This window comes from Balearica regulorum, chromosome Z, assembly GCF_011004875.1.
Source record: "Balearica regulorum gibbericeps isolate bBalReg1 chromosome Z, bBalReg1.pri, whole genome shotgun sequence".
NCBI lineage: Eukaryota > Metazoa > Chordata > Aves > Gruiformes > Gruidae > Balearica > Balearica regulorum.
Genome location: NC_046220.1, coordinates 29,160,266 through 29,304,444, shown reverse-complemented (window position 1 = coordinate 29,304,444; position 144,179 = coordinate 29,160,266). Strand labels below are relative to the sequence as shown.

Sequence of the window (144,179 nt, the reverse complement as noted above, 5' to 3'; positions counted from 1 at the left end):
CAGATTTATACTTTTGGCGAGGTGGGACTAAGTCAGGTATTGTGTGTCGACTGGCCCTTAACAAGGCTTGTTGTGCAGTTGATCGGGGCTGGGGCGGGGGAAGGGAAGTGGCAGAGAACAAAGGCATTCAGTGTGGAGGAGCAGTGGTCTGTTTAGTTTTACCAAAGTAACGTCAAGCTGTGAAGGCTCCCCCTCACCCCAGGCGTCACTTAGTTGATTAAGGAGCAGACCCATCAGGCGCTGCATCTTGTTAAGATGAACAAATTGCTCATCTCCTGCCCCTGTTCAGGTCCAGTGCTTATCAGTGCAAGATAAGCAAGTTGCTCAATCCCTGCTCTTGCCCAAGCTGGACTCCCCCAGGGCCCCTTCTGCTGGCTCATAACGGCCCTGTATTCGGCACCAACAAGCCTGGATAAGTCTGGCACCCCACAATGATAAATGCATAAAATTGGTATTTCCATTTTTAAATCCTTTTCCTTCGGCAACTGGTACGCAGAATCATTGATTACTGTGGATCAGGAAGAAATCTGACCAGCCAAGCTGTGATGTTTGCTATGAAAATGTAGAAAATTTAAAACTGCAGTAAGTGGTTAGAATTTCTAAGTAAAAAATAAGAAAACAGTATTTCTATGTTTGGAATTAAATTCTCTTGATCTTAAAGCACTTTCTCAAAATTTCTTCTGAATATTAAATAGATAAAGGTTTCTAGTGATATTTTTTACTTCATACAACTGTTCAGAAAGAGTTTGGAAAGACAGAAAGATCTTTGCTCTCTAAAATAGGTAACTTAGGTTCAAGATTAATATAATATCGCTACAGCAGCTACTCTACCTTTGATCAATTATAGTTTCTTATATGGCAGAGTTTGACCACAATACATAAGTGCTTGCTGTAACACAAAAGTAAGAATGGTAGTAGTTTGACTCTGAATCTTTAATCTTCAGCTGTTTCATTTCCAGGCTAATCTATAGAGAGTAACACTAGGCACAGAGGCTGAGGTTTGTGTCCTTTTATTTTTACAGTACTGTGAATGTGTGCATGGCACTTTCCAAACAAAATTGAAGATGTTGTCATTGGCCTAAGTTGCATAAGACAGAAGAAATTCACAGATGAGATGAAGGCAGGCCAACACAAGTGAGACTTTTTGCAGGAGGCAGAAATGTTTTATAGAAGAGAACAAAAAATGCCTAATTTCCCTAAGTGTGATTTCTTAGGACTTTGTCTTGTTTGGGAGGAAGCGTTCCAATATGATTAAGATGGGTCGACAATATGCGACTGGGAGTCATGCTTGACAAGTGTTGACACTTTTCCTGGACACTTCTGTACAAATGGAGATAATGGGTATGCCCACTATCCTGTTTGCCTTGTTCAGACTTTCATGAAGTAGACAATAAATAGAACTTGTATAGCTCTTGACAAAATCTGACTGTTCATGCAGACAGTATGTCATAAGTGGCTTCAGATTCAGGAGTCTCTAAAAAATCAACTCACTGAGAAGATACCTTAGCTCCTGGCATCTGGCTCTGTCTCAATTGTCCTTGCAGCCCCTGCTGTTCTAATAGCCCAGATTCCTAGTCAGCTTCCAGGAAGTTTTCCAAAAAGCGTATTAGCTGTTGAAGCTAGAATCGCATAGGGGTGGACCTGTTTGCTTGACCTCCACCAGAAAAAAATGGCAAAATTGTTTCAGTACTACTGATTTTACTGTTTGTCAAATGAATGTATTTCTGGCTTGAGCCTGAACCACAGGATTGTTGCTACCCTTGCTCAAGAATATGAACAAACTATCCTGCTCAAATCACTACTGATAGCAAGCTTAATTTATACTGAAGAAGGCTGTAGTACTGTCACCGAAATCCGGGAATAAACCTCGTAACACCAATGTAGTGTTAAAAGGCAGGCATTCTTTATTGCAGCGCTGGATGCACAGGGGATGGTTCCACCCAACCTGCATACTTAGCCTACGAACATGCACATATTTATATTCTCAATACACACATGGTTACAATTACATCACATAGTTACATAGTTACTTCATTATGATTGGTGTAAAACTTTCTCGCTTTGCTTTTAAAGCTATAGACTTAAAGAAATTCAGAGAGCATGCCCAGTGAGAGGTGGTCATACCTTGGAGGTGGGCAGCTTTTAGCATGGAGGTGTGTTTTGGTATTATAATGAGATTATAATCAACAAAGTTCACTGAAAGGACATGATTTTGACAGAAAAATGAAATATTACTTGGCTCATGTACCAACCACGCAGTTTATCAGCTCCATGGTACATACCAACCACGCAGTTTATGAGTTCCATGGTACCACCAAGCTCTCAGGTTCTCATTCCTAAAATGTTTTTCTCATTCCTTACTACTGCTAATAATCTCATCACCTTGGTCCCATCACCATGGTTAAAAAAGTTAAACACAAAGGGGGGGGATTGTAACCGATGTGTTTAACTTTTTTTGTTTAACCATGGTTTAAAAAGTTAAACACAAAGGGGGGGGATTGTAACCGATGTGTTTAACTTTTTTTGTTTAACCATGGTTAAAAAAGTTAAACACAAAGGGGGGGGATTGTAACCGATGTGTTTAACTTTTTTTGTTTAACCATGGTTAAAAAAGTTAAACACAAAGGGGGGGGATTGTAACCGATGTGTTTAACTTTTTTTGTTTAACCATGGTTAAAAAAGTTAAACACAAAGGGGGGGGATTGTAACCGATGTGTTTAACTTTTTTAACCATGGTGATGGGACCAAGGTGATGAGATTATTAGCAGTAGTAAGGAATGAGAAAAACATTTTAGGAATGAGAACCTGAGAGCTTGGTGGTACCATGGAACTCATAAACTGTGTGGTTGGTACGTACCATGGAGCTGATAAACTGCGTGGTTGGTACATGAGCCAAGTAATATTTCATTTTTCTGTCAAAATCATGTCCTTTCAGTGAACTTTGTTGATTATAATCTCATTATAATACCAAAACACACCTCCATGCTAAAAGCTGCCCACCTCCAAGGTACGACCACCTCTCACTGGGCATGCTCTCTGAATTTCTTTAAGTCTATAGCTTTAAAAGCAAAGCGAGAAAGTTTTACACCAATCATAATGAAGTAACTATGTAACTATGTGATGTAATTGTAACCATGTGTGTATTGAGAATATAAATATGTGCATGTTCGTAGGCTAAGTATGCAGGTTGGGTGGAACCATCCCCTGTGCATCCAGCGCTGCAATAAAGAATGCCTGCCTTTTAACACTACATTGGTGTTACGAGGTTTATTCCCGGATTTCGGTAACAGTACTAGCTTAGGTGCTAGTGGCATTGCTACTGCTACTGTCTAATGAAAAATGCATTTCCAACACTTTTCAGTGGTTCTGGGCATTTTTGTTGATACATTCATCCTGAAGCAATTTGTATACATCTGTTCTTTTGCCAGAGATATATGAGGCTTTTGGCGGATCATTTTTGACTTTATTTTTGTAATAATTCTCTCCACAATTCTAGAGATTTGCATATTCTTGAGATATTTGATTTCTGCAGTCCTAGTAATTAGACAATTTGCTGTGGGTATGCTTACTGGTTTTGCTTGGTATATTGCTGCTGTGGCTATGCTGGGTTGTTAACCACTTACGGGATTCATACCCACTTTAAGAATGCATTTGAATCCATGCTTCCTTTACTAAGGAGCCCTGTGCTCCTTCACAGTCTTTAAGATGGTGTGTGCCCCTTTCCCTCGTCTAAGCTATTGCAAATGATCACCCCAGTCTCTTGTGTGAACAGGCATTCAAATTGGCTTTATTTTTACTTTGATATAAAATAATTTATAAACCTGTGAGACAAAAGAAAGCACAAGAAGAAGACAACCTTTCAGCATTTCTTACAGGAATCCTTTGCATCTTTTCTGCATTTCCCTGCCATCAGCCTCATTGAAAGGGCCCAATTTCTGTCCCACACTAATGGTTAGGGTCCCTGTACTCACCTCTTGTGAGCTATATTGGAGCAGGCTGAGACAAGTCTGACTCAGATTTGTAACGCAAGACTTACTGTCAGAGTGCAAGACTTTCTGAATAGCTTATTTTAGATACTCCGCTCATAGATGGTGTAATGTTTAATATCAAATTTACTTATCTGAAGACAGTTGATGTTACATATGATTTCTGATTAAAAGAGTGATACAAAATATACTGCATAACACAATATAAATGTCAAATGTAAGTTACACTTAGCAAAATATAGTAACTTGTAATACACAGTTCAGTCACAATAGTAAGGTGATTCCTATTACTGGTCTGTATATGTTCACCATCACAACACTGGGCATCCTCAATCAGCAGGAAGGCATATGTGGTTGAAGCCAGCTCAAGCCTGTAACTCTGAAATTTTTTGTTAGTTATTTAGTTTTTATACTCTTATTTTGGGTTGAGCCACCTATTCATTCCCCTCATGCTGCTCTGCGTAACTCAGGGAGACTTGTATACTCTTTTAATGAATTCAGGGAGAAACATTTACACTACCAGCTGATCCACTAATTTTTGATTGCTGTTTATCTAAGCAAAGGTCAGCCTTGTGTCCCCTTTGTGCTGAGAAAAAAAAAAATCAGTTTCCTTGCATTATTCCCTGAGCTTCATGGACACATCATCCTTGACTATCACCCTTGACCATCACCCTTCCTCTGAGCCTTCTTCCATTAGGGGCTTTATTCAGTGACTCACATTAAACTCCTAGGGATTCAGTGAGGGCCACTTCCCTTTGCAGAAGCCACCACAGCACTTGGCAAAAAGGCAGTATGTATTCTAGTGCTCACTAACTCTGTTCTAGAAGTTTATCAGTGACGTGGTTTAGGCCCAGCCGGCAGCTGAGCGCCACGCGGCCGCTCACTCACTCCTTCCCCAGCGGGACGGGGAGGAGAACGGGAAAAACAACGGCAAAGCCTCGAGGGTTGGGATAAGGGCAATTTACTGGGGCAGCAAGGGAGAGGGAAACAATCAACAACAGTGCTGATAACAGACAGTAACAATGAGTCATAATAGAGAACAATTTACCGAACCAACGACCGACTGACCGACCAGACAGTCAGCCCGTCCCGGAACTGCACCGAAACTGCGCTGCCCCTCCCCTACCCGACTAGCCCCCCCTTTTATGGTGAGCATGATGTCACATGGCATGGAATAGCCCCCGGCCAGCTTAGCTCACCTGTCCTGGCTCCTTGTAAAATTAACTCTATCCTTGCCAGAACCAGGACATTATCCACCCCTTATTCCATACCATCTACGTCATGCCCAGACTATTTCACTGACACCATTCTCTTACTCCATGGGCCATCGCTCCAAAGTGTTCATTGAGTTCCTTTAGTCCATGGCTTTGGGTTCCATCTGCCATTACAGTCTCTCAGAGCAGGAACAATGGTGCGTGCTGCTGGATTGTTGCACGCTGCATCCAGAGTATTTTTTTTTTTTTATGGCTGGTGTATCTGGTATGGTCCATGCTCACAGTCTGGACATCACAGATGTAATTTTCGATGAAGTTCCTGGGCACCAGTTGAAGTCAGTTCCAAAGTCCATCCTTCATTAGTTTTGGGTGATTCTTATGGTTATACTATTGATACAGTGTATAGCTATTAACATCATACAATTTAATTTATTGGCTATTTTCACCCAAAATCAGATCCCCTTGGGGTACACACCGGACTTCCCCATCCTTTCTCAGCACCCACCAAGTGCACCCTGGTCCCTGAGCAAAAGCAATCCCGCAGATGGGCTTGCCTTTGCCTAAAGCAGGGATAACCCAAACTGTTTTACCCAACCTATTCTTCATGCGCACTACAGGAACTTTATCTCCTTCTACTGGGCGTGGAAATTTTGACTGGGCAGGGCCAGCTCGACTGGCAGATCCCCTAGTGTTAACTAACCAGGTGGCCTTTGCTAAATGTGTGTCCCAGTGTTTGAGGGTCCCACCACCCATTGCTCTCAGGGTAGTTTTTAGCAGTCCATTGTACCTTTCAACTTTCCCAGAGGCTGGTGCATGGTAGGGGATGTGATACACCCACTCAATACCATGCTCTTTGGCCCAGGTGTCTATGAGGTTGTTCCGAAAATGAGTCCCGTTGTCTGACTCAGTTCTCTCTGGGGTGCCATGTCGCCACAGGACTTGCTTTTCAAGACCCAGAATAGTGTTCCGGGCAGTGGCATGGGGCACAGGATATGTTTCCAGCCATCCAGTGGTTGCTTCCACCATTGTAAGAACATAATGCTTGCCTTGGCGGCTTCGTGGGAGCGTGATGTAGTCGATTTGCCATGCTTCCCCATATTTATATTTCAACCACCGTCCTCCATATCACAGAGGCTTTACCCGCTTGGCTTGCTTGATTATGGCGCATGTTTCACATTGATGGATGACCTGTGAGATGGCGTCCATGCTCAAGTCCACCCTTCGATCACGGGCCCATCTATATGTCGCATCTCTTCCTTGATGGCCTGAGGTGTCATGGGCCCACCGAGCTAGAAATAATTCACCCTTACGCTGCCAGTCCAAATCCACCTGAGCCACTTCAATCTTGGCAGCCTGATCTACCTGCTGGTTGTTCTGATGTTCCTCAGTGACCCGACTCTTGGGTACATGGGCATCTACATGACATACCTTTACAACCAGCTTCTCTAGCCAGGCAGCAATATCTTGCCACAGTGGGGCAGCCCAGAAGGGTTTGCCTCTGCACGGTCAGTTGCTCCACTTCCACTGCTGTAACCACCCCCACAGGGCATTGGCCACCATCCATGAGTCGGTATAGAGGTACAGTGTTGGCCACTTTTCTCTTTCAGCAATATCTAAGGCCAGCTGGATGGCTTTCACCTCTGCAAGCTGACTCGATTCACCTTCTCCTTCAGCAGCTTCTGCAACTCGCCGTGTAGGACTCCATACAGCGGCCTTCCACCTTCAATGCTTTCCCATGATGCGACAGGACCCATCAGTGAAGAGGGCATATGGTTTCTCATCTTCTGTTAGTTTATTATATGGTGGGGCTTCTTCAGGACGTATCGCGTCCTCCTCTGGTGACATTCCAAAACCTTTCCCTTCTGGCCAGTCTGTGATCACTTCCAGAATCCCTGGACGACTGGGGCTTCCTATTCGAGCCCGTTGTGTGATCAGTGCAACCCACTTACTCCACGTAGCATCGGTTGCATGATGTGTAGAAGGAACCCTCTCTTTGAACATCCAGCCCAGCACTGGCAGTCGAGGTGCCAAGAGGAGCTGTGCTTCAGTGCCAATCACCTCTGAAGCAGCTCGAACCCCTTCATAGGCTGCCAATATCTCCTTTTCCGTTGGAGTGTAGCGGGCCTCGGATCCTCTGTATCCCTGACTCCAAAACCCCAGGGGTCGACCTCGAGTCTCCCCTGGTGCTTTCTGCCAGAGACTCCAGATAGGGCCATTCGCCCCGGCTGCGGTGTACAGCACATTTTTGACATCTGGTCCTGCCCGGACTGGCCCAAGAGCTACAGCATGAACTATTTCTTGTTTAATTTGTTCGAAAGCTTGTCGTTGCTCAGGGCCCCATTTGAAATCATTCTTCTTCCGGGTTACGTGGTAGAGAGGGCTTACTATCAGACTGTAATTCGGAATGTGCATTCGCCAGAAACCCACAACGCCTAGGAAGGCCTGTGTCTCCTTTTTGTTGGTTGGTGGAGACATGGCTGCTATTTTGTTGATAATATCCATTGGGATCTGACGCCACCCATCATGCCACCTTATTCCTAAAAACTGGATTTCCTGCACAGGCCCCTTCACCTTACTTCGTTTTATGGCAAAGCCAGCCTGCAGGAGGATTTGGATTATTTTCTTCCCTTTCTCAGAAACTTCCTCTGCTGAGTTGCCCCATACAATGATGTCATCAATGTATTGCAGGTGCTCTGGGGCTTCACCCTTTTCCAGTGCAGTCTGGATCAGTCCATGGCAAATGGTGGGGCTGTGTTTCCACCCCTGGGGCAGTCGATTCCAGCTGTACTGGACACCCCTCCAAGTGAAGGCAAACTGTGGCCTGCACTCTGCTGCCAAAGGGATCGAGAAAAATGCATTAGCTATATCAATGGTGGCATACCATTTGGCTGCCTTTGACTCCAGTTCATATTGAAGTTCCAGCATATCTGGCACGGCAGCACTCATCGGCGGTATGACTTCATTCAGGCCACGATAGTCTACCGTCAGCCTCCACTCTCCATTGGACTTCCGCACTGGCCATATGGGACTGTTAAAGGGTGAGTGGGTTCTGCTGATCACTCCCTGACCCTCCAGTTGACAAATTAGCTTGTGGATGGGAACCAGGGAGTCTCAGTTGGTGCGGTATTGCTGCCGGTGCACAGCTATAGTAGCAATTGGCACATGTTGCTCTTCAACCTTCAGCAACCCTACAACAGAAGGGTCCTCCGAGAGACCGGGCAAACTAGACAATGGTTCAATTTCCTCCGCTTCCAAGGCGGCTATTCCAAAAGCCCACCGGTAACCTTTTGGGTCTTTGAAATACCCTTTCTGGAGGCAATCTATGCCCAGGATGCACAGAGCCTCTGGCCCAGTCACAAGGGGGTGCTTTTGCCACTCATTCCCAGTTAGACTTACTTCAGCCTCCAACTGAGTCAACTGTTGGGATCCCCCTGTCACACCAGAAATAGAGATTGGTTCCACCCCTTCATAGTTCGATGGCATTAGGGTACACTGTGCACCCATGTCCACTAGGGCCTTGTACTCTTTGTGGGTCCGATGTGCCAGGCCATCAGATCCACACAGTCCAATACACTCTGTTGTCCCTTTCCTCCACCTGGCTGGAGGCAGGGCCCCTCTAATCCTGCTCATCATATTCACTACTCATCTCTTGCAGAAAGCACTTAGAAGTCCCTTCAAGAGGATCATAAGTGTGATCAGGCCTTCCACTTGATCTGGGGGGCTGCCCGGTGGAAACAGGAGCGGCATTCTTTCTGGAAGAGTCCCTTTGTACAGCTGTGTTGCCTTGTAGCTCATGTACACGTGCCCGCAGGGTTGAGGTAGGCTTCCCATCCCATTTCCTCATGTCTTCTCCGTGGTCAAGCAGATAAAACCACAGGATACCTCGTGGTGTGTATGCTCCATATCCACTCTCCGGAGCAGAAAACCCCTTACTCCTAACGGCTGAAATACGGGTCTGTGCAGGTGGGGAGTACGATATATCCTCTTTGAGTTGCCAGACGTCCTGGGACAGTTTCTCCACAGCCGAGACGAGGGAGGAAGAAAGGCTCTCTTCATACTGCCAGAGTCGGCCAGCCACTTCGTCCACCGTGGATGCCTCTTCACTCTTCCAGTCGATTACTGCCAGTGAGTTGGCGTACGATGATGGTGCACTTCGCACAAATTTTTGCCACATGGATTGGGTACACTGGACTTCATCGGGGTCTGTGGGCAACTGCGCGTTGTCTGGATCATAATAAACCATTTCCCGCACAGCTAGTTCCCTCAGATATTGGATACCTCTCTCCACGGTGGTCCACTTGCCTGGCCGACATACGACAACTTTGCTGAAAGGATACCCTTCCCTCACACTTGACAGGAGTCGCCTCCAGAGGCTGAGGCCCTGCGCCTTCTTCCCAATTGCCTTGTCAATGCCCCCTTCCCTAGACAAGGATCCCAGCTGCTTGGCCTCCCTGCCCTCCAGCTCCAAGCTACTGGCCCTGTTATCCCAGCAGCAGAGCAGCCAGGTAATGATGTGCTCCCCTGGAAGGCGGCTGAAGTCTTTCCACATATCTTGCAGCCCACTCAGGGACAGAGATCAGGTGATCACTTCTGGTTCTGGCTCTTCTTCTTGTTCTCGTGATGGCCCCGGTTCATCATAATCTCTCACTAAGCAAACCGATTTCTTTGTGTATTTCTTTTTGTGTATAGGGGCGACTGATACTGGTATGGGTTGATCTTTTGGCTTGGCTACAGTGCCTATTGCGGGGGCTTGGGCAGCTGCAGTGCCTGTGGGTCCGCTCTCTCCCTCTGGATGGTGCTGTCTACTATCAAGCAGTGTTTGATAGATTGTGGCCAGGGCCCAGCACAGCGCAGTAAGTTGTGTCTCCTTAGAATCCCCACAGCATTTTCCTTTCAAATATTCTACCATTTTATCAGGGTCTTGCAATTGTTCAGGAGTGAAGCTCCAAACCACTGGGGGTGAAAAGGTCTCTAGATACCCACCCATACTCTCCCACATGCCATGCCAGCCCTGACCATTCAGTCTTGGGGAAGATCCCTGGGTAATATTCTTGAAACAATTTTTGCTAACCCTGAACAGGAGTGGGAAAACATTCAGGAGACCTAGTAATAGGAATATACTGGCCTGAACATTCCAAGTGTAACCGTAGGATAGGGGCCGTGAGACAGAAACTATAGAATCAGGTTGAGATAATTAGTTTGTAACCAAGGTAATACGTAATGAAGCTAACTGACTATGGCAAGGTACAATGCTGCTATGTTCCATGTACAGTCTCTACCAAACTGAACAATAGGTTTGGAGATATTAATCTTATGAAGTCGTTATGGACAGGTGCATCCACAGCAAGGGTACTGCGCATGCCCACAAGAAGGGGGTCACCCAGCGGACACGGGTGCAAGACCACTGACGACCACCAGAGACCCTTGAGGACCACCAACTCACATCACTGAGCATGCGTGACAAGGAGGAGAATATGGAAATGAATTCCAAGAAATTATTATCATAGGACTGCCTTTTCTCGGAAATATAATGAATATGTATATTTTGATCCTATATAACCTGTGTGTTGGTGATCACCTGGCATGCACATTAGGTGGAGCTATCCCCCGTGCATCCAGCGCTGCAATAAAGAATGCCTGCCTTTTAACACTACATTGGTGTTACGAGGTTTATTCCCAGATTTCGGTGACAGTTTTTGGCGACCCAGATGGGACACTGCTTTTGAACCTCGACGGATCCGTGGGATCGCAGGATCTCCAGCCAGCACCGGGGAGTTCTCAGGGAGAACCTCCAAACCCTGGACCGAAGAGCTCTGAGCAAGACCCCTGGGAGAGGTAAAGGCATTCTTATTTGATCTGAATATTTGCATGAGTTGAAGGCCTTATTCAAGGAGCTCCGTGGCTCTCCGGGACAGGCCCGCATTGGGACAGGCCTGCACCGGGACAGGCCCGCATTGGGACAGGCCCGCACTAGAGCACAGGAGGCCTGCTCGTAAGGGACGGTGAAAGCTGCGCAGAGTTGGGCTAGGGAGACGTCTCAGGTAAAAGTCTCTGCTAGGCAAAAGCCTGTGGAGCAGGGCCCACCGGGGAGGGGAAGCCTCCGAGATTGGGATTTCCGGTGGCAGGAGAAATCCCTGGGATTTCCAGTGGCAGGGGAAATCCCTGAGGGGGCTCTAACACAGGTTGGAGTCCCTCTGACTAAGTGCTTGTGATAGTGCACAATCACAACCACTAAGTCCCTGGGAGATGGGTACTTTTCTGAGTAAGAAACCAATCCCACGAAAAACACCACTGGGATGTATTTTGGAACATTGGAAAGATCTGGGAAATGTTGATCCTTTGACTCGGAAACAGTTGATTGAATATTGTAATCACTGGTGGCCACTGTATACTTTAGAGAATGGGGAAAAGTGGCCGGAAAATAGGACACTGTAGTATAACACAATTTTGCAATTGATGCTATTTTGTAAAATGGAAGGTAAATGGAATGAAATGGCATATGTAGATTTGTTTTTCACACTGCAAAATCATCTGGAATGGCAAAGGCAATGTGAATTGGTTTCACCTAGTTCTGTGGTAATGGCATTAAATGGGCAGGAACCTGATAAAAATTTGAAAAAGGTTGCTCAGCTTGTGATATTGGTAAACGGTGGTTTAAATGTGAATTTGAAGATGATGATGTTGAATTATTGGTTGCACCTCGCAGAAGGCTAGGAAATGATCAAGGGGATCAAAATCCGGGGGCTAATAATGCTTCCGCCCCTTCTGTGGAAGGGGAGGCAGAAGGATTCAGCCCGATTGCTGGGAGGACAAGGGGAAGAGGGGGAGGAGACTGATTAACTTCCCTCCAGGCCCCTCTTCGACAGGCTGTTGGCAATGAGGGTCCGGTAATGGTGAAAGTCCCCTTCTCAATAACCGATTTAAGAGCATGGAAAGAAACTGCAGGCACTTATCGGGATGATCCCGAAAGGGTTGCCAAAGTAGTGGAAAGAATAATCAGAACCCAAAACTCTGATTGGGAAGATTTGCAAGTAATATTGGATACATCGTTGGAAGACACTGAAAAGAAAATGGTATTGAACATGGCCAGAAAAGAAGTAGAAAGAGCCCATGCTAATGGAAATATACAAGGGACGGTGGACCAGAATTTTCCATCCACAAACCCTGAATGGGACCCTAATCAGCCGGGGCCCTGAGGGATGCTGACTAGATATCAAAAGTGGATTTTATTTGGTGTTAGACATGCAATGCCAAAAGCAATTAATCAGTCTAAACTTTATGAAGTAAGACAAGAATTAAATGAGTCCCCTTCAGCCTTTATGGAAAGACTAAAAGTGACTGCTAGGAAATATACCAATTTGGACCCAGAAAAACCAGAGGAAGCTATACAATTGGCCTCTATATTTATGGGACAATCAGCCCCAGACATAAGGAAAAAACTTCAGAAATTGGAAGGGGCTGAGTCCAGAGACTTAGGTAAAATGCTTGAAATAGCCTGGACTGTGTATAACAACAGAGAAAAAGAAAAAGAGGTTAGACAAATGCGAAGTGATGGGAAAATTCTGGCCATTTTGACTGAGAATAATAAAGGAGGCATGGGAAGGGGACGAGGAATGAATGTTGTTGATCGGGGACTTGGAAGGAGACGGGTGGTCTCCAGATGGGCAGATGATCAATGTATGATTTGTAAAGAGCGTGGACATTGGAAAAAGGATTGCCCCAAAGCTGGGGGATTCAATCCAACACTTCAGGCCATTAAATTGATGACTTTGGATAATGAATCATGAAGAGCACCGGGGGAGTCAACCCTAGCTGAGCCCCTGGTTACATTAAAGCTAGGGAATGAAGAAATGGAGTTTTTAGTAGATACGGGGGCTACATATTCGGTATTGAATACATGTAAAGCAAAACTCAGCCATAAATCAGTAGAGGTTGTTGGTGCAACGGGGCAGAAGGAGAACCGGCCTATTCTGAAACCATTAAAATTTAAGTTGGGAAAACAGTGGATAACACATCAATTTTTATACATGCCCGAATGCCCATTGCCTTTATTGGGACAAGATTTATTAAGCAAATTAGATGCACAAATAATTTTTAAAAATGGAGAAATTAGATTACTAATACCAGAATCAAAAGCTATAGAGGCGAGAGTACTTATGTTACAGGATTCCTCCAAGGAGGAACAGATTCCAGAAGTGGTGGACAATGCAGTTACCCCTTTGGTATGGGCAAGTGAAGTTCTGGGACGATCCAAACTGGCAGAACCGGTAAAGGTGACTCTAAAACCTGGAGCCAAGCCGGTAAGACAAAAACAGTATCCTATTAAGTGGGAAGCCCGAAAGGGATTAGAGGAATTAACTACAAAATTTTTAGAGTATGGGTTGTTGGTAGAATGTGAATCAGAATACAATACCCCTATATTTCCAGTAAGGAAATCAGGAGGTAAGGAATACCGATTGGTTCAGGACCTGAGGGCCATAAATCAAATAGTTCAAGATATACAGCCAGTAGTGGCCAATCCATACACTTTACTGACATCTTTGAAAGAGGAACATAAATGGTTCACTGTACTTCCATTTAAAGGATTTAAAGGCTGCTTTCTTTTGCATACCTCTGGATACAAAAAAATCAAAGCATATTTGCTTTTGAATGGAAAAGTGCCGCTACAGGATGAAAAATGCAACTAACATAGACTGTACTTCCCCAAGGATTTAAAAATAGCCCCACGATATTTGGAAATCAGTTGGCAAAGGAGTTAGAAATGTGGAAGAAACAGAATCAAGGAGAAGGTATATTATTACAGTATGTGGATGACATTCTGATAGTAGCAGAAAGCAAAGAAACATGTTTTAAAATGACTGTCAGTTTATTGAATTTCCTGGGCCAAGGAGGATACACAGTCTCCAGAAACAAGGCCCAGATAGGAAAAGAAACAGTTATTTATTTGGGATTTGAGATATGTCAAGGACAGAGACAATTGGGAAATGAAAGAAAAGAAGCCATTTGTCAGATCCCCGAACCTAACAGTCCAAAGGAACTGAGAGCCTTTCTGGGAATAATTGGGTGGTGTCGACTCTGGATTCTAAATTATGGACTGTATGTGAAACCCCTATGTGAAGCCCTGAAGGAATCTAAAGATCAATACTTGACTTGGACACCTGAATGTCACAAATCATTTAAAGAACTCAAAAAGGCATTAATGATGGCCCCTGCATTGGGTTTACCTGATCTGACTAAACCTTTCGAGCTGTTTGTACACGAAAGGCAACATCTGGCCCTTGGAGTGCTGGCGCAACGGCTGGGATCTTGGAAGCGACTGGTGGGGTACTTCTCCAAACAACTTGACACCGTGAGTAAAGGAGGGCCGGGATGTTTGCGTGCCATGGCAGCAACGGTGCTGCTGATTCAGGAAGCTCGAAAATTGACTATGGGCCAAAAGATAGTAGTATACATACCACATATGGTAATAACTGTCTTAGAACAAAAGGCGGGTCACTGGCTATCCCCTAGCAGAATGTTGAAATACTAGGTTATCCTATTGGAACAAGATGATGTGGAATTAAAAACCACAGCAATTGTAAATCCAGCAATGTTCCTGTCAACAGAAAATCCTACTGAGAAATTGGAACATGATTGTCTGCTAACCATTGAACAAGTTTATTCCAGCAGACCGCATCTGAAGGACGAACCTTTGAAGGATCCTGATCTGGAGCTGTTTGCGGATGGAAGCAGTTTCGTGCAAGAAGGAAGGCGAATAGCTGGGTATGCTGTTGTCACCACCGACAAGATATTGGAGGCAGGGACGCTACCTGCAAATACATCAGCGCAGAAAACAGAATTGGTGGTGCTAAAGCAGGCCTTACGGATGGCAGAAGGGAAAAGAGTAAACATATGGACAGATTCCAAGTATGCATTTGATGTGATCAACGCTCATGGAGCTATCTGGAAAGAAAGACAACTGTTATCAGCCCAAGGATCACCTATAAGACATAAGGAGGAAGTTCTTCAACTCCTACAAGATGTGCAGAAACCGAAGGAAGTGGCCGTAATGCATTGCAAGGCTCATCAATTTGGTCAGACAGCTGTAAATATAGGTAATCGGTTGGCGGATAAAGCTGCAAAGGAGGCTGCTGAACAAGGTATCCTTGCACTAGTACCAGTAAAACAGATGAAAATTCCAAATTTAAAAGCAAGATACAGTAAACTAGGTGAACAATTGGCAGAGCACTTAAAAGCATCTCAGAATATGGAAGGATGGTGGGTAACACCAGAAAATCAGGTAATAGTAACTCCACAAGTTATGTTAGAACTTGCAAAAGAGAAACATGAGCAGACACACTGGGGCATAGATGCTATGGTTACAAGTTTAAGAACATCTGTAGTGTGTCTAGGATAGGAAAATATGAGTGGAAGTATTGAAAAGTTATTATTTCAAAACTTCCAAAGGGGGGAAATGTAACCGTAGGATAGGGGCCGTGAGACAGAAACTATAGAATCAGGTTGAGATAATTAGTTTGTATCCAAGGTAATACGTAATGAAGCTAACTGACCATGGCAAGGTACAATGCTGCTATGTTCCATGTACAGTCTCTACCAAACTGAACAATAGGTTTGGAGATATTAATCTTATGAAGTCGTTATGGACAGGTGCATCCACAGCAAGGGTACTGCGCATGCCCACAAGAAGGGGGTCACCCAGCGGACACGGGTGCAAGACCACTGACGACCACCAGAGACCCTTGAGGACCACCAACTCACATCACTGAGCATGCGTGACAAGGAGGAGAATATGGAAATGAATTCTAAGAAATGATTATCATAGGACTGCCTTTTCTCGGAAATATAATGAATATGTATATTTTGATCCTATATAACCTGTGTGTTGGTGATCACCTGGCATGCACATTAGGTGGAGCTATCCCCCGTGCATCCAGCGCTGCAATAAAGAATGCCTGCCTTTTAACACTACATTGGTGTTACGAGGTTTATTCCCAGATTTCGGTGACACAAGGGTATTCAAAATTCTCAAAAATTGTTGTAACCAACCAAAAGGGAAAAGGGGAGGTGAAAGAGTGGGAGAAGGTATCCCCCCCCGTCTTCCCCATAGATCAGGTGCAATTATTAATCAATTCTGAAAGATATTGACTGAGGTACGGGCCTGAACGAAATGCTACGTACAAGTACCAGCTCAGACTCATGACTGTCGATGATATCTTATCAAGTCATTATCACACAATACAACAACATGAGAACAGGAACCCCTCTCCCAGAGGTGATAAACAGCACCGCAGGGATTGCATAGAGTAAACACGGGTTTACAAACCAGAGCCATGTAACCAAACAGAACATCATTATGACCAGCGACTGTTTCAATAACATTATAAATGGTTGTAACAACTTTGTTTTAACACACTTGGGTCAGACTTGTCGTTATCACAACCCCTCGGGTCCCACGTTGGGCGCCAAAAAGGACTGACTCACTGACGCGCAGCTGAACGCCACGCGGCCGCTCACTCACTCCTTCCCCAGCGGGACGGGGAGGAGAACGGGAAAACAACGGCAAAGCCTCGAGGGTTGGGATAAGGGCAGTTTACTGGGACAACAAGGGAGAGGGAAAAACAATCAACAACAGTGCTGATAACAAATATTAACAATGGGTGATAATAGAGAACAATTTACCGAACCAACGACCGACCAACCAGACACTCAGCCCGTCCCGGAACCGCACCGAAAACTGCACTGCACTGCACTGCACTGCACTGCACTGCACTGCGCCGCGCCGCGCCTACCCGACTAGCCGCCGCCGCCCCCCCCCCCCCCCTTTATGGTGAGCATGACGTCACATGGCATGGAATAGCTTCCAGCCAGCTTGGGTCACCTGTCCTGGCTCCTTATAAAATTAACTCTATCCTTGCCAGAACCAGGACAAAAAGAAAGAAAATCACTTAAAGATTTCCACAGGAGACAAAATTCACTTTCCTTATGTTTATATAATTTTGTTCAGAATTTAGTAGCATTGGTCACATGCTGCAGCTGATATTCTATTCCTGTTGAAATATTAAATAAAAAGTTTTTACATAGTGAAACTTGTGGTTTCATATTTTGGAATGAAAATTGGTGCTGTGCTGCTATAAAAATATTATTGTACATTTATAAGCAGTACTGTCTTGTAATCTTTTGCCTTTATATGACGTTGGAAATCAAAATAAATAATAGAAAAATGTTTTCTCCTCCTACTGAAGTCCATATGTCTAATATTTACTGGAAACACAAGCCAAACCATTGAAATAACGGGAGCAAGCAGAGGTCTTTATGACATGCTGACAGATTTAAATAATAACCATGCAAACATTGGCAAAAGCAGTCCAGTTTCATATGACTAGTTCGAGAGCAGCAAACTGGAACAGGTTATTACTGCTCAAATATACATTTACTCAGACAAGTAAGGATTTTCTTACCTGATGCTTAGTTTCAGTATCTTCAGAAATAAATAAATATTTTCAACTGTCTTGTGATTTTCTGATTGTGTTCAAACCCTTGCTCCTATTCTCCCACACATACACAACCTTCATGAAATATAAGGAAAGATTTGATAGTGCAAATAGTGTGTGAGTTGACTCCATAAAGTAAATCCAGGCATAATATACAATGCAAAACACATGGAATATGTAAAAGTATGTTGCCTGCAGCACATTCTGTAGTAACGCACTCATCAAATTCAGCAGGAATACATCCCTGAGAAAAATAGATTGGTTTGCCCTTCTTACATTACCAAAATACTTTAACATGTATTTTGGACTAAATCTATAATGTGTTCTGCACAGTGCAGAGCTCTGGAGAGGCACGGTATGGCAGGAAAATATGCATGTTCTGATAGTACTTGTTTCCCACAGAGTCCTACAGCAGCTTTGCAGTTCAACTTATGACATCTTCACTATGTTTATCTTGTCACAAATGACAGTCTAGATAAGGAAGCTTTCTTTCATATAAATGTTTATCTTCCATCTGCATGATTTTTGCCTTAGAATTTCCTGTTGATGGGAGAAAATGAGCTCCACATGTGGTGTAGGTAAAGGTGGTTATAAAATTAGTTATGGAATAAGGAACACCTGACTGGCATAGTTCTGGGGGGGTACAGTTTTGTTTAACAAAGTGTGCTTATTAAGGAATAAGTTCTTACTGAGTTCTTATTAAAAGTCAATAGTTTCAAGGCTTAAGAGCCTTGGTCTTGTTCTGAACACAAATTGATAGGAATTACTGGTACCTAGCTGCAGCAAGCCCTCACATGAACTTGACCAGCTAAGGAAGTGTCTCAGAATGCTAGCAATCTGGATGACACTACTATTTCACTCATTAAGTCATTTTAGGCTCAGGATGATTTATTTTCATATTCTTCTACCATCACCTCCAACTTCCAGGTTGCAAATTCTATAAAACTCCTATTTAGTCTCTTAATGTTTTGGCCATGCAAAGGCCCATGTTATCTAAGGTCCTGGGGTTTACATATTGGCATGCTTACTGAGGGCTTCACAGAGCATCCTTGAAACATAATGGGAAATTAGGTAAAAATGGAAGTCATGAGGCATTCAGACTGGTATCCTGGAAACATACATTGTGAAGAGGAGCAGAATGAACCTCACTGTCCTGTTCAGTTGCTAGGTCCTAGCCTACTAGGACTACCATGAGAACACAGAGTAGCTCAGATTCCCCTTCTGTGCAGAGTACAGAACAGACAATAAGTTTGCGTACTGCTTTTTTTAAGATATATTCAACTGTCCTAAGCTTTGGATTCAGTTAATGTGTTTAGGTCTCTCAGTTCAATTATCCCTTGCTGATAATTTTTTGAGGCCTGGCTGTAGTGGTGGGATAAATCTTGTGTAGCTTTGGCTTTGTCTCTTAGATGTTTAGAGTTATTATTGTGGGTCCATTCCCTCCTTTTTTTTTTTATCAGATGAGGTCATACCTTCTCAGACAAATCACTAGATCGCAATAGGCAGACCACAATAGTAACAGACCCAAATTAACTCTCACTTTTTGCAATGGTGTCCTGGAATAGAGAGAGCAAGAGATTGCAATAATGAGCTTCAGGCACACATTGCTATTTAGTATTTGTTTACTTTCTTTGTCAATAGGAATTTACTAGTATTATTTCTGAATGTTATTCATTATCATTATCCATTGCAATGCAAAAATTGCACTGGAAGACTCACTAACGGGGTAGTGTCTTGACTGACTGTGATGTGTTGACCCTGGCTGGAGGCCAGGTGCCCCCCCCAAGCCGCTCTATCTCTCCTCTCCTCAGCTGGACAGGGTGAAAAAATATAATGAAAGGCACATGGGTTAAGGACAGGAAGAGACTGTTCACCAATTAACATCATGGGCAAAACAGATTCAACTCAGAAAAAAATCATCTAATTTATTACCAAGCAAAATGGAGTAGAGCAATGAGAAAAAAGAAAAAAAAAAATCTTGAAACACCTTCTCGCAGCCATCCCTTCTTTTTGGGCTTAACTTTACTCGCAATTTCTCTACCTACTCTTCCCCAGTGGAACGGGGGATGGGGAATGGGGCTTGCAGTCAGTTCATCACCCTTTGTCTCTGCCACACTTTCCTCCTCAGAAGCTCTCCTCACACTCTTCCCCTGCTCCATGGGAGATGGTCCTTCTTCTGACTTGAGTCCTTCTCAAGTCCTTCTCACTTCTCTGATGTGAGTCCTTCCCACAGGCTACAGTTCTTCATGAACTGCTCCAGCATGGGTCTCTTCCACGGGGTGTAGACTGTCAGGGCCACACTGTTCCAGCACGGGTCCCCCACAGGGTCACAAGTCCTGCCAGCAAATGTGCTCCAGCATGGGCTCCTCTCTCCACAGGGCCACAGGTCCTGCCAGGAGCTTGCTCCAGCGTTGGCTTCCCACGGGGTCACAGTCTCCTGCAGGTGTCTCCACCTGCTTCGGCATGGGGTCCTCCACGGGCTGCAAGGGGACAGCCTGCCTCACCATGGTCTTCACCATGAGTTGCAGTGGAATTTCTGCTCCGGTGCTGGGACACCTCCTCCCCCTCCTTTTTCACTGATGTCTGCCAAGTTTGTCACATTTTCTCATTCCTCTCTCTGGCTGCAAAAACCACCGCTCCTTTTTTTTTTCTTTCCTTTCTTAAATATGTTATCCCAGAGGTGCTACCACCGTTGCTGATTGGCTTAGCCTTGGCCAGCAGCAGGTCCATCTTGGAGCCAGCTAGCATTGTCTCTGTCAAACCTAGGGGAAGCTTCCAGCAGCTTCTTGCTGAAGCCACCCCTGTAGGCGCCCCCTCCCCCACCCGCCCTGCTACCAAAACCTTGCCATACAAACCCTAAACACTGACTATAGTAATGTTGAAGCTCAACCAGCAGTACTTCCAAGGAAGAAGAGCTGTATATGTTGGATAAAGTGATAAGATGCTTGTCTGCATACACAAAAAAAAGAGCACAGAGAAAAAAGGGCATGTGGGTAAATTGATTAATAACATGCCCTGATTCCTCCCAGATGTGCTCCGGCTTCCAGACAGGAGCCATCAGCCCATCTCCACAAGCCCAGAGTAGCACAGAGACATAAAGAAAGGTAGGATAAACCAAATTAGAGACTCCAGTGTTGTTCAAGGAGGGATATCAAACCATTGTCCAGATGTGAAACCCATCAAGATGAGTCATTGGGAACAGCTCTTTAGATGACCTTTTTGACCTGAGAGAGGTAATTACCTAAGAGTGTGTGAAATATTATGGGATGGAAGAGCATTTGGGGCTTGCACAAGACTTATTATGGGATGTCTACGGGAAGCACCCAGGTAGAGAGGAATAAATGTGAGAAAATAGAAGGATAAGCAAATAAAGGGTCTGACTGTGTGTAAGCAGAGGACTGTTGGTACACTTATCTGGCCATGCATCCGCTTGGTCACATCAGTCCTGTCTCCTCATTAAATTCTACCTTCAACTATGTTCTGAGCAAGGAGCTTTTTCCTTATATATATGAGGTCTGAATATCAGCAACCGGAGTCAGACCATAGGCAGGACACTTTCAGACACTGTGTGTCTGTGGTGCCAGGAAATGGAGATACTAGTGAGTCAATAGACTTAAGTGTCAGCAACTGGAGTGGGATCTCACTTCATAGAGGCCCATCTTTCCATGGTGACATCAACCGGAAAAACTGGAGTGAGAAAAACCAAGATCCACTGGGGTGACAGCAGGGGTCAGAGGCCTATGTCTCCATGCTGCCAGCAACTACATTGAGAGTGGGTGTACAAGTGAGTGTGTGAGCACTAGCAAAGATCAAGCTGGACTAGCTGGTGAGTAGATGGAGTAGCCCATGAGCCATAGAGACTGCCAACCAACTGCTGGAGAGACTGAAGGGTCTGGGAGTCTCTAGAGGTGAGACTCAATCATGTGTGTTTGTGTCTCAGGGCAAGACCATGGAGGGGTTACCTACTGGAACACCAGGGAAATTCTGTCCAGCCCTTAGTGTGTGTGAGGTCTGTATCAGCAAATGGAGTGTGACTGTGACTTCAGGGATCTTATATCCAAGTGTCAGCAACTGGGGTGATGGAGCAAGGGACCCATGTTGTACACATGTATATCTATATTCTCAGTAGCAGACCTCCCTCCTGCTTGGCCAGAGAGTGGAACAGAATGGATCTGGCAGTGCTGTCCATCTGTAGGTGCTCCATGTGTCTGTTATCTGTGTGGCCAGCCACGTAAATGTGTAACTATAGTGCACTTAGTGAAAACTGCCTATTGGAAATACGCGCATAGCCTCATTATAGAAAAGGCTGGGGGACTAAGTTGGACTAGGAGGAATCTCTACACTAGATGCCATGCAGGACGTCTGGATGGTGTGAGAGAAGGAACCTTCTAGGTTAACCCTGTGGATACCTGTATAGCCTACCCCCTACAGGATAAACATGCATAGCTCTTATGGTGAAATAACTGGTTCACAACCAACTAACTTTTCACTATTAGTGGACTCAGAGCCCTGACAGATGCTTTTTGCTATAAGAAAAAAAGTCAAATTTATTAATAAAATAAATGCAAATGATGTCAAATTAATCTGAACTTAGAAAGTCATTATATTGTGTCTAACCATTTTATGATTTCATTTCATGTTTTAAAGCACTTTTATTAGTCCTAGCTTCTGATTAAAAATCATGCCTCCCAGATAGCATAATAGTCATATTCTACTAATATATTCACATTATTGGTATTTTGGTGGGTGAAGACTGCGGGCACAGTGGGGCAACGCCTGGCCGGGAGTGGACAGACAGGCCGAGGGGCATCTCTGCACTCCCAGGGGGACTACCTGTGCTCCCCGCTTTCTCCTGCCACTCCTCTCCATTAGTTTTCTATAGATGGCAGAAAGATCATCCTGTCATTAAAAGCACATCTCCTCCCTCTGTGCAGGTACTGGTGAGAGAGGGGTGGGTGGCAGGCATGCCGAGGCAGACCGCTTACTGTTGCTGCCACTCCAGCGACACCAGCCACTACCTGCACCACTGCTATGTGTGCTGCCATGCCTGTGGGGGCAGCTTCCTGCTGGTCCTGACCAGGCACTGACCCATTGACTGCCCCAGCATTTGGTCACCTGCCAGCATGGCAGCTGCCCACCCACCTTCCCCTTCACTTTGAAAGCTGCCTGCCAGCCCTACTGCACCCAGACCCCACCGCTGGTGATGTAAGCAGGTGATGGGGATACACAGGGTGAGCCATTTGTCGTGTGCCTTTGTTTGAGCTAGGGTTGCAGCAAGGGGTGCATTTCAAATAGTGTGTTTACTTGTTCATTGTGTTGAGTTTCTTCCACCTGCCTTTAAGCAGTCTCAGCTGTTGTTCAGAGATACCAAGATGTTGGGGATCAGGGACTGGAGAGGGAAGGGAAGTATTGCTGAGCTGTCCAGGTGCACATCTGGATTCATTTGCAAGTTTGCAAGCTACAGGTTGCATCCTAGAAAGCAAATAGCTCCAGATGTGGAGTGCTTCCTGTGAATGTCAGCTTCAGGGATACCAGGGGGTTTCCCTGCTCTGTGCCTAAACTAAAAATGTGTTCCCTTCTTGAAGTTGAGGTGGGTGAGAGGGTGGCCCCCACTGGGTGCTGCTGAAAAGGCAGCCCCAGTGGTGTCAGTGCTGGCAGCATGGATTTTCCGCAGGTATCTCCCAAAGGTGGGCAGCATGGTGCGGCTCTCTGGGAGTACCCTAGGTAGAACTGGCAGGCCTCAGGCCCAGCACCAGGGTGCAAGTCCAGGGCACATGCAGAGATCCCATGGCAATGACTGCCTTTGCTCAGATGGAAGGAAGCAAGAAACAAAAAATGCCAGTGCACCTGCGAGGCTGCTGTGCTTTCAACTTTTCGCAGTTTTTCCCTGATGAGATTTAGTTGGGCAGGAAGGTGGTGCAAGTTTCCCCAAATGGGCAAGAAACATGCTACCTCTGCAGCCCTGGCAGGCAGGCCCCATATGTGTCTTGCACTGGCTGGCATGCCTGCAGCAGTGCGCTCCACAATGCAGATGCAGAGCCGCCTCTGTGTGAGCCCTGTTCTTGCCCCCACAGCAGGGCTGCTCACCATGTCCACGTGGTCATGCACTCGATATGCAGGCCCTAATCTGCAAAGTGTCCCGAACTGTCCAGTGGAAAAGCGTAGTGCAGCCCTGACCCCAGTGAGCCAAGCAGCGCACTAAAGTCAAATAAGACATAAGTACCTGGTGCAGCATGGGCGAGTTACCAGGGGTGTAGTGCTGGTACTTTTGCCCTCCCCGTGGACAGGCATAGAGGAACATAGCGTGCCTTCTGCACCCAGGATGACCATAGAGGAGCAGACCGTGGTACTACTTCCTGGGACTGGAAATGCTGCCCGCGGGGGAGCGGCTAAGGCATCACACCTGACTTCTGGAAAATAAACCACAGCTAGTTCAAAATCGAGTAGTGCTTCTTGCACTGACACATCCGTTTAATTTCACTATTTTTCCTGATTCTCCCGTGGCTGTGCTTGGAGCCCTGTCCGGGGACGAGTGGCCGGTGCGGGACCCTCTGGCTGCTATGAAAATGCCGTGGGTATGCCTTGTGCCGGGACAAGATCGCCTACAGGAGTTTTCACCCCTGCCTGGCCGCCGCGGCTGCGATGCTACCCGTCCTGTCCGGGTGGTTCCCTCGTACCCGCTGGGACGGACCCACGCGAGCCGCGCGCGACCCCTGGCGGCGGCGCGCGGCACTGCGGACCCTCCCTTCGCGTGTGTGCCGGCGCAACCAGTCGCCGGCGCAACCAGTCACCGCCGCAGGTAGCGCGGCCGAGTGACGTAGGCGATGGGGCCGGCTGCAGGCAGGCGGAGCCGCGTCCAGCGGCACGGAGGAGGGGCTTTTTGCTCAGCGTCCCGCCGGCAATTGGCAAGGCGAGAGGGGGCGGGGGGAGCTGGGGGCACCCCTTCCGCTCGAATCAGGCCAGGTCTGGGGGGCGGGGCCACGTCGACGGCACGTCGTGGGGCTTGCCGCACAGGCTGAATAGCCAATGGGAGTCGGTGGGCCGGGTGGGGCCGCGCGGGGTGGGTGCAGTGCAGTGCAGTGCAGTGCAGTGCAGTGCAGTGCAGTGGGCGGCGGGGGCCCTTCGGGCCGGTTGGTGAAGCGGGCAGGCATCGTCTGCCCGCTTTCTCTTTCTCGTTCCCTTGCTCACCAGCTTCTTCCCTTTGAGCTCGCCTTCTGCAGCCGCCATGCTGCGCTGCCCCACGGACGCCCCCGCCCCGCTGTGGCCCTGCGGTTACCGCTTTTCGCCACGCCGCTGAAGGAAAAGGAGAAAGAAGAGGAGGGAGCATCAAGGAGGTTGCCCGCCCGCCGCCTCATGCCGCGGCCCTGTCCCGCCGCCAGCCCGGCGACCTGCATGGACGGGCATGGGGAGAGCTGCGCCTTGCCGCGCTGTCGGGGCTGAGCCGCCACGCCGCCACGGGCCGCGCTGCCCGTTGTTTGCCGCCCTCGGCCTCCTCGCCGCCCTGGGGCTGCTTCTGGGCTCAGGTACCGGGGCGGGCTGAGGCCCGAGGGGAGCCGCAGCGCGTGGGTCCGTGGCTCTGCGGGGACCGCCGCCGCCGGGCGGTGCGGCCGTAGCCCCGGTCTGGCCACGGCGGGACCGGGACGAGGGGAGAGTGTTACGCATCCGAGCGGCGCGGGCTGGTGCCCCGTTGCGAGCAGTGTCTGAGCGCATTCTCCCGCCCACCCGGCGGGTGGGAAGGCTGATGCAGCCCTGGAAGTGATGCGAGGGAAGCCGGGCAGCGCTGAGCTATGCGGCGGCCTGCCTGGTGACGCGGGGAACTGCTGGTTTTGCTTCAGGTTGAGCTTGCTTGGCCAATTGGAAACTGGGGAGAAAGCGGATGGTACACAGCACATTGCAGATGCCTGCTAAAGCAGTCTGTGTTTTCATCTCAGAAGTGATCTGGGCAGTTGTAGTTTTGTGAAAACGCTTCTTTCTAACTTGAATGCTTTTATATATTTATAGTTCTAGTGAAATGAATTCCAGGGAGAGGTCATCCAATTTTAGTTAAATCGCTGTTCATTCACCCGTCTCTGTACCAAGGATCAACTAAGAGCAGCAAGCAAATTTCCTAAAGTTGCAAGGAGTGTGGAGGGACAGATTTATTAGGCTATTTGATAACTTGACTTGCTCAGCTAGACTAATTGGTATGTGATTAAAATATTATCTCAAATCATAACTGAAGGGAAATACAGGAGAAGTTTTGATGCTTTGAAAGTAAGGCTCTGAACCAACGTTTTCTGTGTCGTTTTGCTTGGCATAGGTCTTCTCTGTTTGTATATCTGAAAGCACAGAATTTGATAAGTTTGGGGGGGGGGTGTCTGTTCTTTTGCAAAGCTACGTACCACTTGCACAAAGATCAAGTGAGAAACTTACAGCTTACTCATACAATTCATGGTTATGCTTGGCTGTGTATTAGAGACTTTCTCCTTCTGTGCTGTGTTGTCTTGAGATCTTGACAGATTTGTATTAGTTACCCATCACTGGCAAACCATGTTTCCCTTATAAATTCATGGTTTCGATATTCAGAGTAGGTCATGTGAGTACTGACTCACAGGAGGGTCACCTAAGCAGCAAGCAAATAAATTGCCAATATTCTTTCATCACTGTGAATTGCAGAAAACAACTATGTTTAAAAATGAGAAGTGCTACATTACTATTCAGTCCATTTTCTGTTCCTCATGTCTCAGGAGTTTAGGAACATTTTTATTAGGCTGTCAAAATCAGAATAGACCCATGCCTATTTTACTTTGAGGACACAAAACAAGTGGGAAATACTGTAAAGAGAGGTTTGAGGGAAGGGAGAACGGTATCTGCTAGGTATATTGTATTTTCCTTTTTTTCACTTCTATGTAGCTTTGTAAGTATTTTTGTGGTGTTCAAAACTGCTTTATGATAGTTTGAAATTACAGATTAATGTATGCACAGCTGAATTTTATAGGTCATAAAACGAACGAATAAGCACAGCATGTTTTTAGTAGATAGTTTTGGGTGCTTGGACAGCTATTGCATGAAGTCTTGCACATATTCTTTATGAAGGCTGTTTTCATCTCTTTGGATGAGAGGGAACCCACTGTCTCCTTTCACTGGGGTCGTCCTAGTTTTAAACCCTGTGGAATGTGTGTGTCTGTTTCCTTTAGTGCAGCGTGCAGTTTTGTTCATTTCATTTCTACTCCTCATAAGTTCTGGTGTAAAAGTTACCTGCAGAAGACAGTTGTGAACTGCCATGAGAATCTAAAAGGATTTTAGATCGTGATAGTGAAAGCTGTGGAGGAGAGGGCTGTAAAACTCCGGTTTGCTTGCTGGGCTGGTAATAATGCTTTCTTTGCATAAATCAGGTGACCACATATGGTCTAACTGGTGTGTTCATGTAAACTGAACTGTGTACCTTTTGCATATATCTGATAAGTACTTCAGGTTTTCATAGGGAGAGGGTTTCTTTTCCCCTTGTCGTATAATTGAATTACACTGTAAGAGGTACTGCTATTGCAGTGTATGGATTTCTTAGCTGGCAACTTGCACTTCAGACAGCTGTGGGTTTTCTCACTTGTTAGTCCCAGAGAGCAAGCAGTGAAGCTTTAGCTGTGGCAGTGCCAGGGAAATCAAGCACACAGAACTTATGGGCTGCCCACTTCCCTACCCTTCTTCCCCCCACTCTGCTTTCTAGAAGAGAAACTTTGATTTCTGCTTCGTTCAGTCTGCTTTTGCCTAAACATGTGTCACTTGCTGCCTTTACCACATCCTTCTGAGGGGCAGGATTCTGTTTAAAAGTTCAGTAACTTGTGTAAATTACTGAAAGACTAAATGGAGACTTGCTTATTGACTAAGTGATTAACTTAGGCACGGAATTACATCATCACCTTGATATCTGGAAAGAAATGCTGGGCTCATGCTTGGCAGGAGTTAGTGCTCTTAATTTCCATGTAGACAATATCAAGTAATGGATTAAGTCATGCATGGGTCATCTCACCCTTTGAGATGGTCTCTAGTGCTATCTTTCTGCTTCCTAACCCCTTTTGCTCTATTATATAGTGTTTCCCTAATGGGTGAGCACTATTAGTTGTCTCACATTTTCTGCAGTACCTGTAGGTGTGGAATGCAGTATTACAATCTGAGAGGTTTACTTGATTTCTCTCTGCCTTATGTTTTGTGCTTAGGTGACTGCCAGCTGCAAACACCGTGTCGAATCCAGAAGTGCACGACAGATTTTGTATCCTTAACTTCACATCTCAACTCTGCTCTTGAGGGCTTTGATTTGGAGTTCTGCAAGGCACTGCGAGCATACTCTGCCTGTACCTATCGCAATTCCAAAGTATGCCGTGGAAACCTAGTCTACCATTCGGCAGTGCTTGGGATCAGTGACCTCATGAGCCAGAGAAACTGTTCCAAAGATGGACCCACATCCTCCACCAACCCTGAATTGACCCATGATCCTTGCAATTACAGTGGTCACACAGAACCCAGGGAGCATCACAGAGGGGAGAAGACTCCTCCTCCTACATATCTATTTTGTGGCTTGTTTGGTGATCCTCATCTGAGGACTTTTAAGGATCGCTTCCAGACATGCAAAGTGGAAGGTGCTTGGCCCCTCATAGATAATAACTACTTATCAGTGCAAGTGACCAATGTGCCTGTGGTCCCAGGATCCAGCGCTACTGCTACAAATAAGGTATGGATTGTTCTTAAGCACTTTGCATGTATACAGAAGTAAAAGGCCAAGGCAGTAGAATAAGTCACTTAGCCGTTAACAGTTAAGAAGTACAGCAGTAAGCCACTTGAGGTGGGTAGAGAGGGAATACATGTGCTAGCATTGATAGCTTATGCCATTTGCTTAAGTATTTGTTTCTGCTGAAGGAAGATAGCAGGTGTGTCTTTAGAAAGAAAATAAAAGAAGTATAAAGCATGAGCCTGGCTGAGTTGTCCTTAGGTTTACCTCCAAAGCCAGGGATGAAAAATGCTCTGAATTTTTGGGGACATCTTTCTATCAGTAAAGGAAATTACTTGAACATACATTTGAAACTGATGCTGTCACATACCTTGTTCCCTTTTTGGAGTGAAATGGTCTTTTAAAACTGTGCTAGGGTAGCTCTTGTATTGCCAGGGTTTGTCAGGTTATGTGTGCACAGTTTCAAGACCATCAATACTGGAGAATTTTCACAGTTTTATTAAACTTGGAAGTAGGGGTTTTTTTAGTACTGGGGGCAGGAGCAGAGAGTGCTGGTCACAGTAGGTTAGAGCCTGCACATCTTCCATGGAGTCTGTGCAGTAATATTAATAAGTGAAAATCAGTCTTGCTATTGCATTCATGCTGGATTCTGAGGTACTGACTAATGTCAACGCTTGTATGATTGAGGCAAATTTTTGCATTTCCCAGAAGCCAGAGGTTGGACTGATAGGTCACTGAAATTCAAAATCACTTTTTCTTAACTTGTGCCTGTTCCAAGAATACTCTGTATCATGAATGAGTTCTGAAGGAGTATAAAATGAGGGAATGAGGCTAACCTGGTAAGCTTTGCAAAAAAGACTTGAGTCCCTTGAAATCTGCTCCAGCGGCTTTTTTAAAAGACTCTTACAGACAAGCAAAAGCTATATTTCATAATCTGCAGTAAGTTTTTATCCTTAGTTTTGCTAAAGTCTTGCAAAATGTTCTTTATTTCCTTGTTCTGGTAGTACTGGAAGAAAAAGTTGAGAGTCTTCTTGTGTATGAATTGTGTGAGTGGCTAGGGTGTGATGGTAGTAGATAGGTGATCTTATCTTACCCTTTAGCCACATTCTGAAAATGATTGACTATGGTAGCATGGAATTATGTATTATGCTGGAATATGGCTTCTCAAACAGATAGCCAAGAAGAGAACTTCAGGAGATAAATGTCTGTACATAGTGAGGGAAAGTACGTGTTTAAAGGGCTTACCTTCTATCTTTATTCTCAATGTTTTTGTGTTTTTCTTTGACTTTTCATTTTGGGAAAAGTGATAATAAATTTTTCTCTTTTATAATAGTGGTTTAACATCCCTGCTGTTGCATAACTACAGCTAAGTGTGCAGAAGCAATTAAATAAGATGTATGGTTTAGGATATTAGAAATGTTTCTAATGTTAATATCTGTTACATGTTGTACAGTCTTCGCGTTTTTTTTTTTTTGGTAGGTAATCAAACTTATCAGCACTCTTGTTTGTAGGAAATGAAGGTTATTTGAATGTACAAGTAACTTTAACAACATAAGTTTTACTATCTCTAATGCATCCTCTTGACTCCTTTATTTCTTTATGGAGCAGGCTGCTATAAAAGGTACAGAAAAGGCTTGATAAACCACACTGCCACTGCTAATTTCATTCCTCTAGCATTTTTTCTCTGCAAGCATTCCATTTTGGTTGTGGTGGTGGACTATTTGCTGCTGGGCATACTTTCCTCATTTTGGCCACGGGGTTACTTAAGGCACCTTTAAAGAGATACCAGGAGAAGTTCAGTGACTTTTATCTACATAGTGTTTTTTCCCTAGCTGAGAGCATGAAAATAGGTCGTCTTTCCTTCATAAGAAAAGTTTCCAGAACATTGTCCATTGCTAGTCTGGCTGCTTTTTCACTGCAGATGTTCGAGACAGATGTTTAATGGGAAATAATAGCAAAGGTTTATGCTGAACTTAAATTGTGCAGAAGCCAAAGCAAATACTAAATTTCTAACTAGCCTACTTAATCTATTCTAAAGCCAGCCTAATGAAAGCAAAGACTAGAAAACTTAGTTTCTCCTGAATTCACTTTTTTAGGGGAAGTGATTTAAGATGCTGTAGAAACAGAATATTTAATCTTCATCCCATATGCAGCATGCTTTTGGAAGGGGCATACCATCACTTGGTCTTGTAGGTAGTTACTACCTTCAGATTTATCATGGCTTTCTGGTGTACCAAGCTTTAAGGAAATCAGCAATGAAGGGAGCATCATGTGTGAAAGTAAGTTGTCTGCTCTCTCCAAAACCTGTGAGGACTGAGTAACCCCAACAGTCTGAAGGCTATCCAGTAAGTTCATAAAGGATAAAAGAATGTCAGGAGGAGATTTTATTTTTCACATTCTTTTTTCAAAAAGTATATTTCCCTGTCCCCCTCCCCCCCCATACTGGGCATCTGGCAGGGAAGTATGAAAAGCAGGAAAACTCCTCCTTTAATTCCTTAATTAGAAGAGTACATCTTCTTGTAGGAGTTGTGTATTTATTCACAAAATGTTTTTGGCAATTTATTTGCAGGTGTCTTGCATATTTGCGATGCCCATAGTAACAACATCTGTTTCTTCACAGTGAACAAAGCTTTGTATGTTCTGTGGTGTAGCTGAAACCTGAAACTCCAGTCTTTTTGAGATTGTCTTAAGTGCTTATGCCCCTTGGCATAGGATCCTAGGGCCTTTCAGTTGGAGAATGAAGAATAATCACCAAGTAGCTGGGAAACTAAGTTCCGTCTCTCTTTTCTTTCTGACAGACCTCCTGTATGAGTTTTGGGTGGGTCACTGGCATCTTCATGTCTGATTTTCTCCAGGTATAGATAAAGAGCTCCCCTGTCTTGGGAGCTGTTTGGGATCTCCTGAGGTGAGGAGACTCGAGGTGCGGCCTCACCGGTGCTGAGTACAGGGGGACAATCACTTCCCTAGTCCTGCTGGCCACACTATCTCCGATACAAGCCAGGATGCTGTTGGCCTTCTTGGCCACCTGGGCACACTGCTGGCTCATATTCAGCCAGCTGTCAACCAACACGCCCAGGTCCTTTGCCACCAGGCAGCTTTCCAGCCACTTTTCCCCAAGCCTCTAGTGCTGCATGGGGTTGTTGTGACCCAAGTGCAAGACTTGGCACTTGGCCTTGTTAACAATTTGCTTTGGCCTATCAATCCAGTTTGCCCAGATCCCGCTGTAGAGCCTTTCTACCCTCAAGCAGATCAACTTCCCCACTCAGCTTGGTGTTGTCTGCAAACTTACTGACCTTCAGTGGTATGAAGATAAACAATGCTTTTTCCTGGTGTTCAGGACAGCCAGACCTTACTAGAGGTGGTTTTGTAGGACAGGCTATGGCAGTTTGTTAGGCATTTGTTTATAATCAATGTCCCCTGCCTCTCTAACTAGCTTTCCTTGTTATGTACCTGAATGTTGACTGTAACCTTCCCAAGACGTGTATTGCGTCCATCTGTGCTTGGAGTAGTAATTGGGGAGCAGAGAGTGGCTCTGTGAATTTTAGTGGTACCATGGGTTTTCAGCAGTGTTGAGCTAGGTTCTGCATGGTTGTCTTGTGATGCAAGCCCTTGCCTGAAAGTACAACCCAGTCATGACAAATGTCTGGCAAGGAAAATGGACTTGGGGACTATTACAGTAAAATTATGAGTAAAACTAAACAAGATCAAAATCTGCCCATAGCAGGACAGGAAACTTCTGTCCAATCTTAAAAACAAACAAACAAAAAACCAAAACAAAACCCAAACACAAAACAAAAGAACAATCAACAACCTTCAGATTTTTCTGGAGTCACTGCCTGTTCAGTAAGTGGTGTCACTTTCTTGCATGTAGTACATCTAATCTGTGGTTTTTAACATCTGGATGAAGTCTAATTCTTACGTGGGTTTTGTCTGAACTTTTTCCTGAGGAATTTTGCCTGAAGTAGACTTAGAAGACTTGAATACCTGAAATTGCATTTCTAAATACAGGAGTTGTATTTGTGTCTTGCTGTTGTGGGAGGGCTAGGGTGGGTTAAAGATAGGAAAAGAAAATGTCCTACCCTGGTACAGCCCTTGTATTATTAATCATTATTGCTTTATCATGTAGGCAGCGATGAAGTTGCAATGAAAAGTACAAGGGTTATCAAAAGACTTCAGGGTCTTGGGATGACTGGTTAAGGGATCAGAAGCACGAATGGTTTCTTCCTCTATCCATCCAGTTGCAGGGAATGATGTTGCAAGAAACAGGAAGACCCAGCTGATCAATATCTGGCCTCATGAATGGTGTCACTGGCAGAATTTTAAGGTTTTTCATCACAGGTTGGCCTATGTGACACCAGGCCTCCTGGTGACAGGTGGGGTACACTTTTCTCAAAGCAGGGAAAGGATCTTTGCACAAGAGTTAGCAGTACTAATGGAAAGAGCCCTAAGTTAGATTTGAAGGGGGAAAAGGATAAAACCAGGCTCAATAGTGGTAAGCCATGGGGTGGCATGCCAATGTTTGAGGGACAGTGTGCTAATGAGGTCCTTCAGTCTGCTCCATGATGTGCTGAGTACATTGGAGCACATTTGAAATGTCTCTATACTAATGTGTGCAGCACCTTAGCCATCTCAGTGGGGTAGGGAACGGAGATCCATACCGCAGCAAACACACAAGGGTTATTGATGTGTTAGAAACCATGGAAGCACTGAGAACAGTCACATATGAATTAGGACTTCTCCCCCAAAAAAGGTGGTGGGATCAATAGCCCAACTGAAAATGTTTTGACTGTCTAGAGCTTGATGATGATGATGAAAGGGTTGAGTGTTTATGGGTAAGAATCAGAGAAAAGGCCAAAAAGGCAGGTACCGTGGTGGGCGTCTGTTGGAGACTACCCAACCAGGATTAAGAGGCAGATGAAATATTGTATAAGCAACTGGGAGAAGTCTCATGATTACTAACCCTTGTTGTCATTGGGGATTTCAACTTACCAGGTATCTACTGGAAATACCTTACAGTGGAGAGGAAACGGTCTAGGACGTTCCTGGAGTGCATGGAAAATAATTTCCTGCAGAGTTGGTGAGTGAGCTGGCTAGGGAAGGTGCCCCACTTGGACCTCTTGTTTGCGAACAGAGAAGAACTTGTGGGTGATGTGATGGTTGGAGGCCATCTTGGGCATAGTGATCATGAAATGATAAGAGTTTTCAGTTCTCGGAGAAGTAAGGATGGGGAGTCAGCAGAACTGCTACCTTGGACTTCCAGAGGGCAGACTTTGGCCTGTTTAGGAACCTGTGTGACCTTGGGAGCCAGTCCTGAAGGATGAAGGAGTCCAGTAAGGCTGGGTATCCTTGAAGAAGGAAATCTTAAAGTTGCAGGAGCAGGCCATCCCTATGTGCTGAAAGACAAGCTGGCAGGGAAGAAGAGCAGCCTGGCTGAACAGAGAGCTTTGGCTGGAACTCAGGAAAAAAACAGAGTTTATATCCTTTGGCAGACAACTCAGGAGGACTACAGAGAAGTTGTGAAGTTGTACAGGGAGAAAATTAGAAGGGCCAAAGTCCAACTAGAACTTAATTTGGCTACTGCAGTAAAAGACAATTAAAATGTTTCTGTAAATATATTAGCAACAAAAGGAGGGCTAAGGAGAATCTCTGTCCTTTACTGGATGCGGAGGGAAACAGAGTGACAAAGGCTGAGGTGTATAACGCCATCTTTGCCTCAGTCTTTAATAGTAAGACTAATTGTTTGCAGTGTACCCAGCCCCCTAAGCTAGAAGACGGGGATGAGGAGCAGAATGAAGCCCCCATAATCCAAGGGGAAATGGTTAGCAACCTGCTACACCACCTAGGCACACACAAGTCTGTGGAGCCAGATGGGATCCACCTAAGGGTACCGAGGGAGCTGGTGGAAGTGTCCACCAAGCCACTTCCGATCATTTATCAGTGGTCCTGGCTAACTGGGGAGGTCCCAGTTCACGGGAGGTTAGCAAATGTGATGCCCATCTACAAGAAGGGCCAGAAGGAGGATTTGGAATCTACAGGCCTGTCAGTTTGACCTCAGTGCCAGGGAAAGTTATGGAGGAGATCATCTTGAGTGCCATCACATGGCACATACAGGACAACCAGGTGATCAAGTCTAGTCAGCATGGCTCTATGAACAGCAGGTCCTGCTTGATTAACCTGATGTCCTTCCAGGAAGACAAGGCGATGTGCTTAGTGGATGAGGGAAAGGCTGTGGATGTTGTTTACTTGGCCTTTAGAAAAGACTTTGACACCATTTGTCACAGCATTCTCCTGGAGAAACTGGCTCCTCATGGCTTGGACAGGCATAGTCTTCACTGGGTAAAAAAGTGGCCTGCTGGCCAGGCCCAAAGATTTGCGGTCAATAAGTGGTGTTCCCCAGGACTCAGTACTGGGACCAGTTCTGTTTAATATCTTTATCAATGGTCTGGACAAGGGGATTGCGTGATTGCAGATGACACCAAGTTGGGTGGGAGTGTTGATCTGCTTGAGGGTAGGAAGGCTCTACAGAGGGATCTGGGCAAACTGGATTGATAGGCCAAAGCAAATTGTTCAACAAGGCCAAGTGCCAAGTCTTGCACTTGGGTCACAACAACCCCATGCAGCACTAGAGGCTTGGGGAAGAGTGGCTGGAAAGCTGCCTGGTGGCAAAGGACCTGGGCGTGTTGGTTGACAGCTGGCTGAATATGAGCCAGCAGTGTGCCCAGGTGGCCAAGAAGGCCAACAGCATCCTGGCTTGTATCAGAGATAGTGTGGCCAGCAGGACTAGGGAAGTGATTGTCCCCCTGTACTCAGCACCGGTGAGGCCGCACCTCGAGTCCTGTGTTCTGTTTTGGGCACTACAAGAAAGACATTGGGGTGCAGGAGCATGCCCGAAAGAGGGCAACAAACCTGGTGAAAGGTCTAGAGCACAAGTCTTATGAGGAGGGGCTGAGGGAAGTGGGCTTGTTTAGTCTGGAGAAAAGGAGACTTGAGGGGAGACCTTATCACTCTCTAGAGCTACGTGGAAGGAGGTTGTAATGAGGTAGGCATCAGTCTCTTTTCCCAAGAAGTGATAGAATAAGAGGAAATGGCCTCAAGTTGCACTAGGGGAGGTTTACATTGGATATTGGGAAAAATTTATTCACAGAAAGGGTTATCAGGCATTGGAACAGGCTGCCCAGGGAAGTGGTTGAGCCACCATCCCTGGAGGTATTTAAAAGACATGTAGACATGGTGCTTAGGGACATGGTTTAGTGGCACACTTAGTAGCGTTAGGTTAATGGTTTGACTTAATTATTTTAAGGGTCTTTTCCAACCTAAATGATTCTATAGTTCTCTGAAATACATAGTAAAATAGCAACATACAGTCAGACCTACGGCATTGTAATTGCATTATGGTACTAGTGAAGACTAGTTCAAGAAGTACAAGTTGAAAGTGTTGCTTTTGTTTAAGGCACACAAGCCAGGTACCTTCTACTGATAGATGAAGGTCTTCTAAAAACTTCACTTTGGCATCTCACTAACACCATCCTTGAAAGGCTTTGCATGTGCAATGGGATTTAAGTAATCTTTGTGATCAGTACATTTAGTGAGGAAGATGTTACTGGCATCAGGAGTGGGGGAATGAAGTCCAAAATGAAATATTTCAAGTGCAGATTGAATGTGTGGGGTTTTTTTTGGTTTTAGTAATCTTAGTGTAGCTGATGTTTGTATATTGTATCTTCAGATGAGTCTCTGAAACAACCTTATTTTCTTCTTTTACCTTCCTCACTGCAGTAGCTAAGGGCTCTGTATGTGCCTGGAGAACGAGTCTTGGATACCGATATTTTCAAAATAACTTTCTTCATTTGAAGATTCTGGCATTTGGATTTTTTCTGTCCTAGGTTTAGAAATGGCAGCTAGTTTCTAGTCCATAAACAGTGATGCATGAGCAGCTTTGTGGGGGTGTTCTTACAACCCAGCCAGAGTGTAGAAAGTACCATAGGTACATGTGCACATATAACACATGTTAAATTTGTTTGAAATAACCTTTTACACTATTTAATGCTTTCTGTTACCTTGAGAACTTAAACAGAGAAAGCTTTGCAGTTAAATTTGCTTCATCTCCTTTTGCAACAAGCCCTTGAGTATCCTTCGATACCAGAGCATGAGATTGAGGTAGGAGCGGGTGATAAGGGAACCTTTCAGAACTCTGGTTTTACTGATGTGGCCTATGGATTAGATGAGTGTCACACGACAGAAGACACAATATCTAAACCTAATTTATTGAGCTGCATTGTTTAAATATTAGTATGTCCTTGGAAAGTCTTAATGGTCTCTATTGATTCTCTGTTTGGAGCATCCTTGCAAGGTATGTGGAGGCCTTCATTCACTTAATAGTTGTTAAGCCCTTATTCAATGTGCAGCATTGTTGCTGATCTTACCTTAGGGTGACAGCTTCTGTTCTCCCTCTGTGTCTCTGAAATTGTGTACACTTCATTCTTGCAGAGGTGGGAGCTTTGGAGAGAATAGTTTGGTGGTTTCTGACTGCTAAATTTTGCCTAGCTTAACTGTTTTACCAAGTAGCCAGTTTTGTGTCTCATTAAAACTATTAACTCTTTTTGACTACAGACTTGTTCAGGTGCTGAGCAGACTTAGAACTTTACTTCTGCTGAAATGTAAATCGTTCTGTCATTTCAGAGCAACACATATGTGCTCGAGGAAGTAGGAATGCTTCTTTGTCTAAGCAGGCTGAGATAGAAGTCTGTTTCATCAAAACCATTATATAAAATATAGGACTTGATTTATTGCATGAGGCTCTGGATTATATGCAGAAATACTAACCACTTGACAGATCTCAGGTTTCTCTTCTCTGGGTTTCTGAGTTTACTTCACTATGCATAGAGTTGTGAGGTGGTCTTCACAACAGCAAGGACACGTGCATTTTCTGGATTTTGGGTGTAGGCATTCAAGCTTAGCTGTGCCTCAAAGACATCAGTTTACCAAATTGCTTGACTATAGATGGTCTCAAGCTGGCTGTATAACTGCTTAATGCAAAGAAAAAACATTGGAAAGTTCCAGACAGACAGCACCAGAGGGAACATAGGAAATCAAAATATCAAGTATTGTCTGTGTGTGTGAGACAGCCAGAAAGACTGAACATCACCCAGCTGGGACAAAACAAAAATTTGAAGCTAATGTAATGCTGTTGAGGGTACGTCTGCATACTCCAAAGGAGGAATTGATGCAATGAAAGGAGGGAGAAGGGAAGACTTTCGTGTTATGCAGCTGGTATGGAGAAGTGAGGCTAGTGAAGGTAAAGGTTTTGTTTGGATTGTCTCTTAATCAGTTGTTTATTTAACTTCTAGCTCTTACTTCAAAGCAGAGGGACAGAAAACAAAAGCTGTTGTGTAGAAATGTGCTGTTTAACTGAAATTTAAACGTGAGTTTGATATACAGTAGATTTTAATGAAAAAGTGTAATGTTAGATTGAAAATGCCTTCTAATATGTTTTGGAGTACTCCGAATCTTGTAGCAGACTAAGTAATTTTGACGTAATCAATCAATGATGAAAATAATGATTAAAATATCTGTTCCTGGTGCAGAATTCCCTTTGACCTTTTGAAGAAGTCATTCCTTTCTAAAGTGTAAAAGAAGTAACATACCTGTTTCTAATATTTATATATGATTCCTCATTATACTTTTTATTTCAGGACATCCAAACTTGGTCTGCGTAATTATTCCCTTCAAGTAAGACTGGAGGACCCACTTTTTCTGTTGTGGCTTATTCAAATAAGTGTAAAGGTTTAAAAGGCCAGTCATAATGTTAAAAGAATGAGTAATTGCTTTATGCTCCTGGTTTGTGTGTTGGAAGTCAGTCTTCAAAAGCATGTATTTGAGTGTCTTTGTCTTGCTTTTTTCCTTCATGGGCACATTTTCTAGCAACAGTGGACTGGAAGTCTCACATCTCCCACTTTTAGGACTAACGGACCCAGGAGCCCTAAACCAGTTATTTGACTAGTTATTCTTCCTGGTCATGCATATCTCATGTCACTGCCTGTTGTGTTGATGGCTGATAAAGCACTAAATACATCAATGCTTTTAAAGTAGTCTCACATAGCTAATTCTGGCAACACATTCAACAAGCGTACAGTAGCCTGACAAGGGTCATACTATCACTGTGAAAGGAGTGGTGAGAATATAATGACTGGGAGGCTGAGTTCTCTTGTACCTTTCTGTGATTTTGTATAGTGGCCATAGTATAGTTTGCCATAGTGGCTAGTATTGTGGTAATTACTTGGCACTTACACTTCTCTGTGACTGCAGGATGCATTCCAAAGTATTAATAAACCATTAGGCAGAAGGGAGTTGTGATACTTAATTAAATATAAAGCCTTTTTCTTTCCTGACCTTGTGGCTGTTGCCACATGCTAATAGTCTTGCTTCCAGGCTAACCTAAGAACAAATTTAATAATTGCCATCTGGTAAAATGCTATAAGCATGTGTACGAACTGTTTTGCTTTAGGCATGAGTTGGGGACAGCTATCAAGCCCTGTGCTGGTGGTCAATCATGCTCAGAGCTAGTGGGCAGTCCTAACTATGTTCAACTGCAAATTGGAAGAGGATGCAAAATTATTTTTTTTCCACTAACTTTGCTTTTTTTTTCCTCTCCTCTGCACCCCCCCCCCCCCCAGATAACTATTATCTTTAAATCGTACCAAGACTGTACAGATCAGAAAGTATATCAAGCAGTAACTGATGACTTGCCTGCAGCTTTTGTCGATGGTACAACGAATGGAGGTGATGGGAACACCAAGAACTTGCGAATTGTGGAGAAAGTCAGTGGCAAATACATCGAAATGCATGCCAAGTACATTGGGACCACAGTGTATATACGCCAGCTTGGGCACTACTTAACATTGGCCATTCGCATGCCTCAAGAGTTGGTCATGGCCTACAAGGAGAGCCAGGATCTGCAGCTGTGTGTGAATGGTTGCCCTTCAAGTGAACGTATTGATGATAGTGGCCACTTACCATTGCCTGTGATAGGGCAGTTGTTCCCTCAGGATGGTGCTGCTCATCCACGGTCAGTGTACACACTGGATACTGCCACCACTAAATGCCATGAGAAGATGCTGGTGAAGGACATCTATTTTTACTCATGTGTATTTGACCTGCTCACCACTGGTGATGCTAACTTCACGGCTGCTGCTCACAGTGCCTTGCAGGATGTGGAGGCATTACACCCCAGAAAAGAGCACTGGCATATCTTTCCCAGTAGTGGACATGGTAGTGTGGGCAAGAGTAGCAAATTCTTTGTTGGTTTGGGACTTGTGTGCTTGATCCTTGTTGAGTTTTTGTAGGGTTTTTTGTCTATAACAAAGTTTTGAAGTATATATTGTCATAATATATTGAGTAAAGATGAGTATATGTATATACCATGTATATGAAAGGATGTTTTATCTTGGGACACCCACCAGATTGTACGTATTGTGTTAACTGTTTTCCTGTGTGTTTGATGTAGTATTCTTTGTATGTATTTGTTTTGCAGTTGTTGAAATGTTTTATAATGTCCCTGCATTGGGACCTGATAGAAAGCACTTTATTTTTTATATATTAAATATTTGTGTGTGTATCTGAGTAACTATGTATTATACATACAAACATGTGCATACAATACTCAGTGCTCCTTCTAAGTACTACTTGGTTTAACAAATTTTTTAACTAAATTAATTTGTGGGTTTTTTCTATCATTTCTCTTACTCTAGAGACAGCACATCTCTTGTCCTGTAATGACATTGGTGATTTGCTGGATTCCTTAGTTAAAATCATTATTGTATTCTGTCCCTCAAACAAATCACCATCCCTACTTTGGAAAGAAAGAGTGAAGTGCTTCCCATTAGCTTAGATGACCATCTTGGATAACATGAATTACAGAACCTTCTTTGTAATTCTGACATTTCCTAGTTTCATGGCATGAGTTTCAAAAGAAGAAAAGGGAATGTGTTGGAGTGACACTTAGGTAGCTTTATAGAACCAGTAGACAGATCATTTCAAAAGGTATTAATGGTCTAGTTGTATAAGCATGTAACATAACTATTGCTGCCTCTAACCAGGAGGGTTAAGTCATTCTCCAAGATGGACTGGCGAAATCACAAGCTTGAATTCTGTCCCTTGCTTAGGTGCTAATGCTATCTATACATTCAGAAGAAGGAGGGGACTGAGGCCACAGGCTCTGACTACTATTACTGAGGAGCTATGGGAAGAATGATTTGGTGGCCTGAAGGTTGGTTTTACTTAATGCCTTAATCTGCTGCAAGAAGTGGAAGCTTTAATACATGCTACAATAAACACAGCTCCAAGATGGGTTTATTTCACTCTTAAAACTTCATCTGAGACTGGACTGATAAGACTCAAATAACCCTTGCCTTTGTTAAGCAATCTTGAGCTAGTATTTGCCTTGATGGACGGAGATGGAGGTCATTCATGGAATGAAAGCTCCCAGTTTTTATGCAGACTCTTCTGGCTAGGTTAGGGTCTGCTGACTGGTAAGGATAGCAGTAGTCTTTTCAAAGAAACTAATTAATTCCCCGTATAGATGCGCAATTACCCAGCATAAAAGTGTTATTCTGGGAATACTTGACATGAAAGTAGTCTGAACTGAGTTAAGGTGAAAGGTAAAAATTTACTTTAGACTACTGCCAGTTTGTTCTGTCTGTGCTGTCTGATGGTGCAGTTTCAGGCAAGTTAGACTTGTGAATTTATTGTATGTCTGATAATGTGGCTCTGGTGGTTTCACCTGATAGTGACAAGCTTCTTTGTATTTTGTGTGGCTGAACTTCCTCATCAGTGCTCTGAATTTAAAGTTCTCCTGGCTGAAAGCTGATGGATTAACCTGGTGTTGCTTGCAGTGGTGCACATACTTATTGGGCAGGCACTGTATAGTAGTTAATTTCCTCTGTACCAGAATCCTGTATGTATATACATATATATGCTATATATGTATACTAGCATTCAGTTGTGAGCCTCTCAGATAAATAATATTTCAGAAATGTAGTAATTCCCCTAAAGAGTTTTCCATTTTCTTGTTCCTACTGTGGGATTTCTTGAGAAACTGTTATTTGCATATGTTCATTCTTGAAGTCTGCCATCAAGAGAGCTTTAGTTAATGCCAAACCTGGATATTTTGAAGCTAGGGAATGATCTCTGGGGAGAACTTCAGCTTAGAGGGAACACTTTTTTTTCACAGACCCTCCAAAATGGCTGGCTTTTAGAAGGGTACAGGTATGGGGTTTTTTCATGCTTGGAAATCCCACAATGTGTCAGTCTTTGCAAAACCTTTTAGATGTTCATGAATATACCAGTAAGTATACGTTTGTGTAAAAGAGTGGCTGTGCAGTGTGTAAATACTTTAAATTATTATGATGTAAGAATAAAGTTGTCTACCCTGCTGAGGAATGTTTGTAATGTGGTGTTAGTGACCCCTGGTGGGGTACAGAGAAATTGGGGATGCGGGCCACGTACTGAGCAGGCAATCTATAAGCAAAGCCGCACTTTGTTTCCTAGCCATCTCTTGTTGGGTAGGAATGTGCTGAGTGCAATCGTACTTCCTTGCAGATGCTTGTTTCTCCTCTGCTAAATAAGCTCTGTAGTGAAATTTACAGTAGCAGCTGCAAACCAGGCCAGTTTATTTAAAAGACAGTGTATGGAAAACCAACAGCAGGAACCATCCCCTCAGGATCCTGCTTGTACAGTTCCTTTGTAGTGTTTGCAGAGATGTTTAAAGAGCTTCAACACAGTCATCTGATATTGCTGCATGCATGTTGAGAGGCATTATGAAAATCCTCTTCTAAAGTACTGGACAACTCTCAGAAGAACCCTAGAAGAGAAAATTACATGCTGTAAAACTGAAGAAGAGATTGAGCATGGAAAGAATAAATGATAAGAAAGTGTTCATAAGATTACAGAGTGTTTTTTAACAAGATGATCTGCTAAGTATACATAGGAGCTGTAAAATTTCAGCTGCAGGACTAATCACACAGTATGAAGGTAAATTGAAAGTGCTAAAACTTAGATCAAGTTATGTCAGATACATACCAAGAAAGACCAACTTTGAGTGCTGTTTTGCTAAGCTTGTGTTACAGCTAGAATTTGAGGTTTACGGGGAACAATTTTCCTTGGTAGATAAATCATTGAAATGCTTTGTGGAAGTGACTGTAGAAAGCAAAGGGAACTTTATGTGTATGTTTAGTGTATACAGAAGGTGGCCATCGCACCTGTAAGAGCTTACTTTGAAAGGTGTTGATCTATCGTGATAAGATCTGCGGGAGGCAATATAGCATGATTGTTATTTTCATGCAACGACTAGTAAGCTGTCACGCTGTTACTGTTCTTTGTCTTAAAAGTTGGCTGAAGCTTTAGATACTAGAGACTTGTTCAAAAGCTTAAGTATCTTCTACATCATTTTTAACCGGAGTATTTCCTAATCCTATGCTAACAGAGGTCTTAACAGCAGCTAAGGATAGTTCTTTGTAGTTGTGGAGTCAGATGACTTCCCTAGGAAGCATGTCACAGAACTGAGCAGAGAACCAGGTGCTTAATCCTACATTTTATATATACATAAAGGAAATAGTATGCTCAACTGACTCAAACCAAAAATTTTTTTTGTCTCTTCCTGGAAAATCTGGCTGGACAATAATCTGCATAGAGCACCTGTTAAGTGAAACACAACCTGAGAGAAATGCAGGGTCTGAGAACAACCTGGCTCTTGTGGTCAAGTTAGAGCCCTTCAGTAGTGCATTTCCTTTCAAGCTGCTGGTGTACTGCCAGAAAATAGATCACCAACTATTTATATTCTCTTGCCTTAGCTTTATAGATACCGTGCATTTGTTTTATGGGTTTTGAGGATGTACCAGTAGCTATTTACTTACGTATAACCTGAAGTGAAGCAAGCAACGTTGCAAGCTTTGCACTGCCCAGTGAGGACATTAGTGGACGTGTTTAGGAAAATGCCCAAGTGGCTTGTGGCTTTCTTTTGACAGACTCATAGCACAGTTCCAAATCTTCTATTCATTTTCTTCATGTAAGTACAGCTGCGGTGTTTTACACTAAAATTTTCATGCTTTGGATTATTTTAATTCCCATATGTGTCTTGACTGATACAAACTCTATTCCTTTCTGTCTTTCCCTAATCCAGCTATTAAAGACTGCTATTCATACAATGCCTAGGCATGACTAGTAATGACTCCCTTGTTTTTCAGAAGGTTTTTTTGTTGTTTAGAAGACAAGTGTTTCTGTGTTGTGCTGCTAGTTCTCTCATCTGTATTCAAAAGAAACAAGGATTTTGTGGGTCAATGTTGTTCATTAGATTTTATCATTCTTATTAGCTTGTTTTGGAGAGCAACGTAGCAACAGATCAAGGACAAGTATGCAGGTAAATTTATTGTGATGCTGGTGTAAAACAATTGCATGTGATCTGATTTAGAATTCTTTTAGTCTGTGTAAATTACACTTCATTGAAATTAAAAGCTGCTGATTAGTAAATCAGCTGTGAACAGTAAGATTGCAGACTTCGGATACATGCAGGGGTATGTATTGGAACTGACAACTAAATATAAAAAGGACTTAACATGTTGTATGTGGAGTGCCAGTAATTTTTATTTATATGAATTATTTTAATGATTACTGCAGATTTAAAGCTTAATTTCTACTTTTTTTCTACACCATAACAGTAGAAGAATAATCCATTATATACACAAAAGATGTGTCATTGATTCTAGTACATATTTAGGGCTGGATCTACAAAAGATTTTAAATGTCTAGTTGGTGTGTGAAGTGTTTAAAATCCAAAATAGATGTACACAGTAAAGCCACCTCAGCTTGAACCCAGAGGTTTCTCTAGGATTTCTACCTCTCTTCTTAATCCAGTAAAGGCCCTCAAGGAACCTGTATTTTTGTGGCTGAGCAGAGAAGAAAAATGCAGTTGTATGTGCACCCTAGCCAGATTCACATGTTATTCATCTGCCTGGTTTACTTGCAGGACTTTTTTGACAGGTACCTGATGTTTGGCAGATGATGGTAAGAGTTGTTTATAGTGTAGTCATGGTAAGCATTTTGCCAGAGTGTGGGAGAAGCAAGTTAAAATTCCTCCTCTGCCTCGATCTTTCACATCTTGCAAGAGTGCCAATGCCCTAACAGCCGGGAGTTATTATCAAATAAATGCCATTCTGTGTTGTTATTATAAAGTGATAGCTTTATCCAAACAAGGTTTTAGGAGCTTTGGAAGAGATTGGAGGCATACTGTACGCTTGAGAGTTATTTCACCTAAATTCAGTAAATTAAACATGTAGGGCCTTCTCTGTAGTCAGTGGACTAAATGGTGGTGGTGTAGGTTGGGTTGAATTGTCTTCTGGAGGTAGCTACTGATATCCTTCAGTAGAGGGGAGTCCCAGGCAGTTAATTTTTAAATAGCTGAAGTCAGATGAAATAATTCCAACCCTGCTGGTTACATTTTAAATTCCAGCCTAGGTTCCTATTCAGGGACTACCTGTGTTTGCTAGAAACAAGCCAGCTGACCCAGCATTTCCTGCACAGCGCCACATCTGTTTCCCAGGCCTGACTAATAGATACACCTTCGCCTCTAAAAGCCTCACACCTGACCTTCTTGGCCTGGCCTGCACACTGAAACTTTGAATATTTTATTTATTTTGACAGCATACCTGAAGAAGGCAACAAGGCCACCTTTCTGTACTGGCCCCTTCTCCCCTCCCAAAGCAGCTGGGGGAGGGGGAGGAGAGGAGACAAAAAAAGAAGCAGGATTCGGGGACAAAGGGGAAGGAAGAGATTGAGTGGAATCATAGTGTGTAAGGCTTCTAATCTTGATTTTGGCCTTAATTCCCAGGCTCTGTACATTTTCCAGTGAATGACACAAAGTATATAACATAAGCATCAGGTGTAGGAGCAAGGGCTGTGTTTTCTAATTAGTGTGCTTTATATTTTAGGCTCTCCTTTGGTGTGTGTCTTGCTGTCATAACCATACAAGTGTTTTGCAGAAAGCAGAACTGTTTCAACAGGTGAGATTGCCAAAACTCTTAAATACTGTGCAGCCAAATTATTAATGTATTTGACTAGAAAGTAAGAGATCTGTGTTTGTTGGAATTCCCACTCTAAATTATGTAAAGGAGATGTTTAAGCAACGGTTTCCTGCCTTCTTGGGTGACTGTAATAGTCATTATCCTACTGGGTTTATCAGCTTTTGTCTGGCAGTGATAAGTGAAAGTGCAAGCTGCCTCCTTAGCTGGGAACTCTGGTGGGGGACAGCACTTCCTCTGAGCTGGAGTTGCCAAGTCAAGTCTTATGAGGATTTTTCCCCAGTATTTCCTACTGGATAGCTAAAAGCCAAAAAAACCCTGCTGTGAATCCTGACAGTCTTACTTGCTCCAAGGTATCTCACTCTCAAAAAGTCTAACTAGATAGCAGTGCAACTCAAATGTCTCCATGCTATGCTTCTTAGCACTGCAGCGCCTGAACAGTAGGTCCAGGCAATAAGTGATTTTAAAAGCTAGCTCACCCCTGAAATCATTGCAGATTTGCATTACAAATAGCTCAGTACCTAGCTATATCTGATTAAATTCTTTAACTCAGCCCCCGTTTTATAAGAACCCCAGAGGCCTAATCTAGCAGCTGTTCTTTCTCAGTGCAAATGCTCAGCTTTTTCATACCAGTCTGCTTGGAAGCCTATGAAATGTGCCTTCAAAGACTGTGTTAGGATTGAAACATACCACTCCAACTTTCTATAGATGGAGTAGCATCTTATGTCAGAGGAATAACACTGTCTGTAACCCTGTTTCTCTGTGGAGATAGCCCAACGGTGGCAAACCCTCCTGGTAGCTAAAACAAGTTAAAAAGTAATGTACATCAGTGTCTGTGGTGCCATCTCTAATCCCTTTGTCCTGACCTTGATGCAGTGCCAGTGGTTTTGGCATGACCTGCCTTCATCTAGTCCTTGCTTCTTCAGGTGCTGCCAGTGATCTCTCCACAGCTTGCTTAAAACACGGTGAACTAATTCCCTGTAAAACAAGTGAGTTGATACTAAGCTTTGAGAGATAGATGATACCAGAATAGACTTTTTGAAAAAATAAAGTTTGGGAGTTTTTTCATTTAGTAATTTTACAATACTTTAGCAATTATAAATCCCATAAAAAGGCCCTAATAATTAAACTGTGGCTTGCACAAGTAATGTTTGTGATGCTTTGGAATGCCACCATTTTGGAATTTTTTTTGTTAATGTGCACATAAAAACGTCACACATCTCACCTCTTCTTGCAAATGAGATGGCCTTTATGCATGCTAAAAAGATCAGTAAATAGTCCCATTGGGGAAATCAGATATAATAATATATGTGTGTAATTATATATATACTTAGATATTATAATTATGTACTAAATAATCTTCTGTAATAATTGGTGAAAAATAATTTCAGATGTACCTACATTTATGGCAATCACAGTCTTCTGCCCTCTCCTTGCAACTAGTTAAGGCTCCTCAGTCGAAAGATATCAAGTCCTTCTGTGATGACCCTCTGTGTTTGAATCCTTGACAGTTTCTGCAAGTAGACATGCATGTTCATGGACAGAAATGCAAAGAGGTTCTTCTTGAGCTTGTAAGATTGTAGATTTTTTACTGCTGACCTGTTCAGCAAACCTGGTAATCCTGATGTGACAGTTTCACTGACTGAAATAGAGGACCCTTACAAATGGAAACACTTTCTACTTCGGCATTGAGACCCTGGCAAAAAGTCTAACTTCACAATTATGAAAAATGAGCCAAATAGAACTCTGTTCAAAAAAGTGTTAGGATATTGCTCCTCTATTGTCCGATGGGACTAGAAGCATATAGTGAAATCTCTAGTTCTGCACGTTTCAGAGGATTTTGCTTTGGCTTACTTCTACACTGGCTCGAACTGAACAAATGGCTGGCAGCAGCTGGAGTGCATTGTATGATCTTCTGGAACACTTCTTCCTGTTTAGTTTCACCAGGAAATCTGAATTGCATCCAGTCAGAGATGTGAACCAAAGCATGGTAAGAGGAAGAGGGAAATAAGGAGGTTCACTTCAAAAGTGAAAATCTTAACAGCTCTTTCAATATTAAGATCACTTGCCTGCTAGTGCTAACAATTACAATGCAAATCCTTAAAATCAACATGCTATGTAATATCTCTCTGGGTGAAAACACCCCAATCCCACAATGTTGGAATCTAAAAGCAGTCCACTTATAAGTGAACTAGTTAATAACAATAAATGAAAAACCTCCCAATTTCAGCTTTGTTCAGAGGATTTTACTGGATATTTAAACTGCCAGTAGTATATTGGCCTCTGGTGGAGCACTTGCCTTAAACATAAAGCTGCTAACTGCAGTTTAATTGTGGACAATAAAGGTTATCTGACAATCATTAGTGAAACTTCCCCAGATAACAATTTATGGGGGGCATATGTTTTGCTAATTTCCCTTGGGCAGGGCTCTTGGAGATTAAGTGTGCATATGGATCAGTATGTACGTGGAGAATCTGCTTGATTTTTAGTCTCGAAGTCATTTTCTAATGTGCCAAAGTGACTTTATTTAGTGGTTTAGACCCTCTAAGATAATAAGGCATGTCTCCATGTTGAATAAAGACCATATCCACTGCCAGTCCTTTTCACCTCTGTTCCTGTTTTGGGTTTGTGTGGCAAAGTTTTGTTAGTGGGAGGGGGGTGGGGCTACAGGGGTGGCTTCTGCAAAAAGCTGCTAGAAGCTTTCCCTAGGCCTGACAGAGACAATGCCAGCTGGCTGCAAGACAGACCCACCACTGGTCCGGGATGAGCCCATCAGTGATGGTGGTAGTGCCTCTGTGATAACATATTTAAGAAGGGAAAAAAAAAAAAAAAAGAGTGGCAGCTTTTGCAGCCAGAGAGAGGAGTGAGATGTAAGAAACTCTGCAGACACCAAGGTCAGTGCAGAAGGAGGGGGAGGAGGTGCTCCAGGTGCCGGAGCAGAGATCCCCCTGCAGCCAGTGGTGAAGACCATGCTGTGGCAGGCTGTCCCCCTGCAGCCCATGGAGGATGATGGGGAGCAGAGGTTCCACCTGCAGCCCATGGAGGACCCCACGCTGAAGCAGGTGGAGATACCTGAAGGAGGCTGTGACCCCGTGGGAAGCCAACGCTGGAGCAAGCTCCTGGCAGGACCTGTGGCCCTGTGGAGAGAGGAGCCCATGCTGGAGCATGTTTGCTGGCAGGACTTGTGACCCCGTGGGGGACGCATGCTGGAACAGTGTGGTCCTGAGCTCTGCACCTCATGGAAGAGACCCATGCTGGAGCAGTTCATAAAGAACTGTAGCCTGTGGGAAGGACTTGTGTTGGAGAAGTTGCTGGAGGACTGTCTCCTGTGGGAGGCACCCCACACTGGAGCAGGGGAAGAGTGTGAGGAATTGTCCTTCTGAGGAAGAAGGAGCAGCAGAGAGAACATGTGATGAACCGATAGTAACCCCCATTATCCTGTGTCACTTGGGGGGAGGAAGGAGAGAAATTGGGAGTAAAGTTAAGCCCTGGAAGAAGGGAGGGGTGGGGGGAGGTGTTTTAGGATTTGGTTTTATTTCTCATTGCTCTAATGTGTTTTGCTCGGTAATAAATTACATGATTTTTTTTTGTAAGTTCAGTCTGTTTTGCCCATGATGATAATTGGTGAACAAACTCTCCCTGCCCTTATCTTGACACATGAGCCTCTCGTTATATTTTCTCCTCCTGTCCAGTTGAGAAGAAGTGATAGAGCAGCTCTGGTGGGCACCTGGCATCCAGCCAGGGTTAACCCACCACAGTTGCTTATCCACAGAGTAAGCTTTCAGTCTATCCTGTTCATAAAGGGGGAATATAATTCTTCCATTCTTATTTCACCCTTATACATAACTTTGAATGATTAGAATCATAGAATACCAGGTTGGAAGGGGCATCAAGGATCATCTGATCCAACCTTTCTTGGCAAAAGCTCCATCTAGACAAAAGCACGGTCTAGACGAGATGGTCCAGCACCCTGTTCAGCTGAATCTTGGAAGTGTCCAATTTTGAGCAATCCACCATTTCCCTGGGGGGGTTATTCCAATGGCCAATTGTTCTTATTGTGAAAAATTTTCCTCTAGAGTCCAATTGGAATCTCCCCACAAGTAACTTGCACTCGTTACCCCTTGTCTTTTCCATGTTGTCCCGATCCAATGTTGGGGAGGTTTCGATACAATCCCAAGAGCATGATTAAGACACAAACAAGGTCAAATGCCATATACCAGAAATAGTTTTATTATGAAAAGAGTAAAAAAAAAAAAAGAAAAGGTAAAGGTAACCGATAAGAGCGATAGGCCAGGGCAGAAAAGAAAGGCAGAAAACCAAGCAAGACTCCAGGATAGAATCACAAGAATAATCACCACTATGGATCCACGGTGTCTCGGTGGAGGGGTCCAAGTCTCTCGTTCTGCGACAGTGGACGAAGACACGGATCCATAGTGCCTCGTGGCCAGTGTTCTGCGGCGGTGGATGAAGGCGTGGCATGGGTCCACAGCGTCTCAGAGGTCCGTCTCGGGAGAGTCCAAATCTCTTGTTCTGCGGCAGTGGGCTAAGGCACGCCACCCTCATCTTGGCAGTCCCCTTTTATACTGGTGGCGGACTTCACGATGGCACTTACGACACGGCTCCAGTCCTGTTCTTCACGCGACTGTTATATGACATGGCTCCAGTCCTGTTCTTCACGCGACTGTTATCTGACTCTGTGGCGCATGCCTGGCAAGACATTTTTCACAGGTTGAAAGTCTCTACGACCCGGCAATCGTCCTTATGACCCGGCAATCATCCTTATCGTCCTTATTGCACTCAGTAGCTGGAGGGGTTTCCCGCTTGATCAAAGCAATCTTTGAGACAAAAGTTCTTACAGTCCAGTTTCTCACACATGTGACTCCTTGTAAAAAGGGAATCTCCATCTTCTTTGTACCCACCCTTTAAATACTGGAACATGGTGATAAGGTGTCCCCAAAGCCTTCTTTTCTGAAGGCTGAACAAACCCAATTCCCTCAGCCTTGTCTCGTATGGCAGGCTTCCCAGTCTTCCAGATCGTACTGGTGGCCCTCCTCTGGACCCTCTCCAGTGTGGTCATATGTTTTTTTTGTATAATGGGGACCAAAACTGAACACAGTAGTATTTAGAGTATCATGTATCAACTTTGGCTGGAGCTCTGCATCCCGGAATTTCAGGGAAGCTCTTTCCCCTGCCTGTACACCCCAAAGCTTTGTTTAAAGTTCATAGCACTCACCATTAACTGTATTTTTCTGTAAAGGATAAAAAGACTTCTCATTACTTCTTCACACTGAGTGCCTTGTCCTATCAAGGAATCAGGAGAGCTGAAGTTACCATTTCATTTCTAGGTTTTCAGCAATACCTTCCCACGCTGACACCCACAAATCTAATTCAAGCAAGCAGATATACAGTCCAAAAGAAAAAAATTGTATTCCATTGTGAAGTTAACAGAGCTTTATGTTCTCACTTTCCTACACTTGGAGATTTTCTACTAGAAGAAATTCACAGCATAGCCTTGTAGACATGGATAATACCTATCCCATCTCTGGGGTTCTGTCATGAAATGTCTTACCAAAGCAACAAGGGAAAATTAAAACTACCATGAGATCTGGCAATGTAGGAGCAAATAAAAATGCCTACAAGATTGAACCCTGAAGGAAGACAGGTGTACAAATGTATCCTCTTCACAGATCGGAAGGGACCTCTAGAGATCATCTAGTCCAACCCCCCTGCTAGAGCAGGATCACCTACATCATGTTGCATAGGTTTGCATCATCCAGGTGGGTTTTGAGTATCTCCAGAGAAGGAGACTGCACAACCTCTCTGGGCAGCCTGTTCCAGTGCTCTGTGACCCTCAAAGTGAAGAAGGTTTTTTTTTTTTTCATATTGAGATGGAACTCCCTGTGTTCCAGTTTGTGCCCATTGCACCTTGTCGTGTCACTGGACACCATTGAGAAGAGTCTGGCCCCTTCTTCTAGACATCCACCCTTTATATATTTGTAAGCATTAGTAAGATCCCCTCTCAGTCTTCTCTTCTCCGGGCTAAACAGACCCAGCTCTCTCAGCCTTTCCTCATACGAGAGATGTTCCAGTCCCCTAATCATCTTTGTAGCCTTCTGCTTGGCTGTCTCTAGTGATTCCCTGTCTTTCTTGAACTGGGGAGCCCAGAACTGGACACAGTGCTCCAGATGTGGCCTCACCAGGGCAGAGTAGAGGGGGAGGATAACCTCCCTTGACCTGCTAGCTACACTGTTCTTAATGCACCCCAGGATACTGTCACCGAAATCTGGGAATAAACCTCGTAACACCAACGTAGTGTTAAAAGGCAGGCATTCTTTATTGCAGCGCTGGATGCACGGGGGATAGCTCCACCCAATGTGCATGCCAGGTGATCACCAACACACAGGTTATGTAGGATCAAAACATATATATTCATCGTTTTTCTCAGGAAGGGCAGTCCTATGATAATCATTTCTCAGAATCCATTTCCATATTCTCCTCCCCATCGCGCATGCTCAGTGATTTGACTCAGTGGTCCTCAAGGGTCTCTGGTGGTCGTCAGTGGTCTCGCACCCGTGTTCGCTGGGTGACCCTCTTCTTGTGGGCATGCGCAGTACCCTTGCTGTGGATGCACCTGTCCATAACGACTTCATAAGATTAATATCTCCAAACCTATTGTTCAGTTTGGTAGGGACTGTACATGGAACGTAGCAGCATTGTACCTTGCCATGGTCAATTAGCTTCATTACCTATTACCTTGGTTACAAACTAATTATCTCAACCTGATTCTATAGTTTCTGTTTCACAGGCCCTATCCCACAGTTACAATACCACTGGCCTTCTTGGCTATGAGGGCACATTGCTGGTTCATGGAGGGCTTGTTGTCGACCAGGACTCCCAGGCCCTTCTCTGCTGGGAAGCAGGTCAACGTCTAACCTTTACTGGTGTCTGGGGTTGTGCAGAACCCTGCGCTTGCCCTTAGTGAATTTTATATGGTTCCTCTTTGCCCAATTCTCTATCAAGAGCCCACTGAATGGCAGTGCAGCCTTCCGGTGTATTGGCCACTCCTCCCAGTTTAGTATCATCAGCAAATCTGCTGAGGGTACACTCCATCCCCTCATCCAGGTCACTGGCAAATATGTTGAATAAGATCAGACCAAGCACTGACCCTTAGGGCATGCCACTAGATACTGGCCTCCAAATAGACTCTGTGCTGCTTATCACAACTTTCTGGGCTCTGCCATTCAGCCAGTTCTCAACCCACCTCACTGTCCTCTCATCTAATGCACACTTCCCAAGCTTGAGGATGTTATGGGAGACGGCGTCAAAATCTTTATGAAGTCAAGGTCGACAACATTCACTGCTCTCCCTTCATCCACTTAGCCAGTCACACCATCATAGAAATCTATCAGATTGGTCAGGCATGACTTTCCTGTGGTGAACCCATGTTGACCACTCCTGATAACCTTCTTTTCCTCCACATGTTTACTGATGACCCACAGAATGACCTGTTCCATCACCTTTCCAGGGATGGAGGTGAGACTGACTTGCCTGTAGTTTCCTGGGTCCTCCTTCTTGCCCTTTTTGAAGGCCAGAGGGACACTGGCTTTCCTCTAGTCCTCAGACACTTCTCCTCCTCTCCATGACCTTTCAAAGATGATCAAGAGCAGCCTAGCAGTAATATCTGCCAGCTCCCTGAGCAGTCGTGGGTGCATCCCGTCAGGGCCCATAGATTTGTGGATGTCGATTTTTGCCTAGATGTTCTCTAACTTGATCCTCCTTGACCAAGGGAAGGTCTTCCTTTCGCAAGATGGATGTAGGCAGATTTCATTGAGCTGCTTGGATCTTTGCAGCCTAGGGTTAGTGTGGTTGTGTGATCAGAAGCAGAAATTTAGGGAGTAAATTTTACCATAGAAAACTGAGGCCCTTCAGGTATTACCAGATTAGGTAATAGCTGTGCGCAGGCTCTGAGGACTGCAGCATTGAATCTAGGTGTCTAAATTCTTCAGTGATTAAAGGCTGTAATCCCTGTAAATTAACAGGATCCTATTTTTGTAGATGAGCCTAGATTTCGAACATCCACAAATCCATGGGACCTGACAAGACGCATCCCAAGATTCTGAAGGACCTGGCAGATGTAGTCACTAAGCCATTCTCTGTTGTATTTGAAAATTTATGGTAGTCAGGTGAAGTCCCTGGTAACTACATGCTACATGTAGAAGGGCACCCAGTCATGATGATTTTCCAGAAAGGGCATGAGAACTTTCACCATCACGCACATCCTTATTGGTATGCCTCCATTTGGAGTGGCACCCCCTTCTGCCCTATTGTGCAGGCTTCAAAGTCTCTCATGTCCACATCACCCTGCACCCTTTGCTTGTCAATCCAGGCCACAACTTCCTCTCTTGACTATCATCATCTCCCTCCCTTGCTGTTCCTAGTTTAAAGCTCTTCTTACCAGATTAGCCAGACTTGAGAAATCTGACAAGATGTTTTGTCACACTCAGTCAGGGTGATTCAAACAGGGTCCTCAAAAGGGCCTGTTAGTCATAAAAGTTGAAAACCTATAATTGATACCAGCTGCAAAAGTGGTTGTTCATCTGCAGGATCTATCACTGCTCCTCAAGCTCCGCCTTTCACTGACAAGTAACACCACTGGGCCCTTGACCCTTGCCTACAGAGCAACATAGTCATTCTTATAGAATCACAGAATTGTTTTGCTTGGAAAAGACCTTTAAGATCATCAAGTCCAACCATTAACCTAGCACTGCCAGGCCCACCATTAAACCATGTCCGTGAACACCATGTCTACGTGTCTTTTAAATACCTCCAGGGATGGTGGCTCAACCACTTCCCTGGGCAGCCTGTTCCAATGCCTGATAACCCTTTCTGTGAATAAATTTTTCCCAATATCCAATGTAAACCTCCCCTAGTGCAACTTGAGGCCATTTCCTCTTATTCTATCACTTCTTGGGAAAAGAGACTGATGCCTACCTCATTACAACCTCCTTCCATGTAGCTCTAGAGAGTGATAAGGTCTCCCCTCAAGTCTCCTTTTCTCCAGACTAAACAAGCCCACTTCCCTCAGCCCCTCCTCATAAGACTTGTGCTCTAGACCTTTCACCAGGTTTGTTGCCCTCTTTCGGGCATGCTCCTGCACCCCAATGTCTTTCTTGTAGTGCCCAAAACAGAACACAGGACTCGAGGTGCGGCCTCACCGGTGCTGAGTACAGGGGGACAATCACTTCCCTAGTCCTGCTGGCCACACTATCTCTGATACAAGCCAGGATGCTGTTGGCCTTCTTGGCCACCTGGGCACACTGCTGGCTCATATTCAGCCAGCTGTCAACCAACACGCCCAGGTCCTTTGCCACCAGGCAGCTTTCCAGCCACTCTTCCCCAAGCCTCTAGTGCTGCATGGGGTTGTTGTGACCCAAGTGCAAGACTTGGCACTTGGCCTTGTAGAACCTCATACAATTTGCCTCAGCCCATCAATCCAGCCTGTTCGTATCCATCTGTAAACCCTTCCTAACCCTCAAGTAGAGGGTAGACAACACTTCCACACAACTTGGTGTTATCTGCAAAGTGACTGAGGGTGCATGTGATCCCATCATGCAGATCATTGATAAAGATATTAAACAGAACTGGCCCCAATTCTGAGGGCTATGCTCCAGACCTCCCCTGGCCCCATTGCTAGTGCTCATGTGGCAAAGCAGCAGGGGCGAATAGGCCAAGAGACGCAGAAACCTTGGCATGCTCCCCACAGTGTCCTGGATCTAAACCCCTGCCAAGCAGGAAACTTCCCTTGGCCCTGATCTACGTCAGGTCAGCAGATGGGGACCTCTGCCCCACAGCAGGCAGTTTCACACTGCTATCACTTGCCACTTCCCCCAGCTGCCATTGCGCTCAGGTGCAGCCAGCTGGGGTGCTTCACCACATGAGCTCCCAACCCTCCATCTGCTACCAGGACACTGAATCTCTTCTGTAGGTGGGGCAGAATACTCTCCTGGGACTGAAAGCCACCAGTTTCCAGCCTTTGTCCTCTTGGGAATTTCCATTTTGTACACCTGTATGCACAGACTCTGCCAGCTTCCTGAAGTACAGCAGGGGTTCAAGCTTTTGAAGCCACAGGATCTCAGGGAAGTTGCAACATACTGTCATGGTTTAGCCCCAGCCAGCAATTAAGCACCATGCAGCCACTCACTCACCCCCCCACTCCCCACCCCTGCAGCAGGATGGGGAGAGAATTGGAAGAGTGAAAATAAGAAAACTTGTGGATAGAGATAAAGACAGTTTAATAAGTAAAGCAAAAGCCACACGCACAAGCAAAGCAAAACACGGAATTCATGTACTACTTCCCATCAGCAGGCAGGTGTTCAGCTATCTCCAGGAAAGTGGGCTCCTTCACATGTAACAGTTACTTGGGAAGACAAATGCCATCACTCCAAACACCACTGCTCCCCACCCCCATCCTTCCTCTTCCCCAAGCCCGTTATAAGCTGAGCATGACATGATATGGTATAGAATATTCCTTTGGTCAGTTTAGGTCAGCTGTCCTCTCTGTGTCCCCTCCCAACTTCTTGTGCAACCCCCGCCTACTCACTGGTGGGGTTGTGTGAGAAGCAGAAAAGGGCTTGACACTGTGTAAGCACTGTTCAGCAGTAACAAAAAACCCTCTACATTATCAACACTGTTTTCAGCACAAATCAAAAACATAGCCTCATACTAGCTACTATGAAGAAAATTAACTCCATCTCAGCTGAAACCAGGACATTATCTAACCCTTATTCCATTTACATCATGCTCAGGTCCCACACAATCCAATACATCCTCATTACCCCCTCCCCCCAACATTTGATATAATATAATATGCTGATATCATTCCATTAGTCTATCAACCACCCTAGTAAAATGTCCACAAAATGTCTGTTGAGTTCACTCAGCCCATGACCATGGGCTCCATCTGTTGTGCTGGTCACTCAGGACAAGAGGAGTGATGTGTGGAGTTAGTGGGCACCAAAGCCAGCTCAGGTATGCTGCTGCACTTGCACTGCTTTTTGTAAGGCTTGTCCTCCATTGATTCAGGTGGTTCCTGCTACAGTAATTCCTATAACATGCAACTCAAATCCTGGGTTACAAAAAATTAAAGGTATTTCCATTACAATCTCCACCCCTGGTCCCTTTGAGCCTCACCATCAGTTTTAACATCGCAATGAACTCCTCCCCTTGCCTCTGCTCTGGCTTGGTCTTATCCTCAGTCTGCAGTCCCTTAGGGATGTACCTGTTCCAAATAGAGCCTTATCTATGATCCACAGTCTCTGCAGGGTTATACTTGCTGCGGCATAGACTTATCCATGGCCACAGTCCTTCGAGGTGCACCTGTTCCAGCATGGCCTTCTCCATGGGCCACAATACCTTCAGAGATACACCTGCTCCAGCATGGCCTTACCCCCAGGCACAGTCACTTCATTCCCTTTAGAAATAAACCTGCCCTGTTGTGGGCTCATCCATGGCCACACATTTTGAGGTGCTGCAGCATGAATCCATGCACAGCCACTGATGCCTCAAGATGTACCTGCTGCAGCATGGACTTATCCTTACCACAGATGCTTCGAGGCATACCTTCTCCAGTGTGGACTTATCCTTGAGCCACAATCCCTTCAGAGGTATACCTGGTGTGGCACAGACATATCCACGGCCACAGATGCTTCAAGATATACTTGCTGCAGGGGGAATGGGGGCTGTCAGGAGACATGATTAATTGAGGTCAGGCAGACATTAACAAGGCTGAGAAGCACTGCCCTAAACTTTAATTAAAGATCAGTGGATTGCTGGAAAACTTTTCCTTTGCTCTTTGTCTCCTTTGCTCTTTTCCATGAACCCTAAGGGTTGCATGGTGCTATCATCATATCATCCAAATCCATGATGAACATTTCACTTTATCCATCAGCTGAGACACTGGTTTTAAAGGTATTCGGGTAGATTCTATGATGCTTTGTTCCTCTGTTCTCATCCCCTTTTCTGATGCTGTAGGCTTTCCCAGAAATACTAATTTCAAACAATAAACTACCTCAGAAATAGCCATGGTGATCTCCTTATATTTGTGCCGTAGTGGTCATTTTTAGAATCTGATTGTTCTTTCTAGACTGTGAAGTGACCCCTGTTTTATTTTCCCACAGAAAGATCTGAAACTAATTGTACCAACCATCTAGTTCTCAGATTTTTCAGTCTTGAAATTCATTACAAGCAGATTGCTCCATTCTGGAACTCAAAGTACAGCTAACATGTTTTACATACGAATTAGATTTGAGAGAAATACACAGACCACAGGAAGCATGAAAACTTCACCTGTCGAATTGAACTACTCACAAAGCTGAAAATAAATACGAAGATGATTATGGTTAATCAGCAAATACTTAACATCTAATTAACAATCAAACATTTCCACTGCTTCAGGAAAAGAAGTCATCCTTTTTAGAAGCATTCAGGGTACTGTATTCTTTGAAATTACTGACCATTTCTGGTGAGTTTAGAGAAAATAGTATTTATTATTCACATATTTTGCTCTTGCAAACATTTGAAAGTAGATTTCTTTTAACCACTTAGGTATTAAGCTTTCACATTCCTGCAGTCTCTAACTGGAAACCGTGCTCCGAATTTTCCAAGGGAAGTGTTTCAGCAGCTCACTTGGTGTTTAACACAGCTGGAAGTGCAGCTCCCTCTAGTGGCATTCTAAAATCATGTTAAAAGATTAAACCAAGAGCAGTTAGTATCTAAAAAATAGTCATAGAAATAATAAAGAACTTGAGAGATTTGAAACATACAAGCAAGCATTTACAATAACTGCTACAGGACTATTTCTTGGTGACATAATCATGAAGAAGAAATGAGGATAATCCATCAGAGCCTGTCTTTTCAGTCATGTTCCACTTAGCCAATTGCATTAAGTACAGGAAATTGTTCTGTCTAATAATTTTTACTGAAGTGACAGAACAGAGCAATTATTTTAAAGACATATAGAATATATGGTGCAAATGGTGTGTACTTCACTATCGCGTTAGAATTCTTAATTGATAAGCTAAAGCTATCAATGCCTAAAACAGATGTGGCAAAAGTTTGCTAATTTGTACCCATGTGGGAGACTTGCAGTAAACATGAAAGTGCTGGAATTGGCACAGAAAGGATAGACATGACATCCCTGCATCCACAGATGATGCCAGCTACACAGCCCAAAGATTGCTTATTCTGTTATTCTGTGGAATTTTGGCATCTGGAATACCAGGATATTTATATGTGGGAAAACAACAACAAGGCTGATAACCAGATGCCTAATGTATATAGTTTTAAGATTACATTCAACCACTCACCATCTCTGCAACAGATGGGAAGAGAGAACCAAGGGAAGGTTGCAGCTGGTCTGCATTTGCTTCCTCACAGAAGCACAAGCAGGAGTCTGATTCTCACTCATGACCCTGATGGGCTCTTCTGTTCAAAAAAATTCCAGAAGAAGCAATTTTGTCAGAACAACACTGATGCACTGGCACTCTGAAACTGAACTTTAAAGTTTTCATTCAACTTAAGCACTCAAGTTTTTTTGAGTTGTGAATAAGAGAGATAGAGGATTACATATGAGTTCCTACCATAGAGAAACAGGACCACATCTGTACCCAGTTAATTTCCAACATTTGTGAATTGATGCATAATTCATAACAGGTCTCCCTCAGTATGCCTGCTTTCAGCGTCCTCATTTTGTTTCTTATATCTGCTGAGTATTTAATTTTTCAGTCAAGAGCCAATGAAAAGGCTGGGTTTAGTAAGCAGAATTCCTACACGCTATTTTTCAGAAAAGCAAATGAGCTTGTCTCATCTCCCAGCTTGCCCCAACAGGAACACCTGGCACTAGCCATGCTTGCCTTCCTGCTGCAATCAGAGATCCTTCCTGGAGGGCTTGGGAACAAGCTGGGAGAAAAAATCCTAGGCCAAAGATTTGAGTCAATCCTGGTGGCTGAAAGAAGATATTAAGAGATAAAGAAACACTGAATAGTACAAACACTGTAGTATTTGGAAGCACTAGATGACGATAAAATAAAATACTCATGTTAAAGTATTTTGGTGTTCAAAAGACATTACTACTAACTGATGTATGTCTCATGTTCCCCTTGTTATGCTGGAACAACACAAATTCATCTCATAAAACATGTATTTTAAAAAGTTTGCAGTACTAAACTGCATCACTACACCTCAGAAGAAATTATTATTTTTTTATTCCATGATCATATACTGAAAAATGCTAAAAGAAAAGAAATACTAAATTTACTTCATGCACTCTCTGCACTGCAGTGGATGAAGTGAGCTTCCCTAGAAAAAGTATTTTGGGGCTCTGTCATTAAAAATGCATCATAAGAATTGCACAGATGGATCTGAATTAAGATTCTGCAAGTAAACTTAGTTCTGGAATCTCCTAACGTTCAAGTGATTTGTTTTACAATTATGCAAATGTCAAGTCACTCTTAAATTTATGGAAAGAAAATTGAAAATACTGTAATCTAAAAATATTCTTGCCTCAGTTTTTATTATTTACAGTGTATTTACTGAAAACATTTCTTTTGTAAAGAAATGATAGGCTGTCAGTCCATCTGTTTATTCTCTATGTTATTATGCTACACACCCATATAGTAAGCCTTTAGGTTATGAATGGAAAAATAACTCACAGTTAAGCTAAGCAAATTTCAAATAAATAATGGCAATGACTTTTTTGTAATTATGGAAACATAGGGTGTGATTTTAGTGATAAGGTCTGGTTTGAGTTTGTCCTGGTTCTGGCAAGGATAGAATTAATTTCCCAAGGAGCCAGGACAGGTGAGCTAAGCTGGCCGGGGGCTATTCCATACCATGTGACATCATGCTCACCATAAAAGGGGGCTAGTCGGGCAGGGGCGGGTTCGGCGTGTCGGCGGGGCTCCTGGACGGGTTGAGCATCCGGTCGGTCGGTTGGTCGGTCGTCGGATCGGTAAAATCGTTCTCTGTTATCACCCATTGTTACTATCTGTTATCAGCACTGTTGTTGATTGTTTCCCTCTCGCTTGCTGTCCCAGTAAACTGCCCTTATCCCAACCCTCGAGGCTTTGCCGTTTTTTTCCCGTTCTCCTCCACATCCCGCCGGGGGAGGGGTGAGCGAGCGGCGCGTGGCACTTAGCTACCGGCTGGGCCTAAACCACATCAGTCCTTTTTGGCGCCCAACGTGGGGCCCGAGGGGTTGTGATAACGACAAGTCTGACCCAAGTGTGTTAAAACAAAGTTGTTATAAGCATTTATAATGTTATTGAAACAGTCACTGGTCATAATGATGTTCTGTTTGGTCACATGGCTCTGTTTTGTAAACCCGTGTTTACTCTATGCAATCCCTGCAGTGCTGTTTATCACCTCTGGGAGAGGGGTTCCTGTTCTCATGTTGTTGTATTGTGTGATAATGACTTATGATAAGATATCATTGACAGTCATGGGTCTGAGCTGGTATGTGTATGTAGCATTTCGGTCAGGCCCGTACCTCAGTCAATATCTTTCAGAATTGATTAATAATTGCACCTGATCTATGGGGAAGATGGGGGGGGATACCTTCTCCCACTCTTTCACCTCCCCTTTTCCCTTTTGGTTGGTTACAACAATTTTTGAGAATTTTGAATACCCTTGGAATGTTCAGGCCAGTATATTCCTATTGCTAGGTCTCCTGAATGTTTTCCAAGTCCTGTTTAGGGTCAGCAAAAATCTTTTCAAGAGTACCACCCAGGGATCTTCCCCAAGACTGAATGGTCAGGGCTGGCATGGCATGTGGGAGAGTATGGGTGGGTATCTAGAGACCTTTTCACCCCCAGTGGTTTGGAGCTTCACTCCTGAACAACTGCAAGACCCTGATAAAATGGTAGAATATTTGAAAGGAAAATGCTGTGGGGATTCTAAGGAGGCACAACTTACTGCGCTGTGCTGGGCCCTGGCCACAATCTATCAAACACTGCTTGATAGTAGACAGCACCATCCAGAGGGAGAGAGCGGACCCACAGGCACTGCAGCTGCCCAGGCCCCTGCAACAGGCACTGCAGCTGCCCAGGCCCCTGCAACAGGCACTGCAGCTACCCAAACCCCCGCAACAGGCACTGTAGTCGAGCTAAAAGATCAACCCACACCAGTATCAGTTGCCCCTATACACAAAAAGAAATACACAAGGAAATCAGTTCGCTTAGTGAGAGATGATGATGAACCGGGGCCATCATGAGAACAAGAAGAAGAGCCAGAACCAGAAGTGATTACTCGATCCCTGTCCCTGAGTGAGCTGCGAGATATGCGGAAAGATTTCAGCCGCCTTCCAGGGGAGCATATTATTACCTGGCTGCTCCGCTGCTGGGATAACGGGGCCAGTAGCCTGGAACTGGAGGGCAGGGAGGCCAAGCAGCTAGGATCCTTGTCTAGGGAAGGGGGCATTGACAAAGCAATTGGGAAGAAGGCACAGGCCCATAGCCTCTGGAGGCACCTCCTGTCAAGTGTGAGGGAAAGGTATCCTTTCAGCGAAGATGTCGTATGTTGGCCAGGCAAGTGGACCACTATGGAGAGAGGTATTCAATATCTGAGGGAATTAGCTGTGCGGGAGATGGTTTATTATGATCCGGACAATGCACAGTTGCCCACAGACCCCAATGAAGTCCACTGTTCCCGACCCATGTGGCGAAAATTTGTGCGAAGTGCACCATCATCGTATGCCAACTCACTGGCAGTAATCGACTGGAAAAGTGAAGAGGCATCCATGGTGGACGAAGTGGCTGGCCGACTCTGGCAGTATGAAGAGACCCTTTCCTCCTCCCTAGTCTCGGCTGTGGAGAAACTGTCTCAGGACGTCCGGCAACTCAAAGAGGATATATCTTACTCCCCACCTGTACAGACCCGCATTTCAGCTGTTAGGAGTAAGCATTTTTCTGCTCCAGAGAGGGGATATAGAGCATACACACCACGAGGTATCCTGTGGTTTTTCCTGCGTGACCACAGAGAAGACATGAGGAAATGGGATGGGAAGCCCACCTCAACCCTGCGGGCATGTGTACATGAGCTACAAGGCAAGACAGCTGTAAAAAGGGACTCTTCCAGAAAGAATGCTGCTCCAGTTTCCACCGGGCAGCCCCCCAGACCAAGTGAAAGGCCAGCTCGCACTTCTGATCCTCTTGAAGGGACTTCTAAGTCCTTTTTGCAAGACGTGAGTAGTGACTATGACGAGCAGGACTAGAGGGGCCCTGCCTCCAGCCAGGTGGAGGAAAGGGACAACAGAGTGTATTGGACTGTGTGGATCTGATGGCCTGGCACATCGGACCCACAAAGAGTACAAGGCCCTAGTGGACATGGGTGCACAGTGTACCCTAATGCCATCGAACTATGAAGGGGTGGAACCAATATCTATTTCTGGTGTGACAGGGGGATCCCAACAGTTGACTCAGTTGGAGGCTGAAGTAAGTCTAACTGGGAATGAGTGGCAAAAGCACCCCCTTGTGACTGGGCCAGAGGCTCTGTGCATCCTGGGCATAGACTACCTCCGGAAAGGGTATTTCAAAGACCCAAAAGGTTACCGGTGGGCTTTTGGAATAGCTGCCTTAGAAGCGGAGGAAATTAAACCATTGTCTAGTTTGCCTGGTCTCTCGGAGGACCCTTCTGTTGTAGGGTTGCTGAAGGTTGAAGAGCAACAGGTGCCGATTGCTACTACAACTGTGCACCGGCGGCAATACCGCACCAACCGAGACTCCCTGGTTCCCATCCACAAACTAATTCATCAACTGAAGGGTCAGGGAGTGATCAGCAGAACCCGCTCACCCTTTAACAGTCCCATATGGCCAGTGCGGAAGTCCAATGGAGAGTGGAGGCTGACGGTAGACTATCGTGGCCTGAATGAAGTCATACCGCCGATGAGTGCTGCCGTGCCGGACATGCTGGAACTTCAATATGAACTGGAGTCAAAGGCAGCCAAATGGTATGCCACAATTGATATAGCTAATGCATTTTTCTCGATCCCTTTGGCAGCAGAGTGCAGGCCACAGTTTGCCTTCACTTGGAGGGGCGTCCAGTACACCTGGAATGGACTGCCCCAGGGGTGGAAACACAGCCTCACCATTTGCCATGGACTGATTCAGACTGCACTGGAAAAGGGTGAAGCCCCAGAGCACCTGCAATACATTGATGACATCATTGTATGGGGGTGGTTACAGCAGTGGAAGTGGAGCAACTGGCAGCGTAGAGGCAAACCCTTCTGGGCTGCCCCACTGTGGCAAGATATTGCTGCCCGGCTAGAGAAGCTGGTTGTAAAGGTACGTCATGTAGGTGTGCCCACGTACCCAAGAGTCGGGCCACTGAGGAACATCAGAACAACCAGCAGGTAGATCAGGCTGCCAAGATTGAAGTGGCTCAGGTGGATTTGGACTGGCAGCGTAAGGGTGAATTATTTCTAGCTCGGTGGGCCCATGACACCTCAGGCCATCAAGGAAGAGATGCGACATATAGATGGGCCCGTGATCGAGGGGTGGACTTGAGCATGGACGCCATCTCACAGGTCATCCATCAATGTGAAACGTGCGCTGTAATCAAGCAAGCCAAGCGGGTAAAGCCTCTGTGGTATGGAGGCCCATGGTTGAAATATAAATATGGGGAAGCATGGCAAATCGACTACATCACGCTCCCACGAAGCCGCCAAGGCAAGCATTATGTTCTTACAATGGTGGAAGCAACCACTGGATGGCTGGAAACATATCCTGTGCCCCATGCCACTGCCCGGAACACTATTCTGGGTCTTGAAAAGCAAGTCCTGTGGCGACATGGCACCCCAGAGAGAACTGAGTCAGACAATGGGACTCATTTTCGGAACAACCTCATAGACACCTGGGCCAAAGAGCATGGTATTGAGTGGGTCTATCACATCCCCTACCATGCACCAGCCTCTGGGAAAGTTGAAAGGTGCAATGGGCTGCTAAAAACCACCCTGAGGGCAATGGGTGGTGGGACCCTCAAACACTGGGATATGCATTTAGCAAAGGCCACCTGGTTAGTTAACACTAGGGGATCTGCCAGTCGAGCTGGCCCTGCCCAGTCAAAATTTCCACGCCCAGTAGAAGGAGATAAAGTTCCTGTAGTGCACATAAAAAATATGTTGGGAACAGTTTGGGTTATCCCTGCTTTAGGCAAAGGCAAGCCCATCTGCAGGATTGCTTTTGCTCAGGGACCAGGGTGCACTTGGTGGGTGATGAGAAAGGATGGGGAAGTCCGGTGTGTACCCCAAGGGGATTTGATTTTGGGTGAAAATAGCCAATAAATTAAATTGCATGATGTTAATAGCTATATACTGTATCAATAGTATGACCATAAGAATCACCCAAAACTAATGAAGGACAGACTTTGAAACTGAACAAAGTGCCACGATGATGGAACTAGAACTGACTTCAGCTGGTGCCCAGAAACTTTATCGAAAAATCACATCTTTGGCATCCAGACTGTGAGCATGGACCATACCAGATACACCGGCTGTGAAGACTCCAGATGCAGCGTGCAACAATCCAGCAGCATGCACCATTGCTCCTGCTCTGAGAGACTGTAATGGCAGATGGAACCCAAAGCCATGGACTAAATAAACTCGATGGACATTTTAGAGCGATAGCCCATAGAGTAAGGCAATGAGATCTGTAAAATAATCTGGGCATGACGTAGATGGTATGGAATAAGGGGTGGATAATGTCCTGGTTCTGGCAAGGATAGAATTAATTTCCCAAGGAGCCAGGACAGGTGAGCTAAGCTGGCCGGGGGCTATTCCATACCATGTGACATCATGCTCACCATAAAAGGGGGCTAGTCGGGCAGGGGCGGGTTCGGCGTGTCGGCGGGGCTCCTGGACGGGTTGAGCATCAGGTCGGTCGGTTGGTCGGTCGTCGGATCGGTAAAATCGTTCTCTGTTATCACCCATTGTTACTATCTGTTATCAGCACTGTTGTTGATTGTTTCCCTCTCGCTTGCTGTCCCAGTAAACTGCCCTTATCCCAACCCTCGAGGCTTTGCTGTTGTTTTCCCGTTCTCCTCCACATCCCGCCGGGGGAGGGGTGAGCGAGCGGCGCGTGGCACTTAGCTACCGGCTGGGCCTAAACCACGTCAGAGTTTTATACTTAAATAATATTGTGTTCTCCCTATTAAGAATATTTTCCACCAAATTACAAGAGTTATCCGTAAGTACAGCTGCAATATTCAAAAATTTAAAAGCAAATTGGATAATTTACAAGTAAATGGATGCTATAAGATACATAATTCCTTGTTTTCAGTACTGTAACTTGAAATAATACAAACTCTTTAAACTTCACACATTCTCCCATTGTGTCTCTATGACAGAGAAACTAGGTTTTTTTTTTTTTCCCACTTCCAGTGATGATTATGGAGTTTCTCTAGAATTTCAAAACTGCAGAACGGCAGTCATCTGTGATTGTCTGAGGCTACATCCTTGAACTTCACAGCGGTAACTATTTCAAGAGATATACGTACTTGAAGACTGTAATAATTGGGTATACTGTGCCTTTTAGATAATTTCATGTTAATTTGTTCTAGTGTTCTGGCCATATTCTTGTCTGAGAGTAACTGGTAGTCATCTAGAATGAATGCACTTAACTAAAACAGAATAGGGAAGGTTGCACTATCAAAGATAACATACAAACTAGAATGGGAGTTTATACTTTAAAAACTTGACCAGAATGTGCTGGAATATGGAGGACCTACAGGGTGATATGTTCTGATAGCTCATGGATATCTACTCCAAACATGTCTCTTCAGTCACTAGCTAGAGACTGTCCCAGTACAATACATTTGAAAGAATACAGTTTTAAAGAACCAAACTACAGAATGCAGTGCTTGATGTGTATTTACTTTTTCAGTAAAGCTCATAGAGTATCTCTTTCCTGTGCATATTTCCCTCCAGCATTAAGATTAATGAATACCTGGATCCTAACTCTTCAGATGTATGTATTTGGAATTCGACACAAGGTAGTGAGCCCTTTAAGATCTTGGGAAGGTAAGAGTAATTTTCCAGCCCTGTTTACTTTTACACCAGGAAAAAAAGACTGGATTACACCTTATCCATTGTGCTGGTTTTGGCTGGGATAGAGTTAATTTTCTTCATAGTAGCGAGTATGGGGCTGTGTTTTGGATTTGTGCTGAAAACAGTGGAGGTAATATAGAGATGTTTTTGTTACTGCTGAGCAGTGCTCACACAGAGTCAAGGCCTTTCCTGCTTCTCACCCCACCCCACCAGCAAGTAGGCAGGGGGTGCACAAGGAGTTGGGAGGAGATACAGACAAGACAGCTGACCCCAACTTACCAAAGGGATATTCCATACCATATGATGTCATGCTCAGCATATAAGGGGCTGAGGGACATTTGGAGTAATGGTGTTTTTCTTCCCAAGTAACCATTATGCCTGATGGAGCCCTGCTTTCCTGGGGATGACTGAACGAACACCTGCCTGCCAATGGGAGGTAGTGAATGAATTCCTTGTTTTGCTTTGTTTGCATGCTCAGCTTTTGCTTTACTTATTAAACTGTCTATCTCGACCCACAAGTTTTCTTACTTTTACTCTTCCAATTGATCTTCTTCATATTCTGTTCTGGATAGAGAATCCATATGCAGATTTCATTACAGGAAGAATATCATCAAACACACAGACAATCTGAGTTAAAAATTTCAAACAGAAAGCTATCTCTCATATTAACATCTCCTTTGCAAACAATACCAAAAAGACATGGAGCTGTTGCTTCAGACAAAAGAACTGAAAGGCACTTGAAAGACAAAAGAACTTAAGGCTGTGGACTTCTAACAGTTTTATTATGGATGCTCACTGCCATGGTAGTTGTGTGTGGTGCTCAAGTCATTGACTACATTTCACAATTTCTGGATTTAATTATAATATTGATAGGCACAGATAGTCTCACAGAATATATTCTTAAGTATCTCAGAAACTTCTAATATAAAATTAAATTAAGCTTTACTGAAAAAAATGAGGATTTGATATGCTAACAAAAATCAGAGTTTTGAAGTTCTTTTTGCTCCTCTGTGATTAAAAGGAATTTTAAAGAAACAGTTGTTAATTTTAATTGGTCTGTACACTATATGTAGTCAGTTATCAATGGTAGGATTCTGCAAATCAAAACCAGTAGCTAATTTTAAGTGATGAGCAAGAAGATTATTTTCCAAATATTCCAGTTACTTCAGCAAATACTAAATCTATTGCAATTAAAACTCAGTTGAGGTCTTAGAGTACTGCAGTAATAAAACCTCTCTGATTAATTTCTTACATATGATCAGTAGTATGTGATTTTCCTGATATGATTTCTGGATGTTTATTTTCAGAGCAGACAGACTTGAAACTGAGCTTACTGAAAAGCCTGTGACAAATATTTACTTTTAGCAAATAATAATAACATCCAAGTAAGTTCTTTGGGTTCAGCCTTAGTGCATGAACTCAATCTAGATCTAAATTTAAGCCTTCTAACAGAAGCAAAAGTTTACATTTCACAACCTCTCAAAATCTTGTGTCAGCAATTTCTGTAAGTCTTCAGTAATTATGTATCTTTCAGCTCACTTTCAATAAAGCTCATGAAAAATACTTTAACAGTAGCTGCTTTTAGGATGACAACTTTTTTAATGTAGTATTTCGTCTGCCATTGAAGTACTCTGATGGTCTGCAGAACTGTTAAAAAAAGGGCTATTATGACATTAAGCAGCATGTGTATTAAACCTCCATGCTCTGTAGCACTCTGGTTTTACTGTTTCTAGCAGTTTTGCCAGCTCCTTGTTAAGAGCTTAAGAACAGACTTGCAGCATACCTCACCTTCTCTTTCTCACCTACATTCTTCTACATGATTTTTAGCTTAGCAGTTATTACAGTAAGTTCATGCAGCTAAGATGGGGGGCTTGTCAGATATGAACTCTTCATTAGGCATTTCCCAAGAACACATGATTCACAGAATCCTAGAAATGTTACATTAATAACTTTTCCCCTGGGATGTCTTCCTTTTCTTTTCCCTGAAAACTCTCTCGGTTGACTTTGGAAACATTGTTCTTCCCCAAAATCCTCATCAAAATGAAAATTCAGTAATTCAGTAAGGGCAAGTGCAGGGTCCTGCACCTAGGGAAGAACAACCACAGACACCAGTACAGGTTAGGGGTTGACCTGCTGTGAAGCAGGTCTGCGGAGAAGGGCCTGGGAGTCCTGGTCGACTGGGGTGCATTAAGAACAGTGTGGCCAGCAGGTCAAGGGAGGCTATCCTCCCCCTCTGCTCTGCCCTGGTGAGGCCACATCTGGAGCACTGTGTCCAGTTCTGGGCTCCCCAGTTCAAGAAAGACAGGGAATCACTAGAGACAGCCCAGCAGAAGGCTACAAAGATGATTAGGGGACTGGAACATCTCTCGTATGAGGAAAGGCTGAGAGAGCTGGGTCTGTTTAGCCCGGAGAAGAGAAGACTGAGAGGGGATCTTACTAATGCTTACAAATATATAAAGGGTGGATGTCTAGAAGAAGGGGCCAGACTCTTCTCAATGGTGTCCAGTGACACGACAAGGTGCAATGGGCACAAACTGGAACACAGGGAGTTCCATCTGAACATGAGAAAAAACTTCTTTACACTGAGGGTCACAGAGCACTGGAACAGTCTCCTCCAGAGATACTCAAAACCTACCTGGATGATGCAAACCTATGCAACATGATGTAGGTGATCCTGCTCTAGCAGGGGGGTTGGACTAGATGATCTCTAGAGGTCCCTTCCAACCCCTACCAATCTGTGAATCTGTGAATTTAAGCTTTGATTTAACAGGGATGCACAAGCTTCGCAAACTGCAACAGCCAGTCAAGAGTGAAGGTGGGTGTTGGCTAGCAATAAAAACAGCACACTTTAAAAAAAATTCAGCTGTAGAGAGGCTGCAGGCTACATGCATGAGTGCATGAAGTTTGAGGGCCTGAAGAAAACAAATTGATTGGAGGGTGCGGTTAAGGGCACTGGTAGAAAAAGCTGGAATACATTTGGGAAGGTGGATTCAGAACCAGAGTAGTAGTGAGGGGGAAAGGAAGGTTGAGAGAAAGGCTTTCCCCTTCCTTGTCTCTGGGGTAGGTTGACAAAAATGCACACAGTGAAACACCAAGGGTGAAGCTGTGGGGTGGGAATTTGGGCTGGGAAAATCATGGACATCAGCTGGGCCTGGATACTTCAGGTTTGAATAGCAGGAGTCAGAGGGACTGGCAGTACCCTGGGGTACCATGTCCCCAATGATCACTTAGCTGGCACCCAAGAAATACATGCTCACCTGACACTCCTCTTCCTCACAAAATGTAGCCAAGCACCCCATACACAGCTGTAAGACTGTCATCATTCCAGCAATGCCTTCCTTTTTGTTGGTGCAAACATGGTACTTCTAACTATACAGGATCAACTGTGGTAATGCCCAGCTCTCACAATTATACCATTTATATCAATATGCTCAATTTTAGGATTAATATTTTTGGCAGGAAATCCTAAACAGAAAAATATGTCATATGGCTTTAATCAGTAGTGTGTATTTTCACTGGTTTTCATTTACAACCTTCACACAAAAAGGCACTATGTTGTATTAAAAGTTTGCAAATTAATTCCAGAATAGAGCTGGTACAGCTAGATTAATTTTCTCAGTAAGAATGTGTCCATGCTGTGGTTTGCAATCCAGATCTGGCCCAGAAACCAGTCCTTGCAAACTTCTTTATCAGAGGCCCTTCAAATGTGGCCCAAGACTGACCTGAATTGTTCTGGCAGTCTGTGTCCTGCTGTCCTTTCCTCAAAGTGCTGCAGGGTCCTTTGTGGCCATGCAGTGGGAAGCAAATTGAATATAAAGAAGATATTGATCAATCATGTAATAGATGACATACATATGCTGCCAAGGAAACACTCAGGGAGGGTTAGGTCAAATAGACTACCACTGCCTGACTATTACTACATCCATGACATGCATAACAGATATATTCTATGTTAGTCCCATAATGGAAGAGAGGTCCAGGTGCACAGAATTTCCATACGAGGCCATATTACTTGCTGTGCCCAAAGGCTGAGAAAGACTAAGCAGCTAACAAGGTTCAGAGAGCAACTACCTTACATACAATTTATATAGATTATTGTAGACCATTACATGGCTCCATTTTGCTTACAACTAGAATAAAAGAAGGACTGTAATGAATCAAGCTTGGACTAAGTAGTGTGTGGTTACAGTTAGTTCTATGTTTAGGCAACACATGAGACCTATAATCACTTTTAAGTTTCTTTTATAAAATCCAAATAGCACTTATGTATCTCAAAGGACTGTTGCTCAGTTAACTTCCTGTGAGCAATTAAGATTCATGAAGATAAGTATTATACAATGTAAGAAAACAAATTTGAAATACAATCTTGATAATCCACAATAAATGCACACAAATTTTCTGTATTTATCAGTTCATGTAAATAATGATGCTTTGGAGTAAACTGAAAATTACACCCTTGACCAGGACTTACCACCTTTCTGTAAAAGGCCCTCATTCAATTTTTTAAAAATATCATACAGAATACAAATATATAAGATTTTTTAAAAATGTATTCTGCTGCTATATTTTAAGTGGGGATTATATTGATATAAATGAAAAGCCTAATGCAGACTTAGGTTTAGTGTAAAACAAATCAAGCAGCTTCCACAATAGGTTTATGAAGATGCTACAAATAATTTAAAAAGCAGAATTATTTTTCTATGTTAGGTCTAGAAATAGTTATTTTCACAAGACTTTTGTCTTTTGTCTACATGTTTCAGGAATAGGTGAAGGGGATCACAAGACAGTATCCTGCCTCCGCAGTTTCTGTCCTTGGCCGAGACGGATGTCTGTGCCATTCCCCCAACATTCCCTCATTATCAGTTTATCCCTGCTTGGGTCAAGATGGATGTTTGTGACATTCACTTGTTATCAGGGCCTTACATAGGGCTAGGGTGTTAGAAAATACATGCTAGAAACATTCTTTGTTTTAGTACTGGCCATAACCAAAGGAAGATCTTTGACCCCATATGGTGTGAGAGTATAGGGATGAAAGGACCAGAATGTGCTCCCCATTACTCTTCCACTCTTGAGTTGTATTTTAAGAATAATAATTAGACTACAGAGAAAAATGAAAAGGATAAGAAACAAATAATGAATTCCATGAACCTCCTCTTCTTTCTCCTCCTAGCAGCATCTCACACAATTGTATTTCTTAGCTACTGCTTCTGGAGTGTTTCACAAATAAAAGCTTCAGCATAAAATTTTAAGAACAAAGCCTAAATTTCAGGTGCAACCATAGTAGCTTGTTGGAAGAATGACGAGATACAAGTGACAGCACCACACATCTGGCCCAACACAGTTCAGTAAAACAAACCTTGATCAGTACAAGTGGATGACTCATGCCACCTGTTACCTACTTTAATAGTCTTTATTACTCTTTAATAGAAGCAAGAGATTGTCTACATTTATTTCTGTAAAGGTAAAATGAAAGAATCTCATTTCAGCCATAGTACTGAAAAAGAAGCTAGGATTTAATTAATTGGCTGTTGAAATAAAACTTGATCATGGAAAAACTTGCAATAAAATATCTCATCAGGAAGAAAAGCTGTATCAGGAAGATCTCCTTTTGTGTCTTAGTTTTGGCCACCTTCCCAAATAGCGGTGAGGTAATTTCCTACTAAAAAAAGAGAGTTGTCACTGAACACAACACTAAGGATAATACTGGAGACTGAAACAGCTCCTTAAAATACATTGCTACAAGAGTACTTCACTGGGATTTTACACTTAAAGTGAGAAACCCACAACTAAACAGTGAGGGCTGTGGAAGTGACAAGATCTATTTGTTGATGACAGAACATCATACAGGGACTAAACAAGCTTCAAAAAGAAGGAAGATGGACGTCAAAGGTATTCAGGCTAGGCAACCAGTGCTCTAGGTCACTGTGCTGTCCATGTCTCAAAAGGCAATTGGGGCACACTCCTTTTATAGGAGCATCACATTTCTGTAGAAACTGCCATTCTTTTGTGGTTGGTGCTTGAATCCTTTTCAACTCCGGTTCTTGATAGTAGTGAAAGGCTCTTAGAAATCAGAAGCTGTGCCACTCAGACCCCAAGACATCTGCACAGGAGATCAAGATGGGGAAAACACAGAGTGACTGCGAGCAGGTAAATGATGATGCCAACACAGCAGCTGATGAACCAGTGGCAACCAGTCAGAGCATGCATTTCTCTAACCTTAAAAGTCATAAAAGCAATACATTTTTTAATGTGCTTTTGAGACTGACCAACAATCTACTTTTTATAGGTAGCAATGGGAATGATATACTAGAAATACATAACAGGATTAAGGCAGAAATCTTAGATTACAATCCATGGTACAGGGAACACCTGAATCTTTACCAACAGCCATACGAGGAACTCCCTTGCAGTCACCAGAATTCTTACTTCCCAAAACCTCTTATGGATCAGCAACATTAGTATCTGATGGATGCTTTGGAACTGGACACAGTTCTTGAAGACTTTCCACTACAAATGAACAGAAGGATCAAATCTACATACATGACAAAGGAATTGTAAGTGGCTTATTTGCAGAGGATATTGCATTCTCCTAGATAGTAAGATACACTGTAACAGTGAGCCTCATACACAATGGAGGCTATTTCCACCATCAAACTTTATACCAGAGGGGAAAAATTTAACTGTTGCAAATGTGCTTTGTAAATCTGTAAGTATGACTGAACAAAAATTAACACAGCTTAAGTAGACTAATTGCCAAAGATCCTGATCATCAAGGCCACCAGGTAAGTATTTTCTGTGTTATTTCAGACACCTGAGATACCTTTAGCAACAACAGATGCAGACTAACCATGTCACATTAGACACGTTCAGCCACGATGCTGTAATACAGCTACAATGATGGTGAACCATACTTAGTGGACTGCTCTCTCTATGCTCTGTTGATTGATCTATCCGCTACCCAAGCTGTAAGAAACAGCGCTTGGAGATACTCCTAGATTTTCACCATTGGAAGATGCATGGCATACATGCACAACCTTAGACACTGTTCCACTGCCTAAAAACTGCTGCAGTAGTTAAGCTCAAAAGCAGAACAACTAAAGCGTTCCAGATCCCAAGAAGACGAAGCCGGCAGCTGAGCACCATGCAGATGCTTGCTCACTCCCTCCAGCAGTGGGATGGGAGAGACAACTGGAAGAGTGAAAATAAGAAAACTTGTGGGCCGAGATAGAGACAGTTTAATAGGTAAAGCAAAAGCCGCACACACAAGCAAAGCAATGAATTCATTCAGCACTTCCCATGGGCAGGCAGGTGTTCAGCCACCTCCAGGAAAGCAGGGCTCTGTCATGTGTAACGGTTACATGGGAAGACAATGCCATCACTCTAAATGCCGCCACCCCCTCTCTTCCTCTTCCCCAAGCCCCTTATAAACTGAGCATGACATCGTATGGTATGGAGTATCCCTTTGGTCAGTTTGGGTCAGCTGTCCTCTCTGTGTCCCCTCCCAACTTATTGTGCACCACCAGCCATCCCACTGGCAGGGTGGTGCGAGAAGCAGAAAAGGCCTTGACTCTGTGTAAGCACTGGTCAACAATAGGTCTACATAACAAAACCATCTCTCTATTTTCAACACTGTTTCCACCACAAATCCAAAATATAGCCCCATACTAGCTGCTTTGAAGAAAATTAACCCTCTCAGCTGAAACCAGGACAGTTAAGAAATGAAACAGCAATAATTAGATGAGTCCCAGCCTACATTAAATGAACTTAAAAATTAATGTGCAGCAACTATGCCTACAGTGAGATCCTAACAGATACTCTATGGACAGGTTTTGGTTCTATATTAATGCTTTCATATAAACCTGTTTAATTGGAAAAAAATGCTCAACATTCCAAGAGCAGTGAAAAACTGGAGTAACAGATATAACTCCAGCCACATGATGCTAGGTAAGATATCTTCCCTAATTATCACATGGCATATTAAAATTTAGTACTTAAAGAGTTTGATGTTTTTATGGGTAAACCTGAGAAAAAGTAATGCTGTAGAGAAAAACACAGCAGAAAACTACAAGAGCCCACATATCCTTTTAGTTTAAATTTAATTTGTCAGATAGAAGTTATCTATGTACAATCAATGTGTATTGTAACAATTCTGTCAATAAAGTCATTCAAATCTTCTAAAATATTAACTGACTGCATAGCACAATTGACATTATTGCCCATGTTGAAGAGGGAACACAAATGGATTTACAATAAATTTTGGCTGATTTGGATTCTTAAGTGTTCAGATATTTAACACTCCTCCTTTAAAATCAATGCACCTGAAAAAACTTCCCAGAGCACTGTTTAGCTGGATATTTCTTACCATTTCATTACAAACAATCACAACACTGACAGTTTAATAGGAAAAAAGAAAAAAACAAAACCAAAAGACAACCCAAAGCATGTGCCCAAAGTATCCAATAAAAAAAGCACTAAATTTAATAAGATGTTCCCTTTCCCCATTTTTACATTCTGAACAGTGATTTCATCAAGAAATGTTATTAAAACATGTAAGTACACTGATTTTGTTTCATACTTGTCACAAGAAAGCCTGAGTTGGTGGGGAAAGGAACAGTCAGAAAAAGCCTGAGGGGGAAAAAAGCTCATTTAATTAATTTACAATAATTTACAGCCATTTGTTTGTGTGTTTTCTTTTTTTTATTATTTGTTTTGTAAAAAGGCATTATAACTGATCACAAACAGGAGAAATCCTGGCTTTTTTACAGTTATAGGTACAGAATTTAAATATTCAAGCTTGTGATGAAAAGCGGCAAGGTGGTCGCAGTGTACAATGTAAACAAGTAGCTTTGGAAAGTGAACAAAGTCCTTGAGAATTCTTTACTAAGAAACAGAACAAAATAAACTCCTCGTTCCTTCCTGAAATATGAGCACAGATCACTGTTTAGAAGTTCATTTACAAACATAATTTAAAACGTGTTCAGCCTAAAACCACTTAGACATGAAGAGTTTTATAGTAAGATCCAGTCTGAAAGGGGCAGTGTTGAGGTCCCTGTAAAAGTAAACATCTTCCATTTCTTAAAAAAGAGTGCCACAACATTTGCAGCACAGTGCAGCATAAACTTTAAATACAAAAATATTTTTCTTCTGTTGGGATAATAGACCTTGCATCCTGGAAAGTAGTAACAATACTGCTACTGATAGAATATCCAGTCCGTATCTTTCAAGTCATGTAAGGCAATTACTGTGTTAGTTTACTGTATATGGCTAAAAGAAGGTCCAGAAAATGTCAGTCTTTGTTATGTTTTCCGGCTACTCCATGTATGTTCAGGTGTATTTTTGTGATCTGATGAGTGTTCAAATGGAGATCTGTGTCCTAGGGGAGATCTTGAACCATAAGGAGACCTCTGATCTAATGGTGACCTTGGGCCGCTACCTGAAGCTCTGTGGTCCATTTGCCAGTCTGAGTGGTATCTATAATCTCTAGATTTATGATGGCTGTACTCTGAAGTGGACCGGTGATCTGAATGTATCCTGTGGTCTGAATGCGAACGGTGATCTGAATGAGCCCGGCTGTCTTTTAAACTTCCTTCCAGGTTTGACCTGTGGTCTCTGCTCCTGTAGTCATCTAACTTTCTATGTTTACTATCACTGTAATATCTAAAAAATAGAAATTATTTGTGTTAGTGTTACTGAACACACATTAAGAACCACAATTACGTCAAATCAACAGAACTGCACTAGAGATGTATCATCTCTGCAATTTTGCATTACTCAAAGGATGTTTTGCTGCTTGCTACAAGCAAACTACATAAACAGGAAGGGAATTCTGAACAGATTTTAAAATTGCTGAAGAAACTCACCTACTGTCTTGTTTGTAGTGATCCCAGTCCCTGTGATCTTTTCCATTGCTGAAGGCTGAATAGGGCCTTTTCCTAGAGTCATTTTTCTTGTAAGCTTCTCCCTGATGCCTGTCTTTATGATGATCGTGATACTGTGAAAAATGTCTATCAGAAGAATAACTGTCCCTGCTACTGTCATCATGGTTTGTGTTCTCCTTCAGTCTTTCCACATCTGTTTAATAAAGCATAGGTTAAAAGGAAGTCTCAGAAATCTTTTCTTCACCTAATTCAAACAGCACTTCTGTCATATGTAAAGGACTATGAAAGTGACATTACAATTTGACAGAAACGAGCTAAATATAGTTGAAAGACAAATACACTAATGCGAGTGAACTGAAAGAAACCCAGAAGTAAGAGGGAAGCAAGCTAGAATGCAGATGTACAGGACTTGAAACTAAACTTTTCAAACTCTCCATTCAGACTGTGAAGCTGAGTGTGGTCCAAATAAGCACTGAGTAGAGGTGCCTTTAGTGAAGCAATTTTAGACAGAATGGTAGCAACTTCCTCTCTAAAGAAGGGATGGCCTTAACGTGAAAAGGTACACCTTGTTAATAAAAGAATTTCAGTGGTATTCTTAAAGTACAATATGTTGATTTTAAGTCCATGAAAATATACTCAAACTGTTACATAATACAAGATAAAAGCAAGTATTACAAGGTGGCAGGTGTGGAAGCACAGAAGAATCAGTGTTATTGTCAACAATAAAAGACAGCTCATGTAACTAATTACAGACCATGACTTCAAGGAATACCTTGCTTTCTTACAAGGTAGTGACATTACAACAGCGACAAATAGGCACAGAATTTCCAAGAAATTTACAGGGTTTGAGCAAACAAACATCAAAAATATTTGCAAAGTTTTTTTAAAAGGATGGTCAAATAATTTGCTACTAAAACCAGTAAGCACCAGCTTCAGTCTGCACTCAGCTGGATTTCATCAGCAAACCAGGAAAGTTTTGCTAATCAGTCTATCTCTATGATAGCAGCATGGGATACAGATCTAGGAGACGTGTGAAATGAAATAAATATGAAAACTAAGATACCTAACACAAGAATATACCAAAGGTTTCTTACCTGGATTTCTAATTACATGTGTATTCACATTGCTGCTAATATTCTGGTCATTGTGTTGCTAAAAGAGATAAGTACAAAAACTCATTGCTAAATTCCAAAGTTCATCTGAATTCATTAGAAAAGTATCTTAACAGAAGAGACTACTAAAACCACAAATACTACTTTAAGTGTATCTCTGTGTTTCTTATAATCCTTTAAATCTAATAGAAGAGTGCTAATACTTAAAATATATATTTGTGTATTTAGAAAAAGTCTGAAAACATTACCTGCGACTCTTGGCGTTTTTTGATTGCATGTTTATAAAGTTTGTGCAGCTTTCTGGCATCAAATTCTGTAAACTTAGAAACAAAAATCCACAAATTTCTGAGGAAGAAAAAAAGAGAAATTATAATACTTCTACACATTTGTTTTTCTTGTATTATGCAACAGAACATGGATTTAACTGAAATTATTTGAACAGTACTTAAGTAAACCAGAAACACTATAAAGTTTACACAGTATTGCCTAGCTGCACAGCAAACATTACCTAGCTGTATTTCAAACATTTGAAAGATTAATTCCTTTAACAATTTATCACACTGCAATATTTATCAAAGTACTTCAGAGTGCAAAGTGCATGGAAAGTACTACTAGTAACAACTGTGTTAACAGAATGATTTGTTAAACTGCTTAAAAATGTAGCTACCAGTACGTCTTCTGAAAGTTTGTTTGAGTTTTGAGTATTTTATTTCAATTTTTTATTTATTGACTGGTAAGTAAAGTAAGTAAAAAAACCCCTGGAAGTCTCTTACAGTGTAAGCCATTTGACCTAAAAGCCTTACTTCACGAAAATATCAGTGAGAGAATTTTTCCACAGAATTCCAAAGCCTGGTCAAAGCTTTTGAAATCAAGTGAGAAGTGTGAAAGAGGATGGAAGTGTCATGACAACAAATTCATGCCTCATCTGTGCTCAAAGGAATGAAAGAACAATAAATCAAGTTTTTTGCTGTCAAGATGACAAAACCCTGAAGAAAATATTTGCTTCTATGACCACAGGTAACAGATCTAAAGCCCTGAATCCTTTCAGTCAAATTTAAAGGTGGAATGCCTAAAAGAGACAACAGAATACTAGTGTTCAGAAGCATCTGAAGTGTGCAGACACAGGAAGCAACAGGCTGCTCTGTCACTGTAACTACTTAAACATTAGAATTTTAGTCTAGAGGTTTGCAAAAGTAGACAACCAGTCAATGGTGTGCCTATTGACACCTGTGTAACTTTGTATAAGCTAAGTAGCTTAACTACACTTCTTATCAAAGATAGCTGAAATACATATTCATAATAACACTACAATATTATATGTAAATTGTTAAAATAATAGCTCTATTACAAGTTTCCACTTAAAGAAATATAACATTTACCAAAATGTAAGGCGTGGATCTTGGTTTTGTATCTCAGATCACCTTAATAGTGTGAAGTAAAGCAAGTAAAAACAGCAGAAGCATTCTACGCTAACAAAAGTCTTCAAGCAAATGAAACACTTAACAGACTTTTGCATATGGAAGTGCAGGATGTATTTTCAACCATAAAAGATTAAATTACACATTCTGATAAAGGTAACTCAAATTGCATTAAGAACAGAAAAATGAAATCTAAGAGGTTTACAAACAAACAATTTTTCTTAGTTTTTTAAATTGTCACCTCAAAGATGCAAACTCTTCTTTCATTTTTGAAAAACATCTGAGTATGTTAAGTACTTTTATCAAGTCATAGTTAATATATAATATGTAATTTAATTTTAGAGCCTATTTTAAAAAGAATAAAGAATTCCACAACTCAAAAATCATATTATGTTCAACACAAATTCAGAATTGCCTACTTTTAGCAGGTATTTAAAAAAATCCAAACCAAACCAAAGTTGAAAAAACCACATCCTTAAAGGTTAGCATGTCTTTCCACTAAACAGTCTTAAGTAACAAGTCACCTAGTGTTTGCTTTCAGTTACAAGAAGTGAGATGACTCCACCTACTGGACAAAATGCATTGCTATGCCATATGAAAAAGTCAATCCATTAAAGACAGAACAATCTATAATCATCTTTTTATAGATTCCTACTTAAAACAGCAGAAAGATACAAGAAAGGGAGAATAAGAAATGGCAGAAATAATTAAAACCTATTCTGCTTAATAGAAGCAATTGTAGATTTTCCTTTTTCAAGGGAAAGGAAGGAGAATAACTTACTTTCTCCACTGTTTAATTTGTTCAGGATTTGTGTACTCCTTTAGACATTCAGTAATGTGATCCCCAATTTTTATTAGACACTGCCTTGTATGTTCCAGCTGCTCTCTTTCAGAAAGGCCCTTCTCTGGTCGATCCAGCTGTTTCAATGCTGCTTTGACAGGCCTCATTCTTTCTTTGCACTGTGAAATGGAAAAAAAAGGAATGTATTAATTCAAGGGAAGAAAAAAAAAAATTCTAAAACATAACTCACCCTTTACTGTGAGATATAGGCATACACACACACACAAACACACACACACACAAAGACAATATTGTTACAAGCCAAATGAAACACAAGACTTGCTCACAGCTCGTAAAATGTTTTACACAAATTTTAAACTCAGTTGGAAATGTACTGCTCTATGAAACCATTAGATTGTATAAAATCAGATATTAAGGATTTAAGGAAGCACTAATTTAATATAAAGGATTTTCTGAGGAAATAGACTCATTACAACTGGGGTTTACAATCATAACTTTCAGCACAAGCATGTAGGACAAGACTTACACTTTTTAGCACCACCCCAAAAGCTATACAAACTCAATGTGAAAATAAAGTATGACAGCATTCAGTACATTTCTAACAGATGCTTTCTGTAACAATTAAACCTGGCTTTCAGCAGAGGATCAACATTGCTTCTCTGAGCAGTTTTTAAACTTCAGTCCTGTGCAGATACTAGCAAAACTTGGGTTATCTTGAGTGAATCTAGTTTGGGTATGCTTAGATTAGTAACAACACTGATGTCAACATGTATATGTCATATATGCGTTCTTGAATTTTCACACTTTGAATCAAATGTATTACTAATAAATCTAGACAAAAACAGTTAGCATGATTTAAGTTACAGACACTTCCTTAGGAATACCATGTTAACTACAATGGCATGGTGAACAGATGAAATGCATATTCTCCTTGTCACAAAGAACCAAATTAGTTAAGTCTGAACAACCCACAGTAGTAATTTCCATTTGAAAGTGTAGTTAAATATGCTAATTAGACTGCATCTGACTATAGCATAATGATACACATACATTCCAGAACAAAAAGCCTGGACAAAAAAAATGTTGTTCTATACAGAGACCCAACCTAGAATTACACCTAGTAAGAACAAAACGAACTCTGTAGATTAAAAAAATAAAATCAAATTTGAAAAACAAAACAAATGTTTGGAATGGAATGAATCAGAATATCACCATTACCATATAAGCATCTAGGGACAACTCAGAAAAATCAGGGAAGCTGTCCATCACGAGCTCATGCCTCTATGTAATTAAACAGCTGCATTACATATTGCACTAGCCACAGCATAAAGTAGCCTTTAACAGACAGCTTGCAGAGTGCACTGCTTTAAGTATAGAAGTAATTAGATAAAAATAAAACTGTACATGGAAATCAAGTGATTTTCTGTCACTCAGCCACACAAACATATCCACCGGAATCACTTAAGGCTCATCCTGGACATCACAGGCGAGTTACTTGCAATGTTTAGAATAAAACCATATGTAGACCCGTCACTGTCATACTCAAGAGAGTCTTACTTGCATGTCACAGCCAGCACCCACAACAGCCCCAGTAAACTTGGCTGGTAGAAACAAACAACTCCAAGACTGAATGATGAAACACCCACAGAAGAGTAGCTACTCAAAGTAACTCATTGATACCCTTCCAAAGGCCCCAGCCGACCTATAAAATTTCTAATTTGTGTGTATGTACTTTTTTTTCCTCTAATATTGATTCTGCTCTAAGTCAGTAGTAGTGACTAAATGGAATTCTTTTGGTGACAGAGAGATTACTCCAACAAGGTATTTCTAAGGGCTTTGGCCTTTGTTCCCTCCTGTGTCTACTAATTTAAGTCTGCAATACTTCAGGAGGGAAGTGCCGAAACTTAGTATCTCTTATCTTCAAAGAAGAAAGGCATATATGATAAGGTGAAGCCAGAGACTGCAGCAATTGCACTGAAGTTCATTCATGTCTGCTCTTTAAGAAGCACACACAAGTTATTCTTGAGCATATATCTTTCCAGTCTATGTTATACATCTATTTAGCACACAGACCACTGGATAAGTTTTCCTACTATTCTACATAAATACAGTAAACAACAAAGTAAAACTGCTGGAATGAAGACAAAAATTATTTTAGTACAGTGTCAATAACATGCATTGATGTGAGACTTTACTAGCAAAAGATCACCTCTGTTACTGTGCCCAACAACAGCATCAAGAACATCAGAAATTGTCTTCATTTAGACTATCAAGTATAAACACTAACTTATCAAAAAGGGACTTACCACACTAAAAGTTTTCTGATCTAGTTCTTCAGATTCTTCTGATATAGGAACTGGTTCACTAGTTGCAGTAATATGAACTGGAGTATCCAGCAATGGAATTTTTTTAGTTTTTTCTTTATTTTCAGATTTTATTTCATTTACCTAAGAACAAGATACAAAATTATTTAAGTAAACTTTATTTTGGCTCTGGAATTATCCTATAATATATGACAATCCCTTAACTACTGCATTCTCTTCAGTAAGAATAAACACTATGCTGACATTCAATGACAGTACATTTTACTTTCACTGTGGGATGGAAAAGGAGAATGGAAAAGGAATAAAACAATTTCTTGCACACATTTGTACTCTCAGTCCAACTAAGACACATATCATTGAAGACATATTTTCCCATTTCATATGCCTGTCCTCATGGTTTCATGTACAAAAACTTCAAATGATGTACAAGCCTTCAGGGAGATGACAACTGATCAGATCCAAAATATCTTTTTATCTCAAAATCATTCAAAAAACCTAGTGGCCTTTTCTAGTGCTATATAAGATAAGTAAACCTAGTTACCTTCTCTTCCTTTACTTCTTTTTCTTTCTGTGCGGATTCTTTTACTTTGTTTTCTCTCTTTTCTTTAATATCTTTTTCTTTTAATTCTTTCTTATCCTCTTTTTCTTTTTTCTCCCTTTTCAAATCCCTCTTATTTTCCTTTTCTTTTGTCTCTCTTTTTTCTTCAGCTTCCTTCTTTATACCAATATCTGGCTCAGGCTTTTCTTCATTTTCTTTTTCTGCTTTAATTTTTTTATGCAGATGTTTCACTGAAACAATCTCATCCTGCAATATGCAAGCATATATGTCACAAACTGAGTTCCTATCTAAAGGAGTTTTCTAACCATCAGATTAAAACGTGCACTTTTTTCTTTTTTGGACATAGATTTAACACCTATCAAACAGAACTGAATGCAGTTGTACAGAACGATGAGAACTACTCACTCACTCCTGTAATGTGACAAACCAAGTACTGATTTGGCAGTGGTAGTTGGGGTGAGAAATTATGTCCATTTAACTTAGATTTAACTTAGAATTCTGTCCCTGTAAAAGGCATTTAGGCTCTGAAAAACTAAAAAGTGTAAGGAAGTAGGTCTCGCAAAACTAAACAACTGGTGAGGATAGTCAAGTGACAGGGATGATGGAGACCTCTTTCTAGTTAGCTTTGTCCCAGTGACTTTTTACCAATCCCACATTAAACACTCACAGAAGAAGGTAACAGAGTCTCAACTTTCTCTCTTCCAGAGATGTTGTTTTTACTAGGCTTAAAAAAAAAGTCTTAGTTATAGATTGTCTGACAGGGGCCCGTTTAATTATTTGAAGATGAACAAAATACCACTCTACCAGTCTTCATAATACTCACAAGGTTTGAGATGGAAACTCAAATCCTTTCAGACACAGAAAAACACTCTAAAAAGTAACAAAAGTACTATGTACAGGTGCAAGAATTATTATCACCTTTGAATCGTCCACATCTGGGGTCCCCAGTACAAGAAAGACATGGACCTGTTGGAGCAAGTCCAGAGGAGGGCCATGAAGATGATCAGAGGGCTGGAGCACCTCTCCTCTGAAGAAAGGATAAGAGAGTTGGGGTTGTTTAGCCTGGAGAAGAGAAGCTCCGGGGAGATCTAATTGTGGCCTTTCAGTACCTAAAGGGGGCCTAAAGGAAGGCTGGAGAGGGACTGTTTACCAGGGAGTGTAGTGATAAGACAAGGAGTAATGGCTTTAAACTAAAAGAGGGTAGATTTAGATTAGATATGAGGAAAAAAATTCTTTACTGTGAGGGTGGTGAGACACTGGAACAGGTTTCCCAGAGACGTTGTGGGTACCCCCTCCCTGGAAGCATTCAAGGCCAGGTTGGATGGGGCTTTGGGCAATCTGGTCTAGTGGAGGTTGGAACTAGATGATCTTTCCAACCCAAACCGTTACATGATTCTATGAATTGATTTGAAGTATACCCTGGAAAGGCATATATAGAATCCATTGCAGAAAAACAGATGAAAGAACACCTAAATACATGAATTCAAACAAGTTACTTGGATGAGGTTTCAAGTAATCACCCAGACCAGTGCTTCAGTTAGGTATCATGGAAACTTCCCAGCAAAAATACAATGACTTCAAGAGTTTCCTGAATGTTCTAGCAGTTAAACAGGTAAGTTTTAAATACTGTACACAGTATGGCAGCTAAGTAGCTAAAGCCAACAGTTTAGGTGGTTAAAGCCCCTTTTTGTATACGGTCCAGTTTTCAGAAGTGCAATTGTTAGTCTGTGTCCAAAAGTATCAAAGTGATGGATACGTGTTATTAAATGTACAAAAGGGGACAACATTCTAGGCACCTTCCCAAAAGATAACAAGTCATTCAACTGACTGTCGGTGTCTTCCACTTTGAGTGGAGGTGAAGCCTAAGACTCTTAGGTAATCTGAACACTTAATTTGCTTAGTTTTAGGGTTCAGTCATCCATGTTAGTTTACCAGGAACTGTGACAACACTTACAGTTCTTAGTCTTACATTCTGATAAGTTTTTCTATCTATAAACATAAGCCAGTCTACATTCAAAATTGGATTTTGTGGTTTTTTTTCTGGCTTTACATTTTATTCTTCATAGTACAATTTAAATACATACAGGAATGCTTTAGTTAAAAATTACTGTTTTTTATTGATGTATCATGGTTCTTCTAAGGCTGACTCAGTTTTAACTATGTACTCGCACAAGTATTTTTTCCTCTAGAGTGAGCAATTACAATGCTTTGCAATAGTTTAAAATGGTTATGTAAGACACTTGAAATTTAGTTTATTTTAAACCAAGTAGTATGTATTTTAATGATACATATAGATTTGCACTGATTTATTTCTACTGCTTCCAAAGTAATAAAATTAGGTGTGATATGACCCTAAACTTTACCTAAATTTTTATCTCTAGTGGTTTCTGCTGTGTGATGTTAGAAATAAAGAGATCCAAAAAAGCACAGGCCCAAAGGAACACATCAGAAGTAACAGAACACAAGTATAAATAGTCAGTTAAATAGTCTTTTGGGGTAAAGAAAACCATGCCATATACAGGAGCTTTCATATGCAAGTCTTGAAATACCATTTATTTATGCTGCTCATTCTAATTGATCTTGATGTTTTCTTCCTGAGCCTGAATAAAAAAAAAACTTTACCTGAAGAATCTCTATGAGTAGTAATAACACATTAGCCACAAACAGTAGTTTTATAATTGTGTGTTATATTAGGTTTCAATTTCTAGCAGATATAGTGCTGAAGTCTTTAACAAGTGCTGAAACTGAGCATTGCTACTTGTAATTAGAGCACATTTTTTTTTTGTATTATAATTTGGAAAACTATTCATAATTCCTTAGTTTCTGGCTTATCATTAAATTAAATTAGATGCAGTCTTCCATGTACTTGTACGGATGCAACATCAACTGTAGTGCCACAGGAAAAGGATGACATTCAGTTGCTTCAATTTTAATAAGTCAAGCAGAAGATACAATAGAAAATTATAATAGGAAAAACTAAATAGCCATCTTTACCAGGTGAAAGATATTTACCTTGTTATCCTCATTATCATCTTCATCAGATTTTTCCGAGGGTTGTAGTGAAGAGTCACTTTTTATTTCTTCTTTTATTTTTGCAGCCTTTATCACCTTATTCTTCTTTGTTCTTGTTTTCCTCCTCTTTGAATTGCCCTGAATGCAAATTGGTCTCTTTAATATGTCTACTGACAAGCATCTTTGCACCACAGTTGCAATAACAAGTGTGGGTTTGGTTGTTGGTTTGTTGATGTTGGGTTTTTTTGGTGGTGGTTTTTTTTGTTTCACATCAAATAGAAGGTTCATTTTATTTTATTTATTGGCACTAATGCCCACCACTTTTCTCAAGACTGGACACAGAGCACAGTGCCACAGTAGAGAATACATACAAATAGTAATAAAGTATGAAATTCATGATCAACATCATGAGTTAGTCTCCTGTAACATGATTAACAAGAGAGTAATACTACACAAAGAAAAAAAGCAGAACTAAAAATGAAAAAGGATCAGCTGACATGCCCGTAAGTATATTGTTTTATCTCACTAATGAATGACAAATTTTACTCACTGCACCAGCAAGCCTTTGTGCTTCCTTCCTTGCAAGGTCTTTATTCAGTAATTTAATGAGGTAGTCTGCACGGGTCTGTAACTGCTTTGCCTGGGGTTTCTTATCTGGATCGTCAGGCAGAATCTGAGGAGAACAATGGTAGTATCACAGCTATGAGTACATATCATCAACTTTGAAAGATGCTAGCCTGGAGCACACAGAGCGGAAAAAGCTGTGTAGAAGATGGAAAACAATCCACTTCAGCTATACGTAGCAAATATGCTAGCATGTCTGAAGCAATGGAAAATTTCTTAAATGTTTTAATTTCTTTCATCACACAGCCAATGCAGAGTCTAGGAAATTGCCTCACAGTTTAAAGCAAACTCAAGAAACCAGCCTTAGATTTCTTTTCCACTCTGACAGTTTATCTAGGAAATTCTGAGCTCCTGTACCAGTCATCCACAGAACTCCTGGCTCTGCCTCATTCATCTTCTAAATGCAGAATTCGCTGCAGGATATTGCAGATGCCAAAAATATAAGTGATCTCAAAAACCAGGAAAATTAACATAAGGTGGAGTAGGAATCATTATTAAACAAATTAGGACACAACCCTGGGTCCTTAAATTCCAGAACTATAGGTTGTTGGCACTGCCACAAACTTTACTTCACCCTAGTCTTTCCCTCAATACAAGTGGCGATGGAGAAACCAAATCAAATCTCTAGAAATAACTCCTTTCCAAAAGTTCAAGAACACAAAATGGACAAAACTAGAACATTTAATAGAGAAGGAAAAGACTGAAAATGAAAAATTCAAATGGCAGGGGTCCAACTACATGGAAATACAGTAACATAACTGACTGCAAGGCAGCATATATCAGCCAAATACACAAGACCTTAAAATCTACTAATACATCACAAGAAGGATCCTAAGAAGTACAACTGACATGTGTCTCTCCAATTTCAGTTATCATAAAATAAGCTCTTTCAGTAACTGTTCTTAGTAGCGTTATTACCTAAACAAAAAGAGTCCTTGATGAAATGTTGTAGATGACATACCTTCTGTGTCAAACTAAGATCAGGATCCATTTTTATCATTTCCCAGCTGCCATAACCATATTCATAGATGCCTATTAACAGATTGGAATCATCTTCCTTACCCCAGTCTATATCAAAATGAGCAGCCTTGGTGTGGCATGGGATGACATATCTAGCAGAAATAAATTAGAAAGACAAATAAGGGATTTTTACTTCTGAAGCTTAGCAAGGGGGGAGGGAACATACTAAAAGCTATGTAACAAGATTAATTTTCTCTGGTAAGATGCTGATATATTTAACAAATTAATACAATTATTTATTGTTATATTTTCTTAACATTTCTATAAAATATTTATTGAAATCAGCACTGAAATGTGTTTTAAAGCTGATCAAGACTAAAATATGAAGAACAACAGACATCTCTCTGTGGCCACGAGCTGCGTCAGAGTTGGCTAACCATGAATAAAAGCATAAATCATCATTCAAGTGTAACTGCTAACTAAGTGGATAGTTTAGGGTTTGTGATACACAAGGTGACAAAGGAAAAAGTTCAGAGGGTAGAAATAACTGCTGCTGTGCTTTGTCAAATACTGCTTTCCCCTGAAGCAGAGACGACGTACAGCAGCTCCTCAGCAAGCCTGAATTCTAGTCCTAGTTGTTATTAGTAATTGAACACAGTACCCAGTGAATATAATTGAGAAAGCAAAGCTGGTACTGGCTTCCATGGCCAGGGAAGAAAGAAGAACAGATGTGGAGCAAGTTACTGCTGCCAGTCCTTACATGGCATAGAGGGACAATACTATCACAGTGTGCTTTGAGTCAAAGCTGTCTGAAAAAAGCTAACAACTTTAACAGTTTTCTACATTACTTCTTCCTTTAAAAAAGAAAAAAAATCAGTACCTTTTTCTTTCTTCTGGATCTGCAGGAATGGATTTGTGCAATGGTGCCAACTCTTCTTCATGAGAGATGACTAGCTTTGCATTCACTTGCACTCCTGAGATTCGGAATGTTGGGCCTTTAACTTTCCCAAGTCTACCTCCTAAGAATAAATGACAAAACTATTAAAATATTTACCTTTACAAATATCATTCAGAAAAATGTAAAGAAAACAAGATTGATGCTATAGCAGCAAACTTTCAATTATATCAAATGACTTTTTCTAACTGCTTGAATTAAGCTCCAGAGTCAAAAGGTCTTCCAGATAATAACAGATTACTTTTAAATTTCACAGTAAAGCAAAACATGTTGCATCCTCCAATGACAATTCACACAAAGAAAGGGGAAAAAAACAAAACAAAAAACAAAAAACAAAACAAAAAAACAAAACCAGCCATCTTACTATAATACTTTTTTTAAATCACCCAGCATGCCAACATTTTTGTTTATATTTTCCTCCAATAAAACTGTTTTCTGTTACGATCAAAGTTCAAGAATAATTCAGACTTGGCAATTTTTATTGCCCCTCAATTGTACCTGCTCTTTCTTGTCCAGATGAATTGTCCTTTAAAGCTTTAATGCATCCATTATGTACAAGCTCTCCCAAACGTCTAAGATCTGTCTCTGATTTATCAACTAGCTCGGCATCTCTAGCTACAGCATCTAACCTGTAATAAAACAAATACACATTTTTATAGCTGTGAAACTACAATTGTGAATGACTCCTTCAGACTTTGAAACTAGAGAAGTAATCATATAAATTATCAGTCACCTGCACTTGCTATGCTGCATACAATTTTGATCCAAGAAAAAGTGATTATGGTATCAGAGGACAATACAAGAACTGTAAAGGATCCTAACCCTACAGTTTTGATTTAAATTACTGTACATCTCTAAAATAATAAAAGGAATCATTATATATAACATAATATAATTCATATGGACTATATTTTTAAGGAAAATAAGAATGGAAAGTTTTTTTAAAAATATGGAATACTGAAGCTTAAAAATAAGAACTGACAACAAGGAAAATTCAGAACTAACTTTGACAGTCATAGTGGATAAACTGATAGGTTTTCAACAGGCTAGCAAAGACAACTGCATGATTATCACCAATAAAGATTAAACCAGACAAGTGCTGCAAATTGTAAGGTTTGATGTGTGGCTGTTTAAATACAAACCATACATGCAGAAAGGGACGATGTTAAGCTAAAGTCATATTATAGTCAAGGCAAAAGACTAGACACTGTACTTTCTCTTCAGCCTAAGATTTCTTAGTATATTCTAATTTTTATGAAAACAAGGCTCCAAGTTGCTACACAAGTAATAATGAAACAGATTTACCTTTCAAGAGGGCCACCAAATTTCTTGTAACTCTTGATAAACCTAGTCAAAGAAAATAATTTTGCATTTAAACGTATGCTGAACTAACTACAGTGGATTTAAAATTGTATTAATACAAGTATTAATCTTAGTATAATGCTATATGGATAATGGAAAAAAAAAAAAAGGCAGAAAGAGTAGGGCAGCATAGTATACCCAGATAACTGAAAGTCAGAGTTTTATTGGTTTAAGAACTGATGTAAATAAAACAATAGGAGGTACAAATTATTTCAGAAATTGCTTTATTAATTTCACAAGACAGAAGATCCAGCAGCTGGATGTGCCTAATCATAAAAATTTAAAGTGGATTTGCAGTACATGGAGATTCAGACATTATGTTATGCCTTATATAGTAAGAGGAGCAATCTGCAACAGGTGAGTTGAAGATTTTGGAAAACATGACATGAAAGATACTCTCTGTAGGAAAGTGTAAGTGATGGAAAGAAACTTGAGATACCTGGGATATTAAGGAAATGAAACAAAAATAAAAGAAATTAAAATGATTTTTAAAAAAGTAATAATGTTTCCTCAACAATCAAGGCCTCAAATTGCTACTGCAAGCACAAGAATAGCCTGGAAAAAGAAGCACCAATTCGCTGTGTTGTTAGATGAAATGGAAAGGCAAAAAGGATCTTTGAAGTTATTTCTCTAACCAAAAATATTTCAAAAGCTTTACAGCCTTTTAGAAACATGCATACTTAAATTTTAGAAGCAAAATAGCATTTCACAAACCCAAAAAGGGAAAACAAAACTCCTCCTCCTTCTACCAATAAAAAAAATCTTTTAGCACCAAATATTGAAGGGACCTGCTGAACAAGATTTAAATAGGATTTTATATTTCTTAGTGTAAAAAAGCAGGATATAACATTAATTCAATTAGCACCAAGAAGTTTAAAAAGTAAACAAAATCCACTCAAAATTTTTATAGTTGTCACCAAAAAGATTTACATATCCTTTCAGCACTGCAGTTTTTAGATAAAATGAAGGGAAGCAAATGATTCTGCTTGTATGTTAAAGAATAAAGCTCACTCATTGTAAGAACTTTTTTTTTTTTAAAAATCACTGTCTTCATGAGTTGCAGGAACTAACAAATTTAAAACAATCAAGAATATTTTTCAAATCTGATTTTCTCCCTCACTAACATGGGTTTAAATTCTTGCCATGATAGTTCATTGTGTCACCACCACAAGGTACACAAAGTAAAACGTTAAATGCCAAGAACAAAAAAAATTCAAATAAATTCAGGGAAAATAAACTGCCTTCTAAACTTTCAAGCTTAATAATAATACTAATAAAAAATACTAATAATAGTCTTTGAGCATACATGTTTCTCCATATCTTACCGCCTGATCTCTGCATCACTAAATCCTTTAATATTTTCTCGAGGAATAGTTCGTGGTCTTCCACGTTTTTTTGGCCGTTTTCTTTCTGAGATGGAGTCACTATCAGACCCAGAGTATCTTCTGCTTCTACTGCGCCTCCCTTCACTGCCATTAAAGCTGATCTGGAATTTCAGAATAAGTAGTTCAAAGCTACGTGATTAACATACATAAGTAAAGCTTTTCCTAGCCTGTCAAAAATACGTGTTCAGAAAAGGGAGAAAAATCCAAACCCAACGCAAAACCCAACAACAATCCCCAACAAAAAACCTAAGCCAACAGCAACATAAAAGTATAAGCCAGTCAGAACCAAGAGACACCTGTTTTGCACAGTTTCTCATCCTTGGGAGCATGTATATTTCTTCAAGTTCTTTTTGTCTTTCCTCCTCTTCTATTCTTCGCCGCTGGACTTCTGGAATTATTTCTTCCCAATTTCTTGAATTTCTTTCTGGTTCCAACTCAATATCATCTTCATCCATATTGGAAAAGTTGGCCACCTTGTATATCAGAATATAGGTATTTTCATCAAATCAATACATGACTATTTGAAAAAGACTGACCAACTAATATTTTAGGAAAACAAAGTTCTAGATTGCACGTTTTTAAGCATTTATATATTTTATGTATTTACACATGCTATTGTTTTATAATACATACAAAATCTATACATGCAAAATGCTTCATGAAACACTGTCTCTAATAAAAGTATTTTTATCCATTTATGAAAGAGACATGGACTCCATACAACATGGGCTAAGATGAGAAAAGATAAGCATCTTTTCCTTCTTTTACAAGTTGACTAATACAGATGCATAATGAAACACGTCCCCAGTAGCTGTATGATTGTTGTTTACACCTCCTTCAAAATAAGGCTAACAATATTTGAGTACCCAAGTTAATGTGAAACTATAATAATATAAAACTAACCAAGCATTAATACACCGTAGAAATCAAAATAAGTTGCAAATGAACCACCAGGAGACCTATTTAATAATCTGATGATCTAAACAAATGTATCATGCTCTGCATTTTTTTGCACCCAAATTATAATATGTTTAACTGAAAATACTTAAAATTGCTGGCATTCAAGTTTACTTGAGGGCTAAAAGCTACTTCTAGTAGTCCTTGACAAAGAAATGCAAACTTTATATTTTGTGCTCAACAATACCACAGCTGGTTAACAACTGAGGCAGTAAATAAAAAAACCAAACCACCTAGAATTATAATCATCAACACATTCATAAATAGCTCCTAGTTTATTAGCAAAATTTACATCATGGGTTTTTAAATGTTTATACTGTTAGTAGATATCCTGTATAAGTGAAAAGACATTTTATTAGAGATACAGAGTTGACCGAGGCATTTATTTTGTAACAATGAAGAGATGGATAGGTACAGAAGAAAAACAGTATCATTTACAAAGGAAAGTGTAATTATGGCAGGAGGGAGGGAACAGAGCAATACCTTGAACTGTGAAAGCAACTCATCTCCCACAGTTAATGGACCAGGCTCATTTTCCCGAGTTTCAGCCCTCTTCAAGATTTCATCTATATCCATTTCCTAAAAAAAGAAGTTTCTCTTTACAATGAAGTAATTCATATATATTTTTGGTTGTTCTAGTCCAGAAACACTACTTACCTGGGGCTCCTGTTCTTCCCCTTCAGGTTCTTTAAAAAGTTCCTCAGCACCAAACTTCAAAATAGCTGATAACTCCTCCTTATTAAAAGGTGTTGAGCTGAAATTAAGGATGTTTCAGGAAAAACATTTTATCTTAGTAACTTGAAAAATTCTCTATAATCATGAGTCAATTAAGCTTTCTTTTTACTGTTAAATAAAAACTATATATATTTTTAATATATATTTAACATGCAAATAAAAATCTACAAAGACTATATACTTTGCATCTTTACTTATTTAACTTTATTTTGCCTTTCATTAAGCAAATAAAATAACTTGCATTTTTACTTACTTGTCAAATATACCTAAGGATAAATTGATACGGAAATAAATACAAATATACCTTGAAGGAGTAGAGCCTGTATGCAGTACAGTCTTCCCTGTAGTGTCCATTCTCTGAATTACTAAATGATCTAACACCATCTTTTTCTTGGCTCTTTCAAGGATATCTTCTTCTACTGATCCTTTTGTGACTAGCCGATAAATATTAACCTATGTATAGTTTTAAAAGAAGTAAGAAACAACAAGGAGAAATCTCACTCTTCACTACATGTCTTCTGAATGTTTTGACTGGTTTCAAATATGAAATATTAAATCAATCATGTTATTACAGTCTTTACATAAGCATTTTAAAAAGACAGAGAAGTAAACTCTTAGACCTGTCTTTTTTAAACTTCAGTGATTTGGCACAAGCATTGCCACAGGCAAAACTGTCATATTTCCAGTTATTACTGTATATTTTCTGCAAGAAAGAAACCTGATGAGAACCAAGAAATACTTAAGCAAGGCGGATACGGCTGATGTAGTAGCTATTTTCTAGAATGATGTGAAGCCAATGAATGCAGGGCAGACAAGCCCACAACTCTTCTCCCTTTCCCATCCATACATCACAGCTACTGTATGGAACCTTCCTTCAGGTGTGGAGCTTAAAGCTGGATGTGCGTACCTGTTTCTTCTGTCCAATCCTATGCGCTCTAGCCTGTGCTTGCAGGTCGTTCTGTGGATTCCAGTCAGAATCAAATATAACTACAGTGTCAGCAGATGCCAAGTTGATACCTAATCCTCCAGCTCTAGTAGACAGTAAAAAGCAGAAGTCCTGAAATCATAATATAAGAAACAGTTTTATATACAATAGTTTTAATATTCTTAAAGGAACCAATATGACACTTGTTTATGCAGTCTGTGATGCAACTATAAAATCATATACTACCAATTCTGTAACTGCTCTACAGTTAAAGCTTCTTTAAGTATCAAGCAAACACTGATACCAGTTTCTTTCACAAATGGTTACTGGCTTCTCAACAGTTTAAAGGAAGCAGGGTCCTAGAAGGTGATCACCAACCAAAAAATCCCAACAAAAGACTGTCCAAAAGGTACAAAAGCCCTACTGTTAAAGCCTTGTGCGTTACAACGTCCCTCTCCCACATCCCCTGCCCCACGCCCTGGAAGACTAAGCAGCCATGTCAGAGCAGGGAAGATGCTTGAATCTACAGGTAACTGGTTGAGAGACAGGAAGCAAAAGTCTTCTGCCAGGTTCAATGCTGTTCAACATATTCATGAACAATATGAAAATGGAATAAGCAATGAGGTGAAAAAGTCTGGAGAGGATATAGAATTATTAATTCAGAGACAACTGTGAAGGACTGCAGAAGGATCTTGAGACATCCAATAAATAAAACAACATATGAAATTCAAGACAAAGTAAAACAGGTTAAAAAAAAAAATCCCAATTTTCAGTACAGTTCCAGGAAATAGCAAGCTATTACACTCAGGAATGAGTCCTGAGAACTGTGTTAGAAATTTCCATGTAGAACTTAGCTCAGTAATGGCAAAAACCATGTGGAATGTTTTGAATTTTGAGGAAACAAGTAAAAAATAAAACTAAGAACCTAATTTTGTTGCTGCAAAATGCATAGCTTCCTTCCACTTTTGAAATGCATGAAGTTTAAATTCCTTTTTGTCTCAAAAAATGCACAGTGTAACTACAAAGATTCCAGAGAAAGGCAACAATGTCAATGCTAGAAATTTGAAACAGAATTAACTTTTGTATTTAACAAATATCTAAAATTTACCTTACTGAGTTAAGTCCTTCTCCCTCCATCATAGCAGAAACAAGTTCAGCAGCAACTGACAAATGCTATCCTTCAACTAACTGATTTAAAAAAAAACAAACCCACAAAACCAACCACCAAACAAAAACCCCAAACAAAAAACAACCTCCCCTCCCCCAAATCTTCCAGTGTAGGACAAAAGATTTAAGCTGATCAAAGGTATGGAATGGCTTGTGTATTAGGAATGCTAAACAAGCTTCAAATCTTCCAACTAAGGAATACACAACCTGTAACAGACGCCCATATATTCACAGGCTTCTCAGAGAATGGCTAGAAATTAGTTCTTCACTATTTCTTCCAGGGCAAGTAAGTAGGTGGCACCAAATGAAGATAACAAGCCAGATTTAAAACAAAGATGGTTGTTCATGAAAGGATATACACAGTGCCAAAGGATGTTTTTGATGCTAAGTGTTTGTGTAAGTTCAATGGTCTTCTAAACATTGTTGGGTTAAATTCTTCACAGCAACAAGGCTGAGGTTAAATTTCTGCAGCATTTATATAGTAATTAACATTGCTTTGATAAAGAGCATAAGAAAAAAAATTAGCCCACAACTGATTAAATACCATTTTCATAAGTTATGTGTTTTCTACTTAATCTTTTCTTAGAGATCAAAAAATAAATTAGCAGATGTAAACTTTATAGTCTAGGCAGTAACAGTAAATTTTCAACCTTATTGATATATTCCTCACTTTTCTTAGCTGTCATTTTTTGTGCAATGTATTTTGTATTTCTTGGGAAAAAATAAAGCAGATTCCTTAGGAAAAAAATACCATACCTCTGATCCTTCTGCATTAAAATGATCCAGTGCTTGTTTCCTCAATTCTCCTTTTATTGATCCATCAAGTCTCTAAAGAGATTGAATACTATAGTTAAAAAGTAATTCTTACACTATATTCAAAATGAGAGCAAGTTGAATATTCAACTGCCAAAACTAAGTGGAAAAAAAAAAAAAAAAAGAGTAACACAACACTTCAGAATGTTTTAATCTATCAGTTTAATTTCAAAATATTGTTTAGCATATAGCAATTGCCAATCTTTCCTGAAAAACAACACTTTTTCTCACATGTTTTCTTAAGCAAAGCAGTAAAGAACACATAAGCATAAAACAATTGAGGTGGAAAAGGACCTCTGGAGGTCATCTTGTCTCTCAGGCAGGGACAGCTAAAGCAGGTTGCCCAAGGTCACGTCCATGTAGCTTCTGAATGTCACAGAGGATGGAGATTCCATAACCTCTACACAACTTCCTCCAGTGCTCCAGTCACCTTCACAGTAAAGAAAAGATTTTTCTTATATTCAAGATCAAAGCTTCTTGGCTAGATTCTTACCTGAAATGGAAACTGACGATACTTCAGATATTCTGCTAGGATGTCCAGCATCCTCACCATCTGTGAGAAAATCAGAACTCTGTTGCCACGTTCTCGCAGACGAATCAGTAGCTTGTCAAGAAGGATTAGTTTCCCACTGCTACGTATTAAATGCTACAAAAACCAAGAAATACCTATTACAAAATAAGTTCATCTCAACACTAATACACACTGCAGTGGGTCAGACCTTCATTTGAGGTTTGCTTTTCTTTCTATTGCTGCGGGAAGGGAAAAAAGGGGAAATTATGACATTCCTTAAGAATTTTACAGTTTAAAACATGCATGGACTATGTATAGTCTCCTAGAAATAAAAAAACCCTCAAAACCACATCAAAACACCAAATTCATGTGACCATAAAATAGCACCGCTATATAAATTTCCTAGTATGCAGCATTAACTGAACACAAAAGTTTATGCTGATTTTAGTTTAGTTGATTCTAACCAAAATTTACCGGATTATTAACTCTCTTATTTTTGAAGGAAAAATACTGTTCAGTTCCCTCTCAAAGTCATATCTTAACATCTCATCAAAACATGAAGTAAATATATGGGCTTGAAAATGTAAGCAGTTATGATGCAGGCTCAAGTTATTTTCTGTCGTGTAAAATATTAAAATTTGGTAATCAATAAAAAGTACAATGAAGAAAAAACTGTATTAGTACTACTTTCTCTTCACTTCCTCTCTTTTTAAAAGAGTCCGTACTGCTGCTTAACAAGTTTCTCAGGCAAGATAAAGTGAGAGGAATCTTGTTTATGGTGCCTCACAATGTAACCCACCTAAAGCCTGTTAAGCCTTCTCACCTCCATTGGGAATTACTAGAACAGGAATTCAAGCAAATGTGAAGTTTAATGCTCAAAACATTAGGCCTCTTTAGGAGAAGACACTTTGGTCAGAATTTCAGCAAATGCTAAATTCTGAGTTAGGTACTTTTATTCTTTATGCCAGAAAGGAGAAGGATATTTGTCACTGCACAAACCAGTAGCTTTGGGAAGGTATTTAAATTATCAATGTGAAAGCTTATAGAAAAAAAAAGTCTTTAGAAACATTTATGCTGGTATAAACTGCATCAACAACAACAGTCTTAGCTGTTGCTGTGCTTCTCAATAGTTTTGGTACAAATATTAGTTAACCTTAAAAAAAAGAAACAGAAAAACATACTATCTTTGGTAGTGACAATAATTATTTTTATCTGTTACAACAGCAAAATCACACTGAGCTTTGAATACTTGTTATTTTTATTTCCTTTCACTTTGGTCGTTTGCAGGCATACAAAGAAAGGTATCCGATTGTAAAAAAAGGCTTAAAAGCATCCTGCAGATCACTTTCTGCTGTCACACAGACTGCTGGTGTATCACTGCCGGTCACATGCACTTCCACTCACATTATATTTACCTGCTTAGCTGCTTTATTTTACTTAGGTTTAAAATAGGTCTCAATTTTATTTTGCATGAAAATACACAGCTTGTTTCAAACTATTTCCTTTTTACTTTGATTGTAATTAAAAGCAGGAATATTTTATTTAGTCAATTATTCACTTCCAATTAAGAAACAAGAATCAATTCACTTACCTGTAAAACCCAGGATGCACATTTTCCAGAGAACCTGTTTTTTCTTAATATACTGCAATAAGAATTAATAAAAACTGCCAGAGCACTATAAAATTGTGTGAATATTACAGATGTAATTTAAAAAAAAAAATTTTTAAGAAAAATATTAAAATTAAAAATTTTAATTTAATTAGAAGTGACATTACCTGTAAGGCCTCCTGTTTATTATAGAATTCATTATCATCTGGTGGTTTAATGAGGTAGCAATGGTTACAACACTTCTTGAGTTCCATCATGATATTCAAAAAGCCTGAGGTACTGCCTTTTGAACCTTTACTGAGGGCTTTATAATTCCTGGTTAAAATCCACCTATGATATAAGATGTACAGTATCAGTAAATTCTAACCATATGTGAAAGCAAGACAGAGGTAAGCTCTCAAAATATAAACAAGCTAAAGAAAAAAGCATCTCTCAAAAGAACGTACTAACATGCCAAACAAAAGAAGCTACATGAATAGACATCAGACCAGTGTAATTCTTGAGCCCTTGCTTCACAGAATTTTAGTGGTGTGAAACCCTAGAAGTCTCAAGTTCAAATTGCATTATAAAAACTACTATACTTCAGTAAATTGCATGTAGACATAACACTAAAACAGGACAATTTAAAATGTGTTGTTACTTACTTGTAATATTGCTTCTGCAATGCACTCATTTCCATCCTCAAAATTTGCTCAACTTTAGCAGGTAAAGACTTTTCTACATCTTTTTTAACTCTTCTCAGCAGGAATGGTTCAAGTTCTTTGTGAAGACTGGCATAACCATACTCTCTCCCTTTGCCATGCTCCTCTTCAAAATCTTCCCAGGAGGAAAACCTTCAACATAATAAAGAATGAGGCAAAATAGTGACATACTGAGAATGATGTGAAGAAGCAAAATTCAGGATTTTACAGAATGTGTATAAATATACGACAAGAGCACACACATATTCGAATTTTCATCTCACAAGAAATTCCAAATACTTTGCCTGTAAATAGAAGAATGGAACTTTCAAAAAATATTTACAGAATGAAAACTACTGTATTTTAACTTCCCCAATGGAAACGCAACATTTTTCTTTTTCTGCACGGATACTCAACTAGATGGTTGCTGAAATTACATTATTACATTTATCAAAAGCAACACGAAAAAAAAAAGCTGCATGGCTTGATGGTGTGCAAGAGAACAAGAGACTACTTAATGTAATTTTTTCAGCTTATATGGTCTAGCTGAAGTCTAACTATCCTCTGTGCTTACAGACCAGGAGAACACTCTTTATGACCAAATGAAGAATGGGTACCGGACCATAATTGCTTTGTTTCTAAGGTTCTGAAGAAGTCAGTACAGTCCATAGCTCAAACTAAATGGAACTATGGTGCTGGCATTTACAAAATGTCAGACAGAAATATGTGCTCTCACACGAGCTCTAATTTATCTTAGGTATAAATAGAGGTCAGTACAAAATAAGGTCAGCACAGTAAGCTTATGGTATGCAAACCATATGGGAAAACCAGCTGACTGAACTACAGGATATTAGGCATTTCGTACAAATTTGTTTCCATTAACAGTACTAACACTGAAAAATTCCCTTCTATTTCTCCAGAGTAAATCATACGGTGTTCCTATAAGGCTAAGATGAAGACTTTTTTCCAGGTTCTGACCCACGCATTAATCCATCATTTTTGTGGACTGCTCAAATAGAAAAGTGTGACAACTGCTACCAGCATTACTTATCAGGAACAGCATGAAAAAAATACATGCATCTACTTTATATAGAATACTTAAATTATCTTTCAGTATGATTCTCTACATCTATTGATTTTCAAATCACTACAATACTTCACAATAAGAAACTTGATGAAAAAAAAATGTTAAAAAGAATCATGTAAAACTCTTCCTTACTTTTCTGGCATGATGAAGTGCAACAAAGACCAAAGTTCTTTGAGGGAGTTTTGCAGAGGGGTTCCAGTAATAAGAAGACGATGGTTAGACTTAAAGTCTATTAACGTCTTGTACAGAAGAGAGTCGTCATTTTTTAAACGATGAGCTTCATCAACTCCTATGAACGCCCAATTCAGACCACCAAGGAATGACTTAAAGAAATGGAGGAGGGGAGGGAACATTATACAAATAAACACATTGCATAATTTCCCATAGTTTATAATCACACTATAAACACCATCACTTTTTTGGTTTATTTTAATAAAATATGGACAGCTATACAATTTTAGTACTAATTATGGTTTTTACGTTTGCCAGATGCAATGAAAGGCTGTGTAAGCATCCCAAGAAAGTATAAATTAAGTTTATAAAGAAAAAAAATGGCCAAAAGTTTGATACACATTAAGTCTTACATGACAGAAAAAACAAATCACTATTGACCTCTTCTTCCCATCATGTACAAATAAATGAAGTAAAAACGTTCTACTTCTTGACTATCTATGAAAGTTTCCATATACTGTTAGAAGGATTAACAATAACTGTGTGTGCTCACACTATGCAGACATTATTAATACATGTAGTCATACTACTGTATGCAAAATAACAAAGAAAAACTATATGGGATTTCAGAGTTCTATATCACGTTTTGGGCTAGGGGTTTGGTTCTTTTTCAGTTCCTTGATGGTGGTCTGCAAAGAAGTAGAGCTCTTGAAGATGGGAGATTATTGTGGTAACGAGAATCCCAAGCAGACTAGAGAAAGAGAAGTGTTACCCGCTTAACGAAATGGAAAAAGGCTGAAAGCCTCAGCACACATACAGAAAATATAAAAGCATTAAAAAAATCTCCCACACAAAAGAACCCCCAAAACCCAAGCCACGCACTGTCATACTTCCAAAAGCAGAAGCTATCACACTCTCCATAAATTTCATGATACACAATCCAAATACATGCAAGTCTAAAGACAGTTCTACACTGGATAAATTATTTTTATCTCCCTGAGAAGTGTGATTACCTTATCCTTCAGCAAAATTTCATATGTTGTTAGAAGTATGTTAAATTTTAATCGTTTGGTCTGTGGATGCATCCATTCATGAGTTCTAATCTACAAAGAGAATCAAGTGAACTATAAGCTAGATACAAAAGCTCTTGTTCACTGGGATGAATTTAAGTACTGCAGCAATGTAAATATTTAATGACATACAACAACATGATCACAAAACAGAAGCACAACATATTAACATACACAAGACTGAACTTCCAACCTGTCTAAGCACTCAAAAAATGTTTTGTTTAAACTTCTGAATAAATAGCAAAGAATTTCCACAAAACATTTTTACTTTATCAATCAGAAAACATTAAGAAAACAAACCAACAAACTTTCAGAAACTAAATTAAGATCACAACTGGTTTGCTTACAGATTTATTTTTACTATATCCACCTAAATAATCATATGGCAGAAGGTAATTTGTTTTCAAATGCAAGACTAAATTCTTAATCCTGTTCGCTATTAAGTAGGAAGAAAATCTTTCACTCACATTTATATGAGATCAAAATCTAAGCTTTCAATTTTGCGTCTTAAACAAATAGTGTTTCAGTATTTGCTCAGTCCTAACCAAAATACTGGAGATTAGCAGAGTACAGGAATATGATGTGAGTTTTGTTTATACACAAGCCTTTTTTTTTATACACAATGATAAAGAGAAATACTCACCATATTTCTGCTAGTTATATCTCCTAAGTAAACCACAGCATTCATCTGAGGAGCCCAAGTTTGAATCTCTCTTTGCCAAGATGTCAAGGTAGAAAGTGGCACAACCAGCAAGAAAGGCCCATACAGTTGATGTTCGTGAAACAAGTAGTTCAGAAAAGAAATTGTTTGTATTGTTTTGCCCAGACCCATTTCATCTGCAAGAATACAGCTATTCCCTCTAAAAAAAAAAAAAAAAAAAAAGAATTAGAAGAGTGTAAAGAGGGGGAGGAAGTGGACAAGATGATATTATTAACCTTTAGGCATAAAAACCACTCATACAAGCTTCCAAGATTTTGCAGTTATAAATCTTGAAGAAGTTTATTCCCATTAGTTTTCCACAAAAACAATTTCCACACACAGACACTCCATTTAATACTTGAATTAACAACATTGACAACAAGCTTGCAAATATTCCTCATTAGTCTAATTTTCAAAGTGTAACACTACTTTGACATTTCTGAAGAGTTTGCTTTGTGTTTCCTGGTTTAACTGGTTTAGGTTTGGTTTTTAAAAATAGGACTTACCCCCATAAGAAATTAAAAGCAAAGCAACAACAGACCTTAGCTGTTTTTTCAGAACAGCCATAGAATGATAAGCTTTGGTACTAATTAGAGCAAAACCACTCCCCTCAGATCTCTATTTTGAGCTTACTGTATGAAACCCTCCACCTTCAAAAAAATACAGAAAAATCAATTTAAAAGTTCTACAAATACTTACAATTTACAAACAGAAAAACTCATTTCAGACCATACTTACTTGCACCATGAGTGAGCAAGCCAATTCAATCCATTTAACTGATAATCTCTTAACTCTAAACTTTCATGTCCTCCAATGTAAGAAGGTTGCTTCTTTAGTGTAACAAACCTTGGCCTCTGTTTTAGAACCTGTCAAAAGTAAATTGATCATCAGTCCTATTACTGACTGCAGTTACCAAAATGTCTTCCTATAGAAAAAATAGCAGTAGGGATCTACTGGGTCATCATTGACGAAAACTAGGCCATATAAAAACACCAAACAATTTATAAGTTGAAATTAGTTTGATTAGTAATCTAAATTTCACAATGGGAGTGACATTAACTCATTTGAGGTTTACTTTTAAAATAAACTACAATACTAAACAAGCCAATCTTTGAATGCCAGTTGAAAAGCAGGGGAATGATATCTACACCAAACTACTTTTAGTAGAGATATTTTCCATATATATTACTATATATACTACTATTCTGAACAATTTTCAAAAATATTTCATAGTATGCATCTCTGGATTCATAGAAGATTCACATTTTTACCATCACAGCTGACATGGTGGCTTGAACCTGGCCGGCTCTTAAGCCACCACCCAGTTGCTCACTCGCTCCCTACCCCAGCAGGATGGGAAAGAATTGAAAGGGCAAAAGTGAGAAAAAGTTGTAGGTCAAAATAAAAAGTTTACTCGGTGAAAGAAAAAACCCAACCAATCAAAACAAAAACCCACAAGTGACAGAAAGGGAGTCACACATTAACTCACCAGCACACTGATGACCAGCAAGTCTCCAAGCAACAGCCTCCTTTGAACCCTCTGCTCAGCCCACCCTGTTATATCGCTGAGCATGACATTAAATGGCACGGAGTATGTCTTCAGTTAGTTGGAGTCAGCTGTGTTCCCTCCAGCCCCTTGCCCACTCCCAGCCTACTCATGGCAGGAAGGGCACAGCAAGAAATGGAGAAGGCCTTCACACTGTGCAAGCACTGTTCAACACACCAATTTTCTGGCTGATGCTATAAACACTGTTTAGGTCCCAAATCTAAAACACGGACCATACAGGCTGCTATGAAGAAAACCAACTCCATCCCAGCCAGACCCAGTACAACTGATTATAAATCCATTGTAAATTACATACTCACCTTGCAATCCTTAAAGGGAGTGGTCTTGGACTGATTTCTGCTAAAATACTCATCAATGCGTGCCTGAAACTTTTTGGCAATGAGAGCACCATCTTCCCAGCTACATTCTGAGTAAGGCAGACCCTGCCATTTGCAATAGTAGTCTGGATAACCAGCCGCTGATTTCTGATTTGAATGAGCTGCAGAAATACACCAGAGATATCTGATCAGCATTTTACTTCTGTATCTTATGAAAACACTTGTTTTAGGCAATAATACAACATAAGTTATCTTCATAGCACAGACATTATGACAACTTCTCTCTTTACCTGAAGTTTTGGTTTGGATTAAAAAGTTAGTGATGCTAACATTCTAAATTTCTTAACTACAAATGCAACATATAAGCAGTGAACGTACAGAATTCTAAACACTGTTTTCTGTCTGCAAGGTTGTAACATACCAATTACTCTTTCCACAATCTGATATTGTTTGTGTAGATCATCTGTAAGCTCCTGCTGGCAGTTGTAATATTCCACATCTTCTGGAGAAGCATTTTTCAGCCTGTAATGGGAATTAATTTACAACACTTAATACACTGTATAGTTCTAAAACTAAGAAAATTTGGCAACTCTAAAGCTCTGAATGTAAGCATCACAGGAATGTTGCTTGGAGAGCTTCTTTGAAAGTACAGCTTAGATATTCCCGCTGCAAAATTGTGGCATCTGGCCTAGGTGCCTCATCATTCATGACTGAGAACACTCATCAAGAGACACAACTCTACAGGTGGTACACTCATGCAGCTAATTCAGAACACTCAATCTGAACAGTAAGTAGTGTACTTTACAGAGTATTTTCATGGAACAGTATTCAGGGTGGCTCACTCTCCAAGAATCCGTCTTATGATTAAGTTGCTAAAAATCCCACCAGTATTCATTGATTGTATTAAACACACCAATAAAACTGAAGACAAGAAAGGTGACTTTAAAAATATGGATTTCTTCAGGTTTTTGTTCTCGGGCTTGAGCCAAGAAAACTGAATCCTTCAAAGTAATCCGAAATGGTTAATGCACCAAGAAAACATTAATCTCTACAGCAATTCCTGAAGAACTCTGATCAAAGTATAACAGTAGTCAGTAAAAGTTACAATTTATTATTTACTTTTAAACACTACCAATCTTATTTAAAGTCTATTTACACACACATTAAAATCATATGATTCTATGAAAATCAGGTCCAGAAAATAATCTTACAGCAATATGTTAAGGAGGCTTCAACTTTTAAAGTTTTTGTCTTCCTGTTGCATAGATACGTCAAATTATGCCCTCAAAAAGAGGTAGCAGGTCTCAAAAACACAAAAGAACATCTACATTGTTACTAAATTGTTACAAAAGTATTGTGGAAGTCTACATAAAAATATTCACCATCGTTTTGTTTCCTGATCCTTTTTCTTATAGTTGTCCAGTTTCTTCATTCCTTTAACATTTTGTTGCTTCAGTGTTTCCTCAGTTTCCCAAGTGTTATGGATGTGTGACCAACCTTTCCATTTAATAAGATACTGTATTTCTCCTGGCTCCTTTGACTTTTCAAACCCAGCATTTGGGTCACCATCTGCCTCAACTGCATAGATGGTGGTTGCAGCACCCGTGGCTGAGAAAGAAACCACATCGTAAGCTTTAATTAAGTGTGCATTGTCATAAGTTAGCCTATAAGAAATGTAGTGTAGAAAGCATTCAGTGATAATTTTAGATGAGCACGTACTTGACTAGTATCTACAGCTCTCATGTCATTACTCTTATTTGAACAATTATGACGTAGATATGCTAACACATGCACAAGTAGTCAGAATCAAAAAAGCAAGCCAAACTTCTGCATCTAACCTACAATATTGTATCTTTTCTCATGAGAATTTTCTTTGCATTCCTAGTTTTTAATGTGATCACCAGGGAATGCTCCACTAATGCTGCTTGTCATCATCTTTGGTATATTACTCTCGACTGAGTATACAAGAGATATCTGACATTATGCTTGGTCAGCCTTTGAGACAGCAATAACCTACTACTAGGGATACTATAAATCTATGTCTCCCTAAACATGTTTTACTACTTTTTCTGCCTTTGTTATCTTACCTGGGAAAATTTTTAATTAAGTACAGTCTGTATCACAGCTGAAGCATGCTAGCAGGAGGAAACGGGCTTATTTCTGTGAGGACAGCCAGGTAAGGAAATGAGCCCAGCAAGCTGCAGGGGCCAGATAAAGCAACAGAAAGTGGCAACAGGAAAAGACAGCACAAGCAGCAACATCATCTGGGCAAGAATAATATAAGAAGCTTAGTTCCAAAGGCTCTGACCACAGCAGTAACACTACGCACTGGAGCAGGATATGCTAGAATTTGGGTCAGCATGGGAGAACAAAGTTAAGAGGAAGAAGAGTGCAAGTTCTGAGATGGGTGAGAAACTTTAGAGATTGGGTATAACTAATGGCGAAAGGTAGCTCTAAAGTGCAAGGAGCCCAGGGTTTGGGGGGTTTTTTGTATGTTTGTTTTCATGATCAGAATCTTAATCTGCAGGCTCAAACACATAAGCAGAACTGCTAGATACTGCATCGCATTATTGCTGGAAATATGACATGCCTACCACTATTCACAAAATACTTTCAAGAGTTCACATGCAAAAGCACCACTGAAATTTTAGACACATTTTGTAGTCAATCCACACACTGCACTTTATTGAGACAAATTGTACAGCAATAACTGAAATCATAACCTCAGTGGTTCAGCCTTGCCAACACCATCTTTCAGTGTTCAAGTTACTAGTCAGCTTTCTTATGTAGTGCACTTTCTCCACTCCACTGTGTATAATTTATACTGATCAAGTATCACTAAACTATACAAACAGTGTTGTAAAAAAAATGGTAGGCATTTATGCAATACGGAGTTATCTTCTACTTCATTTTTATTTTCTACTTAGGTATGCAATTATTCTACATTTTACTTTGCAACACTTAGAAGGGACTTTTAAAAAAAGAACACCCTTATGAATATGAAAGACAAAACAAGAAGACTTTTTGGTAACTTTAAAATTATTGCTGTATATAAACCTCACAGGTGACCTACAAATGATAACATTTGCTGAAGTTGCACCACAATGCACTCCAGGATCTTAAGAATACAAAAAAAAAAAAAATTACCTCCTTTTCGGCCAATTCGACTATCCATGAACTTCTCTATAGTTTCAAATTCATCTTCTTCAGTTTGTGGGACATCTTCTCCACAAACTTCCAGCAAATCATCAGAATCTGTCTTGGTTTCTTCAGCTTCTTTGTAACTAATGTTGACTGTTGCCTGGCGACGAGATCCTCTCTTATCATAATCCTCCTCCTCCGATGAATCAAGTTGCCTCTTTTTCAGTCCTGCACTCTTTTTCCCACTTTTTGGCTTAATTCTTGAAGACAGTAAGATACGATACGACAATGATGTTACAACAGGGACAACTTAAGTCTTCTTGTATCGCTTTCTGAATACATTTATTTCATGAATGCTCAGTTGCTCCACTTTCAGTTACAGCAGATAGGAAAAGGTATTCACTAGAAAGCATTAATATAGTAACATCTTCCATAGCTTTGAAAATACTGAAATTATTTTAATAAGCATTAATGCATTCATTTGCATGTACAGTAGTAAATACTCAATTGCTTATTAGAAATAGTACCAGAGTATCCAAATGTATGACTTCCTACCTGCTTGGAGGTTTCCGACTCTTGACCTTGTTTTTTGGCTCATAGTCAGATTCACTCTCTTCACAACTGCTTTTCTCCCTATCTTCCTCTGATTCAGAATCAGAATCAGTTCCTGATACTGACCCTGATTCCGACATTTGCCAGTCTTCACTGTAGATATTGAAAGACAAAAAGAGTAACTTACTTTTTAAAAAAATTTAAAAATCAGGTATTCATCCACAGGTTATCTATGTAATTTCAACATTCCTCACAGAAATAAAAATCTTGTAACAGTTATTTCAGTTGATGAGACAGAAAATTGTCATCAGTGAGTACCAGATAAATAAAAATGCCCAATGGCTTCAAAGGAATTTAGACTAAGTTTTCTGTTACCAAGAGGCAGATTTAAAATCAAAAATAAAACAAAAATCTGGATTTCTATATAAATTTCAGCACGAAGAAATGAGTTAATGTGACATTAAGAAACCAAAGCACTTAACAAGTCTAACCAGAGAGATAGGTATTTATCAGAACTTATATATGCTCAAATCATAAAGCCCTGTCATGTTATACTCTGGAGAGCCCCATATTGTCTAATGCTTACGGTCCCTGTGGCCCATGTGAAGAATCAGCAACTTTGGCACAGGAATCAAAAAAATATAGAGGTAAATTTGAGAAAAGCCCAGAAAACCTTGAATTGTAGCAACCTATGAGTGGCACTGGCTCCCAAAAGCTCCTACATCAGCACTTCACAACCAGCAAGATACTATGAGTAAGACATTTGTGACTGAGCAGCAAGATCTTCTTGTTCCTGCCTAGCTGAGATCTACTTTGCAACAGGACTGATGAACAGTATCTTGCGAGGAAAGGATGAAAAATCTGGTATACGTTATTGAAACATTGCTAAATCTTTGTACTAACATCAAGTTTAGGTTTACTTGACCAAGGTGCTACAGTAGTAATAAAGTTCATCAAAGCTGGAATATTACCAAGAAATCTCTTCCTTAAATTTCCAATCAGGAAGCCTAGGAATCAGTGCTTTGATCTCTCTCTCCTTCCTGTCTTCCAGGACACTGGGTCCTGGAGGTAATTACATTCCCATTGTTCCAGTCATCCAAGACAAATACATCTATGTGTCTATTGTACAGATGGTACAGAATTTCTTATTAAAATACTTTTTCTACAAACAGTAAATAAAAAAAAACCTGACGTAAATCCATGACCTATATTTATTTGGAAATACAAAACACAGATATAAAGCACCACCCCCTATAGCTTGATCATGTACCAAACCTCTGATCTGCATGTCAGATAACTACAGACACACTTGTTCAGAAGATCCATGGGACAAAAATTCAAGCACTGGGTGTATGAAGTGATTTGGTTACAGGTTCCTAAACTTAAATATTGTTCCTGTAACAGAGTATGATATTAGACACAATCAAATTCTTAACTAAGAAAAGACAGCTTGTTGCTAGGAAAGTATCATTGTGCATTGTTAGCACTTTTTTTTAACCTCTTTTTTTTTTCCCCAACTACCATTTCTTTAAGGTACTACACTGGCAGCCCTGAACACCAAGGAGATTTATGAATGGGGAGAAGAGGAATGATAGAACAGTTCAATTTCTACACACCATTCATAAAAAACACAGGTCACTGCCACAATAATAATGTAAAATCCTTTTCACAAACTTTTTGATTTATCCCTTAGAAGGAGCTTATTTTCAGTTAAAATTCTTTGCTAGTCAATAAAGACAATTAGTGTCAGAACTATAACAACTTTTAAACATGTCAGAGGGAAAACAAACAAACAAACAAAAAACCCCAAAAGAATTTGGCATTAACTAAGGGCTTCTAACTTGAATTCGTTGTGAGACAACCTACTTAAGTAGTTTCCCATTTGTACAAGAATTTTTAGGGACGGCCTTCAGCTCAAAAATAAACTGCAACGAAGTATTTTAAAAATAAAAGCACTGACGAATGTTGTTGAACAATACTGCAGACTTTTTTGCTCATAAATTAATATAATATATATGTTCCTTAGAGTTTATTTTAAATATTCCAAAACATTTATCAAAATTGGAAACACAAGATCAAGATGAATTAAAAAGGGAACTTAAGCATTTCAAGTGTGGAGAAATAAAGCATAAGTTATGAGTATATGTCACTATGACAAAAAATTATGTGATATTACTTATGAAAACATCTTACTCCTTATGTTTTTTCTTCTTTGTTTCACTGGATGAATCATCTGCAGAATCTTCACTACTTGATGAGTCCTGCAGGTGAAGAAAAAACCACAACAAGTCATTATCACAAGAACAATTAAGCACTTCTAACATTAAAAAGATAAATCAGCTCCCACTTTCAAATTGGAGGCATGTTATTCATGCCTCCCTCTTCATCCCCTGCAGTGTAGCTGTTAATGCAGAATGAGGTAAGGACTGCTGTTGGTTTTGTATTTATCCATCTATGAATACATTGTGCCAGCACAGCTCTAGAAAACATAACGAAAAAACCCATCTTAAAAAATAAGCTATTGTGCCTACATAAAAAGTGTCATGGTTTAAGCTGCCCCAAATTAATCAAGATGATGGTTCTATCAAACTCCTAATAAAATCTCCTACCCTCAAGAGCTTTCTCATCTTCCATATTCTTTCACATTTAAACACCAGTTTAAGAAAATTTTAAGAGTAGCATGTTTCTTAAAGAAGAGAAACACAAACCCTCTTAAAATTAGATTTTTCCTAAAACCAATCTCATCAGGATTAAGTTTGGATTAAGTTTTATCCTGAAAAGCATCCTTCAGGAAGAGCATACTTAACAACAGCTGTAAATTAATGTTTTAATGACAGGTGATTAAGTTCTGTGTTTAAGTTTTAATGATGAGCTGTTAAACCAGAAATCCAACCAAATGAGCATGACTACACTGCACAGCTTTTATAATGATGGAGAAAAAAAAGTCTGCTTTATAAATAAATTCCATTTCATAGTCACTAGATGTGCCTACTGCACAAAGCCAACATTTCCTTAGCCGATAATTTAGGTTTTAGAATACCTAGAATACAAGTGTCGTTCTTAAAATACAAGAACTCTTTTATAGTAACTGTTACAAAATTTGCAAGAATGTAGTTTTCTGCTCCATACAGAATTTTTTTAAACCACAGCAGCTATCTTTATACAGAAAGAAGTAGAAAAGAATCTTTTATCATTTTAACTGTCTTTACAAAACTCAAGAAGCCAAAAATACAATGGAAGACAGTACTAGGTGGCTTGAAAATTTTGTCTGTACGTCACAGAGTATCTACCTAAAAACACCACATAATCAAGGCTGCTATAAATCTAGCACAACTCACTTGAAAACAAGAAACTAGAAATATTTTTACTTTGTGTTATAAAAATGTCAGTTATTGCAACGTTACTTTTATAGACTAAAACTAGACTTTTACACACACTTAAAGAATATAACTTGGCTCTACGTAATTTTATTCTAACATATGAGACAATGAAACAGGCATGTTTACATTTTAAACATCTAAATTATGTTATTTACCTCTTCTGAACCACTGTCTGATGAGGCTGCCTGTTGTTGTTGCTGTTGTTTCTTGAGCACTGCTGATCTTTGCACAGCAAGTATACTTGGACTAGACTTCCAAAACTGAACAGGAATGGAGATGCAAGAGTCAGTTAAACATACTGAAAGTCTCCAGTTTACCACATATTTATTTTTCCTGTGTAGCATCACTATTAAGACTGATCTTAAATTTAATCAATTTAAAAAAATCACCACAAAATACTGCATGCACTAATAACATTAGATAGCTTTGTAAAGTAGTAAGATTGCTACAGAACAGACTGTTATATAGTAATTGCCAAGATAATTTCTACAGCATGTGTAACGATAGTTGTGTAGGTATTGTTAAGGTAAAACATTTTATAAAGTACATTTTGAAACTGACACAGATATATCCTTTCAGACCACTCAGCTGATATGTTTTTACTTCATACAGTAATACAGATATACATGAACAAAAATAACAGAGAATCCTTAACAGTCTTCAATTCTTGTGATAACTAATACACAACTACCTTTCCTATATATGGTCTGCCACCCAAATTAAGTCCATATAACACAGGAGAGTACGGATAATTTTCACCCACTGAATTTAAGATATTTCTAAACACTACTTTTCCCTGAATTTAGCTGACTTATTGATAAAGAAAGCCAACTGTATTTAAGCTTGAAATTTTTGTACAATCATTTACTGATACAAGGAACATACTCATTAGAGAAACCATGTAAAAAACAGAATTTCAGAAACAACATTAAGTGTGCTTTTGCCTTCCATAAGTTCCACTAAATTAGTGTGTGCTTCTGCATGATGAAATTTAGGTAAGCATTTAACTTAAAATACTAACAAATGTGAGAATTTTCAAAGTATTAATTCAAGTGCTTATCCATGAAAACTAAGCCCAATGCTTAAGACAGCTAAGCACATGCATTCACTAACCCAACCAAATTAAAATCTAATTAAAAAAAATTCCTTACCTCTTTTTATTTTCTTAAATGAAAGCTGCTCTTGAAACTAACTGCACAGAATGATTTTTTAAATAATCCCCCCTCAAAGGGTTCATTTATATTTTTTACCTCAGATTCGTCAACTTTTGGTGGTTTAGCTTGAATCTGTTTCTTCTCTCTAGATGTGTCAGACTCTGATTCTGACTGAGTGCCTGACTCTGAACCAGACTCAGAGTCACTGCTGCCTGACTGGCTGCTGCTTCCATCACTACTGCTTCCAGAGCTTGAATCAGATCCAGAACCTGATGCTGACCCGGAATCGTCATCTGATTGGCTGGAATGAGAAGTTAGTAGGATATTACACAATTGCCAAGGTAACAGGATTAAAAGAAAAAAGTTGCCTTAGCTTCACCTGTAAATCAATTAAGTTAGATCAGGCAAATGTATAGCATACAAATGGATACAGTCGATTAAATAAGTTGAGATGAATAAAGTTAAAAATAAACAAGAAATGAGAATTCAGAGTGTAATCAGATACTCTTTGTGAAGCCTAAAAAGAGCAAGGTGAAGCAAGAATACTCAAATTAATATGCAGGAGTCAACCAAAGGAAATAAAAGCCACACAAAGTTTTCACGCTCACCCTCCTCCAAAATCCTTGTTTAGCTCCAAAGCCCACATATACATACACACCTCTTAACAGTTAAGTCTACTCCACAAAGACCCATCCAACTAAAATATAAAAGATTGTTTTCAATCTTGACAGATCAGCAGTACTCCTTAAAAAAATTCAGAAGCATGTATCTCCAAAAAAAAAAAAAAAAGCTATGCAGACCGTGTTTTCCTGTTAAAATAACAGCAGTAAAATTCCCTATGCAGACAACTCTGAATTTGTTACTGACAGTATGATTTGTGCCAAGGTGCCTTCCTTAACACATACTTGAGCTGCTAGATTATTCCACCTGTATATTCATTTTACACCAGATTTAGCATACTAAAAGCACAATATTTAAAGACACATATTTATTTTAGGACCACTCAACAACTTAGAAGCATTTGGTTTATTACAACTTCACAAAGTAGCCGAGTTAAAACTTTAATAAGATTCCTCATTAGATTAATACTACCATATTTCAAATACATTCTGAGGAAAAAAACAAACACTGGAATCATACCACCACAGAACTAAATAAGTCCAAGTTATGTATATGTTGACTGCAAACACTTAGAAACCAGAGTAAATATGAAGCCAGAATTGAAAATGAAAACCAAAAGCTGGTATCAAAACCTAGCTGATCTCTGCTAGCACAATTCATCTGACTGACATCTGGCTGGAAGGGGTGGGGAGGGAATGGGACAGAGAAGGCAGATTGATGATCCTCTGCCCTAGAATATACTTGCCAACATATTAAAATCACAAAACAAAGCAAAATCGCTCCTCTTTCGGTTTTTGCTAACACCAACAAAACCATATCAGTAATGAAGCTATTCATAAACAGGCTCCTGTAGACTGCACCTCAATCAGCCATCTGCATCTTTCAACTTTAAAAGAAAGAAACAGACCATGGAGAAGCTTCCTTGTTCTGAACGGGGAGATATGAAGAAACACACTGCTGTTGGGTTTCCTTGCACATGCCAAGACGAAAACTTGGCCAGGCTGCTCCCAAACTTTCTATGTCTGTCATCAAAGGCTTACTTCAAGCATGGTGCTATTACACCAACCTCACTCACCAAATAAAGCAGGGCAACCGCTACAGAATATGACCAGAGTTTAAACTGTGTACCAGAAATTGATGGCACTCCATGACGATCTTCTGAAGATATTTTAATTGCAATAGTATTCTTGTACGCAAATATTATCTTACCTTTAATGTTGGGTAATTCAGACCATTATAAAACGGCATTTCTCAGCATAGCTAAGTGCCATAAGTAAACGTCAGGGGGACTGTGGAAGTCAGTACTAAGAGAAACAGAAGAAAATTCAGCATGGAGAAACCTTGAGACACAAGTATCAGTCAGATAAGTTCTAGTCACAAAAAGCCACCAAAAATGTCTAAATCCTACATAACTTCAGAGGAGGGGAAGGGAATCAAATACTTCCATGTAGGACAAGGCTTGATTAAAGAGAGCAATAATAATGTGGATTACCAAGTCTAAAAAAAGATGCAAAACACTAAGCCATAAGGATGGTAATTAAATTAGGTTTCCATACAACAGTAAAATATTTCATACACACTAAAATAGTCCTAATATATTGATTCAATTGCACACAGAGCCAGAGGCAACCAAAACAAAGTACCTCTTTTCCAAGGTAGTTTGGGGAAACTAACACTGGAATAAGCTATCTTCTTCAAATAACTTGCCAACATTATGAGAAACATGTAAACCAGCTACAGGAGAGAATGGTGGAGAGACCAAGGGCAGGGAGGGGCAGGCTGAAGAAGAACAAAATTCCAGTTTACTTATTTAAGAAAGCAAAAATCATGTCAGTCAGCTTCACAGTTTATGGGAAATTTTAAGCAGTTTTATGTTCTTCAACACAGGAATTAAGTCCCAAGTTAAAAAACAAAGGCACTAAGGAAAATTTTAAAAAAGTCTAGTAGATAATGCGAGTTGCTCTGGGGCTGGATACCAACACCCCAACTAGTTCCAAATCTTTTTTCTTTATGAAGAGGTCAACTAGCTATCATCTAAGGTCTCTGTTAAGTAATGCCAACCCATCAACATATATGGATCATACAAAATTTAATATTCAGACAAAACACATAGATTATCTTGCCAACCAGCTCTCAAGAAAGCTGGAAGCCCCATTAGGCTTATGAGCAGGACCAGCAAAGTAAGAGGTACTTCATAAACCGTGCTTCTCAAAATAAATTGGCCTGATTTGGACAAAAGCAGACTAACACAACACAACTGTATAGCAACTAATAGTAACATCTGACAAGAGTAAAAATCTTGAAGTCAATATCCAACCGTGTTACTAATAAATGCAAGACTACAAAACAAACCTGCAGGTAGAAGTAAAAGGGATGGGGGAAGAAAGGAAGTTACAAAAACCAGTAAGAACTAATAATAACATTCACCACAACCGATTTAGGGCTGCCCTAATGATACCATGTATGAAGGACAAAGCAGGATTGCTACCGTAGACTAAACGGTAATTGGTACACAGAACAGAGAAAAACAAAAAAATAAAATTTAAAGGCCATAGGATCAATAACATCTTACTAAGCTTTCTTATCCTGCAGTGTTAGATCAGCACAAGGAAATGGGAAAAACCAAACTGGGTAGCAGCAAGTAATTTTAAACCTACGGAAACAGCAAGGACTTGCTAAAACATGTATCAAATCTTAAGATGCTATGGCAGTATTCATACATGCTTAAAAAGAGTTTGAAATTAACTAGTTAAAAAAAACACTGTAAAAGTTCATGGACAGAAAACTAGTCAATGTTGGGCAGAGCTTACTTCAGTTCTAATCATCCAAATTAATACAGATGTGTGAAACTACATTACAGTCTCTACCTGTATACCACCTTGTACACCGCGTACTCCCTCCCAGAACTCTTGATGCAACTACAGTGCATACAAAAAAATAGGGAAGACTAACAGATGTGACTTCATTTCTAGCAAATTGTGAAAAACTTTCCTGTTCACTGGCCACAGGACAAGTAACTGATAGGGTCTGAGGACTACCAATGCATGTTTATTTCACTGTGTCCTTTCACACAATGTTTCAACCTGAGCTTCAGCAGAACATTAACTTGGAGGCAAAACCTCTACAAAGACACTGCTGTAACCCAGAAACCTAAAGCTCTTGTGTCCAAATATGAGGTAGGAAATAGGGTAATACATGACTAAGTAATTGCACGTAAACACGTGCAATAAAGACACATTGCATATCATCGAGACAGTACTGAGCAGCACTGTGTGACATTTAATACCTATCATTCCCCAACAGCTCCAACAGTGCATACATAAAAGTACGCACCATACAGTAACAGCTACAGGTTAAGTGCTCAGTTCTCAGGATAAAAAATATTTTCAAAATTAGAGAGAAAACTGGTATTTTTCTTTTTATCACTTAAGTCACTGCAGTGAAAGATTCAAAAGAGAACATGTTTATAACAAGATCAAAATATCACATGGCAGACCGTGTGCTTTCTTTTCCTAATGTGTAACACTAATATATCATTTCAAACTATGATATTGATTTTTTATTTTTAAAAGGAAAAAACTTATTACTAGCTAATCCCAAGACATTTTACACTAACATAGGTGTCATCATGAGAAGGCTGAAGAACAAGAGACTTAGTTCAGCCATTCTCTCTATCAAAGTCACTGCCTCTGCTTTCACAGAAATCTTTTCTTAGAAAACTGGAAGAAAAAACCCAGAAACTCATTCCCTAACGAAACTACCTGGAAATGCTAATAATTAAAAGATAACCTTTTTGTATCAACACCAAAGACACACTCCCTGCCCCCCCCCCCCCCCCCCCCCCGTTGCCTAACAGGACTAGCTACCTATTCATACAGAAATTGACTAGAAATTTTCAGCCTAAACCATTAATTATCTCTTAAGGTAAGTATCTACAAGGCAGACAGAAAGAACAGACTTAACTATTAACTGGGTTTTTTCTTGGTTTTATTAATCTCTCATGGGAGTTTTAGACCATCATCAGACCAGAACACCAACTTACCAGACCACCAATCAACTTCTGATACAAAGAAGCACCTTACATGTTTTTTAAATAGTAAGTCTAAGAAAGCAACAGCAATGAAGTAAAAACACAGACCTACCTAATATTTTCTAAAAATAAATAAATAAATAAATAAATAAAAATCAATCAAGCTACTCAAAATATGCAAAGACTTGCTTGGCACAAAGGAAGAAGTGTTACGTAAAGAGGACAATAAAGAACTACCTTTCCTCTCACAACAAATGGGAAACTAAATGTTTCTGTGGCATCTTCTAGCCATGTCTCTTTAGCAGTGTCCATAATGAAAAAATGGGGTATTGAAAATTAAGTCTTATGAAAAACTAACATAGGAGTTGTTTTCAATTTCAACTTCTATTCAGCATAGATAGAAGCAGTTTGCTACACCATAAAATTTCCAAATCCAGAGACCAACCTTTTCTAGTGCTTTGCCTCTACAGATGTAAAATCACTGGGACATTACCTGTACTTGGCTTTTTATTTTTGTTTCGTATGTAGTGCTGACCTAGACAACATTTAACAAGTTATTACATCTCATTATCACAAGAGCAGGATGCAAAGTCACTCTGCCTCAGGACTTAACTGAGAAACATAGCTCTGAAAGCCAGCCTCCCTAGTGGGAAAGACAATCCATACTTCTGCTAACTGATGCGATGAATACTGGGATTTAACTAAATGCTGCACCATCCCCTAAGAAGCCAATCTTTTAGCTGTAGTATTTGCCCTAAGGTGTTCATGAAAGACTACAGCTGTCTCCTCTCCCAGCCTCACCACACTTCGTTGTCGAGACAAAACTACTAACACAGGCAGGCAGTGGTCTCCAAAGAGGGGTGCACACACCCAGGAGGTGTGCAAGACAGCTCATGGGGGTATGTGGAAAAAAATATTGGAACTTAATCTATAAAAAACAAAAAACCCAACCAAAACCACACAGTTTCAACTTTACAGACTTTTAATACATAGATTGACACTGGCAATCTTACTCAGTCCATATGTCTGAGGGTCCTCTGTCACATACAGTAGGCGAGGTGTCCTGGGAGAAGTCTGTGCTCCACAATACAGAGGGGTGACACTGGAGCAATCACTCCTTCAATTCCCTCTCTGTGCACTGCAACATACTGCAGTTTGCACCTACCTGGTTAGGTGGATTTATGGATTATATTACTTAGTTTTAACCAAACTAACCCTCACAAAATTGAGAAATGGTTTAAAAAGATTCCTGCGAAGAAACAATGGACTGAAGGTAATACTAATAACTGTGAAAGCAAGCTAACGACAAGAAAACAGAAGAGCTGACATATCTCCTACTCCTAGTACAAGCTCTTTGTCAGCCACATTGTTGAGGTAAAACCCAGTGACAATCTAATAGCATCTGACAAGTTGGACCAAAAAAACCTGGAATTATCAAGACTATTTAAAATACATATTTACATCCACCTATTGTTAACCATTAGCCTCATCCTAAGTGTATACAGTGCCTTGAAATATTAGCTAATGAATGGTATTACGAAGCCAACCCAAACAGCAAGACATGTGAAAATTAACCATCCAGAACAAAAAGACAAACATCTGTTTTTTCCAGCAATGCTTCAAATCATGCTATACTCAACTCTGTACTTTATAAAATTTCATTAAATTTAGTGCAAATGTTTAGAAGCCTCTTTTGAGGTTCTTTTACTTAAGAGCAAAGGACAAAAATGCCACACGTCATTAGAGAATTTACTTCTTGCTGTTGTAATAATGGCTAAAACAATGCATGGAAAAAACAATATTGACAAACCAAAATGCATTTCTTTGTTGGCAAACACTGCTGAAAGACACATAAAAAGCATTGGTGAAGACCTGAAGAAACAAGTATTAGAACCAATCATGCACCATAGCAGGTTTGCTCTATGGCTGGATGAAAGTAAAGATGTTTCTAACATGTCCCAACTTACGGTATTTGCTAGATTCTGTTTCAGTGATGAAATACACGAAGCACTACCTTTTTGTGAGTCACTAAAGATGTACCAGAGAAGACATGTTCTCAACAGTAAATGACTTCTTTAATTTAAAAAAAAAAAAAAAAGTTTTATGGAAAACTGTGCAAGTGTAACCACTGATGGAGTGGCTGCTTTGACTGGAAGAAAAAAATTGATTCTGGTAAGAGCAACAGAGATAGCACCACACGTGACATTCAATCACTGCATCAACCATAGGCAAGCTATTGCAGCAAACAATCTGGAGCCACAAGTGTACAAAATGTTAAGGGATGTCAATGTGATTAATTTTATGAAAACAAGACCATTAAATAGTAAAATTTTTTACAACACTGTGTAATGAGATAGGTAGTGAGCACAAAAATATTTTGTACCTGGAGAGGTTCACTGCTTAAAAGCATTGTTGACCTTGAAGATTAGTTTTTGGTGGAGTCTAGGGGTTTTGTTTGTTTATTTATTTAAAAAAAAAAAAAAAAAAAAGACACACATTCCAAATTTGCTGACCTTTTCTGTGAAAATAAGTGGAGTATGCTACCTAGCAGATATCTTAGGGGAAAACAAAACAAAACAAAACCCATACCACACTTAATGTATGCCTTCCAGATGAAGGTGACATTTTAACAATGAGAAAGCAACTGCTTTCCAAAAGAAACTCAGGCTATGGAGAGAGCACTCTGAAAACAGATGTTTGGAAAGGTTTCCATCATTATGTTATTTTACTGCATGTCACCTATAAGACCTATCCTATCTGTACACTTAAAAAGTTGGAAACATAAATTTCTACCCTGTTTAAAAATGTTCCCAGAGTTTCAATGGATTTTGAACCCATTTGTTAAAAACATAAAACTGCAACCCCTTCTGATTAATTTGCAAGAACTGATTGACACAAGGACAGACGGAAATTTACTAGCCAAATTTCAAGAAAAACCTTTGCATAACTAGTGGATAGGATTGAAAAAAATTAATATCATGATGTAGTATGTGCAGTCAACAATGCACTTCTACCATTTGAATCCACATATCTTTGTGAGGTATCTTTACAGCTGTACCACCCATTAAAACCAAGTACCAACATAAACAGAATTTAGAACTGTACCCTCAAAACACTGTACCATAAAATAATAAATAAGCACATTTATGATAATTTTTTAGTGGAGCACAAAAAAGTGGGGTTTTGCCATTAACAAAGTAAAATATTTTCAAGTATTTAATCTTTACCTTATCCTTTTGAAGTTTCTATTTCTTGTGTGTGTTTTATAATGTAGGTATTAATATAGCAATACATGTATATAATTTATAAATGAATATACATTCATTGGAGGTGCGTGCTCAAATCTTTTTTTTTATTCACAGGAGTGCACAAATCAAAATTTTGGAGTCCACCGCACTAAGGGATAAAAAACCAAAACACAATGAAATGGAGAGAAGTCTCCCTTTCTCCCTAACCCAGACACATTAAACAAGCCTTGGCTATTAAAAATTAACATAAATCTGTAATCCCTTCCACAAGATTACCTATGGCCCTCTTTCACATGAGCAGTACTTCAGATTAAATCCTAGTATGCTAGATGCTAAGCCTAAGAGTAAAGATGAAATTATTTAAGGAACATGTATTTACACACACATGCATTCAAGAGGAAAATTTACATCTGTTGTCTCCTCAGAGTGAAGGGGAAACTCAGGAACAATGAACTTAAGTTTCCTTTTAACTGCTCCTACCTTTGCTTTGAGGTTCAGCAATTTTCACACAATTCAAGCAATAGTACAAGCAGTAGTATGAGCTACCAAACTTCAGAAACACTCTCAGTCTTCACCAATACATTCATCTGTTGTTGAGGATTCTACAAGAATAACTTCTGACATTGTTATTACTGCCCTCTCCAGTCCACACTGTGGTGTCAGTACCATCCATAGAGGGAACAGATTCAGCTTTTTAAAACAGCCTGTTTTCAAAAACATTCTAAAGGACCAGTGAAGCAGAACAAACAAGCAAGAGTGAACAGGCTGCTGTCCTGAAACTGAGGTATAAAACACTGCAAATCAATACAGAGTTTAGGAAAAAAAAAAAAAATAGATTTCAAACGAAAAAGGTTTTTTTTGGCAGTTTTCAATTTTAGTACGCACACATTCCATACTACACCAGGACATATTGGAAGTCATTTTTCCAAGTGCGTAAACTGCTATGTGGTGTCATACCTTCTCCCCTTTCCCATGGAGCACGGCATTGCTGATGTGACCAAGAAAAAGGGCAAGAGCATGCAGAACTATTATTACACTGCAGTGTCTACCAGCATCACCAGAAATTTAGAGAGCTTGTTTGCCAGAGTTTTTAAAACGTAATTGAGTTCTTGAAGTTCATAGGAAAAGACACAAGGGATACGGAAGATTCATAACAATTTCTAGTAGCCCAGGAGAAAAATAAAGGAGAAAACAAGTATACTTCCTATAAATAATCAATAATCAATGAAAGCTACCATTACAAACCAAATGGTGAGAGCATTTCACACTGTACTAAAATTTGACTTTTAAAAATATTGCTGCATTTAAAAAAAAAAAAAGACAAGAAAACCCCATCTGATAGCAACACAGTTTGCTTGCATTAAAGAGAACGTAAGTTCTGTGATAAATATGTTAAAACAAATTCAGGGAGATAACAGCTGCGAGGTTGCCTTAACATTCTCGGTCACTTTATTTTACTCCTTTGCCCGTAAGGCTTTTTAATTTTTCCTGCCTTTTTTGAGGCATGGTCTATAAGCCATTCATTCTCTAAAGAGCTTTAAGTATTATCTGATGTAGTCTAGCTATGGTCCGTACTTTGACTAACTTTCTTGCAATGAGTCATGCCCATTAGTGCAAAGTAGCACCACTGACCTCCACAAAATTAATCACCTGAACTGGCACTACTAATTACCAAAATTCTGGTATCATATTTCTAGGGGTAGGATTCAAGGAGCGTTAAATATTTCCTCAGCCAAGGATTGGAATACTGTCGCAATTACCTGTCACCTGCTGTCTAATGTCATTACATAAATATTATCTCAGGAACAGCAATTTTGGTCCCCTGCTCTTCAGAATTCCCCTTACAGAAAAGGAGAGGCAAAGTGCTTTATTTCTTGCCACCTTCTCCTCCTGTACATGCCAGGGTCATTGCCTTTGCTTAAGATGCTTTTACTGGAAACAGTTCAGCAAAACTCAAAACTGGACACCATATCCACCATGCTGTGGGCATTCGAGGTACAGTAAGGGAGATAGTTTGAGTACAACATAACCAGCCTGTACAGATGCCAGTGCATCTGTATCCTCTTTCCTCCTTCTTCCAAAAAATCCTGATTAAAACTGGAAAGTAAGATAAAATCTCTGCTATTTTCAGGCAGCTAGCATAAATTAGGACCATCTGTCTTCCCCTCACCCTTTCTGAACACAGTCAAGATAGTCTCTCTGCAGGACAATCCAGAGCTGAAGCCTACTTTCTTTGTTCAACTCTTCTGGTAGAAAAGTCCTACATGCTTTAAACATAATCAGAGAAACAGTAAGCATGCAAGATTTCATTCTCAGTTAACTATTCACCTGTGTGTGTCAAATTTCCCCTATTCTATCAAGTCATATTACGTCTTCCCTTTGCTCTGGTCTTGTATTGCTGACCTTTTCTAACCAATTCTATTTTGTGGTGTTACCTGCATTTTTTCCTACCTTCTTCACCAATGAATGGGCTTCCAAGAAACCAAATGTCAACAGAAATTAGAAACTCTATCAAGGCTAGAATAGGAAGTGTAGATGGAAACAGAAAAAGCAAGTTAAGCAATTAGAGATGTTGTTAAGATAATGTATACAGAAATACAATATTTGCTAACATTAACTGTTGAAGACCATTTGTGCTCTTTTAGGCACTTAATTCCATTACTCAAAATTGAATTCCTGCTTTTTTTTAAGTCCCTCTTCTAAGAATGTGTCACATAAGCCTTCTTCCCTCCTCCAGCTCCAAGCAAATTACATATATTGTTAAAAAAAAAAATCAGTAAAATGAAAGCAGCATTATGTGTTTAAAGCTGTTCCTGAATAAGAAACCTTACATTATATTCACTGTACTTTGTTTAACTGAAAAAAACCCCACAAACTAAACAAAGACAGCAATACCCAAGACTGCACAAAACAGTGAAGGATCGTTAAGACCACGGAAATAGAAAAAAACATGATGGATAAAGCAATAATAATGATCTCTTCAGTACTGCTGGAGTGAGACTATTTCTCTCCATGAAAACAAACCAAAGTAGTGATGACAAAGTTAGCTGCTAATAATAACTTGCAGTAGCAGGCGCACAACAGTATATGCTAAAAATGAGTAGCATGTTCTCAGGATGCAATTTCTACATGAAAAGGTATAGTTTCACCCATGTTGACAAACTGAGATGAAGTCTACAAAGAGCACCTTCCAAGATATGTAGTGAAAGATCCCTCTCAGTCCTAGTCCTTGAGTCAAGTAGTTGCATTTGTACAACAGCACATGTCAAATCTGATTTGGTATGGAAGTTTGACACACTGAAGTAATTTGTCTGTTCTTTTTTATAAACACTGCCCCTGGATACTCCCTACACATTCAAGCAGAATTTATGCCTGAATGCAGTATTTATTTACAAACTTTTTGCAAGAAAAGCAACATAGCTTAATGAAAGTATCAAAGGAGATAATTTTTCACGTTTGGTTTTACCTTTTAATTTTTCAAAACACACACACACTCAACAAATACCTATGCAACGAAACGGGAGATGCTTTGGGGAGATGACAGGCTTAAAGAAACAGATCACTGAAACACATTAAAAGTATCCTGTCACAGAATCATCAGTTCTTTTCAATAGCCTTAAGCTTAGCTTCACTAGCTTACCCCTGAAAACAAGGTGCCCTGACAGGATCACACAATGAGAAACAAAGTCTGCTAATTTACACAAGGCACTAGGAAGAGAAATCCTAAGATGGAAAACTCCACAAGTCACATTGTAAAAGAACTGACTGAGCATTTAGACTCCTGTGTAAGGTCTAGGTTAGTAAGGGATCTAAGAGTAGATAATTTATCACCACTGATTTCAGGTGCATTCATTAGGTTAAGCTACTTTAAGAATCTTCTGGTTTAACAACAGCAGGAAAGAACACCAATATGAGCAACACACACAAAAAAAGAGATTGCTTTCTGCAGGGTCTTTGAAAAGCATCTGAGATGACAGCAGCCTGTTTGGTTTCTTGGGCATTTTTTGCTTGTTTTGTTTTTAAAATATAGCAGAAGTTGAAAGCAGGCAAGCATTTGAATATGAAGAGCCCATTCAAAAAGTGCAGAGGTAACACACGCTAAATGCCAAACTCTTAAAATTGCAAGTTCACAAGTAAGCTTGTTTAGACAAACAAGTCTAATTAAACTAAGTGTCTTAGTTTTAAAGATATCTTAACTACTTTATTTTATTTAGACACATACAGAATATTTATTTTATTTATCACCACCAGTAAAAAGCAGAGGGAACAAAAAGTATAAAGTTCAGGCCATGTGTTATTTTCTGTTCTCAGCTATTACAAAGTATGAATTCAATTGAATTTTCCTGATACGGGCTAACAACTCAAAGAGATGCATTGCATTTCCAGTCCTGCAGACTATTATCTGCTGCCACTACTACAAACTTTCCCAAAAACAGAGGTATCAAAACTACACTGATCACCTACCAACTTCCATGACCCTATGAACCACACTTGCAAGTTTTTATTTGAGAGCCACACGTCACATCTTAAGAGCTCAAAGTTGTTCAGCTTGTTCCAGGGGCAACACGGTGTCTTTACCAGAAGGTCCCTGTAGATCATCAACAAAAGATGTATTAATTTAATAAAAAAAACCCCCAAAAAACGATAAAATCCACAACACTTGATAGGCCATATCTGGATAGGTCTGGTGTATACACTGCCTGTATCGCAAAACCTCACTCTGTCTTGAGGAATGTGAAAAGCTCTCATCAGCTAAAATTTTGCAATTCTCAGAATGGTGGAACTGAATCTACAATACGTGGAACAAGTATATGCCAACCAGTTAGGTTAGACAAAGACTGCAACCAAGAGTCCCACTGCCAAACTAGAGACCATATGGCACAATGAAAGCTGTATCATGAATTATCATTTCCTCCTTTAGTTGGAAAGGTTTCTAGACCAAAAATACCTGGGTTTTGATACATATTGTATCTGAACTCTTCCAAAGAAAAGCAAAAAGATGCTTTTAACTTGGATTGGGACACCTTATCATGCTTTTAGTATGCTTAATCCTGTAAGAGATCATTCCTGACAGAACAGCAACCTACTAACCAAAAAGAGAATGTTACTGCTAACAGAAGCGAAGAGCTTACTTTATCCACTAGCCATTCACAGGAAGTGCTACCAACAGTTTCCTTTACCTTTCAGGGACTTCTGTTGATTTGAGAATTCCTGTGCACTAACATATAAGTATGTATCTACATATTAGATTTATGTATATGCTCTCTCCTGCTATTTACACACATTTTTATTAGTATTAGCTATTAAACTTCTACCAAAAAGAAGCCAGTGCATGGGAGTAATTCTGCAAATATGCTTGGGGAATCTCTGTTTTAACCCCCACTTAGATTAACTGAAAACGACAACTTCAGGTTCTCACTTTCAAGAAATCTTTTTTTTACCTCCTGCAGAAGGTATGAATTTACATAGTAAATTGAAGCCTGGTGACAAAGCCTTTAGTCCTTACTTAAGTATGTTTTGTGGTCCACGGACTACTCAATCCACAAAGCAAATTAAACTCACTGAAATTACTATCTTCTACTAATATCAGCTTTCAAGTGTGTAAAGAATGGCAAACATCTTTGGTGTAAGCAGCTGCTTTCTGCTTACTGCAAAAATGGAAGTACAATACATTCCAGATATCTACCTTCCAGTTAAGCTCCACTGAGCACATCTGTTATCTATAGAGAAGGAAGGTTTGCTCAAGTCCTCTCTACCTAGTTATGCAGGAAACATAGGAAGAGCAAAGAGATGGGAAATCAGATTATTATTCAACTAGCATCAATGTTTCACTTCTGCAGTCCCTGTTCTACCTGGAGCTTGTCTTGCAGTTCAGGTATAACTGCCCTTCCTTGCCAATTAAGCTTTCTTATTACTATCTAACTAGAACATATTTACTCATATTCAAGTTTGCAAACATGCTTTCAAGAACATTACAGAAAGATGCTTTACTTAAGATTCAGCTTTTCAGAGTACTGCGATACAGTTTTTGTATCTACATTCACTTGCTGTCCAGATGAACAGTATCTGTGATATTTTACCATGAGCTGTTTAAAACTATTCCAGAGTACAGATTCAAGTAAACAAGAATCTGGAGAGTAGACTCCACTGTAATTATTACACAGAAATCAGAACATCAAGCAACAAGACTGGGTAATAGTGTTTATGCTAGTCTGCAGTTTCCATCACGCTTGGTTCTAGTACTGATTTGTAGCTTCAGAGGTTGCTGAAAAGGGCAAGGAAAGTCCGAATAGTGCAGCCAGTTATTCAACTGTGAAAATACAAAAGATGCACTTCTCCACCTGGAGCAAAACAGAACTCCAGGCTCAACACCTGCAGCAAGGGAAAGTGTTCTGCTCATCTACCAGACAAATAGAGGTAATGCTAGAAAGCAGTGCAGGAGCATGGCAAATTGGCCATTTCTTTCACACACTTCAGAAATAATTCACCTTCACAGCCAGTCACAGGGAGTAAAGGACAGCTACAATTCCTTACCACAATGCTGACCAGCACATAAAATTGAAGGTTTATGATCAGTCCCTTCTTCATCCCTCCTACTGCTGACATTACTACAGGCTTTCACAACTTTTGCAAGTCATGGTGTTTCCGTAAAACAATACAATGCAGTATCCGTGAGGCCTATGTATTTTTGTAAATCCAGCCCTGATCCACTGCTTCTCAACTTTCTAAAGTAATGATAGCAGCTCCCCTACATCAGGCTGTCAGTCTGGGATGACAGCTATGGAAGTTTACACCAGACATCAAATGGAAGCGAATGGCTTTACTGCACTTGTGTCAAATTTGTGAAGTGACACAAATTTTCAAAGAGTTGTTGTAGTTCTCACCAATGCCACTGCTTAGATTATCACTGTATTTGCCTTTGTCTCTTCTTTTATACCAATTCTTGAGAGTTGGATCATCTTTGCAATTTATTCCCAACAACAATTCTCAGTTGCTTTCTTCACTTGTTCTACTTCCTTCCCTAGCACTCTGAATGGAACAGGACCACTAGAAGCTTAGTAAACATATTTTGTTACTCATCTCTACTTCCATTCTGTAAAATTCACATTTCCAGATTTGAAGGCTAAATACAGCAACACTTCCAAAGTTAGTTAGCTATCTGTCTGCAGCTGCAGCTTCCTAAGGCAACTCCCTGCTGAGTAAAAACCATCTAGAGTTCTAGAAACTTACAAAGAAGAAAAAAAAAGACAAAAGACTAAACAACAGGGGCAAGTCATATAAAGATATTCCATGTCACACTCCATTTACAATGATTATTTTAATAATGGAACTAGGCTAAACAGAAAAGGGTTCCATCATATAAAATGGAAAGCTTTTACCTTCTATTTACAAAAACAGTTTCCTGACAATGCACGGCAAACATAAAAATAAGCTTTCCAAAACCTGCCTGGGAATTAGGCTATGAAGTTAATGATTGATACAAGCCTAGGAAAAAAAGCTTTTAGCATTTTAATACTTTTTAAAACTTTAAGATGTGTACAGTAGGACATTTAAGATAAAGAACAAAGATTCATCTTAGAGGCAAGTATAAAGTTTTGAGTACAATGCATCCTCCTGATAGTTACTTTTAATGAAGTTGCTGGGAACTTCTTACGTTTAGCTGGTTTAGGCTTACAAATTGCTACAGCTTTTAAACAAGTTTGACATACTGGTATTTATGGGCAGTCACAGTTAAATATAAAGTAGTTTTTCCAAATAATCTTTAGCAAGATGGCTTGTTTCAAGTAGTAAGAAAATTCACACACAAAACCATCAGTCTTGTCCCTGGTAGGTTCATGTTTGCTGGAGGTCTTACAGTTCAGAAGACTAGTCTCTCTCACATCATTTTATTTGCTCATGTTTCTCATCTGACAAGTTTTGTTGGGATTTTTTTGTTTGTTTGTTTGTTTTTAAAGTAACCAGGAGTATTTTGCCTCTTACTAGAAGAAACTCCAAATTTGTTTGCTAATCAAAACAGTATCAACTTCACTGAAAGCAGAAATCTTCAAAAATTATTATGTATTAGAGCTTTCAAATTATTCACAAGATTGAAAGCTTACCATCTTTCTAGGACATTCCTTTTGTATAACAGGAAGCCTGACATAAAAATACACAAAAGTGATTAAAGTTTCTTTGGTTTTACTGTTCATTTATTTCTTGTAATGTGCACCTGAAGTCACCTAAACTCTTCCCCTCTTCCCCTTCTTCCCACTCCATCATACACCGTGCTTAATGGACAGCACACACTGACTGATTAGGTGGCAATTAATTCTTCTTCCATTTCTTCACTTGAGGCAATAATTTAGATCTCTCTCTAAACAACTGGAAGTTTCCATAAAGTCCACAGAACACAGTTTTCTTCATGACCCTCTGACTAACAGAATCAGCTTACCAGTTTAACAGGCTGCAATCAGAGACACAGATAGGTAGACTAAGAGCACAGTCAAAACGACCTCTTAGCTAAAGCCACTTTTTATTTGCAAGCTTACTTTGCCTTCTTAAACCTTCAGTATTCTTCATATTTCCAGGTTTAGAAATCTAAACTTCTTAGTGCAGGAAGGACTTTCTGAACTTAGCATTGTTCTAGAAATAGAACTTAATTCCACCACTACAAATTGGCTGTCATCCTGCATGGATACAGGGAAGTCCTAATCAGGCTCTTCCAAACATGAACACTCTGCATATGCTAGAAGACTAGCATTCAACACTAGAGGACTGATTTTTTTTTTAAATTAAAAATCTGGAAAACTGTACTTTCACTTCAGAAAATACAAAGTTAACACTTTCAATTATACTGCTCTGACAGCTCTAAAGAGGGAAGAATCATGAAATACTCTCTATCAAAAACTAAAATGAATAGCCCACTGCTCCGCCATTAGAGATAGTCTAATTAGGGTTTTATACAACACATATTACCCTTGTGTGCCTTGCACTTTATAGACAGTAGCTTTATTTTAACATTGTAATCCAATGTTTCAAATTTTGATACTTCAGACTTTTTTTTCCCCTCAAAAGAGTAATATTATTCTCTTGGATGCTGATGCAGTTTTAATACTATTTAAGCTTTATTATGTAAGGCATATGCAAGAACATTACAATTCTTAGTTGAAGCAATGTTAATATAATAAGCAGATTAAGCACCTATAAGAAAGCACATCTAGTCCTCCTAACTATGGTCTTCTTGCTAACCAGGAAGCTTTGGACTCAAGTTCAAATACAAACATTCTCTTAATAAAAGAGAATGTATAGCCAAGAATAAGTAAAATGAGCAAGTACTTACCTTGACTCTCCACTACTGTTTCTTACACTTTCTTCATCGCTGTGCCCATTCATTGTAAATATTAAGAAGTTTAAAAATATAAATAGAAGTCCACTCAGGTTACAAGGTGGATATCAAGAATCCACTTCTTGGTACTCTGTGTGTTTTCCAGGTGATGTGTTTGCTCTGGTGTTCTCTGTGGGTATTCAAGATTTTGCCCAAAATACCTAAAATAGTAAAGGAAAACATTTACACAATTTGAAAGTGTGTTTGCAACTAAAAAGATACCAAAAATAACTTGGTCTTCTGCTAACACTGAAAGGGGGCATCATGTTTGACATTATGTTTTTAACTGAAAAATAGCTTTTCATGTGTTACCCATTCATGGTCGATCATTTTATCACTATTTTCTTATCTGGAAAAAAAATTAAAATCTCTGAAAACCAGAAAAAAAAAATCTTCAAGAGAAGAACAGGTCTTTTTATTAGTTACATTTAAAAATATTGCAAGAACTAAATAAAATACACAAACGCATGAAAGGAAAGACCTGCCTAGCTTTTTGCTTGACTGCAGTTGAGTCCCAGCATATAGACATGTTTCTTTACGCAACTTTTCATTGATGGTGCTATAAAAATGGCAATTTCTGCTGAACCACTAACTGCAGAATAGGAAATGTTATGGAAATTACATTCTTTTTAGCATTGCAAGGTGAGAAGAACAGCTTACTGCATGCTATACCTCGTGGCTTAACTTTTGCCGTAGTACCGACTTCAAGACAAAGTAGATAAAAATTTTAAAGGAAAAACCACCTACTTGAGCACAGAGGTAAAAACCATAGATATTAATGTTCTGCTAAGATCTGCTTAGTAAAATGTATTTCATACAGAAAACATAACGGAAGCATTTCTACATACACACATAATGCTTCCATACAGTTGTAGGTAGAGGCAGGAAGGTAGAGGCTGTTCCGTTTAATTGTCTCAACTAAGTCAAACCAGCAAGATACCACAGATGGAAATGATCATTATTTCACGTACAAGAGCATCTTAAATCAGATCACTGCAGTATCCGATGCAGCTAGAGAAAGTTTAGGCTCACGGTAAATGGACTGCAAGTGTAAACACACTGATAATCAGATAAAGTGCAGCGCCTCTCACAGATTTAATGGTGTGAAAGCGATCAGGGGCTTGCCTGCTGGGTGCCTGCCCCGAGGTGCTCTCCTCTAATGTGCAACTGCCCAACCCAGATCTCATCGCAGGGGACAAGCCTTGCGCCGGGGTGGGAATGCCCTGCGCTCCGGCACCATCTCAGACACCCGGGCCACTCCGGTCAACAAACAAAGGCTATGAAGGAGAGGAAAGTGATAAGACAGAGCCCTGCAACCCCGGAGGGGCCGCAAAGCGAGGTCAGGGACCCCACAGCGGCGGAGGCAAGCCGGGAGACTACCCACGGCCCGGCCACTGCTGGCCAGCGAGGCTGCGCTCTGCGCCACCCGGCAGCATGCTCCCCGCCGCCTGCCCCCCAGTGCGGACAACCACCCCCTCCGCCTCCGGGCCCGGCACCCTCTGGACCCTGGGAAACACCTTCAGCAGCGGCTAAACTTGCTGCCTGCCGCCCGCTTCCTGTTCTAAGGCAGTCCTCCCCCGAGCCCCGACCGCCCGCAATGTGCTCCCGCGGCCTCCCACGGCCGCACTCCCTCTGCCCGCACCCAAAGCGCTCCCGCGGGAGCCTAGACTAGAGCTGCCTCCCGCCCCCAGAGATGGCCCTCCGCTAGCGACGCGGCCTGCACAGGCGCCGCTCCCAGCCAAGGCTCCTTGGCAGCGTCTCCAAGGCCGCCACTGCCCTCCACGCTCGCTTCTCCCGGCGCCCCCCATGGCCAGAGAAAAGCCACGGTCGCTCTCCTGCCTCACGGGTGGCTCGACACTGGCTCCCCCCGCAGGAGCCAGCGAGAGCGTCTCGACCCCGCTGCCCGTCTCGGCCCTTGCAGCTCCCTCCCTCCGCGAAAAACAGCAAGAAGGCCCAAGAACCCGGCCCCGCGTTGGGCATCCAGTCCCCTCCTGGTCGACAGCGGGCCCCGGGCCCCATCTCCTCAGCACCGCCCGCCCCATCCCCCCTTCTACCTTCAGAAGCCGCACAACTCCCAGCCGGCAAAAGGGAGAGGAGCAATGGCGGGCCTCTGCCTACCTGCGCGCGCCCGGCCTGGCCTTCCCAGGGCCGCCCTGGACTGCGCTACGCCGCACAGCGAGGTTCGCGGCACAGCCCTGGGTCGGGGGCTGCTCCCGGGGCCGCAGCGGGGCCTGGGCCGCCGCTCCTCCCGCTGGCCGCCGGCTCCTCACAGCCCCGCGCGGTGGGCTCGCCCACCACCCTCGCCGACTGGAACAATGGGACCCCCGAACCGGGCAGGGAGGAGCGCAAAGAAAACCAGGGTGGGCGTTGCACCGCTCTGCTCCGCCACCGCTTCTTAAGTCCTCCCGATCGCCGCCATCACGCTGCCGCTCCGCTCAGCCTCCCCCTCCCTCGGTCGGATGGAAACCCCGGGCGTGATGTCAGCCCTGCGCCCTGGGACCGAGCAGGAGGAGGAGTCACGGCCGGGGGCGACGGGCAGCAGCGCCAGGCAGCTTAGAGAGGGGCAGCGGAGGCAGAATGGGCCGCTTGCCGCTCTGAGGGCCAACAGGGTTAACGGCAGTGCCCGCTCTCCCTACCCGCCGCACAGAAGGGGCGCGAGGGCCTGCGCGGCTGCAGCTTCCCATCCCCATGTTAAGGCACAGGGCGTGGCACGGTCCGGAGGGGCGCCATGACCCGACCGTCGGGGCCGCCGGCCCGGCGTGGGACACTCGTTACCGTTCTGTCCAGCGTCGTTTTTGTGTTCTGGGGATTTCGGTGTAAAATCACAGCCCGGCGATAAACGACTGCGTTTCTTAGTCTAACTACGCAGTTACAAGTGGTACCGGGGCGTATTTAGGAAGGCTTGTCGCGCTGCTGCTGGGAGGACGCTTGTCTCTCAGAGGACTATTCCCTGGCTGGGGGCTGATTTCCTCTTTCCATTCCAGAACCTAACGGCCGCTCTTTTCAAAGTGATTAACGCGAGTCGTTTGTTCGACGTGCCTGATGTTCGTTACTGGGGGCGGGGAACGGAACACAACAAGAAAAAAGGTAAGTTGTGTGTCCAAATGTTCCCAGAATGGCAAAGGAAAGTAGTGGCACTGGAGCGAAAGAGTGTGCTGTAAATAACGCAATGTTGCAGCCAAACACTGCCGAAAGAGGAAGCAACTTACCTGCCTTCTCCCCTTTGGAGGCACACGTACGCAGTTAACACTCTGTCACTCTAAAGGAAGATTGTGAGGTCATTACTGACTAACAACTGGCACTAGACCTTTGGACATTTATTTGTTTAGCACCCTGCAAGAGGTCATGATCAGCGTGAAAGCAGAGTTTGCTCAGCAACTAAGAGAAGCTTGAAGGAAGCAAGTCACTCTGGGTATACTAGAGGAAGGTGGTTACAATAGCAGTCAAGTCAATTGAAGCTTGAAGAGTTGTTGGCCGTGAGCCAACATCTGAGCCACAGTCAGCTGGAGGTCTCTGGGATCTATAGGTTACCTCATGGTTGCTCTTCCAGGGTGAGCAAAGCTGGTTGCCTCAGCGCTCGGTGGAGAGTGGGCAGCCAATGTACCTACCATGCTTCGGCTGGGTTGCTGAGGTTTCCTAGAGTTGCACCTTCAGCCCACCAAGCAGGTTGTGGCAGGCTGCCACCCACAGCAACTCGCCGTCTGAGGAGCAGCAGAGGCTAGATGAGGCATAGACACTAGCCCAGCTCTCAAGCACCATATAGCAAAGCACCCCAAAACCTCAGTGGTTGATGGCAGAGAATAATTTTTTGTCCTAGAGGTAAAAAAAATCACCAGGAATTGCTCAGACAAGAAAACAGCTATGAAGTTTACAAGAAGGCTGTATTACACTATGTTCCTTACTGAAGCACTTAAGTTTGCCTAAGTCAGCAAAGGGAGAATATTTATTGTGATAAACAGGAGTGCTGTAAGGTCAGTGGACTGAAGATAAATTTAAAAGTGTCAAAGTGGAAGTAACTTTTAAATTAAGGTAGTTAATACCAAAACACTTTACCAAAGGTATGTCAGATCCTAAGAGAAGGATTTTTATTACTGTTAGGGATTTGTTAATTTTAAGGAAAGAAACAGTAGAAAGCCATTGCCTTGTTCAACCAGAAAGGGTAGACCTTGTGCAGAAATTGTGGACTAAAGCCGTTACCTACAGCAAGCAGGAGATAAGATGAAGTTAATAAGAATTCGGATACATACTAGGTGTTAGGTGTACAACTGACGTGACTTTCAGAGACGAATAATTTGAGTTACGTAGATAAATAACAAAACAGTTTTCAGTGGGTTTTAGAGCTGTTCGCAAAACTCCCATAGGTCCATATAGATATGCAAATATGTAATTTACTCCTTTAATATCAATGTGATCCACAGGATCAGTAAAACATTCAATAATGCAACCACACCTAAGTACAAATAAAAGGAAATGCATTAATTTAGCATACCTTTCTGTTTACAGAATCTCTCTTACAAACTGCTACACTTTGTCTAGTTGGAGATATATTAAAAATGCTCAGGGAAGAAAGGAGATACGGGAATAAAAAAACTCCACAGCCTAAATAAATTCCAGCAATTCCAGTTGCTTAGATACAGAATACACTCGATTCTTATTAACCATCCAAAAGCTAGACATCAATAAAGAGGGCAAATTCCTCTAGTTTTGCTTTCCAACTTTCTCTCTTCAAGTTCCTAATTATCCACAGAGATACAGTGATTTTCATCCTTTTCTTTGTTTCTCCTCCTTCCCACTCTCTAAGAAATCATGTATAGAAAATAGTTTTATTCTGCTAGAAAATATTTTTCCAGGATGCTGCTTCAAGTCATGAGTTATTTCATTTTGATACATGTTAATTTTTAACTTGTAGTAACATGAACAATAGTAATCAACTTCTGTTACCAAATGAAAGTAAAGTAGTGTTCCCATAAGTCCAACAAGTTGGTTTAGCCATTAGTACAGGAATTAACAAAAACTACCTATTATTTCAGGAAAATAATTCAGGGAGAAAGCCCGGGTTTTCTATTTCACATGGCAACTACTACTTCATCTTTTGCATGGTTGGAGCTACTGTTGTGACAGTTTCTACATTTAAATATTGGTCACACTGCACATACACAGTTTCCTTTGCAAGTTAAAGCCCCAAATCTTCAAACATTTTAAATATGAGCACAATTTCCAGGCATTCCTCTGAGTGTTTATGGCCTCTGCTTCATTAAGAAGATGGTCATGTTCTGCAAGATTATCTGCATGGTAGGAAGGTATGATTGTACTTACATTAAGTATATTTGTAATAGGTTGTTTTAGCTATCAAAAGTAACTAACTGTGAATATATGACAAAATTAATATTAGCATAAATTAATAATTGCAGTCAGTGCTAGAGACTTTTACCAACAGAACAATGAAGATTGTAAAATTGTTGTCACATATGGTTCCATTTCCAGATGCAGAGCACCTTTATCCTCTTCACAGTTACATGCAGCCCAGTATCTCAGATGTCCTTGGAGAGCTGCCTTGTGGTTGCTACAAGGTTCTGGAGCCAGAAATGCTGGTTTAAATTAATTAAGCAGTACACACATATTTGCACCTGCTATGAACACCCTTTTGCCAGAAAGGCATTTATGTGTAAACTTTACCATTATCTGTTACTATTGGGTAGTCTGCTATAAACAGTCTTTTTTTTTTCTTTTCATTTTTTTTTCCCCAGGACTTCAACACCAGTAGTTTTAGTATCCAAATTAATAAGGCTAAACCCATGTCCTTTCCAATGAGGAGCAATCCTTATCTCTTTTTACAGTTGTGTGATTTAGAGGTGCGAGATGTCTTTCTGCTTCCTGTCTGCAGCACACTTGCTAGCCTGTGTGCTTACTAATATGAATTGTTTCCTGAACACAGCAGTTAAAAATACTAGCCTACACTTTGCAACCCAGGAGATAACCTTCATTCCCTAAGTCTTCTAAATATGTCCCAAAGTGCTGTTCCCTAGGATGTATGTGCACATGACCTTTCATTTGTGTTTGAGAAATGAAGGTGCCTCACATTTGGTAATCTCACTTGCAGTCACTGCAATACAAGGCAGGCTTAAGATTCAAGCAGAATAAATTTCTGTTTCAGCAGGATATGAATTGAATTCCTAATTACAAAACTTGGAAAAACTCTACATTTTTAGTTACATTTTACTTAATAGCCTTCTTAGATGCTTCAGTTTCCTTCACCTAGATTCTTTTGGTAGAATTTCTCAGCTGCCTTGGAAATACCCTTTAAAGGTATGGTTTCACAGTGGTTTAAATTAACTGGAGTTAGAGCTGCTATGATTCCATCCTCTTGTCTGCCATACCAGCCAAAAACTAGCCTCACTCAAAAATGCTTGCTTTCTGGCCACTTTGACTTTCTGAACTACCTCACCATACAGCTGCACATGCAGTTGTCCTTGTGCAGTAAGATAGTAGCAGCAGAGTGGTTAGAAATTGCTGCAACAGTATCTGGAGATCTTTCTCCACATCCCTGTGAGATACCGATTTTTCTTTCACGCTAGAACTTGTTTGTATTTCGTCTTTAACCAATTCTTTCTTTCCCAGATAGCATAATAAAGTACACATTACATTCCTATCTTAGCAGCATTTGTATCTTAACTGTTCTAACAATGACATCTACTAAGTTCTGGCTTATAGCTGTCTGTCATACATGTGTTTTGAATTAGTCTACAAGAAAACTTTTAAAAACCAAAATAAATACTGTAAATGCCCAGGTGAAATGAACAAGTCCCGGTAAAGATGTATGTTTGAAGTAGCCTATACTTCAACTAGCAGGCTTTTTGATGCACTACTAATAGTGGAGCTAAATATAATAAAGCCTGATTTTAAATAGCTAGGTAACATCAGTGAAGCTTTTATAAATAGGCCAATATCTTTCCAGTATGTTAACTGACACTTTGAGGCTCTGATATTATTTGCTTTCAAAAGGTCTTTTTGAAGTTACTATATTCATAATTAACTGATTTGTTTAAGTGTTCTAAATCTGCTTTCTAGTTCTAATTTTAGTTGACAATTAGCTCATAAATTAAAAATTAACAAATAAGTCATTGATATATCTAAGTTTTGGCCAAGATCAAAGGAACCACAAGAAGCTGAAGAAGAGTGGAGAGCAACAGTCAGCTAAATAAAACTAATTTCAAAATATTGTAATCTCCAAACCTTTCTGAGGATACTTGGTTTGCATGTGATAATCATTACTAAACAGTCTAGTAATACCTCTTCTGAAGCTGTATCAATGGTTATGCTGCAATTGTGGTTCACAGTCCTGTACACCAGAGCAGTTCCAATGCGTGTGATAAGCCACTGCTGAGCAACAGCAGTACCTTCAGACTATGTTTCCACTTGCCACCATTTTTCCTTTAGGACAGGTTGTACTTTCTTCCAATGTTTATTGAGCACTTTGATTACCCTGAAAAGTATATGGGTTCAGTAGCAGCATGCAAGACAGGATACAGCTTATTTTGATTCTCACCTATTGCTTTGAAAATCAGTATCTTATTCCAAAAGAGCACTTTGAGTTAAAATCATTCAGGCTTTTGGTTTAATATCATTCAGGCTTTGAATGTAAAAACAGAGCTAGCTATTTTTAGAAAGGAAAACATGATGACATGAGCAGACCCAGCCATAAGCACACCAGCTAGTAGATACCTTTCTCTTTTTTACAGAATCAGACTAGTTACCTTTGTGCAAGTTCACGCTGTACCTGGCCATCTCCAGGTACTTGATGGAAGAAAAACAAATAGGTGTTCTGGGAACAGCTAACTAAGATCTTTTTTTCTGCAAACTTGTATCCTGTATACCACCATCTCAATCTCTGTAATGTTCCCTGCCCTTTCCCACTCTTCAACACCTCAGGTTCCTTTTCGTGTCCACTAACTGTGCTGTGCTGTGGGGTGAGGGACGGGGAAGGTAGGAGGAGGCTGATTTAGCTTTGTCAAATACCAGCTGATACCAGCAGCATTCATTTAGATCTCTCTAACCACTATATTTTCAGAGTCCCTGTACTTTTGATAGACTTGGTTGAACTTACTAGCTGATTTCAAAAGTTATTGCAGAAGATACAGAATGAAAAAGTGAATAGAGTCAATGCAACTATATGGTTTTTTTCATTGGGAGCCTCTACTAGAAGAAGAGTGCCAATAATGCATGGGAAAGAAACTAGCCAGTCTTTCAAAGACTCTCTCCTGTCCACTTGCAAAACACTCCTAAAAATCTGAGTTTAAAATCTCTCTAACAATCAAAAAATGTCAGCTGCTACCTGTAGATTTAAGCCATCATAAGTCTTTTTTATAGAGCTGTTATACTATGTCTAGGGTAGATTTCCTTTTTCAGGGTTTGCAACAGTAATATCATACAGGTCTTGTTCATCTGACCCCTTTCTTGCTTTTCCTGTGTGCGTGCTAGTGTATTCCAGTGGTTTCCTTCCTGATCAGTCCTCCCAAATTCAGCTGGCTGGCCAGCTGGCCTGGTTGGTAGAACACTGGCCAGATACATATGGCCGATGGAGTGCCACAGCAAAGGCATGGTACTGGGCAGCCACCAGGGAATGTGGACCTTTGCTTAATGAACTCCCACCATAAGGCATTTTCCATGCTGTAGGCCCTCCTCTGTGACCATGTATTACTGGGAACCTGCTTTCCTTTGATAACCATTATTGTTATGTGACCTTATACATAAAATGTCCATTCTTTGTAACATGTAACTTAGCCTTGGACTTTATAATTCACTGGAAGTTGAGGCCTAAAGTGGCATAACTATATGCCGCTATATATAACCTATATTTACACCTGGAGCTTTTGTTTACAAAAGCCATTTCAGTCACAAGCCCCCCATCTCAACCTGACAGTTTACACTGCAAACATTTACAAATGCAGATGTTTGGAACTTCCCCTCAGCTACAAGAAGGCTACCCTTACCCATCAATTCTAACAAACCAATATATGTTACACCAGTGTAACTAGTTTAGTATAAACTTGGCCAATACCTGGAAGACTGTGCCTCTTGCATACTGGAGTAATGCAATATTCTCACTAGAGCAACTGAAATAATGTGTTTCCCAAGACTTGGTCCAAGTTGTATAAGACTGTTTTTTTCCCTCTCAGTTGTACCAGGATGATGGGTAGGTCATGCTAGCAGTTATACTAATGAGTAGTCTTTTAGTACTTCACTACTTCTAGTCCTGTGAGGCAGAGTTACCCCAGGTTATAGTAAGAAAATTAAGACTAAAAGTACTTACACAACAGTGAGAATTAAAATAATACAATAGCAGCAGAAAAAAAGAAGTCTACAAAATGTTAATCTGGAGGGACTATACAGCAAGACACTAAAGACAACACTGTGACTGCATCTATTTTCTCAAGACACTAATTGTGTAATTCATTTACTGCTAATGTAAATAAAAAAAGGGCAGTGGGACCTTCTGAAATTTTTGAGGCCTTGTCTGAGACAGTTAATTAACCTACTGAAAGATCTCTGTCTTAGGGTCTTACCTACAAATTGGGCTAAAAGTTCTTGATGAAGTTATCAATACAGAATTTTAATTCTTTTACCAAAAGATTATAGAAGTTAATGACAGTAGAGCTGAGAATTCACTTTAGCAGGAAGAAACACCTTAGGGCCAGGAATCTGTTAACTGAGGTGGAAGAGGGCTAAGTCAACCCTAAAACTCAAAGAATGGTGAAAGAAATAACTTTGCTGTCAGGCTATTATTGAAGACTCCATTGTCTCATCACAGGACGCAAGAATATAGGAAGACAGGGTTTACATCATGTGCTAGAAAATACCAAGCCATATGTGAAAGTATTACTGTCTGTCAATAAAACTGAATACTTTTATCTGACTCTTCTGTTTCTTCATGGTTACATATTCCACTATGTGTGGTGGGTTGACCTTGGCTGGCTGCCTGATGCCCACAGAGCTGCTCTCTTGCTCCCCCCTCCTCAGCAGGATGGGGAGAAAATAAGATTAAAAGCTCATGGGTTGAGATAAAGACACTGAGATCACTTACTAATTACCATCACAGGGGAAACAGACTACACTTGGGAAAAATGAATTTTATTGCCAATTAAAATAGATGGTGAGAAACAAAGACAAAAAAACCTAAACCACCTTCCCTTCACCCTCCTACTTTTTCACAGGCTCAACTTCATTCCTGACTACTCTACCTCCTCCCCCTGAGTAGTGCAGCAATATGAAGAATGGGAGCTGGGATCAGTCCATAACAGTTCCTCTCTGCCACTCCTTCCTCCTTATACTCTTTCCCTGTTCCAGGCTGTGTTATCCTCATGGGAGAACCATTACAAACCGCCCTAACATGGATTGTCCACAGGCCACTCTTCCTTCAGGATAAAGCTGTGCCAGCATGGGCTGCCCACAGACTGCAGGGGAATAACGCTTCCACTGAGGTCTCTCCCACAGGGTGCAGTCTCTGCTCCAGTGCCTGGAGCACCTCCTCCCCTCCTTCACTGACCCTGGTGTCTGCAGGGCTGTTTCACATATTTCTCACTCTTCTCTCTCAATTGTTGTGCAGTGTTTTTTTACCATTTCTTAAATACATTTTCCTAGAGGCAGCACCATCTTCACTGAGGGCCTCAGTTGTGCCCTGCAGTGGATCCACTGGAGCGGTTGGAACTGGCTGTGTCCAGCATGGGACAGGCCTAGCGTGTCCTCACAGAGGCTGCCCTTGCAGACCACCCAAGCTACCAAAATTTTGCCTTGTAGACGCAATACACTAGGATATTGGGTCACTTTCACCGTAACCAGAACTCCAAAAACTATCTCCAAAAAGTATCTCCAGAAGGTTTCGTACTATACCCCCACTTGAGCTGCTCAGGCTGCCTGAGACCTGGTACTCCAAAATTCTGAGAGTATTTTTTCTGGTGGCTGACGGTAGCAGGATATGCTTTCAGGTAATAGCAGCACTCCTGAAACCTTGAAGGGAGTGTGTAGTATTTGTTCTAGGGCTGGATAGTCCCTCCAAGCAGAGCTCGGGAGATACAACTCAGGACTGATTTTTGTCCCATGGACAGCCATGAATCATGTGTGCAGCAAGATACGGGTTATGCAACAGAGATGTAGCAATTATCTCTTCCTTTTCATGGCCCTAACAAAGTAATTTACTGAGATGCTCCTCCATTTCCTGAGGAAGTCCTAGTAAATTGCTAGCTGTGTGTTAAGACTTTGCAGGATCTGATGACTGGAAATAAGAACACAGTATTGTATTGCAGGAAGTTGTTCTCTTACATCCTTGCATTTACATGTGTAAAATGTAAAAAGCTTTGTAGCAGCAGAAAGCAGGAGGTATGGAGCTTACTGTGAACTCAAACTGTGCCCTGCCTGTCTTTCCATCAGAGGAGGCTGGGAGCAACTGGCACCTCCACAACTAACGGAACTTCCCATCCTTCTTTAAGGCATGCAAGATCTGGAAGGAATTGGCAAAAGGCTTCAGAATAAGACTCAGTGTTTGAAATTTAAAACAGTGTCCCGAAAGGGGTGGCAGAAAGGAACTGGGAACCGTGTATGATTTTATATATATGTTTGTAAGGTTGGGCACGTGCTTGCTTTTAGCGTAATATTCAAGACAACAACATGAGTAAACTTATGTGTTGGGATGGTGGCAGATCAGATCCTGGATTTTTCAAATTAGGCATGCAAAATTACTGGACATCTTGTCTAAGTTTCTGCAGTATGGCTCTCCAGGTACAGAACAGAAGTAAAAATCTTGCTGTACCTCAGAGAGATTTCATCAAGTTAGCAAATTATTATGAAACAAGAAGATGCAATAATATTGTTTGTTAAAGAAAAGCCTCAGAGGAAATACCTTTGTATTCATGGCAGGAGTATATTTGGCCATTCCATGTTTTTAAATGCTGAACAGTCAGTGATACAGATACCAAACATTCCTCTGCATACTGAGTAAAGCAGCAGTGTTGTGTCATTTCAATGAGTAAAGCAGCACTGTAGTGTCATTTCAATGTGTGACTGTCTTTAAGAGGCCCTTAATAATTTAAAGAAACTGACAACTTAAAATTTAGAAAATGTCAGATCAAGTATATATGGACAGCCTTAATCAAACCTTTTAGTTGAGAAATACATATCCAAATACACAAATTAGAAATCCTACTGCCAAAATACACATACAATTTTTGGAGTGTCCATTTAAAAAAGAAAAACTCAAACTGCAAAACTTTGTTATTGAAGTAACTGATTTTTTTTTTTTCTTCCTTCCAATGAAGACATGGGGAATACAATAATATGACCAAATTAGTGAATGATACGAGGTGTCTGCATTTGAAATAAACTATTAGTGCTCAATGAGTTAAGTCTCCTGATCTTTAGCTGCAGTGTATGGTTTCATGATGATTTTCACTACTATTACAGATATTAAAAAAAAATCATATTAAATGACACACCTCAATTCAGTTGTTCATGCAAAATGCTGCTTTAATATTTTTTGTGTGTGATTGAAAATACTTTCATACACAAGAAATTCTACCACATCTTTCTATACAGAGTTCAAATACAGAGATTCTGCTCTTCCCTCCCTCCATCTGTTAAATGTCAAAAGTTTGATTCTAAAAAAAAAATCAGATTATTGAATTTGGAATAGACAAAGTACTGAGTTTTAATTGAAGAAAAAAAAGAACGTCTTAGATCAGGATAAAATGGCAATTTCTGTTTTAAAAGTCCAGGAAATGTAAATCCAATAGTGCTCTTATGTTTGGACATTGATTTTGGCTATAAATATGAGACAGGAAAATATTTTTGCAATATTAAATATCATGGCTGTGTAGAATAGGACAGAGTTCTACCTTCAGTTTATTTTGATTTCATGTGATATACCAAGCAATTTGATAAATCATTTAAAATGTATGCTGACATTAAGGAATCACAGGCATACATATTCAAGGGGAGAAAACTACTTCCATAGTATGTATATTATTAAATTTTATTCCTGAGCTCCAAAAATGACATAAATGTAAAGACTAGTGAGGACGACAGAGTGCCTCAAGATATAAAGAGAAATGTGTGTGCCTTGCTTTGGTACACTCTGTTGCTATGAAAAAATTCCAGACCTGCATTTATGAAAGTGGGAATATAAATACTGATTGTGAATTGCCTGCTCACACAGTTGTGTGGGACAGATCTGGCAATTAAGTAAAATATTCTTGGATACAGGAATAGCGATGGATTATGCTTGATGAGATACCCTATTTCGCACAGCAGAGATTTATCTTCAAAATGATGTAATTGAGGATTTCTCATACTGATTTGTAAAATAATGTCTATTTTAAACCTGTGGTTTACTTGGTATATCACAGTAATGTGAGATAAGTCAAACCTGAAAAAAGTTTCTTAGGACTGATGATTCCAAAACATTAACTCTTCTGTTGGAAAATGAAGATACTGTTTTATAACAAGCAAAACAAGGAAATGAACAAGCTTGTCATAAATGGTTATTTATAAATAAATGAATATGTCTTATAGCCATTCTTCCATTAGGTAAGAAATATTTGCTGTTGCAGTACTGTGGTTGTGGAGTGTTTTGTATTTTTAAAATTGTTTTGACAATCAGCTCTTCAAGAAAAGCTTAGGGCCTGCGTACAGCTTGTAAATAAGAGTGATGGTATGTATGTCTCTACCTGTGTTAAGAGAAGCCTAGATTATAATATGGATCCATGTTGCTTCCTTCAGTACACACTAGTTCTTTCACATCTTTAAAAGATCTAGCATTCTGAAGTAATTGTATTACAGAAAAGGGAGCATTGTGGAAAGTTACTTGCAAAGGATGATAGTAATGCTGGTTCTCCTTTGTATTTACAAAGCACATCACTAAAAATGAACCAGAATATGATACAGTTTCTTCCTTTTAGAAGAATGCACCATAGGGAGTCAGCTGGGGAAGGGGCAAAAAAAGTTTGATTAAGGAAGAGAGCGGTAAGACTCATCAGAAAAGGTAGTAAATCCATTGATTGGGTCCTGGATTTACACTGAAAATTTCAGTTTAATTCTTTCATCTCTGATTCAGAAGTAGGATTTGCACATGCATTTTTCTTGTGTGGAAACCTAGACATGAAACAGTGAGATCTAATTTCTGATAGACTTTTCTTGTAAGATTTAACTTATTCATTATGAACTCACATTTTAACTTCATTTTGGGTTAAAGAAGTGAATCCTAAAAGGTTATTTTTTCCTAGAAAATTCTCTTCCAATGAGTCAGAATATGCACATGGGGAGAAAACGAGACATAGACAATAGGAGGATTTTATTTTCTACCTAGCAAATACTTCAGCCTTCCAAGAATGGTTAAAGATTTGAGGAAGAATGGTATAAAAAAATGGGCAAGCTGAAACTTGTGAGACTTCAACTCTCAGCTGGAGTGAATTTTTGTATAAGAAACAGAGATGATCACTTCCGTCACTTTGAGGGTTGTGTTAAGGAATTAAATAGTCAATCTCTGATGCGTTGAGAAAAGCAGTGCTATGTTTTAAAATCTTAGGGAACTGTCTATTTCATGCTTACATAGGAGTTCTAAGTAAGCATCTGATCATGACTTCCACTTCCAATTTAAATTGTCTCTAACAAGATGGATTAGTCCCTGTATTGTGTCTTTCTTTGTACTGTAAGTTATTCTGAGTTCTAAGGTTTGTACTATTCTGGTCATTCTTAAGAAGAAAACAGGATTATTATAGTGGCTAACATTACCCAACATTAAAAAAATAAATCTATTGTGCAGCAGTTCCACTCTGGGAACCTGCAGGTAAATCAAAAATAATGCTTCTCTGCTTAGGGATTCTTGATTATTGTGTAGCTGTTGTGCAAAAGTATATTCTAGTACTTCTGTGTGTGCGCAGTCTGAGATGGAGTTTTTGATCAATAAAATGTAAAGTCTTAATTCATTGCATTAGTAATTAGTAATATTTGAAATGAAAATTCAAACTTCTTTAATCAGGTAAATTTTCTTTAATTAGTAGCCTTCCTTCTTACTTCTTGAAGTAACATGTTCTTCAGTGGAAATTCTACTTGGCGACAGATTCCATGTAGGCAGCTTCTCCATGTTTTAAAACTCTTTTTCAAGTATGTAACTACCAAGTTTGAGTTTGAGTTTAGGAAGTAGTATGAGGGTTTATTTTTGTCTGAAATAGTATGTGTTACAAAAAAACTAGTAAAATTCAGGGGGAAAAGCACATAATTTACAACTGTTATGAAACAAACTCTAGACAACCACAGGTGGAACAATCAGCATTTGTCAAAACTATAACCATGGATGTTCTCCAGTGACAGTGTAACTTTTATTAACTATGAAATTGGTATAGTTCTGTAAACTTGGACCAGTTTGCACTAGCAAAGTATCTGGACTATT

The 144,179-nt window shown here is 40.5% G+C and overlaps 2 protein-coding genes across 5 annotated transcripts; one reads left to right on the top strand and one right to left on the bottom strand.

Moving 5' to 3' along the window:
- The first annotated feature begins 24,785 nt into the window (after positions 1-24,785).
- RGMB (repulsive guidance molecule BMP co-receptor b) lies at positions 24,786-41,827 on the top strand. Its single transcript, XM_075739658.1, has 3 exons — positions 24,786-25,214; positions 27,885-28,396; positions 39,064-41,827. The coding sequence occupies exons 1-3, from the start codon at positions 25,094-25,096 to the stop codon at positions 39,730-39,732; spliced, it is 1,302 nt and encodes a 433-aa protein (XP_075595773.1). The 5' UTR covers positions 24,786-25,093; the 3' UTR covers positions 39,733-41,827.
- A 32,661-nt stretch (positions 41,828-74,488) lies between these two features.
- On the bottom strand, positions 74,489-131,375 carry CHD1 (chromodomain helicase DNA binding protein 1). 4 transcript variants are annotated; one of them, XM_075739391.1, is made up of 38 exons: positions 130,862-131,375; positions 129,835-130,020; positions 128,699-128,904; positions 111,577-111,781; positions 110,482-110,586; positions 109,140-109,207; positions 106,950-107,099; positions 106,401-106,654; positions 104,636-104,861; positions 103,675-103,775; positions 103,236-103,414; positions 102,108-102,235; positions 101,313-101,529; positions 100,613-100,702; positions 99,561-99,751; positions 98,306-98,494; positions 97,829-97,991; positions 96,035-96,187; positions 95,485-95,556; positions 93,544-93,693; positions 92,941-93,089; positions 92,559-92,655; positions 92,385-92,480; positions 91,241-91,417; positions 90,885-91,045; positions 89,503-89,544; positions 88,696-88,826; positions 88,123-88,261; positions 87,244-87,394; positions 86,209-86,331; positions 85,659-85,796; positions 82,629-82,892; positions 82,070-82,210; positions 79,743-79,921; positions 77,792-77,888; positions 77,526-77,583; positions 76,414-76,624; positions 74,490-76,210 (listed from the first exon to the last, which is right to left on the bottom strand). In XM_075739391.1, the coding sequence occupies exons 3-38, from the start codon at positions 128,749-128,751 to the stop codon at positions 75,850-75,852; spliced, it is 5,409 nt and encodes a 1,802-aa protein (XP_075595506.1). In that variant the 5' UTR covers positions 128,752-128,904; positions 129,835-130,020; positions 130,862-131,375; the 3' UTR covers positions 74,490-75,849. The 4 variants fall into 4 exon arrangements, with proteins under 4 accessions (XP_075595507.1, XP_075595506.1, XP_075595505.1 ...); XM_075739392.1 differs by lacking the exon at positions 129,835-130,020 and having other exon boundaries at positions 74,489-76,210; positions 88,123-88,258; XM_075739390.1 differs by lacking the exon at positions 129,835-130,020.
- Between the last annotated feature and the right edge of the window lie 12,804 nt (positions 131,376-144,179).

What these genes read in the sequence shown, in the direction of transcription:
- RGMB (XM_075739658.1), top strand. Translation starts at nt 25,094, where the DNA reads ATGGGGAGAGCTGCGCCTTGCCGCGCTGTCGGGGCTGAGCCGCCACGC. An exon ending in GGGGCTGCTTCTGGGCTCAG is followed by an intron (nt 25,215 to 27,884) that starts GTACCGGGGCGG and finishes TTTTGTGCTTAG; the next exon opens with GTGACTGCCAGCTGCAAACA. An exon ending in GCGCTACTGCTACAAATAAG is followed by an intron (nt 28,397 to 39,063) that starts GTATGGATTGTT and finishes CCCCCCCCCCAG; the next exon opens with ATAACTATTATCTTTAAATC.
- CHD1 (XM_075739391.1), bottom strand. Translation starts at nt 128,751, where the DNA reads ATGAATGGGCACAGCGATGAAGAAAGTGTAAGAAACAGTAGTGGAGAG. An exon ending in ATGATAATGAGGATAACAAG is followed by an intron (nt 82,893 to 85,658) that starts GTAAATATCTTT and finishes TGCATATTGCAG; the next exon opens with GATGAGATTGTTTCAGTGAA. An exon ending in AAAAACGCCAAGAGTCGCAG is followed by an intron (nt 77,584 to 77,791) that starts GTAATGTTTTCA and finishes TATCTCTTTTAG; the next exon opens with CAACACAATGACCAGAATAT.